Genomic DNA, 130,437 nt, shown 5'->3' with positions numbered 1-130,437 from the left:
GGGAGGGCAGAGGAACCCCCAGGAGAGCAAGCAGGGCATGGGGAGGGTCCTGCCCCCGGGGAGGGACAACCTCCTGCAGCAGGACCCTCCCCAGCAGCTCCACAGAGATGGAGCTGGCAGTGCCTGGGGAGGGGTAAGAAGGTGCCCAGGAGGCAGCAAGGTGCCCCCCAGGGGCAAGGAGCCCCCAGAGGGGCTGCTGGGGGCAGGCAGTGTGGGCAGAGCCCTGGGGCAGAGGGAGATGAAGCAGGGCAAGGGGAGGGTCCTGGCTCCTGGGAAGGTCAACCTCCTGCAGCAGGACAGAGCAGGGGGGAGAGCTGCTGGGGAGGGCAAGAAAGGTGCCCAGGAGGCAGCAAGGAGGCCCTCAAGGGGCCGCTGGGGGCAGGCAGTGTGGGCAGCAGGGCAAGGGAGGCTCTGCTGCCCCTCTGCTCTCTGCCCTCCTGAGGGCACCTCTGGAGGGCTGGGGCCAGGGCTGGGCTCCCCCTCCCCACTTGCAGAGGGCCTGGGGGGCTGCTGGGGGAGGGTCCAGGGGGTGGCTGGGAAGGTGCTGAGAGGACCTGGAGCAAAGGCTGAGAGCTGCCTGGGGCTGAGAGCCTGGAGGAGAGCAGCCCCAGAGGGGAGCCCCCAGCAGCAGCTTGGCCCTTTGGGGGGGCTCAGAGCTGAGGCTTCCCTGGGCAAAGGCTGTCCCTGAAGTGGGGTTCAAGGAAACCCCAACCAAAGGGCACAGCCAAGCCTGGCCTGCAGCTCTCCTGGGCAGGGGGCACTGAGCTGGGTGGTGCCAGGGGGATGTGGGAAGCCAGGAGCCAGAGCAAGTGGCTGGAGGTGGCTCCTGGCCAAGAGGGTTGAGAGACCTCCACTCTCAGCTGCCCTCCCCCCCTCCAGAGCTGCTCCTGAGCCACTCTCAGCCCCGATGCAGGAATGCAAAGGCCTCAGGAGTGGCCTCAGTTTGCTGCTCAGGCTGCTGCCAGCAGCCCTGGGCAGGGCACGGTGCCAGCAGCTGTGCTGAGGCAGCCCCAGAGCCAAGCAGAGCCAAGGGTGGGCAGGGAGGAACTCTGTCCCCATCCCTCTCACACCTCCCAGCATGGGGAGGGGGTGGGAAGGGAACCCCTGGAGAGCAGCTCCTGCACCCCCCCCCTGCCCCCAGCAGGGCTCCCCCCCAGGGGGCACAGTGCCCAGGGAGGGGTTGGAAGCTCTCCACAACCTCTCTGGGCTCAGCCTGCTCCAGGCCTCCAGCAGCCTCTCCCCAAGGAACTTTCCCCCTCCTGGGCTCTACTCTGTGCCCCTTGGCCCTGGGCACCCCTGGGCAGCTGCCAGCCCCAGCCCCTTGCCCCCCCCCCAGCCTTCAGCTCCCCTCTGGGGCTGCTCTCCTCCAGGCTCTCAGCCCCAGGCAGCTCTCAGCCTTTGCTCCAGGTCCCCTCAGCACCTTCCCAGCCTCCCCTGGACCCTCCCCCAGCAGCCCCCCAGGCCCTCTGCAAGTGGGGAGGGGGAGCCCAGCCCTGGCCCCAGCCCTCCAGAGCTGCCCTCAGGAAGGCAGAGAGCAGAGTCTGGCCTCAGCCTCTTGCTCCCTCCCCAGCCTCTGGATGTTGATAAGGCACTGATAAGGCCCTGCTGGGGCAGCACAGAAGCATCACAGCTGGGAGGACCACCCTGGCCACAGGCAGCATCACCTTCACCACCACCTTCACCACCACCTTCACCACCACCTTGGGAAGGAAATTGGTTTGCAATCAGCCCTGGGAGAAGCTGACTCAGCACAGCTGCCCTCAGCCCACTCTGGGTTTGTGGCCTCTCTGTGGGCACCTCAGCAACCACCTCCTCCCCTCCCCCTTCCCCCGCCCCCCCCCCACCCGGGGGCTCTCTCCTTCATACCCACAGCCCTTCCCCCAGAGGCTGTGCCAGGGCTCCCCCCTCTGATGCCCTCCCCATGCCCCCTGGCTGCCCTGAGAGAGGGGTGGGAGGGATGCTCCATCCTTGGGACCCCTCCAGGTCAGGTTGGTTTGGATCAGAGAATCCTGAAGGTTGTTAGAGGGGGGGGCAAAAAAAGCTCTCAGTGAGACCCTTGAGTCCAACCTCCTGCCCAGCACCTCCATGCCCTCCCCAGTGCCAACCCTGAGCACTTCCAAGCACGGTGACTCCACCACCCCCACCCTAGAGCAGCCTCCCCAGGGGTGTCCCTGCAGGACCAGAGGAGCTTTAGGGGGTCTACCACAGCCCCCCCCTGCCTGCAGGACCAGAGGAGCTTTAGGGGGTCCACCACAACCCCCCCAGAGGCTGTGCCAGGGCTCCCCCCTCTGATGCCCTCCCCATGCCCCCTGGCTGCCCTGAGAGAGGGGTGGGAGGGATGCTCCATCCCTGGGACCCCTCCAGGTCAGGTTGGTTTGGATCAGAGAATCCTAAAGGTTGGAGGGGTGCAGGGGGGGGGAGGAAAAGCTCTCAGTGAGACCCTCGAGTCCAACCTCCATGCCCACCACCCCCATGCCCCCTCCAGTGCCAACCCTGAGCACTTCCAAGCACGGTGACTCCACCACCCCCACCCTAGAGCAGCCTCCCCAGGGGTGTCCCTCCAGGACCAGAGGAGCTTTAGGGGGTCCACCACAGCCCCCCCAGGCTGGGGCTGCGTGGACTGAGGCTTCCCCAGCATGGCCCAGAGCCAGGGCAGGGCTGCAGCTGCCAGGGGGCTGGGGGGGAGCTGCTGCCAGCCCCTCGCAGTTGTTCAGCTTCACACTGAGGCCATTCAAGCCTGGGCAGGGAGGGGCTGGGGGGGCAGACAGGTGGGCACCCAGCCCTGGCACCCCCTCAGTGAGGCAGACTTCCTCCTGGCCTCAGCTTCAGCTGCCTGGGAGCGTGGCAAAGCCAGAGGCAAAGGGAGGAGGATGGGGCATGGGGACCCTTGCTGCTGGCAGGGCAGCAGGAGGCGATGCCAGCCAGGCTGGTGCCCACCCCCCTGCCCCCAGGGACTCCTCCAGCCCAGGCCTCACCCTGGCCAGGAGAGCTCCAGGGGCCTCTGCCTGCCACAGCCTCAGGAGGCTTGGAAGAGACCTTTGAGACCAGCAACAACCAACCCAACCCCCCCAGGAACCCAGGCCCCAGCTGCCATGCCCACACCTCCAGCCCCTGGCTGGGCAGCGTGGCCCAGTGCCACCTCCAGGGGTGGCAGCTCCCCTGGGCACCCTGTCCCAATGCCTGTCCCAGTGCCACCTCCAGGGGTGGCAGCTCCCCTGGGCACCCTGTCCCAATGCCTGTCCCAGTGCCACCTCCAGGGGTGGCAGCTCCCCTGGGCACCCTGTCCCAATGCCTGTCCCAGTGCCACCTCCAGGGGTGGGAACTCCCTGGGCACCCTCTCCTAGTGCCACCTCCAGTGATAGGAACTTCCCTGGGCACCCTGTCCCAATGCCTGTCCCAGTGCCACCTCCAGGGGTGGGAGCTCCTGTGGGCACCCTGTGCCAGTGCCTGTCCCAGTGCCACCTCCAGGGGTGGGAGCTCCCCTGGGCACCCTGTCCCAGTGCCACCTCCAGGGGTGGCAGCTCCCTGGGCACCCTGTCCCAGTGCCTGTCCCAGTGCCACCTCCAGGGGTGGGAGCTCCCCTGGGCACCCTCTCCCAGTGCCACCTCCAGTGATAGGAACTTCCCTGGGCACCCTGTCCCAATGCCTGTCCCAGTGCCACCTCCAGGGGTGGGAGCTCCCCTGGGCACCCTGTCCCAGTGCCACCTCCAGGGGTGGCAGCTCCCTGGGCACCCTGTGCCAGTGCCTGTCCCAGTGCCACCTCCAGGGGTGGGAACTCCCTGGGCACCCTCTCCCAGTGCCACCTCCAGTGATAGGAACTTCCCTGGGCACCCTGTCCCAGTGCCTGTCCCAGTGCCACCTCCAGGGGTGGGGACTCCCCTGGGCACCCTGTCCCAGTGCCTGGCATCTATTCCCAGGGCAGGAACCTGCTGCCCCTTAAAGGCACAGAGTAAGGAGCCAGCAGCAGCTCCCTGTGCCCCACCCTGGCCATGCCACTCTCTCCCCATGCCAGGAAGGGCTCCCACGCTCCTGCTGGGGCCCGGGGGCGGGGGGGGAAGCCTCGACGGGCTCCAGACAGCTGAAGTGAGTGGCAAACACTCGTGGCAGCGCAGCCTGGCACCACCTGGCACCGGGGCACCTTCCCGGGGCCACTTCCCTTCCCAATTCGCTTCTCAGTGTCTCAGCTGCGAGGTTCTGCTCCTGATTTTCACCGGGGGCGCGGGGGGGGAGGATCCTATAGGACCCCAGGGCGGGGTGGGGGACGGGGGGGACGGGGTCCCCGGGAGCCGCCGGGCCGGGGCAGGGGGCGGGGGACACCCGGGGGCCGCCGGGCCGGGGGTGGGTAGGGGACACCCGGGGGCCGCCGGGCCGGGGGTGGGTAGGGGACACCCGGGGGCCGCCGGGCCGGGGGTGGGTAGGGGACACCCGGGGGCCGCCGGGCCGGATCGGGGTGGGGTGGGGGGGAACACCCGGGAGCCGCCGGGCCGGACCCGGGCGGGGGGGGGTGGGGGACACCCGGGAGCCGCCGGGCCGGACCGGGGAGGGGTACGGAGGGGGACACCCGGGAGCCGCCGGACCGGGCCGGGGGGAACCTCAGCGACCGCAGAGGCACAAAACGAAAGCGCTGAAGGCTTTCCCCCCCCCCCCCCCCCCCGCCCCTCTCCACCCAACTCTCTCCGGGGGGGGGGGGGGGGGGGGGGGGGGCTGGAAAAAAAAGCTTCCCTGGGCTGTTTGCACGGCCAAAAAATGCCCAACCCCCCCCCGCCAGAAATAAGCGGGGGAGGGCACAAAGTATTCAGCCTCGACGCAAGGGAGCCGCGGAGCCCCTTGGCACCTCCCGAGCTGGGCACCGGCAGTCGGTCCCTGCGCCGGGCGGCACGTTCGAGAGGGTCCCCAAGGGGTAACGGAGAGGGGGTGGGGGGTGGGGAGGGGTGTGTGTGTGGTGGTGGTGGGGGGTCCACGTCGCCTGCTCTCCCCCCCGCCCCCTGCTCCCCGTACAAGCTGCTCTTTGTTGGCTCCAAAGGGCAAATCCAAACCGTTCCCTGCCTGGCAGCGTTTTTCCATGAGCCGGGGGGGTGGGGAATGGGGGTGGGGGTGAGGGGGGGGGGGGGGGGAAGGAAGCAGCTCAGCAGCCTCAGCTGCACCCCCACGCAAAAATGTTCCCAGCGCAGGGGCAGAGAGGCAGCGCCCAGCCCCGGGGCCAGGAACAGTTGGGGTTGGAGGTTTGGGGCCTTTTTTTTTCCCCTCCCTCCTTCCCCCTTTCTTTTTCTGGTTGTTTTCCTTTATTTTCCCTTCCCTCCCTTTTCTTTCTTCCTTCTTCCCCTTTCTTTTCCCCCTTGATTCCCTTCCTTGCTTCCCCCCCCCCTTTCCTTTCTTTATTCCCCCCCTTTTTTCTTCCTTTCCTTCCTTTTCCCCCTTTCTTTTTCCTCTGTCTTCCTTTCCTTCCCTTTATTTCTTTTCCCCCTTTACTTCCTTCCTTTCCCCCTCTTCCTTTCCTTCCCTTCCTTCCATTTCTTTTCCCCCTTTCCTTCCCCCCCTTCCTTTCCCTCCCTTCCCTTCTTTCCCTTTCCTTCCATTTCTTCTCCCCCTTTCCTTCCCTCCTTTCCCCCCCTTCCTTCCCTTCCTTCCATTTCTTTTCCCCCTTTCCTTCCCTCCTTTCCCCCCTTCCTACCCTTCCCTTCCTTCCATTTCTTTCCCTCCCTTCCTTCCCTTCCCCCCTTTTTCTTTCTTTCCTTCCCTCCTTTCTTTCCTTTTCCCCCTTTCCTTCCCTTTATTTCTTTCCCCCCTTTACTTCCTTCTTTTTCCCCCTTTATTTCTTTCCCCCTTTACTTCCTCCCTTTCCCCCCTCTTCCTTCCCTTCCCCCCCTTTTTCTTTCTTTCCTTCCCTCCTTTCCTTCAGTTTCTTTCTTTCCCCCCCTTTTTTCCTTCCTTCCTTCCTTCCTTCCTTCCTTTCTTCCCTCCTTCCTTCCCTCCCTTTCTTTCCCAGTCCCTGGACCTTCCTCTTCTGCTCCTTCCCCCGAAACGAAAACAGCTTGGAGCGAAAAACCAAATCCAATTCACCTGGCGACGGGCAAAGGGCGCTGGGGTTCACCCCAACTCTCCCTGCAGCCTGCCCTGCCCTTGGCTGAGGTTTTCCTCCCCACAACGACCTTCAGAAGAGGGAGGGAGGAGGCGGGGGGAGGAATTTTTTGCCTCATTAGGGCCTGGGATGAGATGTGGGGAGGAGCAGGCACAGCCCAGGCGCTGGCCAGGCACCGAGGTGTAATCAGGTTAAGGGCTGCAATTCAGGAAGCCATCGCTCCTCAGGCGAGCTGCTAACGAGGGCCTCCTTCCTCTTTTCAGGGGAAGGAGCTGGCCACAGCACGGCCACAGCGCGGCCACAGCGCGGCCACCCCCGGCCCGTGGGAACGGCGAACGGAGAACCCCCTGCCCGAGCTCATCCCCTGGGGATGGAGGCCACAACCACACAGCCCTGTGCCCCCCGCCCGGACTGGGGCCGGCGCTGCCAAACGCCTCTGGGTCTGGGCTGAGGTGGCTCCTAAGGCAGGGGCTGGGCTGAGCTGCCTCCTGAGTGGAGCAAGGCGAGGGCTGGGGCTCCAGTTTGCACCCCAGAGCCTGCCCACGGGGAGGGGGTGATGGGCAGGACCAGGCTGCAGGGCATCTCCCTGCAGCTGCAGCCTGGTGCTGGGCTGTGCCCTTCAAAGCCACCTGGCTGCCCTCCCCCTGGGGAATGCAGCTCAGGGACACCCGGGACAGTGGCAATTAAAGCTGGTCCTGGCTCTCCCCACACCCTGGGAGGGGATGATGCCAGGCAGTGCCAGCACCCCTGAGTCACCAAGCGCCCTCGCCGCGCCCTCTGCCTCGCCTCACGCGTGGCCCTGGCACCGCCAGTGGGCTGGGGAAGCCCAGGCCTTGGGGACACGAGTGGCACAGGCCCTGGCAGAGATGCCCAGAGCGGGGGAGTCCACTGTCCCTGGGGCACCAGCAGTGCCCAGGCTGCACAGGGACGAGGTGCAAGGAGCTGGGGCTGGGCGCTTTGGGAAACCCCTTCCCGGCCAGCGAGCAGGCAGGGGGAAGGGTGCAGCCTGCAGGGAGGAGCAGGCAGGCAGGAGGCAGTGGGGTGGCAGGAGGCACAGGGCGGGCACCTCTCGACCCACCTGTGCCCCAGGCTGGCCCAGACCCTCCTCCACCCGCGCAGCTCTTGCCCCACTGCATCGGCAGCTGGTGAGACCGGTCTGCTGCCTGCACCCCACCCCCCGATGGGGCACCTAGCTCCTCACCCTCCCAGCGAGGCCAACAGAGCTTGGGCACCGTGCCCACAGCCAGAAATGCCCTCCCCAGACACCCCCAACCCCCCCAGCCTGCCTCCCGCCCTTCCTCCTGCGCCGGCGAGACAACCCCCGCGGGGCGGCAGCAGCGATGCTGTGGGCACTGATAAGAGGGTCCCTGAGCTGCCTGCCCCATGGCAGATACCCAGGCACATCCCCGGGCCCCCGAGGGGCACAGAGAGCTGCCACCCACGGTGTCACAGCACCCAAGGCAGCCCAGAGTGTCCCAGAGGCTCAGGATGGGCAGAGTAGAGCTGGCGCCTCCCTGCCAAGGTCCTCACCGAGTGCCCCACCCTGAGAGTGCCACCCAGGTCCTTCCTCACCCCCTGGACATCTCTGCCCCATCCACAGGGTTTGGGCTCCATCGGCTGCCCCATTGGGAAGGCTCAGGGTACCCCTGGGCTCCGTTGAGAGCCCTGGGGGCAGCACTCAACAGCCGGCAGCCAATTTCTGCTCCCCCCGGAGCAAAGCTGCCGCACGCAGGAGGTGCCCAGCGCCACCAGATGAGCTGCAGCCCCTTGGCGGGGGGGGGTTTGGGGGTTGGAAAGCGGCCTCAATCCCCCTGCCCAAGGCAAAAGAGGGAGGAATGAAGAGCATTGGTGGAGCCACTCTCTTCCCCCCGCCCCCCCCCCCCCCCCCCCCCCCCAGCCCAAACCATGACTCAGAGACAACTCAGCTCCTCCAAAACTCCTTCAGAAACTCCCCTGAAAGCCATCTCCGACCCAAGAGCTGCGCTGGGGGAACCCCCCCTGGAGTCAAAACTCTCTTTCAGGGGGATCTGCCAGCGGCAGGGAATACATAGAACAAACCCAGCAGCTCCAGAAGAGAGCAAAAAACCTTAACCCCACTTTTTTTCCCCCCCTGCCGCCGCTGCGGGCCGGGCATTTTTTTCCAGCCCTCGAAAGATCGCGGCCAAGATAGCTCCGGGTTTGCATAAGGCAGCAAAAAAGCCTTGGGACGGCCCCAGCCCTCGCTCTCCCCAGCTCCTAGCTGCTCGGGGTCTGCTGGGAAGGGGCTGGGGAGCTCCCCCAAATCCTCTTCGAAGGGGTTTTTTTTCCTCCCTCGGCCCCGCTGCCTTATCTAGGATCGGAGCCGTACGGGAAACAGAAAGAGAGCTAAATATAAACCAGCGCCCGGCGCTCAGAGACAGCTGGGAGGGAGGCTGCAAGGCTGAGCCCCTGCCCTGGAGGTAGAATATTTATGGCAGCTTCTGAAGCAGTTAATTTTAGCCTCATTTTGGTCCAGGCTCCCAACGAGGCGGTGCAGGAGAGGCAAAAAGAAGGTGAAAACGGGCGGAAGAGGAATCCCTCCTGCCCGGCCCCCGCCCCGAAGGCAAAGCTGAGGATGGAAAGGGAACTGCTGGTGCCTTCCGCGGAGCGGGGCTAAAGGACCTGAGCGTGACAGGGACACCATCCCAGCGCCACATGGCTTGGCTGAGCCCCGGGGCAAGCCCTGCAGCCAGTCCCAGCCGTGTGGCACCGGCCCAGGGAGAAGCACGCTGGGCATCTGCCCGCCGCAGCCCCCCAAGGAGGGGAAGGGGCAGAGGCTCCCAAGCTGCCAGCGGGGTGGGAAATTTCTCCCGCGGGGATGGCAAAGACCAAAACCCCACGGGAAGGGGCCGGGTGGGGAACTGAGCCTCAAAACGGACCCGGAGCACATCATCCACAGCCAGGCGATGGGGAGGGTGGGGAGAGGGAGAGAGACAAGGGGTGGAGGAGTCGTCCCAGCCTTGCTTGACCCGAAGCAGGGGAAACCCCTGCATGGACCACCACCACCACCACCCCCCCCTCCAGGGAGCAGTTCGGCACAGGGAGGGTTAAAGGCGAACAAAAACCCGAGCAGGTCGTTCAAGGGGGTGCCAGAGGCAGAGGAGGAAAACCGGGGCGAGCAGCAAGGTCTGCGGGCAGGACGGAGCCAGCTGGCTGGCACCGCTTCCCGCTCCGCGCCTGCCGGAATAGCTCCGGGATGACGAAGGCAGAGGAGCCGCCAGCGCCCCGCAGACCCTGCCCGGGGAGCGTCCCCTCAAGCCCCAACCCTCCCCAGCTTTGCCAGCTCCCCAACGCCCCTCCAAGCACAGCCCGAGCCGAAAAACGCCCCACGGAAGCCGGGCAGCCACAGGGATACTTTTTTTTGCCCCCCTCCCTCTCTCTCTCAGTCCCTGCCCTGCACTCTCCTGCGCCTGTCACGGGTTTCCCTCTTTTCCCTGCCTCCTCCGGGTCTCCTTTTCCTCCTCGCCGGCTCCCTGCCAAGCGTGACGACAGTGACAGTCCCCCCCGACGACAGTGACAGTCCCCCCGACGACAGTGACAGTCCCCCCGACGAGTCCATTCCCCTCCCCACCCCCCCACCCCCCCCCCCCCGCCAGACGCACACCCTCCCGAGGGACACTCACCGAGCTTTGAGCTCCTTGTGCTCCTCCCGGACTTTGCTGAGCTCCAGCTGCAGCCGAGCCCTCTCCTTGGCCACCGAATCCAAGGTCTTGCGGGCATCGGCCAGCTCCGACTCGTAGGCAGCCTTGATGCCGGACACCTCCCGGCTCACCACCTCCTCCGACTCGGTGATGCGGAGCCGCAGCCCTGCGTTCTCCAGCTCCAGCGACCGAACCTTGTCGATGTAGACGGCCAAGCGGTCGTTCAGCTCCTGCAGGTCCTCCTTCTCCTGCAGGCGAGTGATGCGGGTCGGGGACAAGGGGGTCCCCGAAGCCCCGCTGCGGGTGCTCCTCTTCTGCGAAGGCGTCGCCATCGGGGCCGGCGTCGGAGACGAAGGACACGGCACAGGTCACGGCTCGCTGGCCCCCACGCCACGCCACCCACCCAGCTGTCTCGGCTCTCCCCGGGGCGCCTGAGGGAGTTGCTTATATCCCCAGCCGGGCTCCGCACGGGGAGGAGGAGCTGCGAGGAGGAGGAGGAAGAGGAGGAGGAGTTTAGGCCGAGCCTGGGTGGGGACAGCAGACTTGCATCAGTCTCAGGCTTTTCCTTGGGAAAAGGCTGGAAAAGCATCCCTGGGGGGAAAACAAATAGGGGGGGACCTGGTGGGCAGGTCCTGGGGGGAGAGGGGGAGCATCGCAATCTATGAGATTGCAGCCGGTTGGAAGGGGGTGCCCTCCCCACCCCCCAAAAGGTCATCTTGTCCTGCAGAGGCAGCAGGGACAGCTCTGACCAGAGCAGGCTGCCCGAGAGCCACATCCAGGCTGAGCCTGGAAGTCTCCAGGGATGGGACCCCCACCACATCCCCTGGCAGACTACTCACCTCCCCCCTTTTTCACTGACAGCCGAGGCTGCCCAGCTCAGGGGCGCCCCAAGGTGCAAAGTGAACCCTGAGAGGGGCTGCAGCAGCCACAGGGCACAGCCAGGCACCCCCCAGGGCATCGTTGCTTCAGGGGACAGGGCAGGTGGCACCTCCAGGGGTGCTGGGGGGGAGGGGGGACCCCTGGCACACCCCAAGGGCAGGATCCTGCAGGGTCCCCAGCGCTGGGCTGCAGGCACCCAAAGCTCCAGGTGACTCCAGACCACTGTTGCTTGGATACCTCGGGGGACATCACAGCCCTGGGGCTCCAGGGGACTCCCCCCCACTCCCCAGTTCCCCCCAGTCCCCATTGCCCAGCTCCTCCCAGCCCCAGCCGTGCCCACTGTTGTCCTCCTGCCGGTGTCCCAGCCCAGCCCTGCCCAGTTCCCTGCACCAGCCCAGTCCAGTTCCTCCCCCCAGCCCCCCCTGTGCCAGCTGCTTCCCATTCTCCCAGCACCCAGCCATTCCCAGTTCCACCAGCACCCAGCCAGTCCCTCCAGTTGCCTGCAGGAAGTGATTCCCTGTCCTCCCAGCTGGGAGCTGGGTGTCCTGCCCGTCCCCCCCTCCAAGCCCTGCTGGCACTCAGCCCTTTGGCACTGCCAGCTCTGCCACAGGCTTCCTGGAACCACCAATGCTGCCAAGGGGGAGGTTGTCCTCTCTTTGGACTTTGTCCCCCCCCCCCCCCGTGCTTTGCACCACAAAACCACCCCCACCCCCACCCTGCACGGGGCTGGGACAACTGGGAATGGGTTATGGAGTGGTAGGGGTTGGGAAGGGAGCTCTGGAGAGCATCTCCTGCAGCCCTCCCCCCCCCCCCTGCTGCCCGTGCTCCAGCAGGACCAGGCAGGGCAGGGGGCGCAGGGACACATCCAGGTGGGTTGGGAAAGCCCTCCAAGGCAAGGAGACTTCACCAACCTCTCTGGGCAGCCTGCTCCAGGCCCCCAGCAGCCTCTCACCAAGCAGCTTCCTCCCTCCTGGGCTCCACTCTGTGCCCCTTGAGCAGATGCCAGCCCCCCAGCCTCTTGCCCCCCAGCCTTTAGCTCTTGCCTGGCTGCAAGCCCTCCACAGCCCTCCCTGGGCAGCCTGCTCCAGGCCCCCAGCAGCCTCTCACCAAGCAGCTTTCTCCCTCCTGGGCTCCACTCTGTGCCCCTTCAGCAGATGCCAGCCCCAGCCTCTTGCCCCCCAGCTTCTTGCTCTTGCCTGGCTGCAAGCTCTCCACAGCCCTCCCTGGACAGCCTGCTCCAGGCCCCCAGCAGCCTCTCACCGAACAGCTTCCTCCCTCCTGGGCTCCACTCTGTGCCCCTTGAGCAGATGCCAGCCCCCCAGCCTCTTGCCCCCCAGCTTCTTGCTCTTGCCTGGCTGCAAGCCCTCCCCAGCCCTCCCTGGGCAGCCTGCTCCAGGCCCCCAGCAGCCTCTCACCGAACAGCTTCCTCCCTCCTGCTCAGCTGGAAGCTGCTGGGCTCCAAGCTTGGCCAAGTGAGTGGCAGAAGCCCCCCCTTGGCACCCCAGAAACGAGAGGCTGAGGCAGGACCTTAGTGGGTGGTGGCCACGGGGGGGGGTGGATGTGGGGGGTTTGGGGGGGGGGGATGGGGGGGCAGCACATCTCTCCCTCCTGCTGCAAACAAGTGTGTGAAGCAAGCTGGACACCGAAGCTGCCCCACGCTCCTGGGCACACTGCTGGCAGCCTGGGCAGCGTTGCCCACCCCCCCCCCCCCCCATGCCCCCCTCCCCCCACTCCTTGTGGCATTCCCGAGCCCGGGGGGCTTGCCCAGCTCGTCCTGCCCCTGCTGCCAGCCGGCTCCACTCTCTTCCCAGTTAATTGTGAGCTCTGGGCAGACTGGGAATGACTCACGCAGCAACCAGAGCAACAAACAAGGGGGGGGTTCCCCTCACCCCCCCCCCCCCGTCCCCACGCGTGTGCCTGTGCCGCTGATTCACCACCGGCAGCCCTGACTCACCGCACGGTAGCGGCCGGGGGGGGGGGGAGGGAGGAGAGAGGGAGGGGAGGAAGAGGGAGACCCTGGCAGAGCTCCAGCCTCCAGCTTTCAAAAAGCAACGGCCCAAGGCTGGGCATCGGCCCTGGCACCAGCGGCAGGGCTGGGAGGGGGCACTGCTGGTTATGGAGGATGGGGTGGGGGGCGGGGGGGGAGGGAGGGAGGGAGGCTGAGTACCCCCGGGTTTGGTGCCAGCCCCTTCCTCCTCCTGCTTGCTTGCTGAGGGTCTCTCTCTGCACCCTAAGGCAGCTAGAGGGGGGGAGGGGGTGGCCGTGCTGGCACCCACCTGGCTGGTGGCCCTGCCCGGGGGGTGCCAACACTTTGCTACCCCCCACTTTGCTACCCCCCCGCCCTCCCCCCCCCCCCGGCCTCTTTTCAGTCCTTGCCCTTCCTTGTGTCTGAATTCTCCTTTTCCTCCTTCCTGCTCCTGTGCTGCTTTGCCTCCCCCCCCAGTCCCCTGCCCTGGGGAGGTGCTGCTGGGGGTGGGGGCTCTGCAACGTGGCACCTCGCCAAGGCGGGGGCCAGGGTGGCACCTGAGAGGGGTGACAGGGTGGCACCTAAGAGGGGTGCCAGGGTGGAACCTGAGAGGGGTGACAGGGTGGCACCTCACTAAGGGGGGGTGACAGACTGGGACCTCACTAAGAGGAGTGACAGGGTGGCACTTAAGAGGGGTGCCAGCGTGGCACCTCACTAAGAAGGGTGACAGAGTAGTGGCACCTAAGAGGGGTGACAGAGTGGCACCTCACTAAGAGGGGTGACAGGGTGGCACCTAAGAGAGGTGACAGAGTGGCACCTCACTAAGGGGGGGTGACAGACTGGGACCTCCCTAAGAGGGGTGCCAGGGTGGCACCTAGGAGGGGTGCCAGGGCGGAACCTAAGAGAGGTGACAGAGTGGCACCTCACTAAGAAGTGTGCCAGGGTGGCACCTCGCCAAGGGGGGTGGTGGAGGCACAATGTCACTTCCCCGAGGGGGGGGGGTCACAGGGTGGCACCTCACCAAGGGAAGTGCCAAGCCGCAGCCCCCGGGGCAATGCCTTCAGGAGCCACAGGCGAGGGCCGGCGAGGGTGGCCCTGGCACCGCCACACGCCGCGGGCCGGGCCGGGGCTCGGTGCCCCCCGGTGGCCCCCGCGGGGCACACGGCGCAGCCTCGGCTGCCGCGGGCGGGGTCGGTGGCGGCGGCGGCCAAGCCGCAGGGCAGTGTGGGACCGGCGGCAGCCTTCCGCTCCCCGGCTGCGTTTGCGCTCGAAAAGCGACCCCGGGGAGAGGAGGCAAAGGCAGCCGGGGAGGGAGCAGGGAAGGGAGAAAGGAGGGAAGGGAGGAGGGAAGGGAGAAAGGAAGGGAGAGAGAAGGGAAGGGAGGAGGGAAGGGAGAAGGGAAGGGTGCAGGGAAGGGAGAAAGGAAGGGAAGGGAGAAGGGAAGGGTGCAGGGAAGGGAGAAGGGAAGGGTGCAGGGAAGGGAGAAGGGAAGGGTGCAGGGAAGGGAGAGAGAAGGGAAGGGTGCAGGGAAGGGAGAAAGGAGGGAAGGGAGGAGGGAAGGGAGAAAGGAAGGGAGAGAGAAGGGAAGGGTGCAGGGAAGGGAGAAGGGAAGGGTGCAGGGAAGGGAGAAGGGAAGGGTGCAGGGAAGGGAGAAAGGAGGGAAGGGTGCAGGGAAGGGAGGAGGGAGGGAAGGGAGGAGGGAAGGGAGAAAGGAAGGGAGAGAGAAGGGAAGGGAGGAGGGAAGGGAGGAGGGAAGGGAGAAAGGAAGGGAGGGAGAAAGGAAGGGAGAGAGAAGGGAAGGGAGGAGGGAAGGGAGAAAGGAAGGGAGAGAGAAGGGAAGGGTGCAGGGAAGGGAGAGAGAAGGGAAGGGTGCAGGGAAGGGAGAAAGGAGGGAAGGGAGAAGGGAAGGGAGAAGGGAAGGGAGGAGGGAGGGAAGGGAGGAGGGAAGGCAGCAGGGAAGGGGGCAGGAGAGGGAGAAAGGAAGGCAGCAGGGAATGGAGCAGGGAAGGGAGCAGGGGAGAGAGCAAGGAAGGCAGCAGGGGAGGGAGAGGGGAAGGGAGCAGGGAAGGGAGAGGGGAGGGAGCAGGGAAGGCAGCAGAGAAGGGAGTAGGGGAGCAAAGAAGGCAGCAGGGAAGGGAGCAGGGAAGGGAGCAAGGAAGGCAGCAGGGAAGGCAGCAGGGGAGTAAGGAAGGCAGCAGCTCGGTGCCCTTTGCCTCCTGGAGCTGTCATGAGCTTGGCCATGGTGATCCCGTGGGATGAGGGCAGCAGGAGGAAAGTTTCCCTGCCCTGGCGTGGGAAGCCAAGGAAGGAGCAGGTTGGGCAACAGCTGGAATCACAGCTAAGGGTCACTGGCACCTCCTGGCACTGTCCTGCCAGCCCCAGCGAGCCCTGGGCTGCTTCTGGTCCCCATGTGGCACCCTGGCACTCAGTGCCACGTCCCCTGTCCTGGGGGGTGAGCCTGGGGCTTGTCCTGGGCTGGAGGCAGCAGGAGGGAGTGCAGGGGGGGGGTCTGCAGGCTGGAGGTCTGCCTGCAGTTGTCCTCGGTGGGGCTGGTGGCAGGGAGGGTAGAGGAGCTGGGGAGGGTCAGAGCCTGGTTCATGGAAAGGTGGAATTCCAGACTAGGATGGGTGGGAAGAGACCTTCAGAGCTCCTCCCTGCAGCCAGCAGGGACAGCCCCAAGCACAGCCCCAAGCCAAGCTGAGCTGGGGACAGCCCTGGGGGCATCTCCCACCCGCCCTGGGCAGCCTGGGCCAGGCTCTGCAGCACCAATCTCTCCTCCTCTCCACTCTCCATCTCTCTCTTGTACTTCCAAACCATCTTCCCCCCCTTGTCCTGCCACCACAGGCCCTGCCCCAAACTCTGTCCCCAGCTTTCTGCTCAGCCCTGGGAGGTCTCAAGGTCTCCCCAGGTTGTTCAGCTTGGAGAGGAGGAGGCTGAGGGGAGACCTTCTGGCTCTCTACAAGTCCCTGGAAGAAGGCTGGAGCCAGGTGGGGGTTGGGCTCTTCTGTCAAAGACCAAGGGACAGGACAAGAGGAAATGGCCTCAGGTCGTCCCAGGGGAGGCTGAGGTTGGACAGCAGAAGAAACTTCTCCCCTGGGAAGGGCTCTCAGACCCTGGCCCAGGCTGCCCAGGGAGGGAGGTGGCTGAACCCCCAGCCCTGGAGGGGTTTGCAGAGCTGTGGTGCTGAGGGCCAGGGCTGAGCCCCAGCCCCGGTAGGGGTTGGAGCATGGTTGGAGTGGAGGAGCTGAGAGATCTTTTCCAAGCCAAGCCAAGCCAGGCTGTGGCTCTAGGACTCTGCTCTCTGATTGAAACCAGACGAGCTGGGCTGCAGCAGAAGGCAGCTGGGAGGCTGCCTGGGCTCTGCTCCTCACCTCCCTTCCCCTCCCCACCGTGGCACAGCACAGGCTGGGGGGCACAAGGGGGTGGGATGGATGCTTCAAGCCCCAGAAAGGGATTCCTGTGGTTTCCAGAGGCTGCAGCAGCAGAAGGGGTCCAGGCTGGTGGGGGGGGGGATGACAATGGGGTGGAGGTGGAGGCTCTGTGGGGCTGCAGGAGAGGCTCAGGACCGTGGGCTGCAGATCCTTGGCGTGACTCAGAGGGCTGAGAGCAGTCACGTCCCTGGAATCTCAACCCCCCCTTCCAGCCTCCAAACCTCCCTGGCCCTGCACAGCAGCCTGCAAACGTTTGTGGCCTGCAAATGCCACGCTGCAAACTTCCCTGGGGCAGTGGCCAAGCTGCTCTTGGGGGTGGGAGGCAGAGACACCCCCAAGCTGAGGGTCACAAGGAGCTGGGGGGGGGGGATGTGGCATCAAGGCTGGGCAGTGCCCTAGGGCTGAGCCTGCTTGGCACAAAAGGCTTTCCAGCTCCTTTTTTGGGGGGGGGGAGGTGGAGTGGGGGTGGTCAGAAGCAAGGCAGGACTGAGCCCCCCCCCCATCTGTCCCAGCACCTCCTCAAGGTGCTGTCCCCAGCTGCTGTGTTCCCCTCGCTCCCGGCCCCAGCCCCGGGGGCTGTGTCTCCGGCTCCTTCCTTTCCAAACCAGACACAGCCCAGTTCCAAGCAGGGAGTTTCCTTTCCCAACCCTTTCTTCTGGCCAACCAGGCACAGGCTGTTAGCTCCACAAGCCCCAACCAGCAGGAGATGGTCCCAACCTTCCCCCAGCCCACCCCCTCCAGCCTGATCCCCAGCTGGGGGTGCCCCCAGCAGTTCCCCTTCCTCACAGGGAGCCACAGAAGGGGTTGGGGGTTGGGAAAGCTCTTTCCAGCTCCTCCATCCCAACCATTCCCCTCAGCCCAACCAAGGCTGGGGCTCAGCCATGGCACCACAGCTTTGAGGGTGGGGGTTCAGCCACCTCCCTGCCTGGGCAGCCTGGGGCAGGGTCTGAGAAGCCTTCCAGGGGAGAAGTCTCTCCTGCTGTCCAACCTCAGCCTCCCCTGGTGCCACCTGAGGCTATTTCCTCTTGTCCTGGCCCTTGCTCCCCTGGGAGAGGAGAGCTCTGCTGCTTCCTCTGCTGCCAGCACCGGGAGGAGGCAGCTGGGCCAGGCTTTGGGAGCACCTCCAGGGGCTGGGGCTGCTGTGACCCAAGAGCAGGAGCCAGCGCTTGGCCTCGGTGCACCTCACCCCACTGGCCTCAGCCTTTCCACCCAGCCTGGCCAGATGCCTCTGGAGAGCTTCTGACCTTCCAGCAGACCCTGGCCAGCTTGGTGCCATCTGCAGAGTGACCTGGGGAGGGCTTTAATGCCCTCACCCTAGGACTGAAGTGTCCCCAGCTCTGAGCAGCACCACCTGGAGTCACCTCCCTCCCTCCACCCCTCCTTGGGCTTTGCCATCAGCCACTTTCATCCTCATGCCCATGCTGGAGGCAGGGATGAGACCTGGAGCTCCTCTTCCATCATCCCAACCCATCCCTATCACCCCTCCTCCCCCCCAGTCCTTCTGACCCACCAAGCAAGGGGCTTCCAGCTCCCCTCCTCCCTCCCCACCACCAATCTGTGCACACAAGGAGGGGAGGGGTGTGTGTGTGTGTGGGGGGGGGGGTTGGCTGTGTGTGGAGAGGAGTTTTAATTAGCTAATAATCTTTAATAGGCCTTAATTGCCTTGTTATAAAAGGTAATTACTGCAATACATCAATTAGAGCTGTAAAATTAATAGATTTACCAGTTGGATTTATTGAGGGAGCTGCAACCTCGCAGTGAGCAGCAGCTGGAGCCACCCTGGCACCAACTCTGCTCACAGGAGGGGGAAGGCAACCTCTGGAGGGCATCCCCTGCACCCCCCCCTGCCCCAGCAGGGCTCCCCCCAGGGGGCACAGTGCCCAGGGAGGGGTTGGAAGCTCTCCACAACCTCCTCTGGGCTCAGCCTGCTCCAGGCCTCCAGCAGCCTCTCCCCAAACAACTTTCTCCCTCCTGGGATCTACTCTGTGCCCCTTGGCCCTGGGCACCCCTGGGCAGATGCCAGCCCCAGCCCCTTGGCCTCTCCCTGGGCACCACTGGGCAGATGCCAGTCCCAGCCCCAGCCCCTTGGCCTCTCCCTGGGCACCACTGGGCAGATGCCAGCCCCAGCCCCAGCCCCTTGGCCTCTCCCTGGGCACCCCTGGGCAGAGACTTCCCCAGGCAGGGCTGGAGCTGGCCTGGGCTTGAGGACAGCTTTGCTGTGGGGCTGAGACCTCCCCAGGCAGGGCTGGAGCTGGCCTGGGCGTGAGGACAGCTCTGTTGTGGGGCTGAGACCTCCCCAGGCAGGGCTGGAGCTGGCCTGGGCGTGAGGACAGCTCTGTTGTGGGGCTGAGACCTCCCCAGGCAGGGCTGGAGCTGGTCTGGGCTTGAGGACAGCTCTGTTGTGGGGCTGAGACCTCCCCAGGCAGGGCTGGAGCTGGCCTGGGCTTGAGGACAGCTCTGTTGTGGGGCTGAGACCTCCCCAGGCAGGGCTGGAGCTGGTCTGGGCTTGAGGACAGCTTTGCTGTGGGGCTGAGACCTCCCCAGGCAGGGCTGGAGCTGGCCTGGGCTTGAGGACAGCTCTGTTGTGGGGCTGAGACCTCCCCAGGCAGGACTGGAGCTGGTCTGGGCTTGAGGACAGCTTTGCTGTGGGGCTGAGACCTCCCCAGGCAGGGCTGGAGCTGGTCTGGGCTGGAGGACAGCTCCGTGGCACAGCCAGGGCTGCCCAGCAGGGCTGTGGGAGTTTTCTACCAGCACCAGCTCAGCCTGGCATCAAACTGCCAGAGCCTCTGAGCCCTTGGCAGGTCTGGGGTGCCAGCACCACCGTGGGCAGGATGCAGACCTCCTGCCCTCATCCCCTGGCCAGAGGAATCCCTTCTGTGTCACCAGGGCGGCAGCTCCCCGGCTTCCTCCGCGGGCAGCAGAGGTGCCAAAGGGGATGTGTGTGCAGGATGGGAGCTGGAGGGGGTCCAGGTCGTTGGTGGTGCTCAGCCTTCCTCAGCTGCCATGCTGGAAGGCCCACAGGAAAGGTGGAGAAGAGCTGCTCTGGGCCCCAGCATCCTCCCCCAGCCCAGCTGCGGTGGGGAAGGGCTGGGGGAAGAACCCAGGGGATGCCCAACCGGCCAAGGGGCACAGGGAGGGGGAAGTCAGGCCTCAGGACCAGGAGATAAAGAGCCTGAAACAGGCCTCAAGTTGCACCAGGAGAGGTTTAGGTTGGATATGAAGAGCAATTTGTGCCCTGCAGGGGTGGTCAGGGCTGGCCCAGGCTGCCCAGGGAGGTAGGTGGTGGAGTCCCCAGCTCAGGAGGTGCCCAAGAAACGTGTGGCCATGGCACTGGGGGCCAGGGTTTGGTGGCCCTGGTGGGGTTGAGTTGCTGGTTGACCTTGGAGGGTCTCAGAAGGCTTCTCCAACCCAAACAATTCCATGGTTCTATGTCATGAAGAGCAATTTGTGCCCTGCAGGGGTGGTCAGGGCTGGCCCAGGCTGCCCAGAGAGGAGGTGGTGGAGTGCAGATCCCTGTGGCCATGGCACCTGGGGGCCAGGGTTTGGTGCCCAGGGTGGGGTTGAGTTGCTGGTTGACCTTGGAGGGTCTCAGAAGGCTTCTCCAACCCAAACAATTCCATGGTTCTGTGTCATGAGGAGCAATTTGTGCCCTGCAGGGGTGGTCAGGGCTGGCCCAGGCTGCCCAGGGAGGAGGTGGTGGAGTCCCCAGCTCTGGAGGTACCCAAGAAACGTGTGGCCATGGCACTGGGGGCCAGGGTTTGGTGCCCAGGGTGGGGTTGAGTTGCTGGTTGGCCTTGGAGGGTCTCAGAAGGCTTCTCCAACCCAAACAATTCCATGGTTCTGTGTCATGAAGAGCAATTTGTGCCCTGCAGGGGTGGTCAGGGCTGGCCCAGGCTGCCCAGGGAGGAGGTGGTGGAGTGCAGATCCCTGTGGCCATGGCACCTGGGGGCCAGGGTTTGGTGCCCAGGGTGGGGTTGGGCTGCTGGTTGGCCTCGGAGGGTCTTGGGAGGTCTCCTCCAGCCTTCATGATTCTCTGACTCTCTGCTTCTCCCCTGCAGCAGGCTGTGGGCTGCTGGCCCCAGCAGGCTCCAGCTCTGCAGGAAAACCACCAAAGAAGAGAGAATTTGCACTCGAAATAGCAGCAGGAGGAAGTGCTGGGGGAGTCCCCTGGCTCGGAGGAGGGAAGGAAAGGAGCTGAGCTGCAGGGAGGAGAGCAGGGCACAGCCACAGCATTCACTCACTGCTTGCTCCAGAGCCTCAGCCAACCCCAGAGGTCTCCCTGCTGCGAGCTGTGGGTGCCAGAGGCTCTTTCCTGCCAGGCAGGGGGGAATCCAGCAGCCCTGTGGGGCAGAGCTCTGCTCCAGATTAGCTCCAGAGAAGGAAGCAAAGCCCCCCCCCCAGACACCCCCCCAAAATGCTTTGGGAGAGGGGCCAGGGACCACCAAGGGGGAACAAGGCTGGAGCAGCATCTCTGGGCACGGGGGGTGGAGGACTTGGGGGCGGGGAGGGGGGCAGGAGAGGACCATCAAAGGACCAAGTGGGGTGGGAAAAGTGACTCCTGTGGGGCCTGGCCCAGCCCAAGCAGCAGGATGGACCTTTCCTGCCCGGCCTGGAGCAGTGCCAGGCTGTGGGGTGGCAGAGCCCAGCGCCCGGCTCGGGCTGCCGGTTGTTTGTTTGCCTTGTTGCCAAGTGGCTGCGGCTTGGGGCTTGGGGCTTGAGCCACCCTTGGCCAGCTCGGGGCAGGGGGGAGCTGGGCATGGGGGGGGGGGAGCCAGGGACATCCTTGCCCTCGATCTGAGAGCACAGCTGGAAGCAGAGGGCTGGGAGGGACCGGGCAGGGTGGAGCCTGCGGCACCCCTGAGGGGGTCTGCGGTGGTCCTGCTGGCGCCAGAGGGCTGCAGGAGATGGGAGGGTGGAGGTGGTGCCCTCAAAAGCACCATCAGCACCCCCCCAGCTCGCCCAGGAGGAGCCCGGGGGGGGGGGGCAGGTGGCACAGTTGGAGCTGGAGGAGAAATCCCAGCAGGAATGACCCAGGGAGAGCCAGGAGACAACTTTGGCTCTGCTGGCAAAGAGGGAGACCACCAAAGGTTCCCTCCTGGGCTCAGCCGTGGGTGCTGTGCCAGGCGGGGCTCAGCCCTGGGTGCTGTGCCAGGCGGAGCGGGTCCGGGGCTGGGCTCAGCCCTGGGTGCTGTGCCAGGCGGGGCTCAGCCGTGGGTGCTGTGCCAGGCGGAGCGGGTCCGGGGCTGGGCACAGCCGTGGGTGCTGTGCCAGGCGGGGCTCAGCCGTGGGTGCTATGCCAGGCAGAGCGGGTCCGAGGCAGGGCTCAGCCGTGGGTGCTGTGCCAGGCGGGGCTCAGCCGTGGGTGCTGTGCCAGGCGGAGCGGGTCCGGGGCTGGGCTCAGCCGTGGGTGCTGTGCCAGGCAGGGCTCAGCCGTGGGTGCTCTGCCAGGCGGAGCGGGTCCGGGGCTGGGCTCAGCCGTGGGTGCTGTGCCAGGCGGGGCTCAGCCGTGGGTGCTGTGCCAGGCGGAGCGGGTCCGGGGCTGGGCACAGCCGTGGGTGCTGTGCCAGGCGGGGCTCAGCCGTGGGTGCTGTGCCAGGCGGAGCGGGTCCGGGGCTGGGCTCAGCGCTGGGCTCCCAGGCAGGTCCAGCAGCGCCACCTGGTGGCTGCCATGAGAAGCACAGCGGAGTCCAGCCCCGGCGCAGCGCTGCCTGCGGCTCCTCCCTGCCCCAGCGCCTGGCACCCTGAGGCAGGAGGGCGCTCTGAGAGCTGCCAGCCTCTCGGCCACCCTCAGCCTGTGGCTCCCAGAGGAGATTCTCATGGCAGAGGTCACAAAAGTCCAGACTGGGTTGGGCGGGAAGGGATCTTCAAAGCTCATCCCTGCAGCCAGCAGGGACAGCCCCAACCAGAGCAGGTTGCTCACAGCCCCAAACAAGCTGAGCTGGGCTGGTGCCAGCCCTGGAGGCATCTCCCACCCCTCTGGGCAGCCTGGGACAGGCTCTGCCCAGCCTCAGCAGCACCAATTGCTCCTCCTCTCCACTCTCTTCTCTCTCTCCCTCTCCCTCTCTCTCTTCTTGCACTTCCAAACCATCCCTCCCCTTGTCCTGCCAGCCCAGGCCCTGCTCCAAACTCTGTCCCCAGCTTTCTTCTCAGGATTGGAAGGTCCCAAGAAGGCCTTCCCGGAGCCTTCTCTCCTCCAGGCTGAACTCTCTCAGCTTTTCTGTCACTCATCTCTGAGAAGTTCCCAGCTTGGAGCCTGTCCAGCTCCTGGCAGCTCCTCCAAGAGCTTCCAGGGTTCCCATCAGCCCTGGGCTGCTCACCCCTGGGGATGCCACCCCCTGGGTGCCCTGTGCCACCCTGCTCCCCACATCTCTGCTCTCCCTGCAAGCACATGGCACAGAGAGCAGGGGCACAGCTTCACTTCGACAGGCACAGTGCCAGGGCCCAGAAGCTGCTGCTCATTAGAGGGGCAGAGCCTGGCAGCCAGCGGTGCCCAGCCTCCCATAAAGGGCTGGCAGCCTACCAAGGGATGGAGAGGGCACAGGGAGAGGAGGTGCCCTCAGCAGGGTCTGCACTGCCTGCAGTGCTTCCCCCTGGGCACCCAACCCAGCTCAAGGTCCTGGAGACCAACCCCTGCAGCCCCTTGGGTCTGCTTGGTGTGGGCAGGAAGAGCCATGCCAGCGCTGGGGCTGGCAGCACGGCAGCAGCTCCCTCTCCGTGGGCAGCAAGCAAGCCTGGGTTGGCCCAGCTCTCCCTCTGGGCTGTTTGCCAGCAGGAGGCTGCAGAGGGAGGAGAGAGGGACAGCAGATACCCCCCGTGTGCCAGGCAGGAGCCAGGACGCGGTGCCAGCCAGGCTGCTGGGTGAGAGCAGGAATCAGACACCAGCTAAGGTGGTGCCACCAAGGAGCAGGGCTTTGAGAGGAGCCCAGAGCAGGTAAAACCTGACAGAGTCAGACCAGAGAGGCAGCTCTGGGCCACGGAGACCTGGGGTGCTGCCAGGAACCTCCTGAAGATCAAGCAGGGCATGGGGAGGGTCCTGCCCCCGGGGAGGGACAACCTCCTGCAGCAGGACCCTCCCCAGCAGCTCCCCAGGGAAGGAGCTGGCAGTGCCTGGGGAGGGCAAGAAGGTGCCCAGGAGGCAGGAAGGTGCCCCCCATGGGCAAGGAGCCCCCCCAGGGGCTGCTGGGGGCAGGCAGTGTGGGCAGCAGGGCAAGGGAGGCTCTGCTGCCCCTCTGCTCTCTGCCCTCCTGAGGGCAGCTCTGGAGGGCTGGGGCCAGGGCTGGGCTCCCCCTCCCCACTTGCAGAGGCTCCAGGGGGGGCTGGGAAGGTGCTGAGGGGACCTGGAGCAAAGGCTGAGAGCTGCCTGGGGCTGAGAGCCTGGAGGAGAGCAGCCCCAGAGGGGAGCTAAAGGCTAGGGGGGGGGCAGCAACTGGCTGGGGCTGGCATCTGCCCAGTGGTGCCCAGGGCCAGGCCAAGGGGCACAGAGTGGAGGCCAGGAGGAGGCTGTAGCTGAGCAGGAGGAGAAAGTTGCTTGGTGTGAGGCTGCCAGCTCTGGGCTCCCCACCAGCAGCAGTTGCAGAGGGCCTGGGAGCTGCTGGGGGGAGTCCAGGGGAGGCTGGGATCTGGTTGCTGCCCAGGCAGGGAGCCAGGAGCAGGGAGTGGGGCTGGGGGGGGGAGGGCAGGGGGATGTGTGGCCTGAGCTGCAGGTGTTGGGCTGAGAGCTTTCCCCTCCCTGGGCTCTGCTCAGGGCAGTGCCAACCCTTCTCTGGTTTCCAGACACGAGATCCCTTGGGGAGGTTTCCTGACTCCAGCACCAACTGGCAGCCCTGGCAAAGCCTGCAGTGGGCACAGCCCCACACCCCACACCCCCCAGCCCTGCCTGCCCCTGGTGTGTCACCCAGGAAAGGCCATCTGTGGGTGCTGCCAGCTGCCCAGCCCTGCCCTGAGCATCCTCCTGGCTCACACCAGCCCTGCAGCTCCCTGGAGCGAGGAGATGGATCCCAGGGATGGGGAGGGGGGAGGATGGGGAGGGGGGAGGATGGGGAGGATGGGGGAGGATGGGGAGGATGGGGAGGGGGGAGCCTTCTCCAGCAGCCTTTGTGCAGCAGAGGGTGTCCCAGCTGGGACCATTAGGATGCCACCAGGCTCCCAGCAGGTCCTGTCAAGACATAATTGCCTCTACCTGGGGTGCCAGGGGACCCCCTCCCCACCCCAACCCCTGGGGACACCATGGGAGAGCCAGGTGGGGGGTGGGGGGTTAGAGGGATGGGGGACAGGGTGCTCTGTGCCTGCCACCTGCCACTGGCAGGGTGCTGAGGGTGGTGCAGAGGAGCTGTGGAGCCTGGCAGGGTGCAGAGCCAGGATGGATGAGGCCTGGAGCAAGCTGAGCCTGGCAGGAGCTGCCCCTGCCCGAGGGGAAGGGCTTGGACCTGGAGGAGCTTCGAGGTCTCTTCCAGCTCAGCTCCTTCTGTGCCCTCCAGGAGTCCCTGACCAGGGCACACTGCTGGCTCCTGGGCACACTGCTGGCTCCTGGGCACACTGCTGCCTCCTGGGCACACTGCTGGCTCCTGGGCACCCCACTGCCCACCAGGGCTCACTGCTGCCTCCTGGGCACCCCACTGCCCACCAGGGCTCACTGCAGCCTCCTGGGCACACTGCTGGCTCCTGGGCACCCCACTGCCCACCAGGGCACACTGCTGCCTCCTGGGCACACTGCTGGCTCCTGGGCACCCCACTGCCCACCAGGGCACACTGCTGCCTCCTGGGCACACTGCTGGCTCCTGGGCATCCCACTGCCCACCAGGGCTCACTGCTGGCTCCTGGGCACACTGCTGCCTCCTGGGCACCCCACTGCCCACCAGGGCACACTGCTGGCTCCTGGGCACACTGCTGGCTCCTGGGCACCCCACTGCCCACCAGGGCACACTGCTGCCTCCTGGGCACACTGCTGCCTCCTGGGCACCCCACTGCCCACCAGGGCTCACTGCTGGCTCCTGGGCATCCCACTGCCCACCAGGGCACACTGCTGCCTCCTGGGCACACTGCTGGCTCCTGGGCACCCCACTGCCCACCAGGGCTCACTGCTGGCTCCTGGGCATCCCACTGCTCACCAGGGCACACTGCTGCCTCCTGGGCACACTGCTGGCTCCTGGGCACCCCACTGCCCACCAGGGCTCCCAGACCTTTCGCCAGAGCTAAGGATGGATTCTCAGCTCCTTCCTGGACCCCCTCACCCCCCTTGCCCCAGGCTGCTGGTGCCAGCCTGCCCTGGAGGAGGCCAGGGAGGTGTCCACTTGGCATGCCCGAGGGAGCAGCAGCCACCTCCCTCCCCATCACCATGGCAACTCTGCCTTTAAAGCTAACTGAATGCCAGTAATTAACAGCACCTCTTCACCGGCAGCAATAAAGGCAGCAGTAATGACTGCTAATTGGGAAAGAGCTCTTAATAAGAGAGGTGCCCTCAGCTGCCTGCCCTGCGGGAGCCAGGCCTGGGGACAGGGCTCTGCCACCCAAAGGGGGGGTGGGGGAGGACCCTGGGGGGGAGGGGAGGGAGAGGGGGAGGGGGGGGGATGAGGCCAAGCAGCCTCGGAGGCAGCAGCTTAGGAGGGCTCAGGGAGGGCTCAGCCCCTGAGCTGGCTCAGGAGGGTGTCTAGACTGATAAGAAGCAAGAGTTCAGTTGGCTCAGGGCCTCATCCTGCTCACTCCCCCCCGAGGGCTTGGCAGGCACCAGAGAGAGGCTGGTGGGCAGCCCACGGGTGGGGGTGGTGCCCACCTCCAGGCTGGGGGCCACAGCCTCTTGGAATCGTGGAGCTGTGTGGCTTGGGAGAGGCCTCTGGGATCCTCCAGGCCAGGCAGGGAGCCACCAGCAGCATGGCCACCAAAGCAGCCAGGTCCTGAGCACCTCCAGGGATGGGCACTGCAGCACCTCCAGGGTGGGCACTGCAGCACCTCCCAGGGATGGGCACTGCAGCACCTCCAGTGTGGGCACTGCAGCACCTCCAGGGTGGGCACTGCAGCAACCTCCAGGGTGGGCACTGCAGCAACCTCCAGGGTGGGCACTGCAGCACCTCCAGGGATGGGCACTGCAGCACCTCCCAGGGATGGGCACTGCAGCACCTCCAGGGTGGGCACTGCAGCACCTCCAGGATGGGCACTGCAGCACCTCCCAGGGTGGGCACTGCAGCAACCTCCAGGGATGGGCACTGCAGCACCTCCAGGGATGGGCACTGCAGCACTCTCCAGGGATGGGCACTGCAGCACCTCCAGGGTGGGCACTGCAGCACCTCCCAGGGATGGGCACTGCAGCACCTCCAGGGTGGGCACTGCAGCAACCTCCAGGGATGGGCACTGCAGCACCTCCCAGGGTGGGCACTGCAGCAACCTCCAGGGATGGGCACTGCAGCACCTCCCAGGGTGGGCACTGCAGCAACCTCCAGGGATGGGCACTGCAGCACCTCCCAGGGTGGGCACTGCAGCAACCTCCAGGGATGGACACTGCAGCACCTCCCAGGGTGGGCACTGCAGCACCTCCCAGGGATGGGCACTGCAGCACCTCCCAGGGATGGGCACTGCAGCACCTCCAGGGTGGGCACTGCAGCACCTCCAGGGATGGGCACTGCAGCACCTCCCAGGGATGGGCACTGCACCAACCTCCAGGGATGGGCACTGCAGCACCTCCAGGGATGGGCACTGCAGCACCTCCCAGGGATGGGCACTGCACCAACCTCCAGGGATGGGCACTGCAGCACCTCCCAGGGATGGGCACTGCACCAACCTCCAGGGATGGGCACTGCAGCACCTCCCAGGGATGGGCACTGCAGCACCTCCAGGGTGGGCACTGCAGCACCTCCCAGGGATGGGCACTGCAGCACCTCCAGGGTGGGCACTGCAGCACCCTCCAGGGATGGGCACTGCAGCACCTCCAGGGTGGGCACTGCAGCACCCTCCAGGGATGGGCACTGCACCAACCTCCAGGGATGGGCACTGCAGCACCTCCAGGGTGGGCACTGCAGCAACCTCCAGGGTGGGCACTGCAGCAACCTCCAGGGATGGGCACTGCAGCACCTCCCAGGGATGGGCACTGCAGCACCTCCCAGGGATGGGCACTGCAGCAACCTCCAGGGTGGGCACTGCAGCACCTCCCAGGGATGGGCACTGCAGCACCTCCCAGGATGGGCACTGCAGCACCTCCAGGGATGGGCACTGCAGCACCCTCCAGGGATGGGCACTGCAGCAACCTCCAGGGATGGGCACTGCAGCAACCTCCAGGGATGGGCACTGCAGCACCTCCCAGGGATGGGCACTGCAGCAACCTCCAGGGATGGGCACTGCAGCAACCTCCCTGGGCAGCCTGGGCCAGGCCCTTGGGGCCTTGAGCAGCTTGGGCTGGTGGGAGGGTGAAGACCATCCAGGCCCAAGGGCTTTGCCCAGGGCAGGGGGCTTGGAACTGGATGGTCTTCAAGGTCTCTTCCAACCCAACTGGATGGTCTTCAAGATCTCTTCCAACCCAACTCAGGATCTCTTCCAACCCAACTGGATGGTCTTCAAGGTCTCTTCCAACCCAACTGGATGATCTCTTCCAACCCAACTCAGGATCTCTTCCAACCCAACTGGATGGTCTTCAAGGTCTCTTCCAACCCAACTCATGATCTCTTCCAACCCAACTGGATGGTCTTCAAGGTCTCTTCCAACCCAACTCATGATCTCTTCCAACCCAACTGGATGGTCTTCAAGGTCTCTTCCAACCCAACTCAGGATCTGCCCGTTGGAATGTGCTGCCTGGGGAGGTGGTGGAGTCACCATCACTGGAGCTGCTCAGGAGGAGACTTGATGGGGTGCTGGGTGCCATGGGTGAGTTGGTGAGGTGGTGTTGGGATTGGCTGATGGGTTGGACACGATGATCTTGAAGGTCTCTTCCAACCTGGTCTGGTCTGGTCTGGTCTGGTCCATTCCATTCCATTCCATTCCATTCCATTCCATTCCATTCCATTCCATTCCATTCCATTCCATTCCAAGGGTCACTTTTCCCACAAAACCTGGTGCCCAGCAGCCCTCCCCTCCCCCCTCCCCAAGCCCCTTCCCCACTTCCAACCAGCAGCCAGGCTGCAGATCCCAGGCAGCGCCCCCCAGCCCCTGGCAGATTGTGTCTGCCTCCCCCTCCCCCACGGTGGCAGATTGGCAGCCAATCTGCTGAGCTCTTAACCAAATTGAGGGGCTTTAGGAGCTCCTCTCCTGGGCCTGATCCCTTCCCTCCCCTCCCCCCCTCTGGAACCTGGGCTCCCCAAACCCAAATGGACTTGCAGGAGCTTTGGGAGCAAAGCCCTGCTGTTAATTTGCTTAGCTGGGGGATGAGCTTAAAGGAGCAAAGCACTTTAGGGTCCCTGCCTGGGGGAAGGAGGACACCTCCTGGGCTGGGGCCTGTCTGCAAAGGCAAAGAGGGTTAAAAAGCCAAAAGGGGGCAGCCACAGATGGGGCAGCAGTGAGGGACCCCCCCCCCCACACACACACCTCCCCCCCCCCCCCCCCCCCCCCCCCCCCATTGCCACAGATGAATTTCTGAGCCTGGAGGTGCTGCAGGAAGTGGCCAAGCCCTGGAGCTGCTGGAGGAGAGGTGAGCTCCAAATCCCTCCTGCCTGCAGGCTGAGAGGGATCCCCCCCCCAGCCCCCACTCCAGCTCTGGAGTCTTTAGGATCTTCTGAGGACAGAATCCTGGAAGTGTTTGGCTTGGAGAAGACCTTTCTGGCACTTGAGGCCAAGCCTTGCCCCAGGGCACCACCACACCATGACCCTCAGCACCACAGCTCCAGGGCTGGGGAACCCCTCCAGGGCTGGAGACTCCACCACTGCCCTGGGCAAGCCTGGGCCAGGCCTGGCCAAGCCTCAAGGGGCAGAAATTGTTGCTCATGGCCAAGCTGAACCTCCCCTGGGGCAACTGAGGCAATCTCCTCTTGTCCTGTGCCTTATTCCTTGGCACAAGAGCCCAACTCCTCCCTCCCACCCCGTGGCTCCAACCTCTTGTCAGGGAGCTGTGGAGAGCAGTGAGGTCTCCCCTCAGCATCCTCTTCCCCAGGCTGAAGCCCCCCCAGAGCTCCCTCAGCTGCTCCTCCCCAGCCCCTTCCTCACCTTCATTTCTCCAGGCTGAAGCCCCCCAGAGCTCCCTCAGCTGCTCCTCCCCAGCCCTGTTCCCCAGCCCCTTCCTCACCTTCACTTCTCCAGGCTGAAGCCCCCCAGAGCTCCCTCAGCTGCTCCTCCCCAGCCCTGTTCCCCAGCCCCTTCCTCACCTTCATCTCTTCAGGCTGAAGCCCCCCCAGAGCTCCCTCAGCTGCTCCTCCCCAGCCCTGTTCCCCAGCCCCTTCCTCACCTTCATTTCTCCAGGCTGAAGCCCCCCAGAGCTCCCTCAGCTGCTCCTCCCCAGCCCTGTTCCCCAGCCCCTTCCTCACCTTCATGTCTCACGACTCAAACCCTACCTGGAACCCCCAAATGAACCCCCCCCCAGGTCCAGGGAGCTCCAAAGGTGGAAGCTCCTGGCAGCACCAAGCTCCCCTGAGCTCTTCCAGCTCCCCACCTCCATCCCAGCCACCTGGCAGCCACTTAGAGCCTGAATTGCCCTCAAAATTCAGCTTCCCCAGAGGGCAACCATGCCAGACAGGGAGGTAAGGTCAGCCCTGAGCAGCTGCTATCAGCAGGAGGAGGATCAAAGCCTGGCTTGGAAGCCAGCTACACCCCCAAAAAGCATTGTGTGCAGGGAGGCAGGGCTGCTATCAGGGACCCATCAGGATTAGTCACTGCCCATGCTGCCAGCTCCCAAAGCTTCCCTACCAGCCCTGAGTCATGAGGAGATGCATGAGGAGGAATCTTCAGGCTTCCCAGAGAGCTTCCAGACCTTCTGGCTGGGCAGAAATGGGAGCTGATGTAACTGGAGTGAAACCTGGAAGCCTCAGGAGAAGGCAAAAGCAAAGGACCCACTCCCAGTGGTGATTCCCCTGGAGCCAGGCAAACTTTGGGGTTGGTTTTGGGGTTCCTGGGGGTGCCCTGTGCTGGCTGACAGCCTGCAGCTGGAGCCCTGCAGGGACTCCTTTCCCTGTCCTCTTTCCCCCTCCTGAAAGCTCCAGGACTGGGGCTTCAGATGGAGGTTGCAAGCCAAAGGGTGTCCCAAAAGTGATGTGGTAATCGACAGAGGAGGTATCAGAGGGGGGGAAAAATGGCCTCAGGTGTCCTCAGGACAGGTTTAGGTTGGACAGCAGAAGAAATTTCTCCACTGGGAGGGTTCTCCAAGCCTGGCCCAGGCTGCCCATGGAGGTGGCTGATTCCCCATCCCTGGAGGGGTTTCAGAGCTGCAGAGATGTGGTGATGAGGGGTGGGAAGTGACCTCTGGAGAGCATCTCCTGCACCACCCCTCCCCCCTCCACTCCAGCAGGGCTCTCCCCAGCAGCTTGCCCAGGGGGCACAGTGCCCAGGGGGGGTTGGAAGCTCTCCACAACCTCTCTGGGCTCAGCCTGCTCCAGGCCTCCAGCAGCCTCACCCCCAAACAACTTTCTCCTCCTGACCTCCACTCTGTGCCCCTTGGCCTCTCCCTGGGCACCACTGGGCAGATGCCAGCCCCAGCCTCTTGCCCCCTCCAGCCTTCAGCTCCTCTCTGGGGCTGCTCTCCTCCAGGCTCTCAGCCTCAGGCAGCTCTTTGCTCCAGGTCCCCTCAGCACCTTCCCAGCCACCCCTGGACCCTCCCCAGCAGCCCCCAGGCCCTCTGCAAGTGGGGAGGGGGAGCCCAGCCCTGGCCCCAGCCCTCCAGAGCTGCCCTCAGGAGGTCAGAGAGCAGAGGGGCAGCAGAGCCTCCCTTGCCCTGCTGCCCACACTGCCTGCCCCCAGCGGCCCCTTGAGGGCCTCCTTGCCCCTGGGGGGCACCTTGCTGCCTCCTGGGCACCTTGCTGCCTCCTGGGCACCTTCTTGCCCACCCCAGGCACTGCCAGCTCCTTCTCCTTCCCAGCTCCCTCCCGCTGCCCTGTCCTGCTGCAGCACTGACCCCAGCCCCCCCGAGATGACCTCTCCTGGTGCAGAGCAGAGAGTCTCCCCTTGCAGATCGCTGTCCCCGCTGGCGTGCTGCACGCACCCGGCTGTGACACGCGTGTCTGTGACACGGCTGCGACACAGCTGCCTCCCACCCTTGCCCACGGCCGGAGCCGGCAGGGTGTGTGCAGGAGGAGCCAGCAGCGAGTAGCGGAGCAGCCACGTGGAGTAAACAAGACACAATCCTGTCCCCTGCCAGCTCCATGTGACACGCGGGGCTGAGCCTGGCCGTGGCGAACCACCCCCACCCCAACCCCACCTCCCCCCCCCCTCCCCACCTCCACCCCCAGGTGCGATGCTTCCGCCCCCTGCCCACCCCTCCGACACCTCCTGGACCGAAGGAACCCAACCCCGCAGCCGCCAGACCTTCCCCCGGCCCCTCGGCGTGCGGAGCAGAACCGAGCCAGGCTCATCCCCACCACGCTTCTCCGCCAGCCGTGGGATCGCGGAATGGTGTTGGGGGGGTCGGAAGGGATCACAAAGAACCCAACCCCTCCCCCTGTGAGACGCAGCAGCCCGCGGTGAGGTCCTTCTGCTCCCGGCTCCGCTTTCTCCTTTTTCATTTGATCCCTCACAACACAACACCCCCATCCCCCCCCCCCCCCCCAAAAGAAACCCCTCTCAACAAACCCAACCGCCCCCCAAACCCCCCCCCCAAAACCCCTCCAAACTCCAACTCCCACCGCAGCTCCTCCCCACCTCCCGCAGCAGAAGGGAACAGCGACCACCACCCCTGTCCCAGCATCTCCTTAAGGAGGACTTTGTGCTAAAGGATTTGGGATGGGGGGGAAGGGAGGGAGGGGAAACCCTGGACGGCCAACAGGGGGGGAAAAAAGGTGGGGGAGAGGGTGGGGGGGGGAAAGCCAAATTCCCGTCCCCGAAGTGCTTGGGCAGCCTCGCAAGGGAAAGCTGCAGCAACACCTTACCGTCTGAGTCAGTGGATGAGACATTTCCTTGTGCCGGGTGCCCCATCTGCTTAGTTCATCTGCAAGCTGAGATCTTCTGCTTGGAGACCCAGAAAGAGGAAGAGGAGGGAGGGGAGGGGAGGGGAGGAGGGGTGGGGGGAAGCGGGAGAAGAGAAAAAGAGAGAGAGAGAGAGGAGAAACCTGGCTGCAAGGCTCCGGCAGAGGAAATCGCAGCGAATGCAAGGAGGAGGGAGAAAAGGGGGTGGAGGGTGAGGAGGTGGTGGTGGTGGTGGTGGTAGGGGGGGCGGAGGTGTAAAAGGGGTAAGAAAATTCCTGCCTGGGTGACCGAGGCGTCGGTGCCACCATCCCCCCCCCTCCCACCACCCCCCTCCCAGCTTCGCTCCGGCCCCGTCGCTTCTTGCCAGGGCTGCGGCTCGATGGGGGGGGCTCGGTGGGAGCCTCGCACGGCCCCCGGCATTGTCTCTCCCTCTCTCTTTCCCCCCCCCCACCCCCAGTGCGAGCGCAGGCAATCGCGTTTCATGGGAGAGAGGAAAGCGACGGAGGGGAGAGACATCTGGTTTGATTCAAAGGGAAGAAAGGGGACGAGGGGAGAACCTCGCAGTCGCACACACATGGCCCAGCCTCGCTGGCGGGGAAGCTGGGAAGCTATTTTCAATTCATCCCCCCCTCCCTGCCTCCCCTCCCCTCCACCACCGCCACCCCTCCTCCCCAGAGCTGATCGCTCCTCATTTCAATGAGAAAAGCCAAGGCGAGGCAGCGAGGCTGTCCCAGGGCTCTCCAACCCACCCCCCACCCCCCCCCCCGGGTCGCAGGGTGGGCTTCGCCGGGGCAGGGAGCCAGGGGTAGAGAAGCCGAGCCCCACCGAGCATCGCTGTGCCTGCGCCCGAAGCCACCAGAAGGCCCTTGGGGTGCTCGGGGGGGATGGGGGAGGAGGGGAGGGGTCCTCGTTCTTCCCTCTTTCCAGGATTCCCAGAGCTGTGGGCTCGGCGCTCAGACCCTTGGGGGGGTTAGCTGGGGGCTTTCTCCGTGTGCGGGGGGTCCCCAGCAGCTCTTCGAAGGCTGTGCTCCTCCGTCCCCCCCCGCCCTTTGCATGAGGATGAAGCCAGCGAGCTGCCTGGCCGTGGGGGGTGGGCTTATCCCTTCAGGACCGTTCCCCCCCACCCCCCCCCTGGTGCCACCGGAGCCCACAGCAGCCTGAGGTGGCCCTGCCCAGCCGCTGCTTCTCCCCAGGGCCCCCCCTGGACCAGTGGATCTTTAGGCTTCCAGCCCTTGACTTCTCCACAGCACCCTTCACGAGTGGGCAGTGGCAGGTCCCCACGCAGGCCCTCCTTGAAGCATTGACGGGTCCCCTGCAGCCCCCACTTCACTGTGACCCCCTCCCCTCCATCCCGGGGTGCACACGGCAGGGCCCCACGCAGACCCCAATGCCTGGTGGGGCCCCATGCAGCCCACGTCCACCCGGGGCACGGTGGGTCCCCTCGTGTCCCCTTCCACTCTGCTCCCCTCACGTCCCCCACCAGCTGTGTCACAGCTAAGTCACCCCAGCACCCCTTTCACCCTTGGCACAGTGGGTCCCCCATACAGCCCCTTCCCCTCTCAGCCCCCTCCAGCTTTGCCCAGTGGGTGCCCTCTCCACCCATGGCACAGCGGGCGCCCACAGGGCCTCCTGCACCCACCTGCTCCAGTCTCACCCCCCCAAATCACAGCACCTCCCACCCACAGCCCCTCTCCCCCTCGGCATGGTGGGGGCCCCCTGCACACTCCCCCCTGTCCCCCCCATGACACAGTGAACCCCAGCACCCCTGCACCCCACTTCACCCACGGCTCAATTGGGTCCCCACACAGCCTCCCCAGCCTTGGCATGGTGGGTGCCCCCCTCACCCCTATCACACTGGGTCCCCCTTGTATCCCTCTCCACCTGTGACACAGCCCCCCCTCCATCCCTGCCCAGTGTCCCCCCACTCCCCTTCCTGTCCCCCCACATCCCCCTCCATCCCTGCCCAGTGTCCCCCCACTCCCCTTCCTGTCCCCCCACATCCCCCTCCATCCCTGCCCAATGTCCCCCCACATCCCCCTCCATCCCTGCCCAGTGTCCCCCCATTCCGCTTCCTGTCCCCCCACATCCCCCTTCATCCCTGACCAATGTCCCCCCACTCCCCTTCCTGTCCCCCCACATCCCCCTCCATCCCTGCCCAGTGTCTCCCCACTCCCCTTCCTGTCCCCCCACATCCCCCTCCATCCATGCCCAGTGTCCCCCCACTCCCCTTCTGTTCCTACCCAGTGTCCCCCCACTCCCTTTTCTGTCCCCCCACATCCCCCTCCATCCCTGCCCAGTGTCTCCCCACTCCCTTTCCTGTCCCTCCACATCCCCCTCCATCCCTGCCCAGTGTCCCCCCATCCCCTTTCCTGTCCCCCCACATCCCCCTCCATCCCTGCCCAGTGTCCCCCCACTCCCTTTTCTGTCCCCCCACATCCCCCTCCATCCCTGCCCAGTGTCTCCCCACTCCCCTTCCTGTCCCCCCACATCCCCCTCCATCCCTGCCCAGTGTCCCCCCACTCCCTTTTCTGTCCCCCCACATCCCCCTCCATCCCTGCCCAGTGTCCCCCCATCCCCTTTCCTGTCCCCCCACATCCCCCTCCATCCCTGCCCAGTGTCCCCCCACTCCCTTTTCTGTCCCCCCACATCCCCCTCCATCCATGCCCAGTGTCTCCCCACTCCCCTTCCTGTCCCCCCACATCCTTCTCCATCCCTGCCCAGTGTCCCCCCATCCCCTTCCTGTCCCCCCACATCCCCCTCCATCCCTGCCCAGTGTCCCCCCACTCCCCTTCTGTTCCTACCCAGTGTCCCCCCACTCCCCTTCCTGTCCCCCCACATCCCCCTCCATCCATGCCCAGTGTCCCCCCATCCCCTTTCTGTCCCCCCACATTGCCCTTCCATCCCTGCCCAGTGTCCCCCCACTCTCCTCCCGTCCCTGCTCAGTGTCCCTCCACATCCCCCCGCACCCCTTCCCACTGACTCCCCCCTTCCTCTCCCTCCCTCGGCCGCCGGTAACCGGTGGGGAGGGGGTGTGCGCGTGTGTGTCGGGGTGGCGGGGGGGGTGGGGGGTGTGCGCGTCGGGTGTGTGTGTGTGTGCCTGCGTGCCGTTCACCGGGGACTACATCCCCCAGCAGGCCGCGGGCCGGGGCAGGCTCCCGCTGCGCCCAGCCGCCTTCAAACAAAAGAGTTTTCCCCCCGCGGGGCTCCGCGCCCCGCCGCCCCCCGCACACCCCTCCGGCGGCTGCGAGCCGGGGGCGGAGGCGGCGGCCGCGGCGGCGGCGGCGGCTGCGGGGGGACCCCGGGCGGGCTGGAAGTGCCTGGGCGAGGGAGCTCTCGGGTTACAGAGAGAAAGGGGCTTGGCCAGGCGGAGGGGAGGTGGGCGGAGGGTCCTTTTCTCTCTCTGTTTCTCTCCCTCTGCCTTTTTTTTTTTTTTTTTTTCTCCGTTCTTTTTTTTTTTTTTTCCCCCTTTGCTTTTTTTTTTTTTTTTTACTCTCTCTCTCTCTCTCTCTTTTTTTTTTTCCCTTCTCCCTCCCGAGCTCTTTGTGTCCCCCCCCACCCCCCTCTTCTTTCCCCAACTCCCCTCCTCTCTCGCTCTCACACCCCCCCCACCCCACCCCCCCCCCTGCTTTTACTCCTAACCCCCCCACCCCCCTCCCCAACCAACCACCACCACCCAACCCCCTCTCAAGTCTTTGTTAGCCATGCCTAGCCTGGTAGTACCAGGGATAATGGAAAGGAACGGGGGTTTCGGCGATTTAGGCTGTTTCGGTGGGAGCGGCAAAGACAGAGCGCTGCTGGAGGATGACCGGGCGCTGCAGCTCGCCCTGGACCAGCTCTGCCTGCTGGGGCTAGGCGAGCCTTCCTCCTCCTCCTCCTCCTCCGCCGTGGTGCTGGTGGAGGACAGCAACAACAACAACAATAACCCGCCGCCGCCGCCGCCGCAGCAGCCCCCGCCGCCGCCGCCGCCACCGCCGCCGCCGCCGCAGCAGCAGCAGCAGCAGCAGCAACAGCAACAGCAGCAGCAGCAACAGCAGCAGCAGCAGCAGCAGCAGCAGCAGCAGCAGCAACCGCCGCCGCCTCCACCACCTCCACCGGCCCCGAAAGGTTCGGCGGTCCCCGGCGGCGGAGCGGCGGAACCGAAGTTGTGCGCTCTGTACAAAGAGGCCGAGCTGAGGCTGAAGAGCAGCTCCAACACCACCGAGTGCGTCCCGGTGCCCAGCTCCGAGCACGTGGCCGAGATCGTGGGACGGCAAGGTGAGCACCGGGAGGGGGGGGGCCGCCCCCCGCCCCGGCCCCCGGTCCCCCCCCCCCCCCCCTATCCGCCGTCCCCCACCGGGGCGCCGGTCCCCGCTCAGCCACCGCTCCCCTACCCCACCCCTCCATCCCCCCCCTTTCCCTCCCCCCCTCAATCCGACCCGCCGCTTTTCGGTCCTCGTTTCCTTCCTCCCGCCGTCCGTCCGGGTCCCTTCCTGGGGAAACTTGCACCCCCTCCTCCCCCCCACGCTCCACCATCGCCTCCGCCGGCTCCCGCCGCATCCCCGGGGCCAGGAGGGCTGGGACCGCCCCAACAACTTCCCCCCGCGGCTCGCCCCTCGCCGCTCCCTCCCCTCCTGCCATTGTTCGGGGCACCGGCCGGCTCAGCCCTACCGGGGACAAAGCGGAGGGGACAGCCCCGCTCCCTCTCCGGGACTCCCGGAGCAAGGGGGAAAGAGGAGGAATCGGTCGGGATTTTTTATGGGGGGGGGGTGACGGTGGAGGGGGTTTTTTTGTTGTTGTTGTTGTTGTTCGGTGCGTGCGGGAAATCTATCGGAATGCCTGCGTGGGTTCGTCCGGTTTGTCCGCACCGGAGCCGCCGAGCCCGTGTGCTTCCCTCCGGTTGTGCCCGCGAACGGCGCCGGTCCCTTAAACGAACCGAAAAATCAAAAGGGCAAATGAAGCTGAGGGGGCAAGAAGGGAGGGAGCGGAGCTGGCCGAGGGCTCAGCCCGGCCCCGGTTCCCCGAGCCCCGGCCGGTAGGGGAAAAAAAAATCCTCTTTGTTGGGTTCGGCGGAGCCGAGGGGGTGTGGTTGGAGCGGGGCCGGGCATGCTGCCGGGCACAGCCCCGCTGCCAGCTCCCGCTGAATGCAACTTCAACTCCTTCTGCAAGCGTGTGACTGGCGAGCGGGCACCCCCCGCCCCGGGGTGGGCACCCCCCACGCCCCCCCCCCCCCGGAGCGGGCACCCCCTCGAGCTGGCACCCCCTCGAGCAGACATCCCCCTCAATAGGCACCCCTCGAGCGGGTACCCCGGAGCAGGCACACCACCCCCCTCCCCCCAGAGTGGTCACGCCTGGAGCGGGCACCCCTGGCATAGGCACCTCGGAGAAGTGACCCGCAGAGTGGGCACCCCAGAGAGGGTACCCCTAGGGTGATCATCTCTGGAGCAGGCACTTAGGAGCAGTCACCCCCAGGACACACACAACCCCCAGAGTGGTCACCCCCTGCTGGAGTGGGCACCCTTGGAGTGGTCGCTCTGGACCGGGCACCTCAGAGCAGGTACCCTTGGGATGTGCACCCCTGGAGCAGGCACCTCGGAGCGGTCATCCTCAGGGTGGGCAGCCTGGGAGGGAGGGCGGGGGGGGGGGAGGGGTAGTGAGCATCCCTGGAACGAATGCCTCCGAGCAGCCACCCCTAGAGTGGGCACCCAAGGGTGGGCACCCAACTGTCCCACATGTCCCCAGCCGCCAGCCACGCTGCCACCACAGGGATGCTTTTGTTCTCCTTATGGCTCTGTTGGGAGCGAGGTGGGATGGAGGGAGGGCTTAAAAAGAAATTATATATATATATACACACACACACACACACCACACCCACTCTTAAGTCACCCCTTGCCCACCCCCACGCTCGTGGGTGTGGGGGTGAGGTGCTTGGGGGGGAGGAAGGAGGGTGGGAAGCTCCACCAAGCTCTTCTCTGGCATCGCCAGGAAGTTTTGTGTTGCTTAAAGAGAGGCGGGGGGGGAGAGGGGAGGGGAAAAAAATCATCCTAATGGTGGTGAGGCTGAGGGGGGGTCCTGGGGGTGGTTTCTTTTCCCGCCCCCCCCCTCTTTCTCCGAGCAAGTAACTTGATGCTCTGCAAGTGCGAGGGGCAGAGACTGCGGCTCCACGCATCCAGATGCTTTCCTCTTGGATCGGGAATCGGGACGGCCCGAGCCGGAGGGGCTTGGGCCAGCTGGCACCTCGGTGCTGCCCGACAAGGGATGCGCCCGGAGGCTGTGGTGGGCACGGTGTGAGGAGGGGAGGGGGATGAGGGATTGGGGGCTGGCTAATGGCTGTGCCATCCCTCGGCTGGAGCCTGTTCTGGGAACAATGGGGCCTCTGGTGGCACAGCTCTGCTCCCACCAGTGAAGCCAGGAGCTGGTCATGCTGGCACGGCGAGCGGGCAGGGGCACGGTGGGCTGCTGTGTGTGTGTCCCCTACCCCCCCCCAAAAAAACCTCGGGGTGTCTGCGGCGGAGGGAACGCCTCCTGCTTGCCTTCCTCCCCCCCATCCCCTCCCCACGCTCTGGGATGGTGATTCCAGCGCTGGGGAGTTGGGGAAGGGCTGAGGGGGGGGGTGGGGAAGGTATGGCCGAGGAGATGCCAGCGGGCCTGATCCCCACCATACCCCCTTGATGCTTTTCTCCACCGCCATGAGCGGAGCGCGGCCCGGAACCGGCGGAGGCTTTGCAGCGGCAGCCCTGCGCCGGCGGGTGGGAGGCCGGGGGAGAATCAGGCCCCCTTTGTTCCGTAAAGTTGGAAAAGAGAAAGGATTCGGCAGGCAGAAGCGAGGGGAAACGCTGGTCGGTGCAGGAGGTGCTCGGCCTGGGGTCTCTTTTTTTTGCCGTCTCCCCTCTGCCCCAAACTCCCGGGGATGGGGGGCGGGGTGTGCCCCTGCCTTCCGCCCGCAGCGGCGTGGCCGGAGGGATGGAGAAGGGATGTGGGGACCTGGATTCTTTTGCCACCATTTTTACTGCGTGCCGTGGTGCTGGGAAAACCGGGAGGGTGGCAACGGGCTGGAGCCTGGCCAGGTGGCCCCGGTGGCAGCAGGGGTCCATCCGTGCTGGGGCAGCCGGTGGAGGGGCTGGGCCCCTTGCTCAGAGGCGGCTGGGCCAGATCCTGTGCGGCTGGGAAGCAAAATTGCTTCGGCAAGAGCCCCCCTCGCAGACCTCAGCGCGCTCTGCCTCCAGCAGGGATCGTGGCCCACGCTCCTTTATTCCTCGAGGAATATCTCCAGGGGGTTGTTTGTTTTTTTTGGGGGGGGGGGGAGGGGGAGTGGGGAAGGTGAGGGTTTGAGGGGCTGCTCTCAGGTGGAGCTGGGTGCAGGCTGCCCTGGGTTGAGGGTTTGAGGCGGAGGGGAGGGCAAATCCTGCGCTGCTCTGCAGGACTCCCCGAGGGAAGGCAGTAACTGCAGGCTGGCACCTCCCGGGTGACCCTGCTGCTGTCAGTCGCCCCCCCCCCCCGGGGTGATCCTGCCCGTGGGGCTGGTGGTTTTTCTGAGGGGTGCTGAAGATCTTGGAAGAGAGAAAGAAGAGAGAGAGAGAGAGAGAGAGAGAGAGAGAGAGGCAAAAGTGGCAGTGAATGAAAACCGATCCCAGGGCTCGAAGTGGCAGCAAGGGTTGAGCTCTTCCTTGAAGTTGGTGTCTGAGGGGGGCCAGAGGCTGTTCCTTCGTGTTATTTTAAGATGAAAACCTCACCGTTCCAAGTCAACCTTCCCTGACACCTCCCTGTGGGGAGGAGGCCTGGATCTGGCCACAGGGGTCCCCTTTTTGACCGTGTGCCTGCTTTTGCCCGGGGGGGTTGTGTGTGTGTTTCCACCTGCCACCGGAGGCCACCCCCCCGGGGGAGCATCCCTAAGGTTCCTGAGCTGCCCCTCTCCTCCTCCCCCTCCCCCCACCCCCGGGTCGGGATTTGAGCTGAGGCTTTTTTTAAACCGTGGTGGAGGAGAGGTGGCTCTGCTTGCAAGGAGGAGATGCTGCAGGAGCTCAAACCTGTGCCTGGCAGCTCCCTGTTTTCCCCGGGAGCTGGTAACGTGCCCCGGCGGAGCCAATCGCCTGCTGCAAGCGGCGCCGGAGTTGGCGCCGGTGCCGCTCTCTGCGCTGGCTTCCAGCGGTGCTCCTCCGGTGCCCGCTGGCCAGATGGGGCAGGGGGACTTGCTCAGGGGTGAGGCTGTGGGCTGCTGTAAACAGGAGACCTCCGTTGGGGATTGGTTGGAGAGGTGCTGGGAGCTGCTTCTCCAGCCTGATGCCCTCCCTCCCCACCCCTCCCGCCGAGGAGCCGTGGCAGAGAGTTGGGTAGCTGGAGGGGTGTGCCAAGGAGAGCTTTGGAAGCGCCAGGAGAGGGAAGGATGTGGGATGAAGATGCTTCTGACTGACGTTTATGACCTCTCCCACTCTGTCCCTGGCCATGCTTGGCAAGGACTTCCCTTCCCTGGCTAGAAGTGGAGCCATGACCTCCACAGGCGCCTCCTCTTGCTGCTGGGGCGAGGAGCAGCGGTGTCTCTGCCTGCATCTCGGCTCCTTCCTTGCTTCCCTTGGGGTGAACTCTGACCAGGCTGAGCTTGGGTGGCTGCACTTCGTGGCAGGTGCCCTGGCACGGTGCTCCCTGGTTCTGGGGCCTGCCTGGTGTGCTGGGGTGCTTGGTGGCTGCTCTCTTTCACCTGCCAGCTCTCGGTGCCAGCTCTCGGAGCTGCGCCGCTCCGCTTGCCAAGGGCGCAGGGACGAAAGCCCCGAAGTGGTTTGCAGGTGGTCTGTGGGCAGCTGGTGGGGCACCAGAGGAGGAAGTCCTTCCAACCCAAGGGTGTGGGGAAGAGTGGCTGGAGGTGTCCTGCTTTGGCTGTGGAGTTTAAGGCAGGAGCAGAAATCCTCAGTGCTGAGCTGTCCAGGATCTTCCCTAGAAGCAGCTGGAGATCAGCCTGATGGAGAGGTCACTTCTGTGCCAGCCTTCAGCGTGCTCCTGGTGCCCAGCTGTGGGGCTGCCGACAGTGGAGCCAGGGAGGAGGCTGCTGGGCTCCCCAAGCGGGGAACATTTCAGGCTGGAGCTGAGGGGGCCGTGCTCAGTGGTCCTTTGTGTGCTTGGTGTATTGGAGGTGTGAGGAGAAGGCTGTTAGGGGTCAGCTCAGCTTCCCCAGGGCTGTGCTGGCTGCCTGCTGCCAGCCAGGACCATCCCTGGGAGTGGTTTTGTTGCTCTGCTGGTCCCTGGGAGCCACCCATTGGCACCTGGACCCAGAGACACCCTTCGATGAAGCACCTCCCAGCCTCATAACGGCAGCAAGGAGGTGATGGCAGTGAGGAGCTTCACAGAAATTGCTCTTTCTTGGTCAAGGTGAAGTTAAATAACAAGAGTGTGCGTGTCCCCCCCCCCCGCCCCGTTCCCTCCCGGAGCCCCCAGGTGATTTGGGGCTCTTTGTGTAGCTCCAAACGTGCTCCAACGCTTCCAGCGTTTAAAAATAGTCCGAGGGAGCCTTTTTCATTGAGGAAGTCTGGAGATTGCAGCTCCCCCACCCACCATGTGGAGGTGGATGGATGCACAGCAGCCTGCGAGCGGCGAGGCTGCGGGGGGAGGAGGGGGGTCAGATCCTGGGGGTCTGCTCGCTTCGTCTAAACCATGGGGGAGCAGAAGCCTCCCGCCTCTGGTGGGGCCAGAAAACCCTAAACCCTCCTTCTGCTCGCTCCTGGCAGCGGGAGATGGGCCGGGAAAGGAGGAAAGGGAGGGAAGGAGGGAGGGAAGAAATGGCAGTTGGCGTCCGAATCGTTCGCGAATCCTCCTCCTGGAATTACAGCGAGGGGAAGACACAAAAAAAAGTGCGGCACGGGCTCGGACTTCGTGGGGTTTGGAGTGGAGGTGGTGGGAGGGGAGGGAAAAAATGGGTCTGGGAGAGAGGAGAAGGGAGAGGGGGAGAGAGAGAGAGAGAAGGAGAGGGAGAGAGGAGACAAAGGGAATTTTTCTAGGGAAGACACAGCGCAGGCTGCGCGCAGCGGCTCCGGCTCGCTGCTGGCCGCCGCCGCCGCCGCTCTGACCGAGTGAACCTCGCCGCAGCCGGCCGGAATCTAGGGCAGTGGGGAAGAGCCTCGGCGGTGGCCGTCGGGTGGGGGCCACCTTCCCCCCCACCCCGCCCCTGCTCCTTGCCTTTGTCTTCGCCAGCCCCAGCCTCCTGCCTCGCCTCTGCCCCGCTCCTTTCTCCCCGCTCCGCCCGCATCGGCCGGCTCCCGCTTGCGCGCCCGCCGCGCCGGATTGGTGCCGCACGCCGGGGCCGCGCTGCCATGCGGAGGGCCCCGCGGGCACCACCCACCCCGGGGCGGCCGGAGCCGCGGTGGCTGGGCCGGGGGCACGGCCGGGAGGGAGGGGTGGTGGGGGTGCTGACAGCTCCGGGTGCCAACTTTCTGCCAATGGATGATTGCTCGGGGGGCAGCTGAGGTTGCACTTTGGGGCGCGGGGCTTGGAATTTTGGGGATCTTTTTGGCCTTTTTGGTGTTTTGCCTTTTTTTTCCTCTTTTCCCCCGGTGTTCAGCCGAATTTTTGGTGCTTTGCCCTTTTTTTGTGGGTTTCTCTTTGGTCTTTTTTAGTGGCTTGCCCTTTTTTTTTAGTGTTTTTTGCCTCTTTTGGGGGCATTTTGCCCTTTCTTGTCGGTGTTTTGCCTTTTTGGGGCTACTTTGCTCCCCCCCCCTTTTTTTTTTGCTCCTTTTGCCCTTTTATTTGCTACTTTGCTCTCTCTTTTTGGTGTTTTGCTCTTTCTGGGGTGGTGTGTTTGCCTTTTTGGAGGGGTTATCTTTTGCCTTTTGGGTGCTTTTTGTTGCCTTTTGGGTCTTTGTGTTGCCTTCCAGGTGCTTTTTGTTGCCCTTTCTGCTGGTTTGTTGCCTTCCAGGTGCTTTTTGTTGCCCTTTCTGCTGGTTTGTTGCCTTCCAGGTGCTTTTTGTTGCCCTTTCTGCTGGTTTGTTGCCTTCCAGGTGCTTTTTGTTGCCCTTTCTGCTGGTTTGTTGCCTTTTAGGTGCTTTTTGTTGCCTTTTCTGCTGGTTTGTTGCCTTCCAGGTGCTTTTTGTTGCCTTTTCTGCTGGTTTGTTGCCCTTTCTGCTGGTTTGTTGCCTTCCAGGTGCTTTTTGTTGCCTTTTCTGCTGGTTTGTTGCCTTCCAGGTGCTTTTTGTTGCCCTTTCTGCTGGTTTGTTGCCTTCCAGGTGCTTTTTGTTGCCTTTTCTGCTGGTTTGTTGCCCTTTCTGCTGGTTTGTTGCCTTTCAGGTGCTTTTTGTTGCCTTTCCCGTCGGTTTGTTGCCTTTCAGGTGCTTGTTGCCCCTTTTGGGGGGCGGGGAGGGGAACATCTTTTCCAACCAACTTCCAGTGCCAGCTGCAAGAGCTCAGCGCTGCCGCACTTGGAGGGGGCGGCTGCAACCTTGCCTTGGCTCGGGGGTGTCTCGGTCGCGGCGGTGCCAACTTTTTGGTGTCCTCCCCCTTGCAAGCACAACTTGCATCACCGGGACAATAAAAACCTGAAGGCAAAGGGTTTTTAGCGGGCGGCTGGAGGCTCCTTTTTTGTCCGCGCTTGTGGGGGAGGTGTTTTGCCACGGCTTTCATCAGCTTTTGGGGTTGTTTGGGTTTTAATGCAGCAAAACCTTAACACCTTCCCCCCCGCCCCGGATATTCGGGAGGGTTTGTTTTGCGGTGTTCTTTGTGTGCTCCTCTCTTTTAAGCGTGGCTTTCATCTCCTAATGGGAGGAGAGTGCCCCACCTTAAGCAGAGAGAGGAGCCGAGGGTTGGTTTGGTTTATGGTCCCTCTTTAATTTGATGACTTGGAACAGAAAGACAAACAAACCCACCAACCAACCACACACAAAAAGGACCTAATTTACCCTTCAGGCTCTTTCCTACCACCCCAGCAAGGTGCAAACGGTCTAAGTGGGGTACTTCCAGGTGTCACTTCAACCAGCAGAGCATAAACGTGCCTCAGGAGGAATGAGAAGAGGCCTGAAAAATCTTTTGTCTCTGGAGATATAATTCGGTGGCTGATGCAAAGCAGGAGCAGAAGGAGCTGGAGTGGTTTCTGGGGTGGGTTTTTGGAAGGCACAAAATCAAATCCCCAACCCACCTCAGGGCTGGACCTGGGCCTCCAACAGCAACTGCTGGAGGTGTTTGCCAGTTGGTGCCAGTTCAGACCCCTCAGGCTGCAGCAGGCTGTGTGGGATCTGACCTTCTGGAGAAGGGTTTTGTGGGGCTTTAAGGCTGGGTTTACACCAGAATGGAACAGGCCATGGAGCTACTCCAGAGGCATTGCCCACAGTGCCATCCTCCTGCTGGCACTGCCACCATGCACGGTGCAGCTGGCACAGCCACCCTGTGCCCCTCCTCCAGCCTCTGCCAGAGCAGTGCAAGGGAGCCTGGGTGTGGACCAGGCTGAGGTCCCATGGAATCACCTTGCATTGAAGGCACTCTTCAGTGAGAGAAGATTTGGGCTGGGTTGGCTCAGATGCATCCTCCACCCCTGGCTGCCCTGTGAGGGTGGTGAGGCACTGGCACAGGCAGCTTAGAGAAGCTGTAGATGCCTCCTGCATGGAAGCCATCAAGACCAGGCTGGATGAGGCTTTGAACAGCCTTGGTCTGGTGGAAGATGACCCTGCCCACAGCAGAGGGGTTGGGACTGGATGGTCTTTAAGGTCTCTTCCAACCCCAAACCATTCTGTGATTGATTCCCCACCCCGTCCCTCCAGCCCTCCTCCATTAGCTGCGATGGATTGGTTGAACCCTTGGTGCAGGAGAATGTGGCTGTGGAGCCAAATCTCCCCCTCCCCACCTTGGCAATGTCTAGACTTGATTGATTTCTTCATTTGTAATCCCAGTTGGCAAACTGGTGCTGGGTGCTGGAGGCTCCACAGCCCCCCAGGATGTGAACCGGGGGCGAGTTGGACTCCCTTGGAGTCCATCGGCAGTGGGGAGGGAGGTGGGGAGGGAAGTATCCCACAGACCTTTGTGTGGAAGCTTTGGGATGGGTGTTAGGGGCCCAAAAGTGAGCTACTGGGAGGTAGGAGGTGGAAAGACAACAAGGAAGGGCTTAATTCTCCCTCTTAATAGAAAAAACATAATTCTCCCTCTAATAGAAACCCAGCAAGGAAGGGCTTAGTTCTCTGTCTGATAGAGAAACCTCAGTGGCAGGAGGGCTGCCAGGGATCAATTAGCTGCTGTCTGCAGGCTGCCTGCAAGAGTTAGAGCAGCACAGGACAAAGTTCTGTGTTCTGCTGGAGTTTCTGCAGGCCCTCAGTGCTAAGAAGTTCTCTCCTCATCACCCACCCAGGAAAAATGGAGCCTTGCCCAGCCCAGGTGCAGAGAAAACCTTTCAGGCCTCCTCCCCTGGAGGTGCTCCAAGGCCAGGGCTGGAGGAGACCTTGAGCAAACCTGGGCTGGGGGGGAAATTGTCCCTGCCCACGGTGGGGGGTTGGGACTGGTTGACCTTTGAGGTCCCTTCCAACCCAAACTCATTCTGTGAGGGGAAAAACATCCCAACCTCGAGGACAAAATCCCTTGGGGAGAAGCAAGTGGGACAAGGATGCTCCTCCTGGTGTGGCTGGGGGCCCTCAGTCAGCTGGTGGGAGCCCTCAGTGAGCTGCTAGGAGCAGCTCAGTCCCAGCTCAGGGCTGGGGTTGAGGTGGGCTTGGGAGCAGTGGTTGGGGAACTCAGCCTGGTTTGAGCTGCTTGGCAGTGGCTGTTGGAAGTTGGGTTGGGAGCTGTCTGGGATTTCCACTGCTGCTGTCTGGGCACCAGTTTAGAGCTGCTCAAAGAGATCAGCTGGGCCTCTGGACCCTCCTGCTGCTGCTGCTGCTGGGGCTTGGGCTTGCTCTCATTTCCTGTGGGGGTTATTTCTCTCCCAGTTTTTTAAGCACAGGATCCCCCATCTGTCCATCTCTGCAAAGCTGGCTTTCCTGTCTGCAGGCCTGCCAGGAGACCCTCCCTCCCTTCCCCCTCCTCCCCCTCCCCCTCCTTCTCACACCATGACTGCACCACGCGTCCTTTTGTCCGTTCCTGGATCCTCCCTCCCCCTCTCGCCATGCTCTCTCCTTGCCCATCTCCCTTTTTGCCATTTCAGTAGTGGGGGTGGGGGGGGTCTTTTCATCTCCTCCACACCCCTAATCCTTCCCCCTCCTCCTCCTCCTCCCTCGGAGGGATCCCAGCAGTCCCCTCCCCTCCCATTCCCATCCCCTCCCAGCCGGCAGCTGCTGTAACTGGCTCAGGTTTGCCCTCGTTCCTGTGGATTCCTTCCTTGCCCACCGTGTGCCTTCCATCTGGCCCCAGCGTGGAGCTCCCTGTCCTTTGTCACCACTCTGCTCCCCTGACCCTTCTGAGTCGCCTCCTTGATTGTCTCCTGGGCCTCAGATCCTTCTCCCCTCCCCCGCCCAGGGTCATTGTCCCATGGCTTAGAAGAAAGCAAGCCCGGCCCTGACTAACGCCCACCTGAGGTCTTTTCGAGGTCCTCCTGAGGGCCTTTAGCGAACGAGAGCAAAGTGTGCAGTCCTGGGAGGCAGGACACAGGGCCCTGAAGCTCCTCCAGGCTGGGAGGACTGCAGAGGAGTCCTTCCCAGGGTGGCTGCTTGCTGCTGGCAGCCCCTGGTCGATGCCCTCAGGGCAAATGGTGGGTTCACCTTCCCGCGATGGAATCTCCATCCCTGGGGTGAGTGGGGCAGGGAAATATCTGCCCAGGGACGGGGGCAGGAAGAGGCAGATCCTGCCCTGGGGCAGGAGGAGGGCTAGAAGTGGTTCCCTTGTCCCCACCCTGCTTGGGCTCAGCCTTCACTTGGTGCAGCTCTGCTCCGCAGCTGCTTTGTGCCTCGCACCGGGAAGTCTCCTTCGTGGAGTTTCCAAAGCAATTCCTGATGATCCCAAAGTGTCCTTAGCAGCACAGCACTGCAGCTGGGCTCCCGACCCCGGGAAGGACCTTGAGAGGCTGGGGAGGGGACAGAGAAGGGCAGCGAGGCTGAGGAAGGGTCTGGAGGAAGAGGGCAGGGGGAGGAGGAGCTGGGGGTGGTGAGGCTGGAGAAGAGGAGGCTGAGGGGAGACCTCCTGGGTCTCTGCAGCTCCCTGAGAGGAGGCTGCAGTGAGGTGGGGGTTGGGATCTTCTTCCTAGTCACAGGTGAGAGAAGGAGAGGAAATGGCCTCAGGTTGTCCCAGGGGGAGGTTCAGGTTGGCCATGAGGAACAATCTCAGCCCTGCAAGAGTGGTCAGGGACCGGTTCAGGCTGCCCAGGGAGGTGGTGGAGCTTCCATCCCTGGAGGGGTTTTCAGGCCCTGGTGCTGAGGGCCATGGTTTGGGGGTGCCCCTGGGCAGGGCTGGGTTAAGGCTTGGGCTCCACGACCCTAAAGCTCTCTACCAACTTGATCTGCTTGATGATTCCAGGGTCTCCAGAGGGCTCTTCTATCCCCTACCATTCTGGGGCTCTGTGAGCCCATGGTGAGGTCGGGGGGGGCCATGGTGAGGTTAGGGAGTCCATGGTGAGGTCGGGGGGTCCATGGTAAGGTCGAGGAGTCCACGGTGAGGTCGGGGGGTCCATGGTGGCCCCCACCTGAGGGGAGCTGCTGAGGGAGGACCTCTCTGGGCACACCGAGGGGCATACCCTCCCCTGGCATTTCTCCTGCCAGGGCTGACAGGATAGGGACCTTCCCCTCCTTTTAGGTGCCCAGGCCAGCGGCGCAAGGGCATCGGCCGCGCCTGGCACCCGCGGGGCAAGGGCAGGCATCAGGGTAGCCTCTAACCTCCCTGCCCTTTTTTTCCCCCCTCCTGTCATCCCCTCCCCCACCCCCCCCTTAAAGGCTGCAAGATCAAAGCCCTGCGCGCCAAGACCAACACCTACATCAAGACGCCGGTGCGGGGCGAGGAGCCGGTGTTCATGGTCACCGGGCGGCGGGAGGACGTGGCCATGGCTCGGCGGGAGATCATCTCCGCCGCCGAGCACTTCTCCATGATCAGAGCCTCCCGCAACAAGGCCGGCACCGCCTTCGGCAGCGCCCCCACCCTGCCCGGCCAAGTCACCATCCGGGTGCGGGTGCCCTACCGCGTGGTGGGCTTGGTGGTGGGACCCAAGGGGGCGACCATCAAGAGGATCCAGCAGCAGACCAACACTTACATCATCACCCCCAGCCGGGACCGGGACCCCGTCTTCGAGATCACCGGAGCGCCGGGCAACGTGGAGAGGGCCAGGGAGGAGATCGAGACCCACATCGCGGTCAGGACGGGGAAGATCCTGGAGTACAACAACGAAAATGACTTCCTGGCCAGCAGCCCCGACTCCGGCATGGAGAATCGCTACTCGGAGGCGTGGAGGGTCCACACGCCGGCGCCGGGCTGCAAGCCCCTCTCCACCTTCCGCCAGAACAGCCTGGGCTGCATCGGGGACTGCTCGGTGGATCCTGTCTACGAGACCCCGCGGCTGAACGACCAAAACGACTTCAATTACGGTTACCTCTTCCCCAACTACGGCGGCGGCGGCGGCGGCGGCGGCGGCGGCGGCGGCGTCAGCAAGCAGGATCTGTACTACGGCGTGCCGGAGTCTGGCGCCCCCATGTGGGCAGGGCAGGAAAACGCCAACCCGGTCTCGGTGCTCTTCTCCAAGCAGCAGCGGTCCGGCAGCGCCGGCGCCCTCCACCCCAACTCGCATCGTTCCCCTTCGTCCTCCATCCAAGAGCCCAACCTCGGCGGTCTTCCCAGGAGGTCCCAGGGGGACGCCCTCCAAGGTTTTAGCAAGCTGGGGAGCAGCGGAGCCGCCCGGACGTCCGTCTCCAGCGGCAGCAGCCGGGAGTGCATGGTGTGCTTCGAGAGCGAGGTGACGGCGGCGCTGGTGCCCTGCGGCCACAACCTCTTCTGCATGGAGTGCGCCGTCAGGATCTGCGAGAGGACTGATCCCGAGTGCCCTGTGTGCCACGCTGCAGCCACTCAGGCCATTAGAATATTTTCCTAAAGAGACCCAAGAGTAGGGATTTTTTTTGTTGGGGGAGGGGGGGGGGGTGGGGGAGGTGGAGGTGGTGGGAAGGGAAGGGAAGGAGGAGGGGGGAGAGGGGAGGGAGAGGGTTTGTGGGGGTCGGGGGTGGGGGAGGAAAAGAAGGGAAAGAGTTTTGGGGGCCGTGTGCTTGGGGGTGGTGGAGGTGGTATAGGGGGGTTTGGAGGAAGGAATAATGATGCTGATGATAATAATTAATTATAGTCATGGTTAATAGTAATAATAATGAGGAGGAGGAGGAGGAGAGCTGAAGGAAACAAAAGGAATGGGCAAGAGGATAAATTAATGGAAGGGAAAGGAAAAAGAAAGGAGGAAAGGTGGGGGGAGGGGAAGGGAGGGAGGGGGAGGGGAAAAGAACCAAACCACAAAGCAAACAAACAAACAAACAAACAAACCTGAAGAAATTATTTTAGGAGCAATCTTATTTTTGACAAAAACATTGGAAAAGGCAAAAAAAAATAAGAGGACACAGACACAAAAAAAAACTCCAACAAAAGGAGGGGAAGGGGAAAAAAAAAGTGAAATAATAAAAGGGGGGAAAGGAAAAAAACCAAAAAGAAGAACAAAAGCCAGAAATGGTGGAGGGCAACCTGTGCTCCAGCCTGGAAAAGGTCTTCTTCTGGTTACTTTTGGAGCCAAATCCTCTGAAGGTTTGCTTCAGGTCACTCCTTTTTGGGTTTGCTTTTTCTTTTCTCCCCATGTGGTGAACTTGGGACCTGCCCTGGAAGCCACCAAAGCCGAGCCAGAGGGGCAGGCAGCAGGGCTGTGGGGAGGACCCTGCTTGGCTTTGGGCTTCTCTGACTTATCTTCAAGCCTCACCTTGGTTTGAAGGCTCTGCTCAGCTCCTCTTTGTCCACCAGCCCAAGTATCACCAGCACCATCACCACCCCCCAGGGATGCCAGCCCAAGGGGGAGCTCCACCATGACTCCCCATGGATGTCAACCTGAGTAAGGGCTCCACCATCACCACCCCCCAGGGATACCAACCCAAGTAAGGACTTCACCCCCCCAGGGATGTCCACTCAAGTGGGAGCTCCAGCACCCTCCATGGATGTCCACCCAAGTGGGAGCTCCAGCACCCTCCATGGATGTCCACCCAAGTGGGAGCTCCAGCACCCTCCATGGATGTCCACTCAAGTGGGAGCTCCAGCACCCTCCATGGATGTCCACCCAAGTGGGAGCTCCAGCACCACCCAGGGATGCCAACCCAAATAAGGGCTCCACCACCACCACCACCCAGGGATACCAACCAAGTAAGGGCTCCACAACCACCCCCCATGGAGCTCCACCCAAGTGGGGGCTCCACCACCCAGGATGTTCACCCAAATGGGAGCTCCAGCACCACCCAGGGATACCAACCAAGTAAGGGCTCCACCACCACCCCCCAGGGGTGTCTACCCAAGTGGGAGCTCCACCACCCAGGGATGCCAACCCAAGTGTGGGCTCTACCATCACCACCCCCCATGGATGTCCACCCAAATGGGAGCTCCAGCACCCCCAGGGATACCAACCCAAGTGGGGGCTCCACACCCCCCACCACCACCATGGATGTCCACCCAAGTGGGGAGCTCCACCACCACCACCCAGGGATACCAACCAAGTAAGGGGCTCCACCACCACCCCCTAGGGGTGTCTACCCAAGTGGGAGCTTCACCCCCCCGGGGATGCCAACCCAAGTGGGAGCTGAGAAAGGAACAAGCAGGAAAAAAGGAAAAGGGATGCTGGGGACTGAGGAAAAAGAAAAAAGAACAAAACTGGGGAAAAAACCCACAAAAACCCAATAAAAATAGAAACCATCAACCTCTGGGAACCTGTTGGGACGAGGGCACAACTCTATTACCTCAAAGATTTAAAGACAAAGCAGCAGCTGAAAGAACTTTTCTTGATTTCCTTTTTTTTTGTTTTCTAAAAAATAAAAGCAAGCAAAAAATGAACAAAAAAAAAACAAAACAGAAGGGAAAAAAAAAAACCACAAGGAAAAAAAAATAAACCAGCAACCAAATGACAGCAAAGAAACAGAAGAGCAAAGGAACAAGGAAGAAAGAAAGGGAAAGGGAAGGAGCAAAAAAAGAGAGGGAAGGAGCATAAAAAAAAGAGAGAAAAAAAGAGACAAAAAAAGAGATAAAAGGAACAACAAAAAAAAGAGATAAGAAAGAGACAAAAAGAAACAAAAAGAGAGAAAAAAGAGAAAAAAGAGATAAAAGGAACAAAGAAGAGAGAAAAAAAGAGAGAAAAAAGAGATAAAAGGAACAAAAAAGAGAAAAAAGAGACAAAAAAGAGATAAAAGGAACAAAAAAAAGATGAGAAAGAGACAAAAAGAAACAAAAAAAGAGAGAAAAGAAACAAAAAAGAAAAAAGAGATAAAAGGAACAAAAAAAAAAGAGATAAGAAAGAGGAAAAAAGAGACAAAAAAGAGATCAAAGGAACAAAAAAAAGATATTAGAAAGAGACAAAAAGAAACAAAAAAAGAGAGAAAAGGAACAAAAAAGAGAGAAAAAAGAGAGAAAAGGAATGAGAAAAAAGAGACAAAAAGAGATAAAAGGAATAAAAAAAAGAGAGAAAAGAGAGATAAAAGGAACCAAAAAAAGAGAGAAAAAAAGAGACAAAAAAAGAGATAAAAGGAACAAAAAAAAGAGTTAAAAAAGAGACAAAAAAGAGAAAAGGAACAAAAAAAAGGAGACAAAAAAGAGATAAAAGGAACAGGAGAAAAAAAGAGACAAAAAATAGATAAAAGGAACCAAAAAAAAAAGAGAGGAAAAAAGAGACAAAAAAAGAGACAAAAGGAACAAAAAAGAGGCAAAGCAAGAAATGGATCAAATGAAGAAGAAAGAGACAGAGGAGCAAGAAAAGGGACAAAACAAACAAAAACCAGACAAAAGGAGCAGAAAGGAGGTAAAGTGAAGAGGAAAAGAGACAAAACAAAGAGAAACCCAGACAAAATGAGGGGAAAAGGAGGGGAAAAGAGGCAAAATGAGGAGAAAAAGAGGCAAAATGAGGAAAAAAGGAGGCAAAACCAGGCAAAATGTGGAAAGAAGAGGCAAAAACGAGACAAAATGAGGAGAAAAGAGACAAATGAAGCAAAAAACAGGTAAAATAAGGAAAAATCAGCTGAAATAAGGGGGAAAAAATGACAAAGCATCTGAAATGAGGAAAAATTGGGTAAAATAGGGAAAAATCAGCTGGAATAGGGAAAAATCAACTAAAAGAAGGGGGAAAAAACACCAGGTAAAATAAGCAAGAAAGAGCCAAAAGGAGCAAAAAAGAACCCAAAAGGCCAAAGAAAAGCCAGGAAAAGCCAAACAAAACCCAACTGAAACCCAAGAGAGGTAAAAAGGCCACAAAAGAAGGCCAAAAAGGTAAGAAAGAAGAGGGAAAAAAGGCCAAAAAGAAGGGGAAAAAGGACCAAAAAGAAGGGGAAAAAAGGCCAAAAGGAAGGGGAAAAAGGTAAAAAAGAAGGAAAACAGGCAAAAAAAAAAGAATAAAGGCCAAAAAAAAGGAGGAAAAAGAGAAAAGAAGCAACAATAAAAATCAACCCAAAACCTCAACCCAACGAAGGAAGAATCAGTCAAAGGAAGAAGCTGCAGGACTCCCAACACCACCTGAAGAAGCTCTGCTTGGAGTCCCAGCAGGGAGTCGAAGGTCCTTGGTCTTCTCCTCAGCCTCTCCCAGAGTCTGGAACTTTGTTCTTTTTGTCTCTTTTTTAGTCTCTTTTTAACTCTTTTTCAGTCTCTTTTTTTGCCTCTTTTTTGGTCTCTTTTTTTAGTCTCTTTTTTGGTCTCTTTTTTTAGTCTCTTTTTTTAGTCTCTTTTTAATCTCTTTTTCAGTCTCTTTTTCAGTCTCTTTTTTTGCCTCTTTTTCAGTCTCTTTTTAATCTCTTTTTCAGTCTCTTCTTTTGTCTCTTTTTTAGTCTCTTTTTAATCTCTTTTTCAGTCTCTCTTTTTTGCCTCTTTTTTGTCTCTTTTTGAGTCTCTTTTTAATCTCTTAGTCTCTTTTTAGTCTCTCTTTGAGTCTCTCTTTGAGTCTCTCTTTGAGTCTCTCTTTGAGTCTCTCTTTGAGTCTTTTTGTCTCTTTTTTGTCTCTTTTTTGTCTCTTTTTAGTCTCTTTTTTAATCTCTTTTGAGCCTCTTTTTGAGCCTCTTTTTAATCTCTTTTAAAGTCTCTTTTAAAGTCTCTTTTTAGTCTCTTAATCTCCTTTAGAGTCTCCTTTAGAGTCTCCTTTAGAGTCTCCTTTAGAGTCTCCTTTTGAGTCTCTTTTGAGTCTCTTTTGTCTCTTTTTTTTGTCTCTTTTTTTGTCTCTTAATCTCTTTTTAAGTCTCTTTTAAAGTCTCTTAATCTCTTTTTAAGTCTCTTCTTAGTCTCTTTTTTAGTTTCTTTTTGAGTCTTTTGATTCTCTTTTTTAGTCTCTTTTAAAGTCTCTTTTTAAGCCTCTTTTTTAGTCTCCTTCTAGGGTGTTTTTTGGGGGGCCTCTGAGCCACGCAGGGATTTGCTCCTCAGCCAAATCAGGAGTCTCACACAGGGTATTTGAAAAGCAATCCTGAGGTCCCAATCCCATGGAGTTTTTTCCTCCCCCCCCCCTCAACCCAGGGGAGTTTGCTGACTTCCACCTCTCCTGGAGGTCTCTCTCTATCCTCCATCCTTTTTAGTTTCCTCTCTCTCTCCAGCTCCACCCAGCAGCAACCCAACTCTCCCCCCTCCCCCCTGCAACATTTTCCTTCCAACCAACCCCAACTTCAACCACACCAAAACCTAAGGAGGAGACAGCATCATGATGATGATGATGATGCAGCAAGAGGAAGGCTTCCACCCCCAACCTTCAGACAGCAAAAAACATAATAAACCCAAGACCCAGCCCCAACCCCTCTCAGAACTTTTTGCTTCCAACCAACCCCAACTTCAACCACACCAAAACCTGAGGGGGAGATGACTGTGATGATGATGGTGATGAGGATGATGATGATGCAGCAGCAAGAGGAAGTCCTCAACCCCCAACCTTCAGACAGCAGCAAAACCAAGACCCAACCCCAACTTCTTTAGCATTTTCTTGAACTCCCCCCCACAAACCTTTTGCTTCCAAGCAACCCAACTTCAACCACACCAAAACCTAAGGGGGAGATGACTGTGATGATGATGATGATGATGATGATGATGATGCAACAGGAAGTCCTCCACCCTCAGCCTTCAGACAGCAGCAAAACCAAGACCCAACCCCAACTTCTTTAGCATTTTCTTGAACTCCCCCCCACAAACCTTTTGCTTCCAAGCAACCCAACTTCAACCACACCAAAACCTAAGGGGGAGATGACTGTGATGATGATGATGATGATGATGATGCAACAGGAAGTCCTCCACCCTCAGCCTTCAGACAGCAGCAAAACCCAAGACCTGACCCCAACTTCTTTAGAGCATTTCCTTGTTCTTTTCAACCGGACCAAAACTTTTTGTTACCCAAAAGGGAGTAAAAGAGGGAGGGGAAGGGGAAGGGAGAGGGAGAGGGAAGTGGGGGAGGGGGGAGGGGGAAAAGGGGGAGGGGACAAAGAAAAAGAAACAAACCAGAAGAAAGAAAAAAAAGAAAAAGAAAAGAATTATTTCTTTATGGACCAAAACCTCTTCCAAGCTGTCCTTGACGTGGATCTTCCTGAGGTTGGCCACTTTTATATATTCTATTTTTTATTCAGAACAAAGCAAAATACACACAAAGAAAGAAAGAAAAAGAAAAGAGAAAGAAAGAAAGAAAGAAAGAGTTAATTAATTATTATAATAATTAATAATAATTAATAATTAATAATAATAATAATAATATTGCCTTGTTGAACATCCTTGAATCATTTCCAAACTCCTGCTTTTGGGTTTTGTTTCGTTGTTGTTTGAAAGAGAGACTCTGAAATGGGGGGGGGGAATGGTGGGGGGAGAGGATGGAGAGAGTTGGGGGGGTGGGGGAGAGAGGATGGAAAGAGTTGGGGGAAGGAGAGAGGATGGAAAGAACTGGGGATGGGAGAGAGGATGGAAAGCACTGGGGGAGGGAGAGGATGGAAAGTGTTGGGGGAAGAAGAGAGGATGGAAAGCGTTGGGGATGGGAGAGAGGATGGAGAGCATTGGGGATGGGAAGAGTTGGGGGAGGGAGAGAGGATGGAAAGCGTTGGGGATGGGGGAGAGGATGGAAAGAACTGGGGATAGGAGAGAGAGGATGGAAAGCATTGGGGATGGGAGAGAGGATGGAAAGCGTTGGGGATGGGGGAGAGGATGGAAAGCATTGGAGATGGGAGAGAGGATGGAAAGCATTGGGGGAGGGAGAGGGTGGAAAGAACTGGGGATGGGAGAGAGGATGGAAAGCATTGGGGATGGGGGAGAGGATGGAAAGAACTGGGGATAGGAGAGAGAGGATGGAAAGCATTGGGGAGGGAGAGGATGGAAAGTGTTGGAGATGGGAGAGAGGATGGAAAGCATTGGGGGGTGGGGGAGAGGATGGAAAGCATTGGGGAGGGAGAGGATGGAAAGTGTTGGAGATGGGAGAGAGGATGGAAAGCATTGGGGAGGGAGAGGATGAAAAGCATTGGGGATGGGAGAGTGGATGGAAAGCATTGGGGGGTGGGGGAGAGGATGGGGTTTGGAGGTTTGGCTTCTGTGCCAATCAGTGCCCACCAGATGCCAAGTGGTGTCCTGAGCGCTGGCAACTTGTTTTCTGGCTGCCCAAATACTGTGATGGTAGAAAAGCAACTGAGTGTTTGGTACCCTGGCAGGTGCCAGGGTACCAAACCTGTGGGGGTGGAGAGGAATTCCCCCCCCCTCCACCCCCACCAAACACCTCTGGATGTGTCAAATGGGTATCAGAGAGCAGCTCTGCAGCATTGCCCTCACACCTCCCCCACTGCTTCCCTGTTTCCTGACCCCCTTGGGTTCTTCCAGCCAGATCCTGGGCTCAGAGTTTGGACTGAACCCAGAAAGATTTGGGGTTGAGCCCAGAGAGATGCCAAGCTGACTCCACAAAATTCCAACCTGAACCTCCACAGGTTTGGAACTGAACCTACAGAGGTTTAAAACTGAGCCCAGAAGGATTCCAAACTGAATCCATAAAGATTTGGAAGTGCACCCAGCAAAATTCCAACCTGAATCCACAAACTTCCAAACTGAATTCACAGAACTCCAACCTGACTCCACCTGATCTCCAGCTGGGGGAGGGATGGGACAGGAGAGGCCTCCAGCATGTGTCATCAAGGGGCAAACATTCCCTAGGGGCGAGAAGGAGCCATTCCCAGGCTCCCAGCTGGGTGCTGATGTGTTGGGAAAGGGAAGGATGCTCTGCTAGAGGGACACTGCCAGGGCCAGCTTCTGCTCACCTCCTCCCCAGAGCTTCAAGAGACCTCCTGGCAACTTGGTTCTCCCAACCCTGTCTTGGCATGGGTGCCTGGTTGGGTCCTGGGTGCTTCCTGGCCTTTGGACCTGTCCTTGGTGTGGGAGCTGGGGGTTGGTGGAGGGCTGGAGGTGTTGGGGGCTCTGGCTGAGCTCCTCAAGCCTCTGTGGCCTGGTGCTGCCCCAGGGCACAGATATGAAAGCCAACCAACCACCCATCCCCCACCCATCCATCCATCCATCCATCCATCCCTCCCTCCCTCCCTCCCTCCTTCATCCATCCATCCATCCATCCATCCATCCATCCATCCCCATCCCTCCCTCCCTCCATCCCTCCTTCATCCATCCATCCATCCATCCATCCATCCATCCATCCATCCATCCATTCGTCCATCTATCCATCCATCCATCCATCCATCCCCATCCCTCCCTCCCTCCCTCCCTCACCCTTCCATCCCTCATCCATCCATTACCCCTCCTTCCCTTCCTCCTTTCCTCCTCCCTTCCCTCCCCTGGGAAGCTTTGCCTTCAGAGCCAGCTCTGGCCACATCCTTCCCTCTACCCCTGGCCCAGCTCTCCTTCCAAACCTGCCTTTGGTTTGCTCCCAGTGAAAGAAGGGGGAAGGGGGAGAGGGAACATTCCCAGTGACCTCTCACCCCCTCCCCACCTCCTCCCCCTCCCCACCTCCCATCCCCCAAGCCCAGGGTTTGTGCTGGGTGGGGTTGGGAAGACTCTGTGGCATCCAACCAGCCTTGGAAGGGGACCTTGGGCAATGGTGGTGGTGGAGGGGATTTAGGTGGCAACTACAAAGGGTAGGGACATAGTTGTGCAGACAGGGCCACATCTGGCCAGGTAAGGCCACATCTGTGCAGGCAGGGCCACATCTGGCCAGATAGGGACATAGCTGTGCAGGCAGGGCCACATCTGGCCAGGTAAGGCCACATCTGTGCAGGCAGGGCCACATCTGGCCAGGTAGGGACGTAGCTGTGCAGGCAGGGCCACATCTGGCCAGGTAGGGACGTAGCTGTGCAGGCAGGGCCACATCTGGCCAGGTAAGGCCACATCTGTGCAGGCAGGGCCACATCTGGCCAGATAGGGACATAGCTGTGCAGGCAGGGCCACATCTGGCCAGGCAGGGACGTAGCTGTGCAGGCAGGGCCACATCTGGCCAGGTAGGGCCACATCTGTCCACCTAGGGCCACAGCTGTGCAGGCAGGGCCACAGCTGTCTGGCTGAGGGTCTCACTTCTCCCTCCCCATCTCCCTCTCTCCATCTCCCTCTCCCCATCTCCCTCTCCCCGTCTCCCTCTCTCCATCTCCCTCTCTCCTCAAACAAGGCTTTGATGTAGCAGCTCCAGTGTCAAAGAAAGAAATATTTGGGCCCCCTCCCCCCTTTTATTATTTTGATTTCTCCTCTCCCCCCCCTGCCCCAAGTTTTTCCCTCCCTCCTCCCCCTCCCCCTTCCCCACTTTTGATGTAGCATCTTTGGAAGCAAGCAACCCAGGGGCTGCCAAGGCACCCAGAGCTACCTCTGCCCCTCCCCCCCAGCAAATACTTTGTGTGGGAGGGGGGCTGTGTGTGTGTATATAATGGGGGGGGGGGGAGGGGGGGTCTTGGGTAGAGCAGAGAGGTTTTTGGGGGGGGGGGGTGTAAAAACAATGGCTGGATCCCCCCACCCCCTCCCTCCCCCTTCCTCCTCTCCTCTCCTCTCCTCTCCTCTCCTCTCCTCTCCTCTCCTCTCCTCTCCTCTCCTCTCCTCTCCTCTCCTCTCCTCTCCTCTCCTCTCCTCTCCTCTCCTCTCCTCTCCTCTCCTCTCCTCTCCTCTCCTCTCCTCTCCCTCTCCTCTCCTCTCCCTCTCCCCTCTCCCCTCTCCCCTCTCCCCTCTCCCCTCTCCCCTCTCCCCTCTCCCCTCTCCCCTCTCCCCTCTCCCCTCTCCCCTCTCCCCTCTCTCTCTCCTCTCCTCTCTCTTTTCCCTCTCTTTCCTCTCTCTCTCCTCTCTGTTTCCCCTCTCTTTCCTCTCTCTCTCTCCTCTCTCTTTCCTCTCTCTTTCCCCTCTCTTTCCCCTCTCTTTCCTCTCTCTCTCCTCTCCTCTCTCCTCTCTTTCCTCTCTCTTTCCTCTCTCTTTCCCCTCTCTTACCCTCACTGGGGGCCCTGCCTGTGTTCATCCCTGGGGAGAGAGCATTTGTTGGGTTGGATTTAATATTGGGGGGGGGGGGCTCTTGTTTTGGTTTCCTTTTCTTTTTCCATGGTCTCTCTCTCTCTCTAAAAGCAGACAAAGAAAGAGAGAGCTTTGGAAAAAGCCTTTTAAAAAATACAATAAAAAGGAAAGGAAAAAAAAGAAGGAAAAAGGAAAAAAAAGAGGAAAAAAAAGGAAAGGAAAAAAGAGAGAGGAAAGAAACCTGCCCAAGACCTTAACTCTTTGACTTCTCTCTTCCTCCAGAGGCTTTGGTGGTTCCACTTTCACCAGCAATAACCTTCCCTAAATCCCTAAAAGTTCTTTCTCCTCTCTGGGGCAAGATCCCAATGGATCCTGGGATCTGCTCCCACCTGGGGTCTGCTTCTCCCTGGGGTCTACTTCCCCCTGGGATCTGCTTCCCCCTGGGGTCTGCTTCTCGTTGGGGTCTGCTCCCCCCTGGGGTCTGCTTCCCACTAGGATCTGCTTCCCCCTGGGATCTGCTTCTCGTTGGGGTCTGCTCCCCCCTGGGGTCTGCTTCCCCCTAGGATCTGCTCCCCCCTGGGGTCTGCTTCCCCCTAGGATCTGCTCCCCCCTGGGGTCTGCTTCCCACTAGGATCTGCTTCCCCCTGGGATCTGCTTCCCTCTGGGATCTGCTTCCCCCTGGGATCTGCTTCCCTCTGGGATCTGCTCCCCCCTGGGGTCTGCTTCCCCCTAGGATCTGCTTCCCCCTGGGATCTGCTTCCCCCTGGGATCTGCTTCTCCATGGGGTCTGCTTCCCCCTATGATCTGCTTCCCTCTGGAGTCTGCTTCCCCCTGGGGTCTGCTTCCCCCTGGGGTTCTGCTTCCTCCCTTTCCCTCCTGTCCCACCTTGAGAACCAGTTTGGTTTAACCTCCCTAGCTCCAGCTGCCCTCATTTGGGGGGTGGGGGGGGAAGGAGAAACTGATAGAGGGAATGTGGGGGTGGGAGCTGGGATGTGGGGTGGCACCTGGCATGAGGTGGTGCCACCTGGTACATGAATCTGGGTCCAGTCCAGGTCTCCCCAAACCCTACTTGGGTCTCCCCAAGCTCTGCCCAGGCCACCCAAGTACTGCACAGACACCCCCCCCCCCCATGCCCTCCCCCAACCCTGCTGCCTTCTGCCAGCAGGATGCTGAGTAGGGACCAATTTGGGGGTGATTTGGCACAGTCCCCCCAAAACCTGCTGCCTATTCCAACCAGGGTGCTCATCCAGGGAGTTTTGGGGTGATTCCTGCACAGTTCCCCCCAAAACCTGCTGCCTATTCCAAGCAGGGTGCTCAGCAGGGGAATTTTGGGGTGATTGTGCACAGCCCTCCCCCAACCCTGCTGCCTTTTGCCAGCAGGATACTGAGTGGGGACCAATTTGGGGGTGATTTGGCACAACCCCCCCAAACCTGCTGCCTATTCCAAGCAGGGCTCTCAGCAGGGCAGTTTTGGGGTGATTCCTGCACAGTTCCCCCCTCCCACCCCTCCCCACCCCCCCAATCTGCCTTTCCCATTGGGAACTCCTGGAGAAGGGACAGGGTTAGGGGGGAGGGGAGGGAGGGTGCCAAAGGGCAAGCAGAGGTGGGGCAGGGGGAGAGGAAGGGAGGGGAGGGGATGGGGAGGGGATGCCAGGCGGTGACGTCATCGGCCACGCCCCCGAGGAGGGTTTTTGTGCTGGTAGAGAAGAGGGAAGGGGGAAGGGGAAGGGGGAAGGGGGAAGGGGAAGGGGAAGGGGAAGGGGAAGGGGAAGGGGAAGGAGAAGGAGAAGGAGAAGGAGAAGGAGAAGGAGAAGGAGAAGGAGAAGGAGAAGGAGAAGGAGAAGGAGAAGGAGAAGGAGAAGGAGAAGGAGAAGGAGAAGGAGAAGGAGAAGGAGAAGGAGAAGGAGAAGGAGAAGGAGGAGAAGGAGAAGGAGAAGGGAAATAGACCCCAAATGAGGAGACACTGAGAAATAGTTTGTCCTGGCTCCCTCTTCTCATTCATTACTTTGCTTTTTTTCTTCCCAGCTGGAGGGGGAGCTCTGTGAATTTCTTTTGGGGGGGTGGGGGTGGGGGTGGGTTTCAATCTCTTTTCTTTCTTCCTTTAGTAGTAATTGAGCTCAGCAGAATTAATGCTCACCATTAAGAGGCAGAGCGAATGACCATCACCAATCTCCATCCCCACCGAGGCTCAGACTGTTAAAATCCCTTTTGGGGGGGTGTTTTTCAACCCCCTCTTCCTCCACCACTTCCCCCCACCCTTCCTCCACCACTTCCTCCCCCCTCTCCACCACTTCCTCCCTCACCCCTCCCCCACTTCCTCCCCCCCCCCCCCAAATTTCCTTCCTGATTTTGGTGCTTTGCAAGGGTTTGGGTTTCATTTTTGTCTAGGGCTGCATTTTTAAGCAGAGAGAGAAAGGAAGAGGGGGGAAAGGGAAGGGGAAGGGGAGGGGGAAGGGGAGGGGGAAGGGGAAGGGGAAAAAATTAATTAATGAAGGAAAGAAGAAAAAAAACAAAGCAGATTTTAAAGAAAATTAGAACATTTCTTTGTAATTTAATATTCTATTTTAATAAAGGCAATTTATTAGCTGTAAATGTAGCAAGGAAGTGGGCTAAAAGGAAGAAGTAAAAAGCAAAGTAACTTTTTATTAGGTAATTTATTATGAGAGAGAGAAAGAAAAGAAAAGAAAATTTTAAAAAGGCAAAAAAAAAAGATTTTTAAATAGGTTTTAAACACAAAAAAAAGTTAAAAAGAAAAGAGGAAAAAAAAGAACAAAACAGCAAAAAAAAATTATTTTATTTTATGAGAAAGTTTTGAGATCCTTTACAAAGTTTTAGAGGTTTATGTAGGGTAAAAAAAAGAACAGAAATGAACAAAAAAAGGGCAAAAAAAGCAGCAAAAAAAATTTGTATTCAGAGTATTGCTTAAAAAAAAAAGATTTAAAAAAAAGAAGGTTTTTTTTTTTAATATATGGTTCATTATTTTGGGGGAGGGGAGGGGGGAGGGGGGGGGGGGGTTGAGGGGGGGGTCAAAGGTGTTTGTGGTGCAGAAAAGCCCTTTCCAGAAGGAAGAAAAAGGAAAGCGTGGGGGGGAAAAAAAGGGGGAAGGATAAAGGCAGAAATAGAGAGAGGAAGAAGGGGGAGGGGGAAAGGAGGGAAGAGCCAAAAACAAAGCAGGGAGGGAAAGAGGAGAAAGAAAGGGGGGAGCCAGCAAAAAGAAAAGGGAGGGGGAAGAGGAATAAAAAAGGGGGGGAAAGAGGAGAGAAAAAAGGGGAGGGGGAGAAAAAAAAAGGGGGGAGAGGGAAAAAAAGGGGGAGAGGGAAAAAAGGGGGAAGAAGGAAAAAAGGGGGAGAGGGAAAAAAAGGGGGAGAGGGAAAAAAAGGGGGAAGAGGGAAAAAAGGGGAAGAGGGAAAAAAGGGGAAGAGGGAAAAAAGGGGAAGAGGGAAAAAGGGGAAGAGGTAAAAAGGGGAAGAGGAAAAAAAGGGGGAGAGGGAAAACAAGGGGGAGAGGGAAAACAAGGGTGAAGAGGAAAACAAGGGGGAAGAGGAAAACAAGGGGGAAGAGGAAAAAAAAGGGGAAGAGGAAAAAAAGGGGGAAGAGGAAAAAAATGGGGGAAGAGGAAAAAGAAAGAGGGGAACCACCAAAAAAAAAGGGGGGGGGGGGAATAGGAATAACAAAGGGGGGAAAGAGGGAAAAAAAGGGGGAAGAGGAAAAAAAGGGGGCAGAGGAAAAAAAGGGGGAAGAGGAAAAAAGGGGGGGAAGAGGGAAAAAATGGGGGAAGAGGAAAAAGAAAGAGGGGAACCACCAAAAAAAAAAGGGGGGGGGAATAGGAATAACAAAGGGGGGAAAGAGGTTAAAAAGGGAAAGAAAAGGGGGAGAGAGGAGAAAACAAGGGGGGAAGAGGAAAAAGAAAGGGGGAAGAGGAAAAAGAAAGGGGGAAGAGGAAAAAGAAAGGGGGAAGAGGAAAAAGAAAGGGGGAGAACCATCAATCAAAAAAAGGGGGGTATACCAAAAAAAGACAGGGGGAAAGGGGAAAAGTGGGGGGAAAAAGAGGGGGGAAAGGGGAAAAAGGGGAAGAAAAGGGAGAAAGAGGAAAAAAAGGAGGAAAAAAAGGAGGAAAAGAGGAAAAAAGAGGGAACAGAGCCAAGAAAAGGGAGAGAAGAGCCAAGAAAATAAGGGGGAAAAGAGCCAAGAAGATAAGGGGGGGGGGGGGGGGGAGGGAAAGAGCAAAAGGAAAAGGGGGAAAAAGCATTAAAGGGGGGGAGGGGAGACACAAGAAAGGGGGGAAAAATGCCATGGGACCAGCAGGCAGCTTGGATCTCATTGGGGTGGGAGCCCAGTTTGGACCTCCCTGGGATGGGGGCACAGCTGGTGCCACACAAGCCACCCAGGGACCTCCTGGGGAAGCTCTGAGCTGGTGGAGCTCCAGACCAGCTCAACATCAGCCACATCCCCTTGAGTCTTCCACAAGACCTCAGCCCAAGGAGCTGCTTTTGGGTTGCTTTTGGGGAAGAGGTTCCCCAAACCTCCTCTATGAAGCCAACCCTTGGCCATGGAGCTGCTTTAGGGTTGTGTTGAGGAGCAGCAAGGGGAAGAGGTTCCCCAAACCCTCCTCTATGAAGCCAACCCTTGGTCATGGAGCTGCTGTTGGGTTGGGTTGAGGAGCAGCAAGGGGAAGAGGTTCCCCAAACCCTCCTCTATGAAGCCAACCTTTGGCCATGGAGCTGCTTTAGGGTTGTGTTGAGGAGCAGCAAGGGGAAGAGGTTCCCCAAACCCTCCTCTATGAAGCCAACCTTTGGCCATGGAGCTGCTTTAGGGTTGTGTTGAGGAGCAGCAAGGGGAAGAGGTTCCCCAAACCTCCTCTATGAAGCCAACCCTTGGCCATGGAGCTGCTTGAGGGTTGGGTTGAGGAGCAGCAAGGGGAAGAGGTTCCCCAAACCCTCCTCTATGAATCCAACCCTTGGCCATGGAGCTGCTTTTGGGTTGGGTTGAGGAGCAGCAAGGGGAAGAGGTTCCCCAAACCTTCCTCTGTGAAGCCAGCCCTTGCCCAAGGAGGAAGAGGAAGGGAATTGGGTGGGGGGTTAGGGGCTGGGGGGGAAGGATGCTTCTGCTCTGTTGCCTTTCCAAGAAGCAGTTTAAAAAGAGGACATTTTGTTGGTTGGATGTTTTGCTTTTTAACCAAATGAATAACTAAATGAACTAAAATAAAAGGAGGAGAAGGAGAAGAAGGAGGAGAAGGAGGAGAAGGAGGAGGAGAAGGAGGAGGAGAAGGAGAAGGAGGAGAAGGAGGAGAAGGAGGAGGAGGAGGAGGAGGAGAAGGAGAGGGAGAAGAGGGAGGAGGAAAAGGAGGAGAGGGAGGAGGAAAAGGAGGAGAAGGAGGAGGAAAAGGAGGAGAAGGAGGAGGAAAAGGAGGAGGAAGAGGAGGAGGAGGAGGAGGAGGGGAAGGAGAAGGAGAAGGAGGAGGGGAAGGAGAAGGAGAAGGAGGAGGGGAAGGAGAAGGAGAAGGAGGAGGGGAAGGAGAAGGAGAAGGAGGAGGGGAAGGAGAAGGAGAAGGAGGAGGGGAAGGAGAAGGAGAAGGAGGAGGGGAAGGAGAAGGAGAAGGAGAAGGAGAAGGAGAAGGAGAAGGAGAAGGAGAAGGGAAATAGAGGAGAAAAAAATAAAGAAGGAAAAAAAATAAAGGAGAAAAAAGGGGGGGAAATGAAGGGGGAAAAATGAAGGGGGAAAAATAAAGGAGAATAAAAACAAAGGAGAATAAAAACAAAGGAGAATAAAAACAAAGAATAAAATAAAGGAGAATTAAAAAATATAATTAAAAAAGAATTTAAAAAGGAGAATTAAAAAGGGCTAAAAAAGGAGACTGAAACATTTCAAGTCACCAATAATGACAAATAATAACAATGATCACTGTCACATTTATTTCCTACCACCCTGGAGTTAAAAAGAGAAAGCAAAGGGGAAAGAAAGAATGAATTGGCTGCGAGGAGCAGATCCTCCCCAGCTTGGTTTAAGCTGCAAACAGATCCAAGAGATCCCAGACAGAGCAGAATGCAGAAGCTAAACCTGGCCCCCAGCTCGGTGACCTTTTAACCTCCCTCCCCCAGGAATGGCATTTTTGGGGCTTTTTGGGTTGGTTTGGTTGGGACTGGGCTTCATTTTTTTTTGGGGGGGGAGGCTCTTTTCCTGAAAGCAAAGGGAAAAAAAGAAGAGGAAGGGGGGAAGTGGAAAAAACAACCTCCTGAAGTGGCAAAACCCCCTGAGAGGGTCCCCTGGGGCCTGAGGTTATCTGGGGTGGAGGGGGGGGGGGGGGGAAGAAAATAAATGAAGTAGAAAAGAACAAAAAGCAGGATCCAAAAGTGAGCATTTTTGGCTCTTTTGGGGGTCTAAGCAGGACCCAAAAGTGAGCATTTTGGGGCCCTTTTGGGGGCTTCCTGGTGCTCTGGGGGAAGGATTTGGCTGCTTGCTGAGTGTCAGTCAGCAGTTGTCAGGCTGCTTTCTGTTGGCCTTGGCTCTGCCCTCCAAGAGCCTTCCCAAGGCAGCTGCTGGGAGCTGGCTTCTGCTCTGGTGGCTTCTTGAGCCCCTCTAAGCCCAACCCTGATGGTGTTGGGAGGTCCTCACCATGAGGGAAGGGAGATTGGATCGGCTCAGGAAGCTGGTGTGGAAGGGACCCCAACTGCAAGCCCACCCCTGTGGGTGTTGGGAGGTCCCCACCATAAGTTGAGGGGAGAGGAGGAGAAGGTTGGTTGCTTCTTGGTTGGTTACTTGCAAGGTGGTTGGCTCTTGAAGGTTGGTTGCCTCCTGCAGGGTGGTTGCCTGTTGGTTGGTTACCTCCTGCAGGGTGGGTTGCCTCCTGCAGGTTGATTACCTCTTGAGGGTTGGTTGCCTCTTGAGGGTTGGTTACCTCCTGCAGGGTGGTTACCTCTTGGTTGGTTACCTCCTGCAGGGTGGCTACCTCTTGGTTGGTTACCTCCTGCAGGGTGTTTGCCTCTTGGTTGGTTACCACCTGCAGGTTGGTTATCTCTTGAGGGTTGGTTACCAGGTTGGTTGCCTGTTGGTTGGTTACCTCCTGCAGGGTGGTTGCCTCTTGGTTGGTTACCACCTGCAGGGTGGTTGCCTCTTGAGGGTTGGTTACCAGGTTGGTTGCCTGTTGGTTGGTTACCTCCTGCAGGGTGGTTGCCTCTTGGTTGGTTACCACCTGCAGGGTGGTTGCCTCTTGAGGGTTGGTTGCCTCCTGCAGGGTGCTTGCCCCTTGCAGGGAGGTCACCTCTGGCTTCAGCTCCGACCCTCTCCGCCGTGGCTCTGCCGTAACGAACCCAGGGCTTGCCCCAACGCTTTCCAGGAGCATCCCCAAGGATCCCAAAGGCCTTGGAGAGCCACAGTGGCTGCTCCTCTCTCCCTGCCCCTGTGGCCAGCTGGGCCAAGGTGGCCTCTCCACCAGCATCCCTTCAGCTAAGCCATGCAATAGGTGAGGACAGGGCCAGTCCTCACTGGGTTTCTGCACTGTGAATCAGCTGGGAGGGGGCAGAGAGGGGAGGGAGGTCCATGCTTGGTGGCATCAAGAGCCTGGTCCTCCCCTGGTGGGGGGATGGAGAGGTCCTGGTTTGCTCCTTCAGGTTTGGGATTGGGGTTTTTTTTGTTGCTGTTCTTCAGTTTACCTCAATTTTGATTTTGGTTTTGATACTTGAAGAGGAGGCAGAGGTTGATGTTGGGCAGAGGTGTCCTGGACTGGAGGGTTGGATGCACTTTAGAGGAGCTTCTGGACTGCTGGTGGGATCCCATCCTGCCTCTGCTGAGCCCATGAGTGCTGGGGGAAGGTTGGAGACCATCTTCAAGGTCCCTTCCAACCCAACTCATTCCATGAGTGCAACCAGGGCTGCTGGATGGTTGGAGACCATCTTCAAGGCCCCTTCCAACCCAATTCATTCCATGGGCTGGGGAAGGTTGGAGACCATCTGGATGGTCTTCAAGGCCCCTTCCAACCCAACTCATTCCATGAGTGCAACCAGAGCTGGTGGAAGGTTGGAGACCAACTTCAAGGTCCCTTCCAACCCAACTCATTCCATGAGTGCAACCAGGGCTGGTGGAAGGTTGGAGACCATCTTCAAGGTCCCTTCCAACCCAACTCATTCCATGGGCTGGGGGAAGGTTGGAGACCATCTTCAAGGTCTCTTCCAACCCAACTCATTCCATGAGTGCAGCCTGGGCTGGGGGAAGGTTGGAGAGGTTGGGCTTTTGGGGTTGAGTTTGGGGCTTTTTTGGGTTGGTTTTGGGGCTTGTTGGGTTTGAGCTTTTTGAGGTGGGTTTGGAGTTTTCTGGGGTTGGTTTGGGGGTTTTGGTGGTTTTTTTGGGGGGGGGTTGGTTTGGGGCTTTTTTGGGGTAGGTTTGGGGCTTTTTTGGGGGTGGTTTGGAGCTTTTCTTGGGTTGGGTTTGAAGGTTTTTGGGTTGGTTTTGGAGGTTTTGGGGTTGTTTGGGGCTTTTTTTGTGGCTGATTTTGGGCTCTTTTTTGGGGTTGATTTGGGGCTTTTTGGGGGTTGATTTGGGGGGTTGAGGGGGGTTGTTTGGGGAGGGTTGGGGGGTTTTGGGGTTGTTTTGGGGTCTTTTGGGTTGTTTGAGGGGGGATTGGGTTGTTTGGGGGTGTTTTGGGGGGTTGTTTTGAGTTTTTTTGTTGTTGTTTGGGGGTTTTCTTGGGTTATTTGGGGGTTTTCTGGGGTCATTTGGGGGGGAGTTGGGTCACTTGGGGTACTTTGGCCTTTTATTTGGGGGGTTTTCTTGGGTTGTTTTGGGTTTCTTTGGCTTATTTGGGCTGGTTTTGGAGGGGGGGAGGCTTTGGGCCATTGTGCAGTATTTGGGGGTTTTGTTTTGGGGTCAGCCTTGGCTATTTTGGGTTCCTTTCCCCCCCTAAGAACCTGTAGTTGGGATTGTTGCTCTTGGAAAGTGATCACAAACTCCCCTCCTCCCCTTTCCCCCCCCCCTCCCCCCCCAAAGTATTTTTTCATCTCTTTGGCTCAAAAAAAAACAAAGAAAGAAAAAAAGAAAGAAAGAAAATGAAAGAAATGTAAAGAATTATTAAGAATTAATAATAAAAAGAAAAGAAAATAGTGAAAGGAAAAGAAATGTAAAGAAACTTTTTTAATGAATAAAAAAAAGGAAAATAATAATAAAAGGGAAAAAGAGTAATAAAAGGGGGAAATAATAAAAGGGAAAAATAATAATAAAAGGGAAAAATAATAATAAAAGGGAAAAATAATAATAAAAGGGGGAAATAATAAAAAGGAAAAAGTAATAAAAGGGGAAAATAATAATAAAAAGGAAAAAATAACAGAAAGGGAAAAATAACAGAAAGGGAAAAACAACAGAAAGGGAAAAACAACAGAAAGGGAAAATAATGAAAGGGAAAAATAATGAAAGGGAAAAAATAATAAATAAGAAAAAATAAATGGGAAAAAAATTAATGGGGGAAAAAATAAATGGGGGGAAAAAATAAATGGGAAAAAATAAATGGGAAAAAAAATAAATGAGGAAAAAAATAAATGGAGGGAAAAAATAAATGGGGGAAAAAATAAATGGGAAAAAATAAATGGGGGAAAAAATAAATGGGGGAAAAATAAATGGGGGAAAAAATGAATGGGGGAAAAAATGAATGGGGGAAAAATGAATGGGGGAAAAAATAAATGGGGGAAAATAAATGGGGGAAAAAATAAATGGGGGAAAAAATAAATGGGGGAAAAAATAAATGGGGGAAAAAAATAAATGGGGGAAAAAATAAATGGGGGAAAAAAATAAATGGGGGAAAAAATAAATGGGGGAAAAAATAAATGGGGGAAAAATAAATGGGGAAAAAATAAATGGGGGAAAAAATAAATGGGAAAAAATAAATGGGAAAAAATAAATGGGAAAAGAATAAAAAGGAAAAAGAATAAATAGGAAAGAAATAATAAAAAGAATAAAATAAAAAGGAAAAAATGGAAATAAATAAAAAAGGAAAAATAATAAATAGGAGGAAATAAATAAAAAGGAAAATAATAAATAGGGAAAATAATAAAAAGGAAAAATAATAAAAAGGGAAAATAAAAAGGGAAAATAATAAAAAGGGAAAATAAAAAGGGGAAATAATAAAAAAGGGGAAATAATAAAAGGGGAAAATAATAAAAAGGGAAAATAATAAAAAGGGAAAATAATAAAGAGGGAATAATAAAGAGGAAAAAATAAAGAGGAAAAAATAAAGAGGAAAAAATAAAGAGGAAAAAAATAAAGAGAAAAAATAAAGAGAAAAAATAAAGAGGAAAAAATAAAGAGGAAAAAATAAAGAGGAAAAAATAAAGGAAAAAATAAAGAGGAAAAAATAAAGGAAAAAATAAAGAGGAAAAAATAGAGGAAAAAATAAAGAGAAAAAAATAAAGAGGAAAAAATAAAAAGGAAAAAATAAAGAGGAAAAAATAAAAAGGAAATAAAGAAAAAGGAAAAATAATAAAGAGGAAATAAATAAAAGGGGGGAAATAAATAGAAAGGAAAAAAACTATAAAGGAAAAAAAAATTAAGAGGGAGATAATTTTTACAATACTACAAATTAATACAAAGAAAATTAACAGAGAGGAAAAAAAAATTTTTTAAAGACTTAAAAGAAAAATAATAAAAAGAGGAAAAAAAAACAACCTAGCCTGAGAGAGGGAAAAATAACTAAGTAAAGAGAGATATAATCAAAGCTAGAAGTAGAGTTAGGCTCGTTGGCTGAGTTGGGTTCGGGGTGGGGGGGTTGTATTTTTGAGGCATAGAGTCTAAGGGGAGAAGGATGCTAAGGAAAGGAAGAAAAGGAGGAGAAGAAGAGGGGGAAAAAGGAAAAAGAGAAGAAGCTGATGAAGAGAGAAAGAAAGAAAGAAAAAGAAGTTAATAATAATTAATAATAATAATAATTAATAACTGACCATAATGATGTTGCACAACTTGTAGAGAGACAAAGAGTGGAAAGGGTTAATGTATTAAATGTGCTAAATGACATTAAGAACTTAATTTTATTAAAGTATTATTACTTAAGAAACTGCCTGGGCCTGCTCTTTGGGCTTGGAGAAGGAGGAGGGGGAAGGGAGGGGGGGAGGAGAAGGTGCCCAGGAGCCAGCAAGGTGCCCAGGAGGCAGCAAGGTGCCCAGGAGCCCCCAAAGGGGCTGCTGGGGGCAGGCAGTGTGGGCAGCAGGGCAAGGGAGGCTCTGCTGCCCCTCTGCTCTCTGCCCTCCTGAGGGCACCTCTGGGGTGCTGGAGGGGGCAAGAAGGTGCCAGCAAGGTGCCCCCCATGGGCAAGGAGCCCCCAAGGGGGTGCTGAGGGCAGGCAGTGTGGGCAGCAGGGCAAGGGAGGCTCTGCTGCCCCTCTGCTCTCTGCCCTCCTGAGGGCACCTCTGGGGTGCTGGGGGGGGCAAGAAGGTGCCAGCAAGGTGCCCCCCATGGGCAAGGAGCCCCCAAGGGGGTGCTGAGGGCAGGCAGTGTGGGCAGCAGGGCAAGGGAGGCTCTGCTGCCCCTCTGCTCTCTGCCCTCCTTGAGGGCAGCTCTGGAGGGCTGGGGCCAGGGCTGGGCTCCCCCTCCCTACTTGAAAAGGACCTGGGGGGCTGCTGGGGAGGGTCCAGGGGGGGCTGGGGAGGTGCTGAGGGGACCTGGAGCAAAGGCTGAGGGCTGCCTGGGGCTGAGAGCCTGGAGGAGAGCAGCCCCAGAGGGGAGCTGAAGGCTGGGGGGGGGGCAAGGGGCTGGGGCTGGCAGCTGCCCAGGGGTGCCCAGGGAGATGCCAAGGGGCACAGAGTGGAGGCCAGGAGGAGAGAGTTGTTTGGGGAGAGGCTGCTGGAGGCCTGGAGCAGGCTGAGCCCAGAGAGGTTGTGGAGAGCTTCCAACCCCCCCTGGGCACTGTGCCCCCTGGGCAAGCTGCTGTGAGTGCCCTGCTGGAACAGGGGTAGGGGAGGTCCCTTCCCATCTCCCCATGTTGGGACTGGGGGGTTCTGTGTCCGTGCCAGTTCCTGCTGGGCACATCTGGTGGCAGTCTTGGCTCAGCCCTGGCCCTTTGTGGAGCTGGGGGGCACCTCCCTGCCCCCTCCCCACCTTTGGTGGCAGTGGGGCTGACATCACCTCTTGGCACCACGGTGTGGTGCAGGCAGATGGTGGTACTTGGCAGCTCTGCAGCTGCTCTGTGTCTCCCTTTGCCTCTGCCAGCTGGTGTGGGCACAGGACAGAGCCTGGCCAGGTGTCCCTTGCCTGGACACAGCCTCCAGACATGGTCAGACACAAGCAGGTTGTGCCCAAAGGTGGCTGTGGCCAGCTCAGGGCCGAGGCTGGCTCTGGAGTGGGGCAGTGCCACGCTCCATGGACGAGCTCAAGCCAAGGGGAAGATGCTGCCAGGGTTGCTGAGTGGGGATAAAAGAAAGCCAAGAGGGCCTGGCACCCCCGTGGGCACAGCCACTTCTGTGCCCACCCCACCCCTCAGCTGCACACAGGAGGTGCTGGGTGTGGAAGGGGCAGGGCTGGGTGCTCCCAGCTGCCTTGCTGCTTGCTTCAGCAGGCAAGAGAAGGGTGGCACCACCCTCTGTGCCCATTCACCCCCCCCCCCCCCCAAAGGGCTGCACCCAGGGGTGCTGCAGGAATGTGGCACCAAACAAGGCAGCAGGGGATGGTTGGGCTGTTTTGGTGCCACCCTGAGCCACTGTGCCTTCAGGGCTGGCACACGAGGGGGTGGCACATCCCAAACCATGGGGAAGGAAGGGGAAGAGCCCTCAGTGCCCTCCCCGCCCCCCCTCTCTATGTAGGTCCTGGTGGTGGGCACAAGAGTGACCCTGCAGAAGAAGCCACCCAGCCCAGCTGGTTCTGGGAGGGAGAGGGTGAGGTGCCCACCAGGTGCTGGCTGCTGGTGGTGGTGCCAGGGGTTGGGGGGCACCCCAGATGGGCTCAGATGTTCTGGCAGCAGGGTCCCTGCCTGGCCTCCTGCTGCGTGGGCAGCACCTGGATGGGTTCGATGGTGCTGGAAGGACCAAGCTCTGCCTCGGGCTGCCCGGTGCTGATCTGCCTCTGGGACACTGAGTGGTAGATTTCTGCCAGCAGAGAGAGGAGGAGGAGGGAAAAAGATTCCTTCAGGATGGCTTCTCCCAGAGGATGCTGGAAAATTGCCCCATGGGAAAGGACCTGGGGGGAGGGTTGGTGCCAGCGGCTGGAGATGAGCCCAGGGGGTGCCCAGGTGGCCAAGAAGGGCAGCAGCAGCCTGGCAGGGAGCAGCCCCAGGGTGGGCAGCAGGAGCAGGGCAGGGATCGTCGTCCCCCCCTCCAGGAGGGCACAGCTGGGAGCCTGGGGGCAGGGTTGGGCTCCTCAGTGCCAGAAGGACATCGAGGGGGTGGGGAGGGGACAGGGAAGGGCAAAGAAGGTGGGGAAGGGTCTGGAGGAGGAGAAGGGAAAGGAGCTGAGGGAGCTGGGGGTGGTGAGGCTGGAGAAGAGGAGGCTGAGGGGAGACCACCTGGGTCCCTCCAGATCCCAGCCCAGGAAGGTCTGCAGCAGAGGTCCTGGGAGCAAGATCCCAGCCCAGGAAGGTCTGCAGCAGAGGTCCTGGAAGGTGCAGCTGAACCCCAAGCTCTGAACCCCTCTCTCCTGCCCTTTTCTGGCTGCCCCTTACCCGAGAGGATGTTGTGGAAAGCTGTCTCCACGTTGGTGGAGTCCAGAGCAGAGGTCTCCAGGAAGGACAAACCATTCTTCTCTGCAAGGACAGAGCCAGCTCAGCTGGGTGCCACCCTTGGAGCTGGGCCCCCCTCAGAGCTGGGTGCCACCAACCCCTGACACCCTCGCAGCTGGGTGCCACCAACCCCTGCCACCCTTGCAGCTGGGTGCCACCAGCCCCTGCCACCTTTGGATGGCATGGGCCAGGACAAAGGGATGGAGATACCTGCAAAGCTCCTGGCCTCATCTGTGGGCACAGCCCTGAGGTGCCTCAGGTCGCTCTTGTTGCCCACCAGCATGATGGCAATGTTGGCATCAGCGTGGTCCTGCAGCTCCTTCAGCCAGCGCTCAGCGTTCTCATAGCTCAGGTACTTGGCAATGTCATAGACCAGCAGGGCCCCCACAGCCCCCCTGTAGTACCTGGGGTGGGGGGGACAGAGAGAGAGAGGGGACAGGGTCACAGCAGAGCAGCCTGCTCCAGGGCTCTGGGAGCCTCACAGGAAGGAAATTCTTCCTGGTGTTGAGGTGGAGCTTCCCAGAATCGCCAGGGCTGGAAGGGACCTCAAGGACCATCCAGTTCCAACCCCACTGGAAGGGACCTCAAGGACCATCCAGTTCCAACCCCACTGGAAGGGACCTCAAGGACCATCCAGTTCCAACCCCACTGGAAGGGACCTCAAGGACCATCCAGTTCCAACCCCACTGGAAGGGACCTCAAGGACCATCCAGTTCCAACCCCACTGGAAGGGACCTCAAGGCCCAGCCAGTTACAACCCCCAGCCATGGGCAGGGACAGCTCACACCACAGCAGGTTGCTCACAGCCACCTCCAGCCTGGCCTTAAACACCTCCAGGGATGAGGCTTCCACCCTGGGCAACCTGTGCCAGGCTCTCACCACCCTCCTGGGGAAGAGCTTCTTCCTAAGCTCTAATCTACCTCTCCCCTCCTCTACCTTGGATCCATTCCCCCCAGTCCTCTCCCTCCCTGACACCTTAAAGAGTCCCTCCCCAGCTTTCCTGGAGCCCCCTGCAGACACTGGAAGGCCACAAAAAGGTCTCCTCAGAGGAATCTCTTCTCCAACCTTCCCCAACTCCCTCAGCCTTGCCCTCAGAGCAGAGCAGCTCCAACCCTCTGCTCATCCTCAGGCTTCCTGTGCTGTAGTTTCCATCCACTGCCCCTGGTCCTACCTCAGGGCACAGTGAGCAGAGCCTCTCTCTATCCCTTCCTGACCCCCAGCCCTCAGCTACCGATCGACATTGCTCAGGTCCCCTCTCAGCCTTCTCCTCTCCAGACCACCCACCCCCAGGGCCCTCTCTTCCTCTCCTGTCAGCCCTCCACTCCCTTCCTCATCCTCACAGCCCTCCCTTGGGCTCTCCCCAGCAGCTCCCTGCCCCTCCTCAACTGGGCAGCCCCGACCTGGCTGCGCTATTGCAGGTGGGGAACTTCACTAGGGCAGAGCCGAGAGGCGAAAGAGAACCTCCCTGGCTGTCCCATTGGCTGGGAGGGGGCTGTGGGCAGGGGGCCGGGGGTGGGACTCACGCCGAGGTGATGGCTCTGTAGCGCTCCTGCCCTGCTGTGTCCCAGATCTGAGCCTTCACTGTTTTGTTCTCCACCTGGATGCTCCTGGTGGCGAACTCCACCCCGATGGTGCTCTTGCTCTCCAGGTTGAACTCGTTGCGGGTGAAGCGGGACAGGAGGTTGCTCTTCCCCACCCCTGAGTCCCCAATGAGGACAACTGGAAAGGGGAGGAGGGGGCCACAAGCACAGAGTCAGAGCCCAGCGCCCCCAGCCCACCCAGCCAGAGGCTTTTGTGCTGTGTGGGTGCCAACCGAGGGCTCGGGAGGGTGTCCCACCCCTGGGAACCTCCGTGGAAGGGCTCTGGAGGGTGTCCCACCCCTGGGGACCTCCGTGGAAGGGCTCGGGAGGGTGTCCCACCCCTGGGAACCTCCGTGGAAGGGCTCGGGAGGGTGTCCCACCCCTGGGAACCTCCGTGGAAGGGCTCTGGAGGGTGTCCCACCCCTGGGAACCTCCGTGGAAGGGCTCTGGAGGGTGTCCCACCCCTGGGAACCTCCGTGGAAGGGCTCTGGAGGGTGTCCCACCCCTGGGGACCTCCGTGGAAGGGCTCTGGAGGGTGTCCCACCCCTGGGGACCTCCGTGGAAGGGCTTTGGGAAGCAGGAAGTGGTGCCAGGCACATTCTGACCTCGCACAGCTCCTCAGGGCTCCTGTGGGCTTTACACCATGCTAAGGAGGGGGCTGGCAGGGACAGAGATCCCTGCAGAGGAGGGGACGTGCCCAGCTCCATCCCTCTTGAGCTCCAAAGGGCCAGAGAGGACTTCAGGACCCTCCGCCCAAAGCCTTTGGTGCTGCCCCTGAGCTAAGCAGAAAGCCTCAAGCGAGACATCCCCGCCGGGGACCAGCCTGGAGCTCCCCTAAGGACAGCTCCAAGGAGCAGCCATGCCCAGGGCTGCTTCTCCTGCAGCCCAACCCCCTCCCAGCTGCTCCGGGGACACCTCCCGAGCCGGGCTGGAGCCTGCCCCGAGCTCTGCAACCGGAGAAGGCTGCCGAAGCTCCCAGCCCAGTGGAAATCAGGAGCAGGGGGGCCCAGGAAGGTGGCCAGCTCCCAGTTCTCGGGGTGGGGGGTGGCGGGGGGCAAGAAGCTGCTCTCAGCAGAGCCACCCAGCCCCCGGCGAGCCCTGCAGCACCTCCGTGCCCTTGGCCACTCCATCTCCCTTGGGTTTTGCTTCTGCTGGAGGAGGGATGAGCAGCCCCCGAGCTCCAAAGTGACTTCTCTGCTGTTCTAAGGACCCCCAGAGACCACCACGGAGGATCAGGCTGGGGGGTGGGAGGGGTGGAGAACCCAAAGCTGAGCTGCCCTCAGCCCTGGAGCTCTGTGGGGCCACAAGGAAGGGTTGGACACCACAGGAGGACGATGTGGGAGGGCCACAGGGTGAGAAGCAAGGGCCGAGAGAGCTCCTCCTGGGCTGGGGGAGCTCCTGGCCAAGAGCCTTGCTCCAAGGCATGACCCAGCTCTGGCTGCATCAAAGCTTTTCCCCCCTGGGCCAGGGTCTCAGAATAACTCCAGGAGGATTATCCTGGGCAGGGGCCAGGGGAGGAGCCAGGAGCTACCTGGAATTCCAAGGGGAAGCTTTGGGGCAGGGCTGACTCCTGGCCAGCTCCAGGATGATCTCACTCCCCAGCTTTTATTGCTGGGGAGGTTGTGACGTTGGCCCCAAGCTGCCCCTTGGCTTCCCCCAGCGCCCTCCTCGGCCCTGGCATTGGGGGGAGGGGGAGTGGGTGGGTGCCAGGGCAGAGCTGCTAAGGGCAAGGAAAGCTGGGGTGGGATGGGGATGCTCCATGAGGGTGCTGAGCGCCCAGGGACACCATAGTTGTGCCTCCAAGGCCCCAGCCCTGTCCCCTCCGGCACATCAGAGAGGTTCCACCAGTGCTGGGCAGGGCATCCCCAGAGCTCTGGGACCCTCCCCTTGGGCATGGCCTGGAGACCACAGCCCCCAGAACTGCCCTGCCCGGAGGAGAGCATCCTGAGCCGCTCAGAGGGGCTGGCACAGCACCCCCAGCACCTCGGAGGGAGCCAGTACAGCACCCCCAGCACCTCGGGGTGGGGAGGCTCAGAACAGAGGTCCCCAGGGAGCAGCCCCCTGCATTGCCAGCCCTGTCCACCAAACGCCAGCGCTGAGGAGCAGGCACCCCACCACCCGACCCCCACCCCCCGCAGCAGCTGCCCGGCCGTGGGGAGCTGTGGGCTGCAGCCCACTTGAAGCCTCATGCCCAGGTGGCACCAGCGGCAGTGCCAGCAGCAGGCTGAGGCTGGGCACAGCTGGGTGCAGGCATGGCAGGGGCTGGGGCAGAAACAGGGGCAGGGGTTGGGGCAGGGGCTGGAGCTGGAGCAGGGGCCGGGGCAGGAGCTGGGGCAGGAGCTGGGGTAGGGGCAGGAGCTGGGGCAGGAGCTGGGGCAGGGGCTGGAGCAGGGGCTGGAGCTGGGGCAGGGGCTGGGGCAGGGGCAAGGGCTGGAGCTGGAGCAGGAGCTGGGGCTGGAGCTGGGGCAGGGGCTGGGGCAGGGGCAAGGGCTGGAGCTGGAGCAGGAGCTGGGGCTGGAGCTGGGGCTGGAGCAGGGGCTGGAGCAGGGGCTGGAGCTGGAGCAGGGGCAGGGGCAAGGGCTGGAGCTGGAGCAGGGGCTGGAGCTGGGGCAGGAGCAGGGGCTGGAGCTGGGGCAGGGGCTGGAGCTGGGGCAGGGGCTGGAGCTGGAGCAGGAGCTGGGGCAGGGGCAAGGGCTGGAGCTGGAGCCGGAGCAGGGGCTGGAGCTGGGGCAGGAGCAGGGGCTGGGACCTCACCTTTGAAGAGGAAATCAAACTCCTCGTCCTTGCCCCGCATCTCGCCCGGCACCGCAGCCCCACTCCCGCTGGCACAATTGGGATTTCCGGGACCTCATCCAGCCCCTGGCAGGGGTTGGTCCTTCCGCACTCATTGGTGCCCACAGCCCTTCCCCTTCCACCCCCATTGGTGCCCAGGGCTGTCCATCACCGCCCAGGTGATGCTCACCTGGGGGCCAGGTAAGGGAAGGGAGGGAAGGGCAGGAATGTGGCTGCTCCACAGGGCAAGGGCTCAGCGCCCTGCTCAGCGCCCTGAGCTTCCCCCAGCGCTTTGGGGGTGCGTTGCATTGGGGTGGCCTCAGCGAAGCAGGAAAAGGGCCACCAGGGGTGGGCACGGCCCCGGGCACGGCCCCAGAACGGGAGCTGGGCTGGAGGCTTGCAGGGCTGGGTGCCCAGGAGGAGAATCCATGGGAGGTTGGAAGGAGCTCTCAGACCCTCCAGCCCAACCAGCAACCCAGCACCACCGTGCCCACCAAACCGTGCCCCCAGGTGCGGTGCCCACAGGGGATGGGGGCACCACCACCACCTCCCTGGGCAGCCTGTTCCCCCCCAGCAGCAATTCTCTCATCTCTGGAGGGGTCTGGGGGCACATGGCTGGCACCAAGGCAGGGTTTGGAGTGGTGGACTTCCAAGCAGCCCTTTCTACACCACCGAAGGTGTGGGGGATGAGGGCTGGGGAAGGAGGGGGAGGTGGTGCAGGGAGGTGATGGCATCAGGCTGGGCTGCTGGAGTGGCCACACAGGGTGTGGGATGCGGTGGAGGGGGGCACCAAGGGATGGGATCACACAGAGAGGCAGGAACCCAGCTGAGCACCCAAGTCCTTTAATGGCTGTGGGCACAGAGCTGCTCCCAGGTCTCTTGGCACCAGGCTTGGCACCAAACCCCACCCCCCTGTGCAGACAGGAGGGACCTCCACCGGGTCCTCCCGTCGGGATGGAGCCAGAGGTGGGCTGAGCGCAGCCACTTTGTTCCTTAAGGGCTTGGGGTGGCCTCAGGGCAGCTCCTGGTGGGGATGGAGAGCTGTGGGGGACAGCCATATCCCCAGGGTGGGGCACAGGGGGGCACCAAGAGAGCCACTCCACGACCTGAGGCAACCAGAGAGGTTCCCCTGGCTGGCCAGAACCTCCTCGGGGGTATCTCAGTCCCCTGAGAGAGGTGGAGCTGGAGGTGGAGGTGGGATGGGGGTGATGCAGAAAGCAGACAGAGAAGAGCTTCCCCCACCGCTGCTTCTCCTCCTCTGACCACTCTCCAGGCTGCCAGTCCCCAGAGCTCCAGGACGGAGGTGGCACCACAGGTGGCACCAGCCTGTGCCGGTGGCCCCGAGACAGACTCAGCTCTACGCCCCTGGCACGTCCCAGGGCTGGGGGAGGGTCCCCGGGGGGGAGGTGCCAGGGGTGGTGACCCAGCTCAGAGGGCCACGCAGCAAGGACGCCTCCCTGCCTGCGCCGGGGCCGCGACCTCCAGGCTGGCACCGCCGAGTGGCACCGTCTGGCTTTGGCTGCTCCTCTGCTTCTGCTGCTGCACCCTGTGGAAGATCTCTGCAAAAGAGGAGGTGCCGGGATGGGAGATCTGGGGGGGGGCTGAGTGCCAGCCAAGGCTCCCTCAAAGGCTTTGCAGCGCCCCCCTGGAAGTGGCTTCTCCTTTCCCCGGTGGGCAGCAGAGGGGTGGCAAAGGGAGCAGCACCCCCCCCCCCCGGGGTTACATCCTGGCGGTGCCCAGGGAACACCCTGAGCTTGGGCAACTTCCTCTTGCCCAACGTGGGCTTAGGGCTTCACCCCACGCCGGGGCTGGCAGCTTGCTGGGGCCAGGCTGGCTTGGTGCTGCGGAGTGTGGCACAGCATGGCACAGCGTGGCACGGCACAGCATGGCACAGCGTGGCACGGCACAGCACTCCTGCCCCACTGCCCCCATTCCTAGGGAGGTTCTCCTGGCCAAGCATCCTGCCCAAACCCCACCCCCACTCCATCCCTGCCCACACCCCCTCGCAGGGTGCCCAGGGCCGGTTCAGCAGGGTGCTGGAGGTGTTGAGTCAGGAGCCCAGGACAACAGGAAGGGGCACCAAGGATTAGAGGGAGTGAAGGAGCCCCTGGGGGCTTTGGGGATGCCCGGAGGTGCCCTGAGAACAAAGCCCTGAGTGCAGAGAGTGAAACGCCCAGCACGGGGGAGGGGGCGGGGGGGAGGGGAAGGGAAGGGTGGAAACCAAACCAGCCAGAAAGACAACACCGAAAAAAACCCAGCCCCAGAGAGCCCAGGTGGAGCAGGGCAGAGGGGGGGAAACACCCTGAGAGGTAGGGCAAGGACCCCCCCAAGATGCCCCTGCTGCACCCCAGTGCTGGTACCCTTCAGGATGGTCTCAAAAGCCTGCTCCACGTTAGTGGAGTCCAGCGCCGAGGTCTCCACAAACAGCAGCCCTTTGTTGTCTGCAAAGAGAGGAGAGAGGAGAGGCTCAGAGAGAAGTGAGGAGGGGAGAGGTTCAGAGAGGAGAGGAGAGAAGTGAGGAGGGGAGAGGAGAAGTGAGGAGGGGAGAGGTTCAGAGAGGAGAGGAGAGGAGAAGTGAGGAGGGGAGAGGTTCAGAGAGGAGAGGAGAGAAGTGAGGAGGGGAGAGGAGAAGTGAGGAGGGGAGAGGAGAAGTGAGGAGGGGAGAGGTTCAGAGAGGAGAGGAGAGAAGTGAGGAGGGGAGAGGAGAGAAGTGAGGAGGGGAGAGGAGAAGTGAGGAGGGGAGAGGAGAAGTGAGGAGGGGAGAGGAGAAGTGAGGAGGGGAGAGGAGAAGTGAGGAGGGGAGAGGAGAAGTGAGGAGGGGAGAGGAGAAGTGAGGAGGGGAGAGGAGAAGTGAGGAGGGGAGAGGAGAAGTGAGGAGGGGAGAGGAGAAGTGAGGAGGGGAGAGGAGAAGTGAGGAGGGGAGAGGAGAAGTGAGGAGGGGAGAGGTTCAGAGAGGAGAGGAGAGAAGTGAGGAGAGGAGAGGAGAAGTGAGGAGGGGAGAGGTTCAGAGAGGAGAGGAGAGAAGTGAGGAGGGGAGAGGAGAAGTGAGGAGGGGAGAGGTTCAGAGAGGAGAGGAGAGAAGTGAGGAGGGGAGAGGAGAAGTGAGGAGGGGAGAGGAGAAGTGAGGAGGGGAGAGGAGAAGTGAGGAGGGGAGAGGTTCAGAGAGGAGAAGTGAGGAGAGGAGAGGAGAGGAGAGGTTCAGAGAGGAGAGGTTCAGAGAGGAGAGGAGAGAAGACCCCCTCCCAACAAAGCCATGCAGACCCCGGGGGGAAGGGGGGGTGCTGAGGACCACCAGCTCCATCCTGGAGCTTCCTGGAGCCCACCTCAGCTCCGGGTCCTTTCCCCCAGGGGAGGTTCTCCGGTTTGCCGCCACCAGAGCTGCCAAACTCCTTCACCTGCAAACATTTTGGCCTCCTCCATGGGCACCTCCCGGGCCTGGGCCAGGTCAGTCTTGTTGCCCACCAGCATGACCACGATGTTGGCCTCGGCGTGGTCGTAGAGCTCCTTCAGCCAGCGCTCCACCACGTCGTAGGTCTGGTGCTTGGTGATGTCGAAGACCACCAAGGCCCCCACGGCCCCCCGGTAGTACCTGGGAGGAGAGCAGCAAACCCCCAACCCCCCCCCCCCCCCAGGCACAGAATCATCACAGAACCATCCAGCCAGGCTTGAGGAGACACACACACCCCCCACCCCAAGAACCAAAGGGTCTTTAGGGGGCTGGGGGAGGGGATCACCAAATCGTTAGGGGGTTCTGGGGGAGGGGATCACCAAAGGGTCTTTGGGGAGCTGGGGGAGGGGGGAGAGCATCACCAAAGGGTTGTTAGGGGGCTGGTGGAGGGGGGAGGGCATCACCAAAGGGTCTTTAGGGGGTGGGGGAGAGAGGAAGGCATCACCAAAGGGTCTTTGGGGGGCTGGGAGAGGGGGGAGGGCATCACTAAAGGGTCTTTAGGGGGATGGTGGAGGGGGGAGGGCATCACCAAAGGGTCTTTAGGGGGTGGGCGAGAGAGGAGGGCATCACCAAAGGGTCTCTAGGAGGCTGGAGGAGGGGGGGAGGGCATCACCAAAGGGTCTTTGGGGGGCTGGAGGAGGGGGGAGGGCATCACCAAAGGGTCTTTGGGGGGCTGGAGGAGGGGGGAGGACATCACCAAAGGGTCTTTGGGGAGCTGGTGGAGGGCATCACTAAAGGGTCGTTAGGGGGCTGCGGGAGGGGGGGAGGGGGGAGGGCATCACCAAAGGGTCTTTGGGGGGCTGGAGGAGGGGGGAGGGCATCACTAAAGGGTCTCTAGGAGGCTGGAGGAGGGGGGAGGGCATCACTAAAGGGTCTTTAGGGGGTGGGGGAGAGAGGAGGGCATCACCAAAGGGTCTTTAGGGAGCTGGTGGAGGGCATCACTAAAGGGTCGTTAGGGGGCTGCGGGAGGGGGGAGGGCATCACCAAAGGGTCTTTGGGGGGCTGGAGGAGGGGGGAGGGCATCACTAAAGGGTCTCTAGGAGGCTGGAGGAGGGGGGAGGGCATCACTAAAGGGTCTTTAGGGGGTGGGGGAGAGAGGAGGGCATCACCAAAGGGTCTTTAGGGGGTGGGGGAGAGAGGAGGGCATCACCAAAGGGTCTTTGGGGAGCTGGTGGAGGGCATCACTAAAGGGTCGTTAGGGGGCTGCGGGAGGGGAGGAGGGGGGAGGGCATCACCAAAGGGTCTTTGGGGGAGCTGGGCGGGGGGGGGGCCATCACCAAAGGGTCCCTGGGGAGTCGGGGGGGGTCGAGCCCCCCGTGCTTACGCCGAGGTGATGGCTCTGTAGCGCTCCAGCCCGGCCGTGTCCCAGATCTGGGCCTTGACGGCGGCGGCGCCCAGCAGCAGGGTGCGGGTGGAGAACTCCACCCCGATGGTGGTTCTGCTGTCGTGGTTGAACTCGTTGCGGGTGAAGCGAGACAGGAGGTTGGTCTTGCCCACCCCGGACTCCCCGATGAGGACCACTGCCAAAGGAAGGCCACCGGAGGGGCTCAGGACAAGGATGCTCCAGGACACATCATGACGACCCCAAATGATCCTTCCTGACCTCAGCTGGGCCAACCACCTTGGCAGGGTGGTCAAAGGAAAGCCACCAGAGGTGCTCAGGACAAGGATGCTCCAGGACACATCACCAGGAGCCCAAATGATCCTTCCTGACCTCAGCTGGGCCAACCACCTTGGCAGGGTGGTCAAAGGAAGGCCACCAGAGGTGCTCAGGACAAGGATGCTCCAGGATACATCACCAAGAGCCCAAAAGATCCTTCCTGACTTCAGCTGGGCCAACCACCTTGGCAGGGTGGCCAAAGGAAAGCCACCAGAGGTGCTCAGGACAAGGATGCTCCAGGACACATCAGCAGGAGCCCAAATGATCCTTCCTGACCTCAGCTGGGCCAACCACCTTGGCAGGGTGGTCAAAGGAAGGCCACCAGAGGTGCTCAGGACAAGGATGCTCCAGGATACATCACCAAGAGCCCAAATCATCCTTCCTGAACCTCAGCTGGGCTAAGCAACAACTCCCCAGAGATGCTGGGGTGGGAGATGCACCAGGCAGAAGCTCATCACCTTGGCAGGGTGGCCAAAGGAAGGTCACCAGAGGTGCTCAAGACGAGGATGGCCCAGGACACATCACCAGGACCCCAAATGACCCTTCCTGACCTCAGCTGGGCCAGCCAGAAGCTCATTGCTTTGGCAAGTTGGTCAAAGGAAGGCCACCAGAGGTGCTCAGGACAAGGATGCCCCAGGACACATCACCATGACCCTAAATGATCCTTCCTGACCTCAGCTGGACCAGACCCAGGTGTCTCTGCAGCAGCAATTCCCCTGGTGCCCCAAGTGTGCAGCCCCAGGGTGGGCATAGCTCTGGGGACCTCCTTGCCAGCAGCTGGGGACACAACCAAGGCTCCTTGGGGCACGGCTCTGGGGAGCTGGGGACACAACCAAGGCTCCTTGGGGCATAGCTCTGGGGACCTCCTTGCCAGCAGCTGGGGACACAACCAAGGCTCCTCGGGGCACGGCTCTGGGGAGCTGGGGACACAACCAAGGCTCCTTGGGGCATAGCTCTGGGGAGCTGGGGACACAACCAAGGCTCCTTGGGGCATGGCTCTGGGGAGCTGGGGACACAACCAAGGCTCCTTGGGGCATGGCTCTGGGGAGCTGGGGACACAACCAAGGCTCCTTGGAGCACCGCTCTGGGGACCTCCTTGCCAGCAGCCTGAGCCACAACCAAGGCTCCTTGATCCCTTCCCACCTCCCAGCACACCCCAGAGCTGCAGGGCTGGTCACCAACATTCCAGCTTGGGACACAGCAGCCCTGAGGGAGCTGCCCTGGCCTCTACCCATCTGCTGCAGCCCCTTTCTGGGGAGGGGGCTTCAGGCCCGGCCCAGGACTCACCCTTGAAGACAAAGTTGTAATCCTCCTCGGCGCTGCCCATGTCTGCTGCCCTCGCCGGGGCTGCCACCTCCTCTGGGCTTCCTTCTTCCTGGGCAAAGCCTGGGGCAGAAGGCACAGGGTGGCAGGGGCTGCAAGAGGTTCCGAGCCAGGAGATGCTGGGGGCCAAAGTTGCCTTGGGGCCAAGGGCAGGAGGGGAGGCAGCAGGGGCCCCGGAAGCCGGTGAGGAGCGAGCAGGGTCCCGGGCAGCGCCGGCGAGGCTGGCGGCGGAGGGTTGACTCAAGGGGTGGGACCCAGTGTCGCAGCGCAGGTTGGGCAGGTAAATGTCACCCCTGGCACCGTCACGGGGGTGGCTGGAGGAGGAGCCAGGACCCGGTCCTGGCTGCTGAGGCCAGCAAAGGCTTGGGGCAGACGCAGAAGCGCCAGCTCAGCTCCGAAGGCAGAAGCAGGAGCCCAAGCCCCAGCTCCGAAGGCTGAAGCAGGAGCCCAAGCCCCAGCTCAGCTCCGAGGACAGAAGCAGAAGTCCAAACTCAGCCCCCAAGGGCAGAAACAAAGCCCCAGCACAGCTCCGAGGGCAGAAGCAGAAGCCTCAGTCCAGCTCCGACGGCACAAGCAGGAGCCCCGGCTCGGCTTCGAGAGCAGAAGCAGAAGCTCCAACTCGGCTCCGAGGGCAGAAGCAGAAGCTCCAACTCGGCTCCGAGGGCAGAAGCAGAAGTCGAAGCCCAAACTCAGCTCAGAGGACAGAAGCAGAAGCCCCAACTCAGCCCCGAGGGAAGAAGCAAAGCTCCAGCACAGCTCCGAGGACAAAAGCAGAAGCTCCAGCTCGGCTCTGAGCTCCGGGGGCAGAAGCAAAGCCCCAGCTCGGCTCTGAGCTCCGAGGGCAGCCGCAGAAGCCCCAGCTCGGCTCTGAGCTCCGAGGGCAGAAGCGAAGCCCCAGCTCGGCTCTGAGCTTCGGGGGCAGAAGCAAAGCCCCAGCTCGGCTCTGAGCTCCGGGGGCAGAAGCAAAGCCCCAGCTCGGCTCTGAGCTCCGGGGGCAGAAGCAAAGCCCCAGCTCGGCTCTGAGCTCCGAGGGCAGAAGCGAAGCCCCAGCTCGGCTCTGAGCTCCGAGGGCAGAAGCGAAGCCCCAGCTCGGCTCTGAGCTCCGGGGGCAGAAGCGAAGCCCCAGCTCGGCTCTGAGCTCCGGGGGCAGAAGCAAAGCCCCAGCTCGGCTCTGAGCTCCGGGGGCAGAAGCAAAGCCCCAGCTCGGCTCTGAGCTCCGGGGGCAGAAGCGAAGCCCCAGCTCGGCTCTGAGCTCCGGGGGCAGAAGCAAAGCCCCAGCTCGGCTCTGAGCTCCGGGGGCAGAAGCGAAGCCCCAGCTCGGCTCTGAGCTCCGGGGGCAGAAGCAAAGCCCCAGCTCGGCTCTGAGCTCCGGGGGCAGAAGCAAAACCCCAGCTCGGCTCTGAGGGCAGCAGCAGAAGCTCCAGCTCGGCTCTGAGCTCCGGGAGCAGAAGCAAAGCCCCAGCTCGGCTCTGAGCTCCGAGGGCAGAAGCAAAGCCCCAGCTCGGCTCCGAGCTCCGAGGGCAGCAGCAGAAGCCCCAGCTCGGCTCTGAACTCCGAGGGCAGCAGCAGAAGCTCCAGCTCGGCTCTGAGCTCCGGGGGCAGAAGCGAAGCCCCAGCTCGGCTCTGAGCTCCGGGGGCAGCAGCAGGAGCTCCAGCTCGGCTCTGAGCTCCGAGGGCAGAAGCAAAGCCCCAGCTCGGCTCTGAGCTCCGAGGGCAGCAGCAGGAGCCCAGCTCGGCTCCGAGGGCAGCAGCAGGAGCCCAGCTCGGCTCCGAGGGCAGCAGCAGGAGCCCAGCTCGGCTCCGAGGGCAGCAGCAGGAGCCCAGCTCGGCTCCGAGCCGGTGCCAAGGTGCTTTGCTTGCCTCTGCTGCCATCGTGTGAGAAGTGGGGAAAGTGGGGAAGGGAAACAGCCCTCCCCCACCCCAACCCGGCGTGGCATCGCCCCCCTCCCCCCCACCCAGGGCTGCCATTGCTCAACTGGGCTGTTGGGTGACCATCCCAGGGGGTGCAGGGGGAGGCTTGGCTTTGCTGTGCCCAGTCCCCATTGCCACCAGCTCCTGCCCCGTGCCCTCCCAGGGTCACATCCCATCACAGACAGCGCTGCCAGGGCACCCTCAGCCCAGCTGGGCACAGGCTCCCCACCCCAGCCCCTCATTTTCTCCCCCAGGGACACAAAAGGACACAAGCACCAGGCAGGGTTTTTATTTCCCCCCCCAACTTTTGGTTTTCTTTTCACTCCTTCCCCTCCCCCCCCCCCCCCCATTTTCAAAGGTGACCACAAAGCAGGACCAAGCTCAGGGATGCCCACAGAGGGCTGGGCACCCCCCACCCATTCCAGGGGCAGCCTTGGCATGGTGACACCTCTGAGCCCCTCAGGATGCTGCCACCTGTGTGAGAGGCTCCTCCAGGTACTGGACCAGCGCCTGTGCCTGTGAGGGGAGAGCAGGGTGAGCGGTGCCAGCTGTGCCCACACCACCCACAGCCTTCTGTCACGGGGGGGGGGGACACACTTCATCTCAGAGCCTTCAAAAGGCCTGCAGAGAGAGCTGCCTGGGTTGGCACAGAGGACAAAGAGGAAAGAGGCATGCCAGGCGTGGCAGCTTCCTCCACCACTCCCTCCTTCATCCTCCTCCTCTGCTCTTTGCCACCCCTGGACAGCTGTGGGGTCCACAGCTTCCCCCCCAACCATCTCCCTCAAGCCCCCTCCCCCCCCCCCCCCAGCATTACCTTGGCCTTCAGCATCCCAAATCCAACTGTCTCCTTGGCATACATGCAGAGCAGCAGGTTTGCCACCCGTGTGATGGCCACTCGGCCCTCCTGCTCGGGCACAAACAGCACCCATCACACCCCTGGCACGGGCAGGGGCCTGGGAGACCCCCTCCCTCCCCCCCATAGGCCCACTGTGGTGCCCAGGGAAGGGAGGGCAACACTCCCCACCCTTCCCCACCTACCATGCAGTCCATGAGGATGAATTTGAGGTTGTCCTCATTGAAGGCCTGGTGCCCATTCTTGTCATAGGCCACCCAGATGTTGCTGGCAATGGCAGCAGTGACCCTGGCATCGGTGTCCCCATAGCCTGAGTAGGCAAGCAGGGACCCCTCGTTGTTCAGGAGCCTGGAAAGGAGAGGGGGAACACACAAATGGGTGTCTCTAAGCCCAGAAGGGGCAGCAGACCCCATCGCAGGGGGTGCAGAGCAGGGCCCAGCCCCAGCTCAGCACCGAGTGTGCCCCAGGGGATTCGGGCAGAGGTGTGGAGGGGGCTTCAGTGCCGGGAGGCTCGGAGGTAGCCCCATCCTGAGTGGGTCCTGGCACCGTGCACGGCCTTGGCACTGTGCACACACCAGCACCACGCAGCACGTACAGTGGGTGGCCTCAGCACCCTGCCCAGCCCCAGCCCCCTGCCCGGCCCCAGGACCCAAGGCAGGGCTGGGGGCCAGAAAGCTTTCCCCGGCAGGGTTTTATTACCCTGTAGCAGGCAGCCCGCAGCCTCCCCTCGCCCCTCCCCCCACCCCCAGCCCCTTACTCACAGGGTGCTCTGGACCCCGCCGGTGTTGGCCTGGCTCAGCACCTGCGTCAAGGCCTTGGGGCGCAGCATGGCCGCGGCCGCCCCCTCCCCCCGCGCGCCCGGCGCGAGCAGGCCTCTACCGGCGGCCCGGGCGCGGAGCATGCTGGGAGTTGCAGTCCCTGTGCCGGGGAGGCGCCAGCCCGGCCTGCTGCCCCCTAGCCCCCCCCCGCCAGCCAAGGACCCCTTCCCGGGGCTTGGCCCAGCACCCATCCCCGGGGGGGGTTTGGTTCAGAGCCCCCCCACGGTGGGGCTTGGTCCAGCTCCTAACCCCGGGGGGGTTGGTTCAGCGCCCACCCCCGGGGGGGTTTAATCCAGCACCCACCCCCGAGCGAGCTTGGTCCAACACCCGCCCCCGGGGGGCTTGGTCCAGCACCCACCCCAGGGGGGATCCGTGCTGGGGCCAGCTAGTAAGAGGGGCGCAGGACGGACCCGGGTCACGAAGGGGCTGCAGGAAGGACCCGGGTACAGGATAGACCAGCAGGGGCTCCCAAGCAGGGGCTCCCATGGGGCTCCCAAGCAGGGGCTCCCAAGCAGGGGCTCCCATGGGGCTCCCAAGCAGGGGCTCCCATGGGGCTCCCGGGCACGCCGGTGGCGCAGACGGTGCCGCCGGAGCTGCCCGCGGTTTTGTCCCCATCCTACCGCCCCTTTAACCCACCCCCCACCCCGCCCCCCTCCCCGCTTTCAGGCTCCCCCCGCCCCGCGGTTCGCCCGGCGCTGCAATTCCCCCGCCGGGCCGCCGGGTGGAGATAGCGGCGGGGCTGCGGCGCGGGGCGGGGGCGGGTGGAGGAGGGCCGGGGCGCCGCTCTCGCGTCGGCGGGCGCGCGCCGCCTTTCTCTGGTAAGCGGCCCGGGCTTGGCGGGGCGGGCGGCAAAGATGGCGGAGCCGAGCGGCGGCGGCGGCGGCGGCGGCGGGCCCGGCCCCGGCGGGGAAGGCGAGGCCGGGCTGGCTGCTCCCGGTGGAGCTGTGATCCGCGTCACGGTGAAGACCCCCAAGGACAAGGAGGAGATCGTCATCGCGGACGGCGCCTCCGTGCGCGAGGTGGGGGCGGGAGAGGGCCTGAGGGGCCTGGAGGAGGCGGCGGCGGCGCTGGGGGGGGGGGAGGGGTGCGGAATGGTTTTGGGGTGAAGAGAGATGAGGAGGGGAATGGTTGTGGGGGTGAGGGGAGGACTGATTCGGGGGTGAGGGGCTGAAGGCAGCCGGAGGTGGCTGGCGTGGGGGTGAGCCCACTGAGGCCTTGCTCAGGGGTAAGGGGCTGGGGGGAGCTGGCTGAAGGTTGGGGGGCTGGAGGGAGCTGGGGCGGGGGGGGGCTGGTTGAGGGGCTGAGGAAAGGTTGGGAGGCTGATTTGGGAGGGAGGGATTGAGGTGGGGGAGATGGTTTAGGGCAGCGGCTCTATGGGGAGCTGGTGGGGGCTGGTTTGGGGCTGAGGGACAGAGGGGAGCTGGTGGGGGCTGGTTTAGGGCAGAGGGTCTATGGGGAGCTGGTGGGGGCTGGTTTAGGGCAGAGGGTCTGTGGGGAGCTGGTGGGGGCTGGTTTAGGGCAGAGGGACTGAAGGGAGCTTCAGAGGCTGGTTTGGGGCTGAGGGACAGAGGGGAGCTGGTGGGGGCTGGTTTAGGGCAGAGGGTCTGTGGGGAGCTGGTGGGGGCTGGTTTAGGGCAGAGGGACTGAAGGGAGCTTCAGAGGCTGGTTTGGGGATGAGGGACAGAGGGGAGCTGGTGGGGGCTGGTTTAGGGCAGAGGGACTGAGGGGAGCTGGTTTAGGGTTGAGGGACTGAGGGGAGCTGGTGGGGGCTGGTTTAGGGCAGAGGGTCTATGGGGAGCTAGTGGGGGCTGGTTTAGGGCAGAGGGTCTATGGGGAGCTGGTTTAGGGTTGAGGGACTGAGGAAAGCTTGGGAGGCTGATTTGGGGGTGAGGGATTGAGGGGAGTTGCTGGAGGGCTGGTTTTGGGGGTGAGGGGCTGAAAGGAGCTGAGAAGGCTGCTTCTGGGGGGTTCCAGGCTGAGGAGCTCAGGGTAGGAGTTTTTTTGGGGAGGGAGCTGGCTTGGAGGAGGGGGGAGGATGACTTTAAAGGGGGAGAGAGGGAGCTGGGGGCTCTGAGAAGTGGGGGACAGGGCTTGGGGTTGGAGGTGAGGGCTTAGAGAGGCTTGGGAGGATGTTTGGAGACCTGGTTCAGTTAGAGGGGAGCTGGTGGGGGCACCCCTGGGCTTTGGGGCCTTGCTGGAGCCAGGCTTGGAGGGAAGTGGGAGAGCTGGGTGATGGATGGCAGGTGCCTGGGGGGAGTGGGGAGCTGACAGTAGGGGTGGGGACAGTCCTGGGGTGGGAGGGGGAAGATGGTGATGGAGAGCAGGGCATTGGGAAGGGGAGCTCTGGGTTGGGTGGTGGCTGTGGGGAGAGGGATGGGAAGGATCAGGGTGAGGGGCTGGGGGCTGCAGAAGGAACAGCAGGGAAGGTGTTCCTTGGGTGGCTGGTCCTGGGAGGCCATGGGGAGAGGATGGCTCTGGGCAGGGGGGGCAGAGCAGGATGAGTGTGAAGGGGGGGAAGCAGCTGGGTGTTGTGGGGTGGACACTGGGAAGCAGATCCCTGGGGGGACAGGAGAGAAACTGGGGAGGGAAGGGGACAGGGCAGGGTGGTGTGGAGCAGGCAGAAGGGGGCTGGAGTTTGGCTGGCTCAGGCTGTGCCCACTGGGACAAGCTGCCTCCAGCATGGCTCTTGGCTTCTTGGCTTGCTGTGGTCTGGGCTGTAGGGCAGGAGGCTGCAGTGGTCAGGCACTGGAAGAGGCTGCCCAGGGAGGTGGTGGAGTCACCAGCCCTGGGGGTGTTAACCAAACCTCTGGAGGTGGCATCTGGGGACATGGTTTAATGGCCATGGTGCTCTTGGGTTGATGTTTGGACTCCCTGAGCTTGGAGGCCTTTCCATGATGGAGAGCTCTGGGAAGCAGAGCTGTGGGGTGAGGCAGGGGCTGTGGGACCTGTGGCCTTCCTGCTCCTTCCCAGTCAGCTCTTGAGAGCCTGTTGGGCCAAGTGGGATCACAGGAGAGTGGGAAAGGACCTCCAGAGGTCATCTCTCATCCAAGCAGAGCAGGACCACCCAGGGCAGGTCACACAGGGACACATCCAGAGAAGGAGACTCCACAGCTTCTGTGGGCAGCCTGCTCCAGGCCTGCAGCAGCCAAAGAAGTTTCTCCTCCTGCTGAGGTGTTGAGGGCTGTTAAGGGCTGGCTGGAAGGTCGGTGGCCAGGGTGACCTGGGCTGTGTTGTGGTTCAGTCCTGCACCTCCCAGGCCTTGTTTGTGAGGCTGCTGCTGGGAGGAGCTCCTCTGAGGTGGTTTTTTTTTTTCCCTTGCCCCTCTGAATTCCCTGGAGTTTTCAGCTTCCTAAAGCCAACCTTTCCCACCCCTGGCAGCTCCATTTGGGAATGCCCCAGCAAGGCCACTCTTGCTGGCAGGTGTTGATCCCAAGCCACCCCAGAGCCGAGGCAGAGCTGTCTGTGTCCTGTGGCTGGCTCCTGGGGAATTGAGCTGCTGAAATAGGAGCTGGAGGAGACCTAGTTTACTGCTATTGGCTGCTAAAGCCTTGCTGCCTTTTCCACTGAGCTCTGGCCTCTATTAACTCAGGCTTGGGGCTTCCTCCTCAGGAAATCAAGCAGCTATCAGATGAGCAGAGCCCAAACCAGTTCAGTCACTGGGAGGATAAATGAGGTGTTTGGATTAGAGCTGAGGGACACACGTGAAGGCTTTGGAGCCCTTCAGCTCCTCCTGAGCTGATTCCTCTGCCCCAGCTGAGCTCTGCTCCACACTTTAATGTGCAGAGGTTGCCTGTCTTGGCATTTTGGTTTGGGCTTCAACACCTCAGCAAGAGGAGGCTGAGCTGGGGGGGGCTGCAGGAGCTTGGCTGAGCTGGGGGGGCTGCAGGAGCTTGGCTGAGCTGGGGGGGCTGCAGGAGCTTGGCTCTGGGGGGGGGCTGCAGGAGCTTGGCTCTGGGGGGGGGCTGCAGGAGCTTGGCTGAGCTGGGGGGGCTGCAGGAGCTTGGCTCTGGGGGGGGCTGCAGGAGCTTGGCTCTGGGGGGGCGCTGCAGGAGCTTGGCTGAGCTGGGGGGGCTGCAGGAGCTTGGCTCTGGGGGGGGGGGCTGCAGGAGCTTGGCTGAGCTGGGGGGCTGCAGGAGCTTGGCTGAGCTGGGGGGGGCTGCAGGAGCTTGGCTCTGGGGGGGGGCTGCAGGAGCTTGGCTTGGGGGGGGGCTGCAGGAGCTTGGCTCTGGGGGGTGCTGCAGGAGCTTGGCTCTGGGGGGGGGGCTGCAGGAGCTTGGCTCTGGGGGGGGGCTGCAGGAGCTTGGCTCTGGGGGGGGCTGCAGGAGCTTGGCTCTGGGGGGGGGGCTGCAGGAGCTTGGCTCTGGGGGGGGGCTGCAGGAGCTTGGCTCTGGGGGGGGGCTGCAGGAGCTTGGCTCTGGGGGGGGGGCTGCAGGAGCTTGGCTCTGGCGGGGGGCTGCAGGAGCTTGGCTCTGGGGGGTGCTGCAGGAGCTTGGCTCTGGGGGGGGGGCTGCAGGAGCTTGGCTCTGGGGGGGGCTGCAGGAGCTTGGCTCTGGGGGGGGGGCTGCAGGAGCTTGGCTCTGGGGGGGGGCTGCAGGAGCTTGGCTCTGGGGGGGGCTGCAGGAGCTTGGCTCGGGGGGGGGCTGCAGGAGCTTGGCTCTGGGGGGGGGGCTGCAGGAGCTTGGCTCTGGGGGGGGCTGCAGGAGCTTGGCTCTGGGGGGGGCTGCAGCAGCTTGGCTGAGCTGGGGGGTGCTACAGGAGCTTGGCTGAGCTGGGGGGGCTGCAGGAGCTTGGCTGAGCTGGGGGGGCTGCAGGAGCTTGGCTCTGGGGGGGCTGCAGGAGCTTGGCTGAGCTGGGGGGGCTGCAGGAGCTTGGCTCTGGGGGGGCTGCAGCAGCTTGGCTCTGTTTGCAGGGTGGCTGTGAGGAGTGTGAGCTTTACCTCTCTGCTCTGTGGTTGAAAAATGCTTTGTTTGGGGTTTTGTGTTGTGTTTGTTTTTTTTGTTTGGGTTGGGGCTTTTTTTTTCTCCCCCCCCTCCTCTCTTTTCCAGTTCAAAGAAGAGATTTCCAGGAGGTTTAAAGCCAAACAGGATCAGCTGGTTCTGATCTTTGCTGGGAAGATCCTGAAGGATGGAGACACCTTGAACCAACATGGGATCAAAGATGGGCTGACTGTGCACTTGGTCATTAAGACTCCACAGAAGTAAGGAAACGGTTCCATTTTGGGGTGAAAAGGAGGATTTTGGAGGGGGGGAATGATGTCAGCAAATGGAGGGGGAACATTTGTGCCCTGCCAGGGATGTGTGTGAGGCTGAGTGCTGGGTTTGGGGCCTGTGTGGATCCAGCAGCAGGGGTGCTCAGCCCAGGATCTCTCCCTGCTGTGCTGCTGTGGCTTTGTCCCTTGTCCTGCCTTTTCCTGGGGTCACACAGCTCTGGAGGGTTGTGTGAAGCACCTGAGGGGGGGTTTGGCTCTTCTGTAACACAACTCAGGGCTGTGGCTTTGCCTCTTTTGATTTGGTAGCCTTGAGAGAACCCCCTGAATGTTGGCACTAGTGCTGACAGGATCCCCCAAGCCCAGCGTGGAGGGGTGGGAAGGGACCCCTGGAGAGCATCTCCTGCATCATCCCCTGCTCCAGCAGGGCTCCCCCAGCAGCTTGCCCAGGGGGGCACAATGCCCAGGGGGGGTTGGAAGCTCTCCACAACCTCTCTGGGCTCAGCCTGCTCCAGGCCTCCAGCAGCCTCACACCAAACAACTTTCTCTGCCTGCTCAGCTGCAGTCTCCTGGGCTCCACTTTGTGCCCTTTGCCCCTTGGCCTGGCCCTGGGCACCACTGAGCAGATGCCAGCCCCAGCCTCTTGCCCCCCAGCCTTTAGCTCTTGCTGAGCATTGCTCAGATGCCCTCTGGGGCTGCTCTCAGCCTTTGCTCCAGGTCCCCTCAGCACCTTCCCAGCCTGCCCTGGACTCTCCCTTCTGCAAGTGGGGAGGGGGAGCCCAGCCCTGGCCCCAGCCCTCCAGAGCTGCCCTCAGGAGGGCAGAGAGCAGAGGGGCAGCAGAGCCTCCCTTGCCCTGCTGCCCACACTGCCTGCCCCCAGCAGCCCCCTGGGGGCCTCCTTTGCCAGGAGGGCACCTTGCTGGCTCAGGGCTGCCAAAGATCAGTTCCTATTAACAGGGTTGGCTCCCAGTGAGCTCCAGCTGAAGCCAAGGCTCAGATTCTCTTTCACTTTCTGTCCCAGACTCTGCCCTCAGCCCCTGCCCAGCTCCTGGGTGCCAAGGCCATGCGTGCAGAGTGTGAGCCACAGGGCAGGGGCAGAGGTGCTCCTGTGGGGGCACCTGTGGTGCTCCTGTGGGCAGGGGGAGGGGGAGGTGTGTGGGAGCTCCTGATTTGGCTGTGGCTCCCTCGTGTCCCTCAGCCTGAGAAAAGGTTCAGGATTGACCCCAGGGCCCTGCAGCCTTGCCTTGGTGTCACAGCTGAGGCTTGGGGAGCGTGGGGGCCACAGAGGCTTCCCTGGCAGCTGGAACTCCAGCAGCAGCCACATCTTGCTGCTGTCCAAAACCACCTCCAGAAGCTTTCTTTTGGGCCCCCTGCTGCAGCCTGCTGGGGCTGTGTGCTTTTGTGCAGCTCTGCTGGCCCCTGGGGGTGCTGCCTGGCAGCCTGGGCCCGGCTCGGTGCTGCCTTTGCTGCTTTGGGGTTGGGGTTGGGTTTTTCTTTTCACCCCTCCCTTTTATTTGTGACAAAAGCCCAGGGTGGGCATTGTCAGCTCCTGCAGGAGGCCTCTCTCTGGATGCTGCCCCCCAGGCAGCCCTGCTGCTGCTGTTTACCTTTTGTCTCCACTGCAAAGCTCACAACCTGTGACCCATTTCAAAGGGTAAACGACAGAGCTGTCCTGGCTTGCTCAGGTTCTGTCCTTCCTCTCCCTGCTCTTAGCCCCAGATAAGTGCTTGGGGAAGACACCCCAGCCTGCTCCTGCACCCAAGTGACCTTTCTCCTGCTTCCTTCTTCCTTTTCTGTTCAGCTTCCTCTTTGTTTTCCCCTCCAGGGCTCTGCCTCCCTCTTTGCTGCTGCCGCCTGGGTTGCAGCAGCAGGTGGCTGCCAAGGGGACCTGGGGCCTTCAGCTTTGAGCCTCCTAGAATGAGAGTGGAGGTGGGGGGAACCCCAACAACAAACCCAAACCAGGCCATGGGGCTTGGAGCAAGATGGATCTTCAGGATCCCTTCCAACCCAACCCATCCTGGGATTCCCTGAGCTGGGAGCAGGTGGCAGTGGCACAGCAGGAGCCAAGGGAGGGCTTGGCCGGGCGCAGGGTGCAGCCTCCTGTGCTTCCCCCACCCAGGACTTCAATTTAGGGGTTTTTGGGGTTGTTTCTGCTTCTTTGCAGGGTCCAAGACTCCACATCTGCTGCTTCTGCCCCCAATGCTGCTTCTGCCCCCACTGCAAACCCCTCCTCTCCTGCTGCCCCCTCCCAGCCCTCCACATCCAGCGGCGCCGCGCCGGAGGCAGGCAGCGGCAGCAGGCGCAGCAGCGGCTCGGGGACCATGGGAGGAGGAGGAGGAGGAGGGCCTGGAGATGGAGGCCCTAACAGTGCAACATCCATCCTGTGTAAGTGAGGAGCTGCCACACCACGCCAAGGGAGACTTCCCTAGGCTTACACCAAGCCCCCTGCACCGGCTTTCCTGCTCAGGAGAACACCAGGCCTCTCCCCTCGAAGGATCTGTGGGGGGTACCCTGCTCAGAGCTGGCTGCTGTAGGAGTTGGGGGGGGGGGATAGCCCTAGCTGAGTGTGGGCATGGTTCAGCTTGCTGCAGTTGTCCTCTTCTGGCAGCTGCCCACAGCCTGACTCACTCCTCTCTCTCTCTCTCTCTCTCCCCCTCTCCTGTTGTTCCCTCTCCAGCTGGCTTCGGTGGCATCACCGGGCTGGGGAACCTCGGCATGGGCTCTGCCAACTTCATGGAGCTCCAGCAGCAGATGCAGAGGCAGCTGATGTCCAACCCAGAAATGCTTTCTCAGATCATGGAGAACCCTTTGGTGCAGAACATGATGTCTAACCCTGACCTGATGAGACAGATGATCATGGCCAACCCCCAGATGCAGCAGCTGATGGAGAGGAACCCTGAGATAAGCCACATGCTGAATAACCCAGAGCTCATGAGGCAGGTGAGTCAGGGCCTCTGGAGGGCCTCTTGGGGAGCATCTTTGGGGGCCAGCTTTGCTGTCTGCTCTCCCAGAGGCAGCTTGTGAATCCCAGAGAGCTCTGAGTGCTGGGATGCTGGGCTCAGGGAGGGGAGCAGGGATGGAGCAGGGAGGGGAGGAGGCAGGATCCTGGGCTCAGGGATGGAGCAGGGAGGGGAGGAGGCAGGATCCTGGGCTCAGGGATGGAGCAGGGAGGGGAGGAGGCAGGATCCTGGGCTCAGGGATGGAGCAGGGAGGGGAGGAGGCAGGATCCTGGGCTCAGGGATGGAGCAGGGAGGGCATCAGTGATGGCTCAGGGAGGGGAGGAGGCAGGATTCTGGGCTCAGAGAGGTGGGGGAGGGGAAGAGGCAGGATCCTGGGCTCAGGGGTGGGATCAGTGATGGCTCAGGGGTGGGAGGAGGCAGGATCCTGGGCTCAGGGGCGGGATCAGGGATGGCTCAGGGAGGGGAGGAGGCAGGATCCTGGGCTCAGGGATAGGATCAGGGATGGCTCAGGGAGGGGAGGAGGTAGGATCCTGGGCTCAGGGGTGGGAGGAGGCAGGATCCTGGGCTCAGGGGTGGGAGGAGGCAGGATCCTGGGCTCAGGGGTGGGAGGAGGCAGGATCCTGGGCTCAGGGGTGGGAGGAGGCAGGATCCTGGGCTCAGGGGTGGGAGGAGGCAGGATCCTGGGCTCAGGGATAGGATCAGGGATGGCTCAGGGAGGGGAGGAGGTAGGATCCTGGGCTCAGGGGTGGGAGGAGGCAGGATCCTGGGCTCAGGGATGGGATCAGGGATGGCTCAGGGGTGGGAGGAGGCAGGATCCTGGGCTCAGGGATGGGATCAGTGACCTCTGCTCCCTGGGAGCTGCCATTTAACTCCTGCTGCGCTCAGCTGCTCGCACTGCCGCAAGGCCTCTGGGCTGTGCCTGGCCTCTTGATCTCCCCTTCCTCTTCCATGGGAGGCACAGGGCTGAGCTTCCCCTGTCTTCCCCTCTCTCTCAGACGATGGAGCTGGCTCGGAACCCTGCCATGATGCAGGAGATGATGAGGAACCAGGACAGGGCCCTGAGCAACCTGGAGAGCATCCCCGGAGGCTACAACGCCCTGCGCAGGATGTACACAGACATCCAGGAGCCCATGTTCAGTGCAGCCAGGGAGCAGGTAGTGCCTGGGCTGCCCTGAAAGGGGGAGAGAAAGCATCCTGGGGGTGAGGAGGGCTTGGCCAAGGTGTCTTTCATGGGATCATGGAACTGGTGGGGTTGGAAGAGGCCTCTTGAGGTGCTGGGGAGTGCAAGCCGACGCCACCGCGGCCACCAAAGCCCTGGCCCCAAAGTGCCACAGGTTTCTTGGACACCCCCAGGGATGGAGACTCCTCCCTGGACCACCTCCCTGGGCAGCCTCTTCCAATCCCTCCCCACTCTTGCAGGGCAGAAGAGTTTTTTCCCCCTGATCTCCAGCCTAAGCCTTCCCCTGGGGCCATTTCAGGCCATTTCCTCTCCCATCACCTGAGACTAGAGAGGAGAGACCAAGCTCCACCTCACTCCAGCCTAGCTCATGTTGCTCAGGGCCCTAAGCAAGGTGTGGTGTTGGGGCTGGGTTTCTCAGGGGGTCTCAAGGGGGGGTCATGGATGAGGCCTTGAGCAACCTAGGAAAGTGGAAGCTTGAAGATCATCCAGTTCCAAGCCCCCTGCCATGGGCAAAGCCCATGGCAGGGGGCTTGGAACTGGATGATCTTCAAGGTCCTTCCCAACCCAACTGATTCCATGACTCTCTGAGCAAATCCTGGCCCTGGATGGCTGTGCTCAGCCATTCCCCAGCTCCTCTGTGTGCTCTGCTGGGGCTGAGTGGTGACAGCCCCCTTCTTCTTTTCTCCTCCCCCCTCCCCAGTTTGGCAACAACCCTTTCTCTTCCTTGACTGGGAACTCGGAGAGCTCCAGCTCCCAGCCTCTGAGGACGGAGAACAGAGAGCCCCTGCCCAACCCCTGGAGCCCTACCCCCCCTGCTTCCCAGAGCCAGGCACCCAGCAGTGAGGGGGGCACAGGCTCAGCCCCCACCCAGAGCACCCCCACCGTGTCCAACCCCTTCGGGCTGAACGCTGCCAGCATCGGGGCTGGTAAGGGAGGAGGGAGGGATGGGGGAGGAGGGAGGGATGGGGGAGGAGGAGGAGGGAGGGATGGGGGAGGAGGGAGGGATGGGGAAGGAGGGAGGGATGAGGGAGGAGGAAGAGGGAGGGATGGAGGAGGAGGGAGGGAGGAGGGGGGAGGAGGGAGGGAGGGATGGAGGAGGAGGGAGGGAGGAGGGGGGAGGAGGGAGGGATGGGGGAGGAGGAGGAGGGAGGAGGAAGGAGGGATGGGGGAGGGGGGAGGAGGGAGGGATGGAGGAGGAGGGAGGGAGGAGGGGGGAGGAGGGAGGGATGGGGAAGGAGGAGGAGGGAGGGATGGAGGAGGAGGAGGAGGGAGGGATGGGGGAGGAGGAGGAGGGAGGGATGGGGGAGGAGGAGGAGGGAGGGATGGGGGAGGAGGAGGAGGGAGGGATGGGGGAGGAGGAGGAGGGAGGGATGGGGAGGAGGAGGAGGGAGGGATGGGGGAGGAGGAGGAGGGAGGGATGGGGGAGGAGGAGGAGGGAGGGATGGGGGAGGAGGGAGGAGGAAGGAGGGATGGGGGAGGAGGAGGAGGGAGGAGGAGGGAGGGATGGGGGAGGAGGGAGGAGGAAGGAGGGATGGGGGAGGAGGAGGAGGGAGGAGGAAGGAGGGATGGGGGAGGAGGAGGAGGGAGGAGGAAGGAGGGATGGGGGAGGAGGAGGGAGGAGGAAGGAGGGATGGGGGAGGAGGAGGAGGGAGGAGGAAGGAGGGATGGGGGAGGAGGGAGGGATGGGGGAGGAGGGAGGGATGGGGGAAGAGGAGGGATGGGGGAGGAGGGAGGGAGGGAGGAAGAAGGAGGAAGGATGGGGGAGGAGAAGGGAGGGAGGGGGTGGAGGAGGGAAGAAAGAGGAGGAGGAGGGAGGAAGGAGGAGGAGGGTTGGGTTAGGGTTAGCAGCTCCAGCAGGGTTGGGTTACTCCTGGCCTGGCTTCCTCTGGGGGGGTTGTTCCTTGGGGTCTGCCCTGGCTGCAGCTGCTGCCCCGGGGGACGCGGTCAGGACCCTGCAGTTCTGTTGCGCTTTGGGGCTTGCAGCGGTGCTCAGGCCTGGGAGGGGCTCCCTGTGTCCTCTGTGCCCTGCAGGGATGTTTAACAGCCCAGAGATGCAAGGCCTGCTGCAGCAGATCTCTGAAAACCCCCAGCTGATGCAGAATATGATCTCTGCCCCTTACATGAGGAGCATGATGCAGACTCTTGCCCAGAACCCTGACTTTGCAGCACAGGTAACAGCCTTGCCAGGTTGTCTCCTCCTGCCAGGCAAGGCCCTGAGCACCTCCTGCCTCTCTCTCTGCTTCTGCAGAGCTTCCTCTGGCAGCAAGCAGAGAGCTGAGTGACTGGGGGCAGTTTGGGTTGTGCTTCTTGGTAGCTCCAAGGCAGCCTCAGCACTCAGCCCTTGGCCTTAGCAGAGCCTCTGCCACCAGCTGAAGCTTTCAGAGGGACCTGGGGGGGCAGCCCCTGGCCAAGTGGCCTCTGTTCCAACGTTGCTGCCAGGAGCTGAGCTGCCCCATTTCAGTCCTTGTTGGCAAGGGAAGGTGTGGGAAGCCCAGGGAGGGAGTCAGGAGCATGAGTGGCGTGGTGGTGGCTTTAGTAAGGGTGAAGAGTCCCTCCCTGACCCTCCCCTGCCTGTGCTGTCTCCTGCTAGATCATGGTGAATGTTCCTCTCTTTGCTGGGAACCCACAGCTTCAGGAACAGCTTCGCCTTCAGCTCCCTGTCTTCCTGCAGCAGGTAAAGGCCCCTGCCTGGCCCTGTGCTGCTCTCAGCTCTGCCTTCTTCCAGAGCTTCTCCATCCTCCAGAGCAAAGGGAGGGGCTTGGCTGCTTGGCCAAGTGGACCAGGATGGGCTTGTGGGGGTTTGGCCTGGGAAAGGAGGAGAGAGAGGCAGAGCTGGGCTAGGGGAGGCAGAGCTGGGCTAGGGGAGGCAGAGCTGGGCTAAGGGAGGCAACCTCAGTGAAGTAGTCCAAGAGACCCAGAGGTGGACTTCACAACTGGTTCAGCTGCACAAAGCCCCTGGCTGGACAGCTCAAGGAGGCCACAGGTCCCAAAGGCTTCCCCACACTGCTGCTGGGATTCTCCTGGATCCTCCAGGGGATCTGAACTAAGCTCTCTTGAGTGGCTCTGAGGTTCTCTGAGGAACCAGGCTGTCAGGTTCTGCATGACTGTGGGGTGAGAGGCACAGCTCTGTGCAGCTTGGATCAAGGGCTGGTGGCTCTGTGGCCACCAAAGCTGTGGCTGGCTGAGGGCTGGTGGCTCTGTGGCCACCAAAGCTGTGGCTGGCTGAGGGCTGGTGGCTCTGTGGCCACCAAAGCTGTGGCTGGTTGGCATCACCAGGCCTCTTTGCTGTTGTCCCCAGATGCAGAACCCAGACTCCCTGTCCATCCTCACCAACCCCCGCGCCATGCAGGCCCTGCTCCAGATCCAGCAGGGCCTCCAGACACTGCAGACAGAGGCCCCAGGACTAGTGCCAAGGTAAGGAGGGCTCCAGGGTGGGCCAGCAGGCAGAACTGGCACCAGCAGGCAGCCAGGCTGGCAGCTCAGCAGGCTTAGGGCCCTCTCTGATGGAATCACAGAGTGCTTTGGGTGGGGAGGGACCTTCAGAGCTCATCCAGTCCAAGCCCCCTGCCCTCAGCAGGGCCATCCCCATTGGGTAGCTCAGAGCCCCAGCAAGCCTCACCTTGGGTGTCTCCAGGGATGGGACCTCCACCACCATCCCTGGGCAGCCAGTCCCAGGGTCCCCCCAACCCTTCTGCTGTCCAACCTCCACTGCTCTAGCTCCAGACCGCTGCCATGGGCACTGCTGTGCCTCTGAGCCCCTGCTGGGTTCTGCTTCCACGTGGCAAGTCCTTGACCCTTTTCTCTTTTGGAGAAGAGCTTTGCAAACCACTTGGGCCCTCCCCAGTCTTTGATTTGCCCTCTTTGCCATTGGCTGAGCCCAAGAGTTTTCCCTGTGGAGAGCAGCAGAGAGGTGCAGAGGCAGCAGGCTGGGTCTGCCGCAGCCCTCAGGGCCTCCTGCTCTCCGGCGAGAAGCTCCAGCCTCCGGGGTTCCTTCTCTTAGCCTCACACTAGGACGCCAAAGGCAGCTGACAGAGCTGTGCCACGCTGTGGGCCAGCCTGGCAGAGGCTGCCCAGCTGCCAGCTTGCTTCTGAGCGTGCCTCTGCCTTCCTCCACAGCCTGGGCTCCTTCGGCATGCCCCGAGTGCCCCCATCCTCCTCGGGAGGAAGCACAGCCCCGGAGAACCCTGCTCCCTCCGCCTCCACGCCGGCCAGTGCCTCTCCAGCTGGGGGTGGGACCCCCCAGCAGCAGCTCATGCAGCAGATGATCCAGCTGCTGGCTGGAGGAAGCTCTCAAGTATGTCACCCCCCCCCCCCAGCTGCATGCTGCTGCTGCACACCCCTGGGGAGGGGGACAGCTCCGGGGTGACCTTAGAAGGTTGTTCCCCATCCCAAAGCCATCCCAAGGATGTGGTTGTGTTCCCCCCCCCAAGGTCATTCCACTGCTCCTCACCAGCTCTGCTCTCCAGACTCTCCCACAGTTTTGTTGTTCTTAGGATCATAGAGTTGTTAGGGTTGGAAAGGACCTCAAGGCCCAGCCAGTTCCAACCCCCAGCCATGGGCAGGGACAGCTCACACCACAGCAGGTTGCTCACAGCCACCTCCAGCCTGGCCTCTGGGGATGAGGCTTCCACCACCTCCCTGGGCAACCTGTGCCAGGCTCTCACCACCCTCCTGGGGAAGAGCTTCTTCCTAAGCTCCAATCTACCTCTCCCCTCCTCTACCTTGGATCCATTCCCCCCAGTCCTCTCCCTCCCTGACACCTTAAAGAGTCCCTCCCCAGCTTTCCTGGAGCCCCCTGCAGACACTGGAAGGCCACAAAAAGGTCTCCTCAGAGGAATCTCTTCTCCAACCTTCCCCAACTCCCTCAGCCTTGCCCTCAGAGCAGAGCAGCTCCAACCCTCTGCTCATCCTCAGGCTTCCTGTGCTGTAGTTTCCATCCACTGCCCCTGGTCCCTGAGCCTGGCCCTGGCCCTTCCTGGACCCCCAGCCCTCAGCTATTGACAGACATTGCTCAGGTCCCCTCTCAGCCTTCTCCTTTCCAGACCAACCACCCCCAGGGTCCTCTCTTCCTCTCCTGTCAGCGCTCCACTCCCTTCCTCATCCTCACAGCCCTCCCTTGGGCTCTCTCCAGCAGTTCCCTGCCCCAGCTCCCTCAGCCTTGCCCTCAGAGCAGAGCAGCTCCAACCCTCTGCTCATCCTCAGGCTTCCTGTGCTGTAGTTTCCATCCACTGCCCCTGGTCCCTGAGCCTGGCCCTGGCCCTTCCTGGACCCCCAGCCCTCAGCTATTGACAGACATTGCTCAGGTCCCCTCTCAGCCTTCTCCTTTCCAGACCAACCACCCCCAGGGTCCTCTCTTCCTCTCCTGTCAGCGCTCCACTCCCTTCCTCATCCTCACAGCCCTCCCTTGGGCTCTCTCCAGCAGTTCCCTGCCCCAGCTCCCTCAGCCTTGCCCTCAGAGCAGAGCAGCTCCAACCCTCTGCTCATCCTCAGGCTTCCTGTGCTGTAGTTTCCATCCACTGCCCCTGGTCCTACCTCAGGGCACAGTGAGCAGAGCCTCTCTCTATCCCTTCCTGACCCCCAGCCCTCAGCTACCGATCGACATTGCTCAGGTCCCCTCTCAGCCTTCTCCTCTCCAGACCACCCACCCCCAGGGCCCTCTCTTCCTCTCCTGTCAGCCCTCCACTCCCTTCCTCATCCTCACAGCCCTCCCTTGGACTCTCCCCAGCAGCTCCCTGCCCCAGCTCCCTCAGAGCAGAGCAGCTCCAACCCTCCCTGGGGGGGTGCAGGACCTCGGGTGAACTCCCCGAGGTTTGCCTTCCCCGGGCTCTTGCTGGCCGGTGGCGCAGCCCCCGCTTCAGACCTCCTGTGTCCCCTTCAGACCTCCTGTGTCCCCTTCAGACCTCCTGTGTCCCCTTCAGACCTCCTGTGTCCCCTTCAGACCTCCTGTGTCCCCTTCAGACCTCCTGTGTCCCCTTCAGACCTCCTGTGTCCCCTTCAGACCTCCTGTGTCCCCTTCAGACCTCCTGTGTCCCCTTCAGACCTCCTGTGTCCCCTTCAGACCTCCTGTGTCCCCTTCAGACCTCCTGTGTCCCCTTCAGACCTCCTGTGTCCCCTTCAGACCTCCTGTGTCCCTTCAGACCTCCTGTGTCCCCTTCAGACCTCCTGTGTCCCCTTCAGACCTCCTGTGTCCCCTTCAGACCTCCTGTGTCCCCTTCAGACCTCCTGTGTCCCCTTCAGACCTCCTGTGTCCCCTTCAGACCTCCTGTGTCCCCTTCAGACCTCCTGTGTCCCCTTCAGACCTCCTGTGTCCCCTTCAGACCTCCTGTGTCCCCTTCAGACCTCCTGTGTCCCCTTCAGACCTCCTGTGTCCCCTTCAGACCTCCTGTGTCCCCTTCAGACCTCCTGTGTCCCCTTCAGACCTCCTGTGTCCCCTTCAGACCTCCTGTGTCCCCTTCAGACCTCCTGTGTCCCCTTCAGACCTCCTGTGTCCCCTTCAGACCTCCTGTGTCCCCTTCAGACCTCCTGTGTCCCCTTCAGACCTCCTGTGTCCCCTTCAGACCTCCTGTGTCCCCTTCAGACCTCCTGTGTCCCCTTCAGACCTCCTGTGTCCCCTTCAGACCTCCTGTGTCCCCTTCAGACCTCCTGTGTCCCCTTCAGACCTCCTGTGTCCCCTTCAGACCTCCTGTGTCCCCTTCAGACCTCCTGTGTCCCCTTCAGACCTCCTGTGTCCCCTTCAGACCTCCTGTGTCCCCTTCAGACCTCCTGTGTCCCCTTCAGACCTCCTGTGTCCCCTTCAGACCTCCTGTGTCCCCTTCAGACCTCCTGTGTCCCCTTCAGACCTCCTGTGTCCCCTTCAGACCTCCTGTGTCCCCTTCAGACCTCCTGTGTCCCCTTCAGACCTCCTGTGTCCCCTTCAGACCTCCTGTGTCCCCTTCAGACCTCCTGTGTCCCCTTCAGACCTCCTGTGTCCCCTTCAGACCTCCTGTGTCCCCTTCAGACCTCCTGTGTCCCCTTCAGACCTCCTGTGTCCCCTTCAGACCTCCTGTGTCCCCTTCAGACCTCCTGTGTCCCCTTCAGACCTCCTGTGTCCCCTTCAGACCTCCTGTGTCCCCTTCAGACCTCCTGTGTCCCCTTCAGACCTCCTGTGTCCCCTTCAGACCTCCTGTGTCCCCTTCAGACCTCCTGTGTCCCCTTCAGACCTCCTGTGTCCCCTTCAGACCTCCGTGTCCCCTTCAGACCTCCTGTGTCCCCTTCAGACCTCCTGTGTCCCCTTCAGACCTCCTGTGTCCCCTTCAGACCTCCTGTGTCCCCTTCAGACCTCCTGTGTCCCCTTCAGACCTCCTGTGTCCCCTTCAGACCTCCTGTGTCCCCTTCAGACCTCCTGTGTCCCCTTCAGACCTCCTGTGTCCCCTTCAGACCTCCTGTGTCCCCTTCAGACCTCCTGTGTCCCCTTCAGACCTCCTGTGTCCCCTTCAGACCTCCTGTGTCCCCTTCAGACCTCCTGTGTCCCCTTCAGACCTCCTGTGTCCCCTTCAGACCTCCTGTGTCCCCCTTCAGACCTCCCTGTGTCCCCTTCAGACCTCCTTGTGTTCCCCCTTCAGACCCCTGTGTCCCCTTCAGACCTCCTGTGTCCCCTTCAGACCCTCCCTCGGTGTCCCCTTCAGACCTCCCTGTGTCCCCTTCAGACTCCTTTGTCCCCTTCAGACCTCCTGTGTCCCCTTTCAGACCTCCTGTGTCCCCTTCAGACCTCCTGTGTCCCCTTCAGACCCTCCTGTGTCCCCTTCAGACCCTGGCCCTTCAGCCTCTGTGTCCCCTTCAGACCTCCTGTGTCCCCTTCAGACCTCCTGTGTCCCCTTCAGACCTCCTGTGTCCCCTTCAGACCTCCTGTGTCCCCTTCAGACCTCCTGTGTCCCCTTCAGACCTCCTGTGTCCCCTTCAGACCTCCTGTGTCCCCTTCAGACCTCCTGTGTCCCCTTCAGACCTCCTGTGTCCCCTTCAGACCTCCTGTGTCCCCTTCAGACCTCCTGTGTCCCCTTCAGACCTCCTGTGTCCTCCTTGCCCCTTCTGATGCCCACTTCTGCCCTTCCCCCTGGCAGGCTCAGAGTCCTGAAGTGCGATTCCAACAGCAGCTGGAGCAGCTCAACGCCATGGGCTTCATCAACCGCGAGGCCAACCTGCAGGCCCTGATCGCCACCGGCGGGGACATCAACGCAGCTATTGAGAGACTGCTGGGCTCCCAGCCTTCCTAAACTCTTCTCCTGCTGCTGCCCAGGCAAAAAGAGACCTCTCTCATTCTCTCTCTCATTCTCTCTCTCTTTTTCTCTCTCTTTTCTCTCTCTCTCTCTCAGCACCTGCATCATAACCACCTGCACCACACATGGGGATCTTTGTTTCAGCGTCTTGTCCGTTCCCGACCAGCTCTTCCTTCCCATGTATTTAAAACCAACCAACCAACCAACCACCAACCAACCACCCACCAATGATCCAGCTTAAGCCCCCTGCCCCCCCTTTTTCCCCCCCTTGACTAAGTTAAAAAAGATTTCATGTTGAAATGCTCTTCTAAAGTGGCTTGTAAGTGGATTCCAGTTCTCAGCGTGGCCACGGAGACTCCAGATGTGTATTTTGGGCTTTGTTTTGGGTTTGGTTTTGCCTGAAGGGGTCCCAGACTCCCCTCCTCCCCTCCCCCCCCTTTCTCTCTCTCTCTAGGTGGTAGAGGTGATCCCCTTCTAGTTACTTCCCCTGAATGATTGTGTTTTGATGAGTAGCTTGGTTTGAACTGTCCATGATTCTCCCCACCCCTACCCCCTATCCCCTCCCCCACACCTCCTCTTTGCTCCTTTGCAAGCAGATGCTTAAAAACTCAAGAGGCACAGAATGGGTTGGGGTGGAAGGGACCTTTTTTAAAGCTCATCTAGTCCCAACCCTCCTGGAGGGAGCAGGGAGGCAGCAGGGAGGCAGCAGGAGCAGGGAGGGAGCAGAGAGGCAGCAGAGGCAGGGAGCAGAGGCAGCAGGGAGAGAGCAGAGAGGCAGCAGGGAGGCAGCAGGGGCAGGGAGGGAGCAGAGAGGCAGCAGAGGCAGGGAGCAGAGGCAGCAGGGAGAGAGCAGAGAGGCAGCAGGGAGGCAGCAGGGGCAGGGAGGGAGTAAAGAGGCAGCAGGAACAGGGAGGGAGCAGGGAGGCAGCAGGGGGGAGGGAGTAAAGAGGCAGCAGGAGCAGGGAGGCAGCAGGGAGGCAGCAGGAGCAGGGAGCAGAGGCAGCAGGGAGGGAGCAGGAGCAGGGAGGCAGCAGGGGCAGGGAGGGAGCGGAGAGGCAGCAGAGGCAGGGAGCAGAGGCAGCAGGGAGGGAGCAGGGGCAGGGAGGGAGTAAAGAGGCAGCAGGAACAGGGAGGGAGCAGGGAGGCAGCAGGAGGGAGGGAGTAAAGAGGCAGCAGGAGCAGGGAGGCAGCAGGAGGGAGGGAGCAGGGAGCAGAGGCAGCAGGGGCAGGGAGGGAGCAGGGAGGCAGCAGGAGCAGGGAGCAGAGGCAGCAGGGGCAGGGAGGGAGCAGGGAGGCAGCAGAAGCAGGGAGCAGAGGCAGCAGGGAGGAAGCAGGAGCAGGGAGGCAGCAGGGAGCAGAGGCAGCAGGGGCAGGGAGGGAGCAGAGAGGCAGCAGGAGCAGGGAGCAGAGAGGCAGCAGGGAGGGAGCAGAGAGGCAGCAGAGCCAAGTAGTAGTTTTTTTGAAGGGGAGGGGGTGGGGGTTTGGTGTCTGAATTAGGGGGTGGGGGAAAGATGCAAACAAATGGGACTGAGCTGCAAATCTCTGCTCTGATTTGCCCTGAGGTTCCACCAGGTGACCTGAGCCTTGTGTCCCTTGTAGCCACCTCTGATGTGGGCAGAGGGTTTTAATGTGCATGAAGGCTCTGTCCCTGGATGCTCTTGGGGATGATGGAAAGGAGCACACACCCCCCCCCCCGTCCCCCCAACTTCTCCCCCTCCCCCCAGATGGCCTTCAGGGATCAAGGTTTGGTTGCTCTGGACCTGGGAGTTTGCAGAGTTGCTGTGCAAAGCGTTGGGAGAGGTTCATTTCTGCCCCCAGGTGTAGAGTTGTTCACCTTGGGAGGTGGGGAGGGGGAAGCAGGGAGGTGGTGGTGACCTTTGTGCTCCTCAGGCTCATTTCTCCCCTCCCCCCCCCAAAAAAAACCCCACCAAAAACCCCCAAACCAAACAGAAGCTGGGAGGGGGGGGGGGGAACCCAACCACCAAATGAAGTTAACTCTCTTTTTGACTGGAAAAAAACACAACCCCAAACCTTCCAACTTCTCTCCTTCCCCCTCCCCTTCAGCTCCATCCTTCCCTTCCCCCCCTCCCTTCTCCCTTCCCGGTGGTTTTGTTTGTTGTTTTCATTTTGTTTCTGGTGTGTCTGGATGTTAGCAAACACCTCCTCCCCAGAAGCTCCTGGAGGAGCAGCAGGGTGATTCTGGCCACCCCCCAACCCCCCCCCCCCAGCCTCCACTCCCCCTTCACCCCCAGGAGCCTCCAGGGGCTGTGTAATTTCCATGACCCATTTTTAACCCAAGGACAAAATAAAATGCGCACAACCATCTCCCCTCCCTGCTCTCCAGCTCTCTTCCTTCCTGGCCTGGGGGGGGACACAAGCTGGTTGAGATCTTTTCCCCCCTGCCAAGGTTGGTTTATTTTGGACCTTTCTAGGTCCCTCTCCAACCTCTTTGGGCTTTTTGCCTCCCCTCTCCTCCCCCTGCCAGAAGGGGGACCCTGGGCCAGGCTCTCTTCCCCCTGCCAGAAGGGGGACCCTGGGCCAGGCTCTCCTCCCCCTGCCAGAAGGGGGACCCTGGGCCAGGCTCTCCTCCCCTTGCCAGAAGGGGGACCCTGGGCCAGGCTCTCCTCCCCCTGCCAGAAGGGGGACCCTGGGCCAGGCTCTCTTCCCCCTGCCAGAAGGGGGACCCTGGGCCAGGCTCTCCTCCCCCTGCCAGAAGAGGGACCCTGGGCCAGGCTCTCTTCCCCCTGCCAGAAGGGGGACCCTGGGCCAGGCTCTCCTCCCCCTGCCAGAAGGGGGACCCTGGGCCAGGCTCTCCTCCCCCTGCCAGAAGGGGGACCCTGGGCCAGGCTCTCCTCCCCCGCTCAGCAGCACCAATTGCTCCTCCTCTCCACTCTTCCAGCTCTCCCCTCTTGCACTTCCAAACCATCTCCCCCCTGCTCCTGCCCGGCTCCAACTTCTGTCCCCAGCTCTCTGCTCAGCGCTGGAAGCTCTCCAGAAGGTCTCCCCTGGAGCCTTCTCCTCTCCAGGCTGAACTAACTCCCCCAACTCTCCCAGCCTGGAGCCTCCCAGCAGAGGGCTTCCACCTCCTGCCCCAGCACCGCTGGGACCTCCTCTGGCCCTGCTCCACCAGGTCCCTGCCTGTGCCGGGGCCTCAAGCAGGGCACAGCAGAGGGGCACAATCTCCCTGCCCCTGCTGCCCACGCTGTTGGGCACCCCCACGGCCGGCTCTGCTCTGCCGTCCCGCGTCCGCCCCTTCCCCGTGCTCGCCCCCGTGTCCCCCCGTGCTCGCTCCCGGCGCCGCGCCTGCGCCTTCGCTGTTTCCTGCAGCGTGGGTCGGGACCTGGCTGCTTCCTCCCGGGCTGCGCCGTTGCAGCCATGAAGGTCCCGGAGCCGCCGGGCCGCGGGATGAGCTTCGCCGAGAGGCAGCTGCGGCGCCACGGCTGGAAGCGAGGTGGGGACTGCCCTGCGTGTGCCGGACCCGGCCGCCCGCTGCCCGTGCCCGACCCCGCCGCCCCCTGCCTGTGCCCGGCCCCCGCCGCCCCCTGCCTGTGCCCGGTCCCCGCTGCCCGCTCCGTGTGCCCGGCCCCCGCCGCCCCCTGCCTGTGCCCGGTCCCCGCCGCCCCCTGCCCGTGCCCGGCCCCCGCTGCCCCCTCCGTGTGCCCGGCCCCCGCCGCCCCCTGCCTGTGCCCGGCCCCGCTGCCCCTGCCCGTGCCCGGCCCCCGCCGCCCCCTGCCTGTGCCCGGCCCCCGCCTGCCCCTGCCCTGTGCCCGGTCCCCCGCCTGCCCCGCTGCCTGTGCCCGGTCCCCGCTGCCCGCTGCCTGTGCCCGGTCCCCGCCGCCCCCTGCCTGTGCCCGGTCCCCGCTGCCCGCTGCCTGTGCCCGGCCCCGGCCGCCCCCTGCCTGTGCCCGGCCCCCGCCGCCCCCGTGCCCGGTTCTCCCCGGTTGTTCCTGGCCCCCTCCGGTCTCTGCCCTCGTGGCTCTTCTCCGGTGGCCTCCAGTCCCCGGTCCCTCGTCCCTCCCCACTTTCACTGCCCGTCCCCGGCGGTCCCCGGTCCCCTCCGGTCCCTTGTCCTTCCCCGCACTCGTGGCTCTTCTCCGGTGGTCTCCCGTCCCCGGTCCCTTGTCCCTCCCTGCCCATCCCCGGTGGTCCCAGCTCCCCAGGCTGTCCCCTCTCTCACGACCTGTTCCGCCGGTCCCGGTTGTCCCACTCGGTCTCCTCCCTCTCCCTGCCCATCACCTGCTCCCCCGTGGTCTCCAGCCCCCGTCCCCAGTTCCCCTGCTCCTTAACCTGTCCCCGGCCGCCGGTGTCCGTCCCTTCCCTCCCCGCGGGGTGGCTCCAGGGCAGCCGCCGCAGCGAGTGTCCCTTTGTCGCCAGGGCAGGGGCTGGGCAAGCGGCAGGACGGCATCGCCGAGGCCATCCGGGTGAAGGTCAAGTGTGACACGGCCGGGGTGAGTGTGGCCCCCCCCCCACCCCCAGCGCCCTTCGGGGCCACCAGGGGCTACCAGCAGCTGTCTTCAGGGTGGTGGTGGCCCCAGGGTGGTGACTCCTTTGCACCCCCCAGGTGGGACACGACGCAGCAGAGCCTTTCACCTTCCACTGGTGGGACCACGTCTTCAACCAGGCTGCTGCCAACATCTCCGTGGAGAGTGGGCAGGTAGCAGGGCTTGGAGGGGCAGGGGGGTTTGGTGCCTGGGGGGGGGGGGACACCCTGTTTGGGCCAGCTTTAAGGCTGGGGGTCCCCTTTGCAAGGCCTCTCTGTGTCCCTGCAGCTCCTCCCAGCGCTCAGCACCTTGCACAAGGCGGGCAGAGAGGTGCTGCAGGAGGGGCTGGAGCCCCCTCAGGCACAGCTCTTCCTGAGTCCTTTGCATCTCTCCCTCCCTCCCTTCCCCCTCCAGGATGGCATCTCCATGAGGAGCCTCTCGGAGCAGGGTGCCCACATCAGCAACAGGAAGCCCTGCAGGGCTGGCAGGGCTGGCACCATGCTCTATGGTCGCTTCGTCAAGGTACCTGGGCCTGGGGGGGCAGGGGAGCAGCTGGCTTCTCTCTGCAGCCCTTTGCAGTGCAGCCCCCCAGGGTCCCCTTTTCCTGGTCCCCCTTTCCCTTTTCCCTTCCCCACCCCTTCCCCTGTTCCCTTTCCTTTTCCTTTCCCCCCTTCCCCCTTTTTCCCCTTCCCCCCTTTTCCCTTCCCCCCCTTCCCCTTTTTTCCCCTTCCCCCCCCCTTTCCCCCTCTTCCCTTTCTCCCCTTTTCCCTTTCCCCCTCTTTCCTCTTCCCTTTCCCCTTTTTCCCTTTCCTTCCCCCCTTTTCCTGGTTCCCCTTCCCCCTTATCCCCTGGCCCTGGTCCCCCCCTTTCTGACTGCTCCTCTGCCTCCCAGTCAGCCACACTCACAGCCTGTGGGGAGCAGCCCACGGAGCTGCCCAGGGGGAGCAGTGATGATGATGATGATGATGATGATGATGATGATAAGCTGGACCTCTCTTCAGTCAGGAGGTGAGGCTGGGGCAGCACAAGGAAGGCACAAAGGCTGCTGGGGGGTGCCTGGGGGTGCCTGGGGGTGACTGGTGCTCTTTGTGCCCCCCCAGGCTGACGGACGCGGAGCTGGTGCAGGCGTGTGGGGGCCGCACGGCTCACAAGTAAGTGCCTGCTGGGGTCCCCCCTTGTCCTTTTTGGGGGGGGCTGGAGGGCACATTCCTCGCCAGGGAGGTGCCAGAGCCAAGCTGCCCACCCTGTGGTTGCAGGGGTGCCCGCCACGGTCTGACTATGAGTGCCAAGCTGGCACGGCTGGAGGAGCAGGAAAGAGCCTTCCTGGCCACCTACCGACAGAAGGAGCAGCAGCAGGAGCCCCCCAGGAGCAGCCCCGCAGCAGAGAGGCAGGAGAAGAAGAGGAGGAAGAAGAGGAAACACTCCAGGGATGGAGGTGATCCTGAGGAGCTGCAGAGCCAGCAGCTGAGTGAGGAGGAGGTGGTGGGAGAAGAGGAGATGGTCATGAAGAGGAAGAAGAAGAAGAAGAGGAAGCAGCAGGAGGTAAGCAGAGAAGAAGAGGTGGTAGGAGAGAAAGGGAAGGTTGCAAAGAGGAAGAAGAAGCAGGAGGAGAATGAGGGAGAGTTGGCTGAGACAGAGATGGAGAAGAAGAGCAAGAAGAAGAAGAAGAAGAAGGAGGACAAAGAGGAGTTGGCTGAGAGTGAGGTCCCTCTAGAAGACACAGCTGGACCAGACCAAGCTGGACACAGCCCCAGGAAGAAGAGGAAAAGGAGGAAGGAGGTAGAGTGATCAAGGGCTGAGGCTGCCCTGTGGAGCAGCTGCTGCTGCCAGCTGGCTGAGGGCCCTGACCCTGCCTGCCAGTGCTGCTGGGTGCCCAGGGGAGCTCAGAGCTCTTCCCAGGTGAAGCCCAGCTACCTCTTCACTCCCTGGGAATGCTGGGCTGGGACTGCTTGAGCTGGAGCTGGACTGAGCTTTGTGTCACTCCCTGAACCTCCTTCCTGTCAGGGCTGACCCCAGTTCCAAGCAGGAATGGGGCCAGGGGTGAGCCCAGTTCCCAGCGGGGATGGGGCCAGGGGTGAGCCCAGTTCCCAGCGGGGATGGGGCCAGGGGTGAGCCCAGTTCCCAGCAGGGATGGGGCCAGGGGTGAGCCCAGTTCCCAGCAGGGATGGGGCCAGGGGGTGAGCCCAGTTCCCAGCAGGGATGGGGCCAGGGGGTGAGCCCAGTTCCCAGCAGGGATGGGGCCAGGGGTAAGCCCAGTTCCCAGCAGGGATGGGGCCAGGGGGTGAGCCCAGTTCCCAGCAGGGATGGGGCCAGGGGGTGACCCCAGTTCCCAGCAGGGATGGGGCCAGGGGTGACCCCAGTTCCCAGCAGGGATGGGGCCAGGGGTGAGCCCAGTTCCCAGCAGGGATGGGGCCAGGGGGTGACCCCAGTTCCCAGCAGGGATGGGGCCAGAGGGTGCCTTAGCTGTTGCCTGTCACAGAGGAGCCCTGAGGACATCTTTCTGTCTGAGGGTTTGAATAAATCTTTTATTGCAGTCAACCCCCACCCTGAGGCAGATCTGTGGAGACCCCCAGCCTCCTGGGGGGTCCCCCTCTAACACCTAGAAGCACTCAACCATAGGTAGCACCCCCCCCAAAAGCAGAGCCCACCCCCAGGAGTGCTTGGGGGGGAAGTGTGGGGCTCTGCCTTGCTTGGGAGCTTCGCTGCTGCTTGGGTAGGACTGGAGGAGAGGAGGAGCTGGGGCAGCAGTGGGGTCCCCTGAGGCAGGGTCCTAGGTGAGCTGCAGCACGCAGTCGGCCTCGGGGTAGGGTGGGAGGTTCAAGGAGTACTTCTTCTGCAGGCTGGGGGGCACAAACCTGCCCCCCAGGAAGTGGTAGCGGCCGGAGAAGTGCCTGGCAGCCTTCTTGGGAGCCGTCAGCGAGATCAGCAGGTCAGGCTGCAGCCCATCGGCCTTGCCCTGCTCCACATCCCAGCCTGCAACGACCCCCCCGGGGCAGGCTGCACTCAGGAGGAGCCTTGGGTAGGCAACTGCCAGCAGGTCAGGCTGCAGCCCATCGGCCTTGCCCTGCTCCACATCCCAGCCTGCAACGACCCCCCCGGGGCAGGCTGCACTCAGGAGGAGCCTTGGATGGGCAACTGCCAGCAGGTCAGGCTGCAGCCCATCAGCCTTGCCCTGCTCCACATCCCAGCCTGCAACAACCCCCCCGGGGCAGGCTGCACTCAGGAGGAGCCTGGATGAGCCTAGATGGGCAACTTCCTGCTCCAGAGCCAGGGAGCCCCTGGGTGGGCACCTTCCTGCTCCACAGCCAGGGAGCCCCTGGGTGGGCACCTTCCTTCCCCAGAGCCAGGGAGCCCCTGGGTGGGCACCTTCCTTGGGAGCCAGGGAGCCCCTAGGTGGGCACCTTCCTCCTGAACCAAGAAGAGCCTTGGATGGGCAACTTCCTGCCCCCAGAGCCAGGAGGAGCCTTGGATGGGCAACTGGCAGCAGGTCAGGCTGCAGCCCATCAGCCTTGCCCTGCTCCACATCCCAGCCTGCAATGACCCCCCCTAGGGCAGGCTGCACTCAGGAGGAGCCTTGGATGGGCAACTTCCTGCCCCCAGAGCCAGGAGGAGCCTTGGATGGGCAACTGGCAGCAGGTCAGGCTGCAGCCCATCAGCCTTGCCCTGCTCCACATCCCAGCCTGCAACAACCCCCCCGGGGCAGGCTGCACTCAGGAGGAGCCTTGGATGGGCAACTTCCTGCCCCCAGAGCCAGGAGGAGCCTGGATGGGCACCTTGGGAGCCAAGAAGCCCCTGGGTGGGCACCTTCCTCCTCCAGAGCAAGGAGGAGCTTGGGCTGGGCAACTTCCTGCCCCAGAGCCAGGAGGAACCTAAATGGGCACCTTCCTTGGGAGCCAGGGAGCCCCTGGCTGGGCACCTTCCTTGGGAGCCAGGGAGCCCCTGGGTGGGCACCTTCCTGCCCCAGAGCCAGGGAGCCCCTGGGTGGGCATCTTCCTGCCCCAGAGCCAGGGAGCCCCTGGGTGGGCACCTTCCTGCCCCAGAGCCAGGGAGCCCCTGGGTGGGCACCTTCCTGCCCCAGAGCCAGGGAGCCCCTGGGTGGGCACCTTCCTCCCCCAGAGCCAGGGAGCCCCTGGGTGGGCACCTTCCTTGGGAGCCAGGGAGCCCCTGGGTGGGCACCTTCCTGTTCCAGAGCCAGGGAGCCCCTGGGTGGGCACCTTCCTCCCCCAGAGCCAGGGAGCCCCTGGGTGGGCACCTTCCTGCCCCAGAGCCAGGGAGCCCCTGGGTGGGCACCTTCCTTGGGAGCCAGGGAGCCCCTGGGTGGGCACCTTCCTGCCCCAGAGCCAGGGAGCCCCTGGGTGGGCACCTTCCTGCTCCACAGCCAGGGAGCCCCTGGGTGGGCACCTTCCTGTTCCAGAGCCAGGGAGCCCCTGGGTGGGCACCTTCCTGTTCCAGAGCCAGGGAGCCCCTGGGTGGGCACCTTCCTTGGGAGCCAGGGAGCCCCTGGGTGGGCACCTTCCAGAGCCAGGGAGCCCCTGGGTGGGCACCTTCCTGCCCCAGAGCCAGGGAGCCCCTGGGTGGGCACCTTCCTTGGGAGCCAGGGAGCCCCTGGGTGGGCACCTTCCTTGGGAGCCCCTGGGTGGGCACCTTCCTGCCCCAGAGCCAGGGAGCCCCTGGGTGGGCACCTTCCTTGGGAGCCAGGGAGCCCCTGGGTGGGCACCCTGGTGCTACTCACCCGAGGGGATGTCGATGCTGGCGATGGGCACAGTGACTTGCTGCAGGGTGCTGAGGATGCTGCCAAAGGGCTCCCTCACTGCCCCCTTGAAGCTGAACCCGAAGATGGCATCGACCACCAGCCCATAGAACTCATCAATGAAGGCAGCCTGGGGGTGGGCATGGCGGGGGGGGGGGTGAAAACCAGGCCCCAGCAAGGCTCCAGGGGTGGATGCCCAGGGGCAGGGCTCCAGGGGTGGATGCCCAGGGGCAGGGCTCCAGGGGTGGCTGCCCAGGGGCAGGGCTCCAGGGGTGGATGCCCAGGGGCAGGGCTCCAGAGGTGGATGCCCAGGGGCAGGGCTCCAGAGGTGGATGCCCAGGGGCAGGGCTCCAGGGGTGGATGCCCAGGGGCAGGGCTCCAGGGGGTGGATGCCCAGGGGCAGGGCTCCAGGGGTGGATGCCCAGGGGCAGGGCTCCAGGGGTGGATGCCCAGGGGCAGGGCTCCAGGGGTGGAAGCCCAGGGGCAGGGCTCAAAAGAGTGGCTGCCCAGAGGCACAGCTCCAGGGGTGGCTGCCCAGGGGCACAGCTCCAGGGGTGGCTGCCCAGGGGCACAGCTCCAGGGGTGGATGCCCAGGGGCAGGTGGCTGCCCCCCAGCCCTGGGGCTGCTGCTCACCTCTGCTGGGAACTCAGGGAGGAAGGGGATGTCCATCCTCTGGCACTGGGTGGTCAAAGCTTCAAAGAGAGGCTTGCTGGGGCGCTTGGGGTAGTGGATGGTTGGCTCATAGCCCTGTGAAGAGCAGGAGGGACCTGGAAGAGTGCCCTGGCAGCTGGAGCAGCCAAAGGGATCATGGAATGGGGGAGGTTGGAGAAGAGACCTTTCAGGTTGTGGAGGTCAACCCTGCCCCAGCACTGCCCCAGGGCACCACCACCCCATGGCCCTCAGCACCACATCCTCCAGGGATGGAGACTCCACCACTGCCCTGGGCAGCCTGGGCCAGGCCTGGCTGAGCCTCCAGGGGCAGAAATTGTTCCTCCTGGCCAAGCTGAACCTCCCCTGGGGGCAACCCGAGGCCATTTTTAGCTCTTGTCCTGCCCCTTGCTCCCTGGCAGAAGAGCTCAACCCAAGCCCTGAGGTCTCCTCTCAGCACCCCCCCAGGCTGAACACCCCCAGAGCTCCCTCAGCTGCTCCTCCCCAGCCCCTTCCCCACCTTCCTTGCCCTTCCCTGCCCCCTCCCCACCCCCTCAATATCCTTCTGGCACTGAGGAGCCCAACCCTGCCCCCAGGCTCCCAGCTGTGCCCTCCCCAGTGCCCAGCCCGGGGGGCACAATCCCTGCCCTTCCTGCTGGCCACTTGGGGCTGCTCCATGCCAGGCTGCTGGTGGCCAGCAGGAACCCCAAAGCCTTGGGGGGGGGGGTGTGTGGGGGCAGCTGGGGACAGGACCCCTGCCCAGGGGAGCAGAAGAGACTCACAAACATCTTCAGGTGCCTGGCACAGACCAGGCCATCGCCGCCGTTGTTCCCTGGCCCACACACGACCAGGACTGCAGGCAGGCTGCTGGTGAAGGAGCTGGGGGGGTAGGCCTGGGGGGGGCAAGGGGCAGAAGGTGATGCTGGAGAAGCAGGATCATGCCATGGGGCTGGGACCACTCCCCAAGACCATGCCATGGTGTTGAGACCCCCTCCAGGGCTATGCCATGAGGCTGGGACCATCCCCCAGGGCCACGCCAGGGTGCTGAGACCCCCCCCAGGACCACACCACGGTGCTGAGACCCCCCCCAGGACCATACCACGGTGCTGAGACCCCCCCCAGGACCATACCACGGTGCTGAGACCCCCCCCAGGACCATACCACGGTGCTGAGAGCCCCTCCAGGACCATACCATGCTGCTGAGACCCCCTCCAGGACCACACCACGGTGCTGAGACCCCCCCCAGGACCATACCATGCTGCTGAGACCCCCTCCAGGACCATACCACAGTGCTGAGAGCCCCTCCAGGACCACACCACGGTGTAGGGACCACCCCCCAGGACCACACCACAGTGCTGAGACCCCCTCCAGGACCACACCACGGTGTAGGGACCACCCCCCAGGACCACACCACAGTGCTGAGAGCCCCTCCAGGACCACACCATGGTGCTGAGAGCCCCTCCAGGACCACACCACAGTGCTGAGAGCCCCTCCAGGGCCACACCACGGTGCTGAGAGCCCCTCCAGGGCCACACCATGGTGTAGGGACCACCCCCCATGGTGCCAGCCCGCCCTCCCCACCCCCCCAAGACCCCCACCTTGGCGATGGCAGTGGCACAGCTCAGCCCTGCCAGCTCCATCAGCTGGTCCAGGCTGAACTTGTAGTCGGTGAAGAGCTCCTGGTCAATGGCCTGAGCCTCCTCCTGCCTGGGAGGGGGTTAGGATGGCACCCCCTCCGTGTCCTACCAACCCCCTGGCACCCCCTCCGTGTCCTGCCAACCCCTTGGCACCCCCTCCGTGTCCTCCCCAACCCCTTGGCACCCCCTCCGTGTCCTGCCAACCCCTTGGCACCCCCTCTGTGTCCTACCAAGCCCCTGGCACCCCCTCCGTGTCCTGCCAACCCCTTGGCACCCCCTCCGTGTCCTGCCAACCCCTTGGCACCCCCTCCGTGTCCTCCCCAACCCCTTGGCACCCCCTCCGTGTCCTACCAACCCCTTGGCATCCCCTCCGTGTCCTGCCAACCCCTTGGCACCCCCTCCGTGTCCTACCAAGCCCCTGGCACCCCCCCGTGTCCTACCAACCCCTTGGCACCCCCCCGTGTCCTACCTACCCCTTGGCACCCCCTCCGTGTCCTGCCAACCCCCTGGCACCTCCTCCGTGTCCTGCCAACCCCTTGGCACCCCCTCCGTGTCCTACCAACCCCTTGGCACCCCCTCCGTGTCCTACCAAGCCCCTGGCACCCCCTCCGTGTCCTACCAACCCCTTGGCACCCCCTCCGTGTCATACCTACCCCTTGGCACCCCCTCCGTGTCCTGCCAACCCCCTGGCACCCCCTCCGTGTCCTACCCAACCCCTTGGCACCCCCTCCGTGTCCTCCCCAACCCCGTGGCACCCCCTCCGTGTCCTACCAACCCCTTGGCACCCCCTCCGTGTCCTACCAACCCCTTGGCACCCCCTCCGTGTCCTACCAACCCCTTGGCACCCCCTCCGTGTCCTGCCAACCCCCTGGCACCCCCTCCGTGTCCTACCAACCCCTTGGCACCCCCTCCGTGTCCTACCAACCCCTTGGCACCCCCTCCGTGTCCTACCAACCCCTTGGCACCCCCTCCGTGTCCTGCCAACCCCTTGGCACCCCCTCCGTGTCCTACCAACCCCTTGGCACCCCCTCCGTGTCCTCCCCAACCCCTTGGCACCCCCTCCGTGTCCTGCCAACCCCTTGGTACCCCCTCCGTGTCCTACCAACCCCTTGGCACCCCCTCCGTGTCCTGCCAACCCCTTGGCACCCCCGTACCCCCCCACCCCTTCTCTTCCCCCCAGACCGCTCCTACTCCTTCCCTCCTCACCCACTCCTTCCCCCCCCCCAGACCCCTCCACCTCTTCCATCTCCCCCCCCCCCAAACCCCTTCCACCCGGTCCCCCGTCCCCCCCAGCCACACCCTCCGGACCCCCAGGCACCCCTCGGCCCCCCCTGCTGCCCTCCGCGTGCTGCCCCCCAGCCGTACCCCAGGAAGCGGAGCCCGGCGCCGGTTCCGTGCATGGCTCGGTGGGGGCCGCGGGGGCCGCAGCGCTCCCGGTTCCGTTCCCAGCTCCGCTCCCAGCCCCAGCCCCGGCTGCGGCTCCAGCAGCGTCCGCCCCCTCGAACCCCTCCGGCCGCTACCAGCAGCCCCAAGCCCAGCAGCGCCCGCGGGACTGGCATGCGGTGGGCACCGGGCTCGGTACCAGGCTCGGGAGGGAACCGGAGGGCGCTCAGGCACGGAGCAGGCGCGGAGCCGCCCCCGGGGCGGAGTCCTCACGGGGAGCTGCCGCCCCCCCCCTCCCCCCTCCCCCCAACAACGGCACCCCCCCGGCTCCGGCAGTGCCCCCCCCGGCAGCTGGCATCCGTCCGTCCCCGGGGCCGGCACGGAAAGGAGAATGGAAAAGCACCGGGGACGGGCTCCGAGCGCCCTGCCCCGGGGGAGGCGAGGGGGTGGTCACTGCAGGGACCCCTAAAGCCCCTCCAGTGCCACCCCCGGCAGCCAACAGGGACAGCCCCAGCCAGAGCCCCAAGCAAAGCTGAGCTGGGCTGGGGGCAGCCCTGGGGGCAGCTCCCAACCCCCCCTGGGCAGCCTGGGCCAGGCTCTGCCCAGCCTCAGCAGCACCAATTGCTCCTCCTCTGCCCTCTCCCTCTCCCCTCTGGCACTTCCAAACCATCTCCCCTGGGCCTGCCCTGCTCCAACCTCTGTCCCCAGCTCTCTGCTCAGCTCTGGGAGCTCTCCAGGAGGTCTCCCTGCAGCCTTCTCTCCTCCAGGCTGAACCCTCCCAGCCCTGCCCCAGCCCTGCTGTGACCTCCTCTGCCCCTCTCCCCCAGCTCCCTGCCTGTGCTGAGGCCTCCAGAGCTGCCCCCAGCCCTGCAGGGCTCTCAGCAGGGCACAGCAGAGGGGCACAATCCCCTCCCTGCCCCTGCTGCCCACACTGCTGCTGGGCACCAGCTCCAGGGCACAGCTGGGGCTGGGCTGGCAGCACTCGGAGCCAGCTCCTCTCCAGCCCTTCCTGCCCAGGCTGTGCCCAGGGCATTGCCCTGGGGCTGGTTGAACCTCCTGAGGTCCCCATGGGTGCTCCCCTCTCCAGCCTGCCCAGGTGCCTCTGGGTGGCTGCCAGCTGGGTGCCAGCTGCTGAGGCTGCCTGGGTGCCACCGATGAGAGCTGAAGCAGCAATGGTCCCACCGTGGAGCCCTGAGGGATCCTCCTCTCTGCCTGTGCTGCTGGTTCCCCACCTCCCCCCTCCCCCTCCCCCCGTGGGAAGCCTTCTCCTGGGGGTCCTCCACTGTCACAGGAGGCTGCAGATGAGGGACAGGGTCCTGCCCCTGCTGCGAGGCTCCTGGCTCCGCGGGGGCTGGCGGCTGGCAGGGTCATCGCTGGAGCTGGGGGGCACAGAGGGGCTGTGGGGGGCAGGGGGCACTCAGTGGGGTGCAGGATGGGGGGCAGGGGGTGGGTTTCATGCATCTCATCCAACACCCCCACCCCCTCACACCCCCCCCTTAGATCTGCTGCCCTGGGGTGGGCTACAAGGGGCCAAAGAGCAAATCCCCTCTGATGTGGGGCTTGGGGACACAGCTGGGCTGAGAGTGACCCAAGCCCTGCTTGGGGGTCTCCATCCCTGGACCCTCCCCATGGGGGACCGCCCTGGAGTCCCCTCCCCTCCCTTGCCCACTCCTCCTCTTCATCACCTACCCCTTGGGGGGCCTGGGCCGGAGGGTCTGGGGGTCAGGACGCCCTGGGGTGAAGCACAGCGAGAGGACCTCAGCCCTTGGGGCTCCAGGGACTCATGGAAGAGTTTGGGTTGGGAAAGCTCTTGAGGCTCTCCCACCCCAACCATTCTCCAACCCTGCCAAGGCTGGGGCTCAGCCCTGGCCCTCAGCACCACAGCTCTGCAGCTTTGGAACCCCTCCAGGGGGGGGGGACTCAGCCTCCCTCCCTCCCTCCCTGGGCAGCCTGGGCCAGGGTCTGAGAACCCTTCCCAGTGGAGAAGTTTCTTCTGCTGCCCAGCCTCAGCCTCCCCTGGGACAACCTGAGGCCACCTCCCCTTGTCCTGTTCCCTTGGTCCTTGGCACAAGAGCCCAACCCTCCCCTGGCTCCAGCCTCCTCTCAGGGAGCTGTAGAGGCCCAGAAGGTCTCCCCTCAGCCTCCTCCAGCCCAACCTCCCCCCAGGTCCCTGGGGTGGGCTCGGTACTCACGTGGCTGGAGGGCAGCGTGGCCGAGTGGGGCTGGGGGCAGCTGGGGGCTGGGAGCAAAGCAGAGGTTTGGCTCAGGTGGAGGTGGTGGAGAACATCTCCCCTGCTGCATCACCTCCCAAACCCCAGATCCCACCTGGAGCCACTCCCCAGCTCCCCATCTGCTGCCAGCTCCAGGCTGGGACCTTGCACCCAGAGCTGGCCCTGGATGGATGAGCTTCAGAAGGTCCTTTCCCCCCCTTCCCCCACACCCCAACCCCTTCCCTGCTGCCATGCTCCCTACTCACACTTGGCTCTCCTGCAGCCTTCTCCCAGTGCCACGAGGCAGAGTGGAGCCAGAGCCCTGCTGGGATGGACACCTGGCATCAACATGGGCACCTCCGACCACACCTGGGGCACCGGTCCCCAGCCCCCTCCCCCAGCCACCCCCATGCCAACCCAGGCTCACCAGGGCTGGGGCTGGCACCCAGCCACCCTGCTGGCAGTAATGGCCTTGGAGGCAGAGCTGGTGCCCGATGGCATCGGTCAGCTTCTGCACCACCCTGTCCCGGGCAGCCCTGGGGGTGCCCTGCAGAGGAGAGAGAGCCCACAGAGGGTGGCTTGGGGGGGGGGGGGGGGAAGGGGGAGCAGGAGAGGCTCTGCCCACAGGGTTGCCCCCTTGGAGGAACTCACCTGGCATTGGGAAAGCAAAGTCAGAGCCTCCTTGTAGTGCCCAATGGCTTTCTGGGGGTCTCCCAGCCGGCAGCAGGCTGCCCCCAGCCCCTCACACGCCTGCCACTGCCCCTCCACGTCCCCTGGGAGGAGAAAGGCAGCAGCTGAGGTCCCTGGCACCTCCCAGGGGACAGGACAAGAGGAAAAATGGCCTCAAGTTGCCCCAGGAGAGGTTCAGCTTGGCCATGAGGAACAATTTCTGCCCCTGGAGGCTTGGCCAAGCCTGCTTCAGGCTGCCCAGGGCTGTGGTGGAGTCTCCATCCCTGGAGGGGGTCTCCAAGCCCTGGAGCTGTGGTGCTGAGGGCCATGGGGTGGTGATGCCCTGGGGCAGGGCTGGGGCAGGGTTAGACTTCATCACCTCAAAGGCCTTCCCCAACCCACTCCATGACTCTGTCTCCTCTCAGCATCCAGATGCTGTGGAGCCCCCAGCCCAGGGCTGATCTGCCCCTTGGAGGTTGGACCTGATGACCCCAGAGGTCTTCCCCAACCCTTCTGCTCCTCTGCTGCTCACCTTGGAGGTTGGACCTGATGACCCCAGAGGTCTTCCCCAACCCTTCTGCTCCTCTGCTGCTCACCTGTGTCCTGGAAGGCTTGCAGGGCATGGAGGTAGTTCTGGGCAGCCCCTTCATGGTTCCCCAGCTGGCAGCAGGCATATGCCAGGTTCCCAAAGCACTGCCCCTGTGCCCTCCTGTTCCCTAAAGCGCCTGGAAGCCGAAACACAGAGCTCCAATCCTCCACCAACTCGCCCAAGGCAGCCAAGAAGCAAAGGAGGTGACCTTCAGGACCCACCCTGCAGTGCCACCGCTCGCCGGTGCCAGCCCAGGGCGGTGCCAAAGCTGCCCAGGGCGTTGTGGGCGGCGCCCAGGTTCTGCAGCAGGGCAGCCTCCCGGCGCCGGTCCCCCCGGGGGCTGCTGCAGAGGGCAAGAGCTTTGTGGAAGCTCTCAGCAGCCAGGGAGAAGATGTGGAGCTGGGAATAGCTGAGCCCGAGGTCGCTGTAGAGTTTCCCTGGGGGGAGCAAAAAGGAGAAGTTGGTGGTGGGCATCACCCCCTTAGGAGTGGGCATCACCCCCTAGGAGTGGGCATCACCCCCTAGGAGTAGGCATCACCCCCTTAGGAGTGGGCATCACCCCCTTAAGAGTGGGCATCACTCCCTAGGAGTGGGCATCACCCCCTTAGGAGTGGGCATCACCCCCTAGGAGTGGGCATCACCCCCTTAAGAGTGGGCATCACTCCCTAGGAGTGGGCATCACCCCCTTAGGAGTGGGCATCACCCCCTAGGAGTGGGCATCACCCCCTTAGGAGTGGGAATCACCCCCTTAGGAGTGGGCATCACCCCCTAGGAGTGGGCATCACCCCCTTAGGAGTGGGCATCACCCCCTAGGAGTGGGCATCACCCCCTTAAGAGTGGGCATCACCCCCTAGGAGTGGGCATCACCCCCTTAAGAGTGGGCATCACCCCCTAGGAGTGGGCATCACCCCCTTAGGAGTGGGCATCACCCCCTAGGAGTGGGCATCACCCCCTTAGGAGTAGGCATCCTAAGAGGGAGCTGAAGGAAGGGCTGCAGGGGAGCTGGGGGAAGGAGTTTTGGCAAGACCCTGGGAGGGGGAGGACCAGGAGGGGGGAGAGGAATGGATCTGAAGGTGGAAGAGGAGAGGTTGGGCCTGGAGCTGGGGAAGAAACTCTTCACAGGGAGGGTGAGGAGGAACTGGCACAGGTTGCCCAGGGAGGTTGTGGCTGCCGCCTGCCTGGAGGTGTCCAAGGGGAGGTTGGATGAGGCTTGGAGCAACCTGGGCTGGTGGCAGCTTGAAGATCATCCAGTTCCAAGCCCCCTGCCATGGGCAAAATCTTCAAGGGCCTTTCCAATCCAACTCATTCCAGGAGTGGGAAGGTTGAAGATCATCCACTTCCAAGCCCCCATTCCAACCCAACCCAACCCAGGAGCGGGGTCAGGGCTTGGTCTTGGTCAGGGGGTTGGGGGATACCTCTCAGCCTTGGCTCAGGGATGGAGTCACAGAGTGAGTGGCACTGGGCCAGCACCCCCAGGATCTCAGCTGCCCCAAACCTCTGGCTCTGCAGCATGGAGCTGCTGGCCCTGCTCAGAGCCACCGCGGTGCCCTCGGGGCTGGCAGCCTCCCTGTAGCTCCGGGCGGCCTCCAGGAAGCAGTGGGCAGCCCTGGCTGGGTCCTTCATGCCCAGGTAGCAGCAGCCCATCTGCACCTGGGTCCCGGCTCGGCTGCCAGCCTGTGCCACCTGGTCGTGCCCCAGGGCTTGGCTAAAAGGCTGCAGAGCCTTTGGGAAGTCCTGGAGCCCTTCCTGAGCTGCCCCGAGGCTGAAGGAAAGGTCCTGAAGCTCCTCCCGGCCGTCCCCTTCCGAGGGCTGGCACTGGAGGAGGAACTCGAGGCCCTTTCTGGGCTTCCCTGTCTCCACGTAGGCAGCCCCCAGGTTGAAGGCACAAATCCTGCGGAGCTGGGGGCTGGCTGTGGCCCCTGAGAGCAGAAGAGCCTTCCTGAAGCACCCCAGGGCCTCCCTGCCCTCGCCCAGCGCCAGCGCCCGGTGCCCGGCTCGGGTGAGCTCCTGGATCTCAGCCTCCGGTCCCGCTGCCCCCCGGGCACCTTCTGCAGCCTCAGGCTTCTCCTTCCCTTTCTTCTGGCTCTTTTTTGGGGTGGGGGAAGCTGCAGGTTGGGCTCCTGGCTCGGCAGCCTCCTGGGAAGCCATGGGCAGGGGGAAGGAGCTGCCTGCAAGAGAAGAAGAGGGCAAGCAGGCAGCCGGAGCTGGCACTGCCCCCGGGGGGGCTCTTGGCACCAGCAGGAGTCGTTTGCTGTTAATTAAAACCAATAATGAGCAAAGTGTGGCAGCCTCTTGGCTGCTGAAGCTTCAAGGGAGGAAAAGACCTTTCCACAGAGCTCCTCCACTCCAAGCATTCTCCAGCCCTGGCTGGGGCTCAGCCCTGGCCCTCAGCACCACAGCTCTGCAGCTTTGAACCCAATCCCCCCCCCCCCCGGGGTGGGGACTCAGCCCCCACAGCCTCTGGGCAGCCTGTGCCAGGCTTGGAGAAGCCTTCCAATGGAGAAGTTTCTTCTGCTGCCCAACCTCCACCTCCCATGGTGCCACCTGAGGCCCTCTCCTCTTGGCCTCTTTCTTGCCCCTTGTAAGACCCCAGCCCCGAACTCGCTCTCTGCCTGCTGCAAACCTTTGTGGCCAGCAGAGATGAGGGGAGGGGGAGTCTGGGGAGTGGGACACAGCACAGCACGCAGAGGGCATTGCCAGAGTAGCTCTTTGGGCACCCAGGATCCCAGGGTGCATGAACTTACTGTGTGCTCCCGGGGTGCTGAGGGGGCAGAGGAAGGGGAGGGCATCACCAGCCCTGGCAGCTGGCTGGAGGCTGGGGCCAGGAAGTGTCCAAAGGGTCTCTGAGTCGCCACGGGGCTGAGAAGCTGCTTGGACCAGGTTGCAGCCTGCCTCCAGGTGCTGGATCCTGGTGCCTGGTGCCTGGTGCTGGAGGACAAACAGCTTCTGAGAGCCCAGAAAGTGCCAGGGTGCCTGGCACAAAGCAGGACAAAGCCAGGGCTGCTCTCGGGGAAGGTTCCTGCGATGGCTCTGCTGGCTCCGGTTACATCTCCGTGTCCAGTGCCATGGCAACTGGGCTCAGCAGGGCTGGTGGCAACCGGAGAGGGTGGCACAAGCAGCCCCTTCCTCTCCTAGCACCTGTGGGGGGTGGCACAAGCAGCCCCTCCCTGTCGCCACCCCCTCCTGGGGCTTGTTTAACGTGGGCACCTCAGCGGTTTGGAGCAGGGTGATGGATGGGCAGGACGCAGCGAAGGTGAAGGGTACCTGGGGGCAAGCTGGCACAACCCCTTTGGCTGCAGAGCCGATCGGGACCGGCGCTGGGGACCGGCGCTGGGGACCGGCACACGGGACCGGGACCGCTCCGCTTGGAACCGGCAGCTTTCCGCCTGGCTTTTCGCTTTCTTTTCGCGGCTTTGCGAGTCGGGAGGACCCCTGGTGGGCAGGGTGGTCCGGCAGGGTCGTCCTCTCGCGAGCGGCCCCCCCAGCCCTCTTCTCCAGACCCTTCCCCACCTTCCTTGCCCTCCTCTGGACCTGCTCCACAGGCCAAGCCTCTGAGTTGCCCCAGCTCTGGGCTGTAGGGCTAGAAGGGAAGCATCAAGCACAACCAGGAGCCAATGTTGTGATGCAAGAGAGATTTTATTGTAGTCCAGGGCAGGACGAAGCTCAGAGAAGAGCAGAGCTGTGGCCAAGGGCAGCTCACGACCCCTGGCAGGAGGCAGGCAGCCAGCAGGGACCCTCCCCAGCAGTGGGCCAAGGCTCCTGCAGGGATGCTGAGGCAGAGCAGGGGAAAGGCAGAGCTGGGTGGAAAGCAGGCAGGAGGCAGCCAGGCTCCAGAGCCCAGCGCAGACAGCAGCAGGTCCTTTCCTCAGGGCTGAGTGGGGACCTGCCAGGGGTGCTCTGGAGCTCTCCTTCAGCTGTGGTCAGATCCAGGCTGGGGCTCAGCAGGGCCCACAGCAGCCACTGAGGTACCGAGAGCCACAGCCCCAGCCCCCGTAGCCACCCCAGCCCCCGTAGCCCCCACAGCCCCCAAAGGTTCCATAGCCTCCCCAGCCCCCAAGGCCTCCATAGCCTCCATAGCTACCGAAAGTGCCACCATAGCCACCCCCAACCCCGGGGACTCCTGCAGAGCCCACGATGCTGGACTGAGGGAAGATGCTGAGGATGGGCCCAGGGCAGGTGACCACCGTGGCCGGGGGCTGGATCACCACCGTGGAGTCAGGGCACTGCTGCACGCAGGGCTGGTTGCAGCTGTCGGCCAGGGGGATAGGGCTGCACACCCCACAGGGAACACAGAGGCTGGAGCAGGACATCTTTCAGGCAGGCAAGAGACCTGGGAAAGGGAGCAGGGGTGAGGAGAGGCTGGGCAAGGCAGGGACAGGTCCCCAAGAGGCTTCCAGGAGCTGGACTTACCCAGGAGATGAGGAGAGTCGAGCGGAGGAAGCTGGATGGAGGCTGTGGGGCCCTCAGCTCTTTTATACAGGTCCCAGAGCGCCTGGGGCAGCGGCCAAGGGGTGGTGGCACCAACCCCAGTAGGTAATCACCCAAAGGAGCCAGGCCCACCCCCTGCACCGGGGGCACTGCCATGATAATGGTGCTGGGGAAGCAAGGACAGGAGGGACGCGCCGTGACACACCAGGGCATGGCAGGCACGAAGCTGCTGCAGCTGATCTGGTGCCACCACCGCAGCCTTGATCTGCCCTAATCCCCCCTCTGCTGATGCTGCCCAGCCACAAGCACAGGGCTCTGCCCACCTGTGCCCTCCACACCCTCATTAGCTCTCTCTTACAAGCTGCCACACAGAGCCATTGCAGCTGGGCAGCTCCAGGTCCACCGGCTCCAGTCCCTCCGAACCACCCTGGGGGCTGGCACCCTGCTGGGGGCACGTCAGGAGCATCCCTGAACCTTGGCTACTTCCAAGCCTCTGCTGGAGGCTGTGAGGTGTTTGCAGTCAGCCAGGAGAGCTGACCTGGCTTTGGGGTGTCCCAGACCACCCACAGCATGCTCAGCGCAATGGAGATGTGGTTGGGTGGGACTGGAGCCGGTGGACCTGGAGCTGCCCAGCTGCAATGGCTCTGTGTGGCAGCTTGTAAAAGAGAGCTAATGAGGGTGTGGAGGGCACAGGTGGGCAGAGCCCTGTGCTTGTGGCTGGGCAGCATCAGCAGAGGGGGGATTAGGGCAGATCAAGGCTGCGGTGGTGACACCAGATCAGCTGCAGCAGCTTCGTGCCTGCCATGCCCTGGTGTGTCACGGCGCGTCCCTCCTGTCCTTGCTTCCCCAGCACCATTATCATGGCAGTGCCCCCGGTGCAGGGGGTGGGCCTGGCTCCTTTGGGTGATTACCTACTGGGGTTGGTGCCACCACCCCTTGGCCGCTGCCCCAGGCGCTCTGGGACCTGTATAAAAGAGCTGAGGGCCCCACAGCCTCCATCCAGCTTCCTCCGCTCGACTCTCCTCATCTCCTGGGTAAGTCCAGCTCCTGGAAGCCTCTTGGGGACCTGTCCCTGCCTTGCCCAGCCTCTCCTCACCCCTGCTCCCTTTCCCAGGTCTCTTGCCTGCCTGAAAGATGTCCTGCTCCAGCCTCTGTGTTCCCTGTGGGGTGTGCAGCCCTATCCCCCTGGCCGACAGCTGCAACCAGCCCTGCGTGCAGCAGTGCCCTGACTCCACGGTGGTGATCCAGCCCCCGGCCACGGTGGTCACCTGCCCTGGGCCCATCCTCAGCATCTTCCCTCAGTCCAGCATCGTGGGCTCTGCAGGAGTCCCCGGGGTTGGGGGTGGCTATGGTGGCACTTTCGGTAGCTATGGAGGCTATGGAGGCCTTGGGGGCTGGGGAGGCTATGGAACCTTTGGGGGCTGTGGGGGCTACAGGGGCTGGGGTGGCTACGGGGGCTGGGGCTGTGGCTCTCGGTACCTCAGTGGCTGCTGTGGGCCCTGCTGAGCCCCAGCCTGGATCTGACCACAGCTGAAGGAGAGCTCCAGAGCACCCCTGGCAGGTCCCCACTCAGCCCTGAGGAAAGGACCTGCTGCTGTCTGCGCTGGGCTCTGGAGCCTGGCTGCCTCCTGCCTGCTTTCCACCCAGCTCTGCCTTTCCCCTGCTCTGCCTCAGCATCCCTGCAGGAGCCTTGGCCCACTGCTGGGGAGGGTCCCTGCTGGCTGCCTGCCTCCTGCCAGGGGTCGTGAGCTGCCCTTGGCCACAGCTCTGCTCTTCTCTGAGCTTCGTCCTGCCCTGGACTACAATAAAATCTCTCTTGCATCACAACATTGGCTCCTGGTTGTGCTTGATGCTTCCCTTCTAGCCCTACAGCCCAGAGCTGGGGCAACTCAGAGGCTTGGCCTGTGGAGCAGGTCCAGAGGAGGGCAAGGAAGGTGGGGAAGGGTCTGGAGAAGAGGGCTGGGGAGGAGCAGCTGAGGCAGCTGGGGGTGTTGAGGCTGGAGAAGGGGATGCTGAGGGGAGAGCTCCTGGCTCTCTACAGCCCCCTGGAAGGAAGCTGGAGGCAGGTGGGGCTGAGCTCCTTGTGCCAAGCAACAAGCACCAGGAGAAGAGGCTGCTGGGCACAGCTGTGCCCCCGGGCTGCTGCTAAAGGACACCGGAACGCCGCTCGCTAGGGCATCCTGGCGGTGCTGCTGCACCGTCCCTGCCCGCAGGCGGCGCAGGCTCCGCTGCAAACGTCCCCAGGGAGCTTCCGAGGCTGCAGGCAGAGCTGCAATGCTGCCGCGGGGCGGGGCCGGGGCAGGGCTGGGGCGGGGCCGGGGCCGGGGCAGTGCTGCCATAGTGGGGGATGAGTGGCTGAGGCTGGGGGCACCCCACGGGGTAGGAGAGGTCTCGTTGCAGGGGGTCCCGCGCGGCCCTGGCACGCTGCACGTTCCTAGCCAGTGCTAGAGCTGGGCTTGGGAGGCCCTCCCGTGTCAGTGCCCGAGCTCAGCCCCCCTGCCGTGGTCACCTTCCCCCTGTGCCAAGCGAGGTCAGAGCTGAACCTTGACTACAAACAGTTTGCTAGAAAATAAAGGCCACAACCAGCGCTGGGAGCGGAGCAGAGGCGCCGGAGGAGCGCCGCAACACCGCGACGTGAGCCTGGACAGAGCTCAAACCGCTCCACACATCGCCCCACAAATCCATTTCCACTTCCCAACCATGCTCCCAAAGCCTACCCCCTGCCTCAGGGAGAGGACAGGAGGGCAAGGAAGGAGCAGCTGCTGTCAGGGGCTGGGAAGAAGTCCCCACTCTGGCTACCTGCTGCAGAGGTTGTGAAGCTTGAGGGCAGGCAGGAGGAGCCAAGGAGGCAGCTCCTGCAGGCTGCCCTGGCAAGGCCCCAGCTGGGAGCTGCCTGGGACACTGATGGGAATCCATCCTGAGCCTTGGGCTCTTGGCTGTGGCTGAAGGATCAACTCCAAGCAAAGATCAATGTTGCAATGCAGGAGAGCTTTTATTGAAGGGGCAGGGGAGGAGGGGGCAGGGCCAGGAGCAGTGCCCTGAGCAAGGGCAGCTGACAGCTCCTGGCATGGGGCAGAGGGAGGGTGGCATGGGCTGAGCCACAGCAGCAGGCAGGCAGCACAGGGCTGGGTGCTGAGGGGAAGGGAATCCTGAATGGATGGAGAGGAGGAGCAGGAGGAGTGCGGAGCTGGGCCTCAGGCAGGCCCTGGGGGGAGCAGCTCCAGAGCCCAGCAGTGCCAGAGGCATTCCTGCAGAGGAGGGAGTCAGGAGGTGCCAGGAGCATCTCTGGAGCTCTGCTTCAGATGTGGCTGCATCCAGCGTGGAGCTTAGCAGATGCCACAGCTGCCAGAGCCTCCAAAGCCTCCACAGCTGCCAGAGCCTCCACGGCCCCCAGAGCCCCCACGGCCTCCCCCAGTCCAGCGTGGTGGGCTCCTCAGGAGCCCCTGTGATGGGAGGCTTTGGAGGCCGTGGGGGCTCTGGGGGCCGTGGGGGCTCTGGCAGCTGTGGAGGCTTTGGAGGCTCTGGAGCCTATGGCTGCTATGGCAGCTATGGAGGCTCTGGCAGCTGTGGCATCTGCTAAGCTCCACGCTGGATGCAGCCACAGCTGAGAAGAGCTCCAGAGATGCTCCTGGCACCTCCTGACTCCCTCCTCTGCAGGAATGCCTCTGGCACTGCTGGGCTCTGGAGCTGCTGCCCCCAGGGCCTGCCTGAGGCCCAGCTCCGCACTCCTCCTGCTCCTCCTCTCCATCCATTCAGGATTCCCTTCCCCTCAGCACCCAGCCCTGTGCTGCCTGCCTGCTGCTGTGGCTCAGCCCATGCCACCCTCCCTCTGCCCCATGCCAGGAGCTGTCAGCTGCCCTTGCTCAGGGCACTGCTCCTGGCCCTGCCCCCTCCTCCCCTGCCCCTTCGATAAAGGCTTTCCTGCATTGCAACATTGATCTTTGCTTGGAGTTGATCCTTCAGCCACAGCCAAGAGCCCAAGGCTCAGGATGGATTCCCATCGGTGTCCCAGGCAGCTCCCAGCTGGGGCCTTGCCAGGGCAGCCTGCAGGAGCTGCCTCCTTGGCTCCTCCTGCCTGCCCTCAAGCTTCACAACCTCTGCAGCAGGTAGCCAGAGTGGGGACTTCTTCCCAGCCCCTGGCAGCAGCTGCTCCTTCCTTGCCCTCCTGTCCTCTCCCCACTTTGCTCTCCTGCACTCTCAGCCCCAAGAAGAGCTACAGGACCCCACAGTGGCCTTGCTGCCTGCCCACTTCCCAGCCCCTTGCTTTTTGCCCTGCTAGGATCCAATTCAGAGCCCCCCAGGGCCCCCCACAAAATCCTGACACCCCCACATGAATCCCAGGGCAGGGGAGGCTGAATCCCCATCCCTGGAGGCATTCACAATCCGTTTGGCCATGGCACCTGGGGATATGGTTAGTGGCCAAGGTGGTGTTGGCTTGAGGGTTGGGGTGCATGGCCTGGGAGAGCTTTCCCTGCCTCAGTGACTCTGTGATCTCCAAGCAGCTTCCCTGGCTTGCAGCTCTCAAGCCTTTCCTGAGAGAAATTCAGACTTGCCACAAACATTCCCAGCAAACCAATTCTCATCCAACCTTTCCCAACCTTCCTCAGCTCCACACAAAATCCCAGCCTCGAGGAAGAACAAATTCAGACCCAGGGAAAACCAAAAGTTATTGATGCAAGGCAGACTCTTTAATGCAGGTGGAAAAACACAAGAGGCAGCGAAACAAAGCCCCAGAGAAACCCTCAGCTGCAAACACAAGCAGCAGGAGGCTGCAGCAGGGCACAGCCCTGGGCTGCAGCCCAAGGATTCTCCCCTCCTGGTGCAGGTAGGGAGTGCCGGAGCTGGGCAGAGCAGAGGACACTCAGCCGAGGAGCAGCACAGCTGCGCTGGGGCACAGCAACAGAGGAGCTCCTGAAGGCAGAGCTGCAAAGCCTGAAGCCTCCGGCTGGGGCTCTGCAAGGCTGCTCTGAGCTAAGGAGGAGGACCAGAAAGGTCAAGCAGCAGCTTGGCAGCAGCCTAGAGAGGGGAGGAGAGCTTTGCATCTGCTGCTAGAAGGCAAAAGAGGCTGCGTGAGCAGGCCCAGGGCAGATGCAGCAGGGAAGTCCAAGGACATCTGGGGCTTAGCAGATCCCACAGCCGCTCCCATAGCTTCCATAGCAGCCAGAGGCTCCGTAGCCTCCGTAGCCTCCACAGCTGCCATAGCCTCCGTAGCCTCCATAGCCTCCACAGCTGCCATAGCCGCCGTAGCCTCCATAGCCTCCACAGCTGCCATAGCCGCCGTAGCCTCCAAAGCCTCCGTAGCCTCCGTAGCCTCCAGAGCCCCCACGGCCTCCATAGCCCCCACGGCCTCCAAAGCCTCCCATCACAGGGGCTCCTGAGGAGCCCACCACGCTGGACTGGGGGAAGTTGCTGAGGATGGGCCCGGGGAAGGTGACCACCGTGGCCGGGGGCTGGATCACCACCGTGGAGTCAGGGCACT

General features: G+C 61.8%; 12 protein-coding genes across 12 annotated transcripts in view; 4 read left to right on the top strand and 8 right to left on the bottom strand.

Moving 5' to 3' along the window:
• The window catches only part of LMNA (lamin A/C), a gene marked incomplete at its 3' end in the record, with an annotated part of 23,175 nt that extends 13,029 nt beyond the window's left edge, over positions 1-10,146 (bottom strand). The window contains exon 1 of the mRNA XM_054179493.1: positions 9,721-10,146. Within this exon, the coding sequence (XP_054035468.1) occupies positions 9,721-10,070 (350 nt within the window). The remainder of the gene's footprint in view (positions 1-9,720) is intronic.
• A 25,585-nt stretch (positions 10,147-35,731) lies between these two features.
• Positions 35,732-48,987, top strand: MEX3A (mex-3 RNA binding family member A). The gene is made up of 3 exons (XM_054179489.1): positions 35,732-36,007; positions 36,095-36,291; positions 47,832-48,987. The coding sequence occupies exons 1-3, from the start codon at positions 35,739-35,741 to the stop codon at positions 48,974-48,976; spliced, it is 1,611 nt and encodes a 536-aa protein (XP_054035464.1). The 5' UTR covers positions 35,732-35,738; the 3' UTR covers positions 48,977-48,987.
• A 22,385-nt stretch (positions 48,988-71,372) lies between these two features.
• On the bottom strand, positions 71,373-76,573 carry LOC104306596 (ras-related protein Rab-11A). The gene is made up of 5 exons (XM_054179484.1): positions 76,534-76,573; positions 73,723-73,945; positions 72,410-72,603; positions 72,143-72,223; positions 71,373-71,570 (listed from the first exon to the last, which is right to left on the bottom strand). Exons 1-5 carry the CDS (start codon positions 76,571-76,573, stop codon positions 71,428-71,430), a joined length of 681 nt encoding a protein of 226 aa, XP_054035459.1. The 3' UTR covers positions 71,373-71,427.
• An 841-nt stretch (positions 76,574-77,414) lies between these two features.
• Positions 77,415-83,214, bottom strand: RAB25 (RAB25, member RAS oncogene family). The gene is made up of 5 exons (XM_054179487.1): positions 82,947-83,214; positions 81,324-81,519; positions 79,947-80,140; positions 78,912-78,992; positions 77,415-78,110 (listed from the first exon to the last, which is right to left on the bottom strand). The coding sequence occupies exons 1-5, from the start codon at positions 82,984-82,986 to the stop codon at positions 77,980-77,982; spliced, it is 642 nt and encodes a 213-aa protein (XP_054035462.1). The 5' UTR covers positions 82,987-83,214; the 3' UTR covers positions 77,415-77,979.
• A 2,112-nt stretch (positions 83,215-85,326) lies between these two features.
• Positions 85,327-86,591, bottom strand: LAMTOR2 (late endosomal/lysosomal adaptor, MAPK and MTOR activator 2). Its single transcript, XM_054179491.1, has 4 exons — positions 86,508-86,591; positions 85,932-86,094; positions 85,708-85,797; positions 85,327-85,409 (listed from the first exon to the last, which is right to left on the bottom strand). Exons 1-4 carry the CDS (start codon positions 86,573-86,575, stop codon positions 85,353-85,355), a joined length of 378 nt encoding a protein of 125 aa, XP_054035466.1. The 5' UTR covers positions 86,576-86,591; the 3' UTR covers positions 85,327-85,352.
• Positions 86,592-87,344: 753 nt separating this feature from the next.
• On the top strand, positions 87,345-104,218 carry UBQLN4 (ubiquilin 4). The gene is made up of 11 exons (XM_054179494.1): positions 87,345-87,583; positions 91,610-91,761; positions 93,935-94,155; positions 94,448-94,710; positions 95,726-95,884; positions 96,611-96,836; positions 97,942-98,081; positions 98,501-98,584; positions 99,209-99,324; positions 100,027-100,204; positions 104,007-104,218. The coding sequence occupies exons 1-11, from the start codon at positions 87,419-87,421 to the stop codon at positions 104,157-104,159; spliced, it is 1,857 nt and encodes a 618-aa protein (XP_054035469.1). The 5' UTR covers positions 87,345-87,418; the 3' UTR covers positions 104,160-104,218.
• A 3,254-nt stretch (positions 104,219-107,472) lies between these two features.
• LOC104303696 (G patch domain-containing protein 4) lies at positions 107,473-110,678 on the top strand. Its single transcript, XM_054179488.1, has 7 exons — positions 107,473-107,613; positions 108,537-108,610; positions 108,724-108,816; positions 109,058-109,165; positions 109,536-109,651; positions 109,744-109,794; positions 109,900-110,678. The coding sequence occupies exons 1-7, from the start codon at positions 107,538-107,540 to the stop codon at positions 110,429-110,431; spliced, it is 1,050 nt and encodes a 349-aa protein (XP_054035463.1). The 5' UTR covers positions 107,473-107,537; the 3' UTR covers positions 110,432-110,678.
• A 695-nt stretch (positions 110,679-111,373) lies between these two features.
• NAXE (NAD(P)HX epimerase) lies at positions 111,374-117,305 on the bottom strand. Its single transcript, XM_054179486.1, has 6 exons — positions 117,045-117,305; positions 115,641-115,749; positions 114,825-114,935; positions 114,028-114,141; positions 113,376-113,523; positions 111,374-111,616 (listed from the first exon to the last, which is right to left on the bottom strand). The coding sequence occupies exons 1-6, from the start codon at positions 117,236-117,238 to the stop codon at positions 111,414-111,416; spliced, it is 879 nt and encodes a 292-aa protein (XP_054035461.1). The 5' UTR covers positions 117,239-117,305; the 3' UTR covers positions 111,374-111,413.
• Positions 117,306-118,347: 1,042 nt separating this feature from the next.
• On the bottom strand, positions 118,348-122,678 carry TTC24 (tetratricopeptide repeat domain 24). The gene is made up of 7 exons (XM_054179483.1): positions 121,946-122,678; positions 120,752-120,967; positions 120,538-120,666; positions 119,924-120,045; positions 119,700-119,819; positions 119,539-119,594; positions 118,348-118,441 (listed from the first exon to the last, which is right to left on the bottom strand). The coding sequence occupies exons 1-7, from the start codon at positions 122,676-122,678 to the stop codon at positions 118,348-118,350; spliced, it is 1,470 nt and encodes a 489-aa protein (XP_054035458.1).
• Positions 122,679-124,468: 1,790 nt separating this feature from the next.
• On the bottom strand, positions 124,469-124,840 carry LOC128899790 (claw keratin-like). Its single transcript, XM_054179485.1, has one exon. The coding sequence runs from the start codon at positions 124,838-124,840 to the stop codon at positions 124,469-124,471; it is 372 nt and encodes a 123-aa protein (XP_054035460.1).
• Positions 124,841-126,092: 1,252 nt separating this feature from the next.
• On the top strand, positions 126,093-126,464 carry LOC128899793 (claw keratin-like). Its single transcript, XM_054179492.1, has one exon. The coding sequence runs from the start codon at positions 126,093-126,095 to the stop codon at positions 126,462-126,464; it is 372 nt and encodes a 123-aa protein (XP_054035467.1).
• A 3,614-nt stretch (positions 126,465-130,078) lies between these two features.
• Positions 130,079-130,432, bottom strand: LOC128899794 (claw keratin-like; the record flags this gene model as incomplete). The annotated part of the gene is made up of 1 exon (XM_054179495.1): positions 130,079-130,432. A coding segment is annotated over one exon (354 nt), but the record flags the coding sequence as incomplete, so codon positions are not given.
• Positions 130,433-130,437: the final 5 nt, after the last annotated feature.

Source organism: Dryobates pubescens, unplaced genomic scaffold, assembly GCF_014839835.1.
Source record: "Dryobates pubescens isolate bDryPub1 unplaced genomic scaffold, bDryPub1.pri scaffold_66_arrow_ctg1, whole genome shotgun sequence".
Classification (NCBI taxonomy): domain Eukaryota; kingdom Metazoa; phylum Chordata; class Aves; order Piciformes; family Picidae; genus Dryobates; species Dryobates pubescens.
The sequence above is the reverse complement of the archived record's forward strand: the minus strand, read 5'-3'. Positions and strand labels throughout refer to the sequence as shown.

What these genes read in the sequence shown, in the direction of transcription:
- MEX3A (XM_054179489.1), top strand. Translation starts at nt 35,739, where the DNA reads ATGCCTAGCCTGGTAGTACCAGGGATAATGGAAAGGAACGGGGGTTTC. An exon ending in CCGCCGCCGCCGCCGCCACC is followed by an intron (nt 36,008 to 36,094) that starts GCCGCCGCCGCC and finishes GCAGCAGCAGCA; the next exon opens with GCAGCAGCAACCGCCGCCGC. An exon ending in CGAGATCGTGGGACGGCAAG is followed by an intron (nt 36,292 to 47,831) that starts GTGAGCACCGGG and finishes CCCCCCTTAAAG; the next exon opens with GCTGCAAGATCAAAGCCCTG.
- LOC104306596 (XM_054179484.1), bottom strand. Translation starts at nt 76,573, where the DNA reads ATGCGGGGCAAGGACGAGGAGTTTGATTTCCTCTTCAAAG. An exon ending in TACAGAGCCATCACCTCGGC is followed by an intron (nt 72,604 to 73,722) that starts GTGAGTCCCACC and finishes CCCCCACCCCAG; the next exon opens with GTACTACAGGGGGGCTGTGG. An exon ending in TTTCCACAACATCCTCTCGG is followed by an intron (nt 71,571 to 72,142) that starts GTAAGGGGCAGC and finishes CTCTGCTGGCAG; the next exon opens with AAATCTACCACTCAGTGTCC.
- RAB25 (XM_054179487.1), bottom strand. Translation starts at nt 82,986, where the DNA reads ATGGGCAGCGCCGAGGAGGATTACAACTTTGTCTTCAAGG. An exon ending in TACAGAGCCATCACCTCGGC is followed by an intron (nt 80,141 to 81,323) that starts GTAAGCACGGGG and finishes CTCTCCTCCCAG; the next exon opens with GTACTACCGGGGGGCCGTGG. An exon ending in GGAGGCCAAAATGTTTGCAG is followed by an intron (nt 78,993 to 79,946) that starts GTGAAGGAGTTT and finishes CTCTCTTTGCAG; the next exon opens with ACAACAAAGGGCTGCTGTTT.
- LAMTOR2 (XM_054179491.1), bottom strand. Translation starts at nt 86,575, where the DNA reads ATGCTGCGCCCCAAGGCCTTGACGCAGGTGCTGAGCCAGGCCAACACC. An exon ending in GGCGGGGTCCAGAGCACCCT is followed by an intron (nt 86,095 to 86,507) that starts GTGAGTAAGGGG and finishes TCTCCTTTCCAG; the next exon opens with GCTCCTGAACAACGAGGGGT. An exon ending in TTGGGATGCTGAAGGCCAAG is followed by an intron (nt 85,410 to 85,707) that starts GTAATGCTGGGG and finishes CTCCCCTCACAG; the next exon opens with GCACAGGCGCTGGTCCAGTA.
- UBQLN4 (XM_054179494.1), top strand. Translation starts at nt 87,419, where the DNA reads ATGGCGGAGCCGAGCGGCGGCGGCGGCGGCGGCGGCGGGCCCGGCCCC. An exon ending in GTCATTAAGACTCCACAGAA is followed by an intron (nt 91,762 to 93,934) that starts GTAAGGAAACGG and finishes GCTTCTTTGCAG; the next exon opens with GGTCCAAGACTCCACATCTG. An exon ending in CGCTGCCAGCATCGGGGCTG is followed by an intron (nt 96,837 to 97,941) that starts GTAAGGGAGGAG and finishes TGTGCCCTGCAG; the next exon opens with GGATGTTTAACAGCCCAGAG.
- LOC104303696 (XM_054179488.1), top strand. Translation starts at nt 107,538, where the DNA reads ATGAAGGTCCCGGAGCCGCCGGGCCGCGGGATGAGCTTCGCCGAGAGG. An exon ending in TCAAGTGTGACACGGCCGGG is followed by an intron (nt 108,611 to 108,723) that starts GTGAGTGTGGCC and finishes TGCACCCCCCAG; the next exon opens with GTGGGACACGACGCAGCAGA. An exon ending in TCTCCGTGGAGAGTGGGCAG is followed by an intron (nt 108,817 to 109,057) that starts GTAGCAGGGCTT and finishes TTCCCCCTCCAG; the next exon opens with GATGGCATCTCCATGAGGAG.
- NAXE (XM_054179486.1), bottom strand. Translation starts at nt 117,238, where the DNA reads ATGCCAGTCCCGCGGGCGCTGCTGGGCTTGGGGCTGCTGGTAGCGGCC. An exon ending in GCCGGGCTCCGCTTCCTGGG is followed by an intron (nt 115,750 to 117,044) that starts GTACGGCTGGGG and finishes ACCCCCTCCCAG; the next exon opens with GCAGGAGGAGGCTCAGGCCA. An exon ending in CAGCATCGACATCCCCTCGG is followed by an intron (nt 111,617 to 113,375) that starts GTGAGTAGCACC and finishes GGGTCGTTGCAG; the next exon opens with GCTGGGATGTGGAGCAGGGC.
- TTC24 (XM_054179483.1), bottom strand. Translation starts at nt 122,678, where the DNA reads ATGGCTTCCCAGGAGGCTGCCGAGCCAGGAGCCCAACCTGCAGCTTCC. An exon ending in GCGAGCGGTGGCACTGCAGG is followed by an intron (nt 120,667 to 120,751) that starts GTGGGTCCTGAA and finishes TTCGGCTTCCAG; the next exon opens with GCGCTTTAGGGAACAGGAGG. An exon ending in GCAAGCCTTCCAGGACACAG is followed by an intron (nt 120,046 to 120,537) that starts GTGAGCAGCAGA and finishes TTCTCCTCCCAG; the next exon opens with GGGACGTGGAGGGGCAGTGG.
- LOC128899790 (XM_054179485.1), bottom strand. Translation starts at nt 124,840, where the DNA reads ATGTCCTGCTCCAGCCTCTGTGTTCCCTGTGGGGTGTGCAGCCCTATC.
- LOC128899793 (XM_054179492.1), top strand. Translation starts at nt 126,093, where the DNA reads ATGTCCTGCTCCAGCCTCTGTGTTCCCTGTGGGGTGTGCAGCCCTATC.